Below are 144,179 nucleotides of genomic sequence, written 5' to 3' on the forward strand. Positions count from 1 at the left end.
TGTTTCTTTTCTTTTAAAGATTTGTCTGATCCCAATCTTTTTCTGGCACAACCTAAGTGAAATGTGAGTGTTGTTTGGTTTGTTTCTTATACATTACTCATGGCTGGCTTAATAGCTGGGGGAGAATTATGAGGATAGTTAATAGCCTGGCTCCGTGGAAATTTCTGCTGGCAAAAGTAAAGAAGAAACACAGGGCTGGGAACTTATTCAGTGATTTCAAGTAAGTCAAATAACTGTGGGAATATGTAAGGAAATATTTAATGTCTGGTTTCCGTCAGGTTTATGGCTGATACAGGGAAAACAGGGGGTTGTTTCCTTTTGTCTGCCCCTCATTGGGGTGTGCTGCTAATACATGTACCTGATTTAATGACTGGCTACTGATGAAAGGGTTTTCTGCTCTTCCTCTTATTTACAGCAGTGCATTCCTGCTCCTTGCCTTGTCAGCAGAGATACACATCAGGCCACACTAAAGAGATCTCAATTGGTAGAAAACTGACTCTACAAAGGGAGGCATGTTCTTTTCTGCCTAAGTTGGCTCAGGTTTTGGTTAAATTAGCTGAAGAAGTGACAGGTAGTGCCTGAAGATGGTAAGGGAAAGGAAAGGGAAAAAGATTTGTTATTTTCATCAGCAGCTGCCTGTTGATAGATAGGTTTATCTCTGTAATAAAGCTGAAGGGCAAAACACTAAGGTGCATGGATAAATGCTCCTTTCTGCTTATTGTCCCTGCCCTTGTATGGTAGAACTACTTGGGGACAAGCTGTAAAGTAATCAGGATTAAAGTAGGAGAGATTATTTGTAATCTGAATCAGGTTTCCCGATCCAGTGAGCTGTGCCCCCGTGGTGACACCGTGCTGACAGACCAAAGAGGTTGTGCAGATTCCATCTGTGGCCAGTGCTGGCCTCTTTCTGTCGAAGTTCTTTGTGAGATGTGCTGGCTTAGGAGCTTCTAGGAAATGGAAAGGTAGCCTCAGGATAAGTCCTCAGAGCAGGGTGAGGACTGCATCCTTGTGTCAACTGCATCCCTTCATCCTCAGATAGCATGAAGAGAATTTGCCTTGGTGTTTGTCAGGTTCAATTGTGTACAGGGACATTTGGATCTGTAATGACAAAGAACCTTTATAATATTAGTCTTTTATTCTGTTTCATCTTTACCAAGATACTGCAAACAGCAAAAGCATTGGACTTGCAGCCCTAAAACAAGCTTGGCCTATAGCTGTAAGATGTTGTTAATAATCACAAAGACCTAACAGTTTTGGATTAAACAGTAGCCAGACTGTGAATCCTGCTGTTGTTAGTGGTTTAGAGGTTTCACCCAAGGATTATTTGTTTGTTCTTTTGTTTTTAAATAAGATGCTGAAAATTTTTAGATTTAACTGTATTTATTTGCTCATGGACACATTGTTTTGTATATAATCTTCATGATTCTTTAATTGTCTGAAATCTGTTCTTTATACACATGAGCAAGTTGATAATTTATGAGTTTCACAGTATTTTTTTACTGTGCAAATGTGAAGTGATTGCATCGTGTCACGCATCGGTAATATGCCAAATGGTTTGGGTTAGTAAGGGAGAAGATATGAAATACACATATCACTAAAACAATACATGGATTTTCTTAGTCTTGGATTCTTAAACATGCTTAGCAATGTACATGGCTTCTCTTTCTCTGCTTTTGAAGCAAAGGAAATACTTTAACTTCATTTGCTTTAATCTGAACTGACTGGCAGAACCTTGTTTATATTAATTTCCTGGTGATAACTGGTACAACAGAAGTTCTGGGGTGTTTTTTGATAACTCTGTTATTGTGGGTGCATGGAGAAGAGAGGAAGAATTTCTTGGGAATAATTCTCTGTGGAGGGATTGCTGGTAGGATAAAGGCTAGTTCAGTAGAATAGAAATGGATGAACAGGGCTTACAGGCCACTTACCTGAGTGAGTCAACGCTGTGCATGAGTTCATACTGTTAACAGTTTAATTCTGGGTAGTCCTGTGTCTGAGATAAGAACCTGTAAGTGGGAAAATAACTCTAGATTTTCAGTTGGGAAGCAGCAGCTTCTGGTACTTTATCATGCTTTTGTTTTCTGCCAGGTTTTGTCCTTTTTTGCCTTTATGAGGAAAAGGAATAAGAATCACTAGCAGAGGAATTCCACATGGCACAAAGAGAAAAGGAAGCCATCATATTTCATATAGAAAATCCTATTAAAGTCACAACAAAAGGAACATTCATATAGTCCATGTTTAGCCAATAGTAAGATGGGTAGAAAGGATCTGCCATTGGTATTTTATCACAAAATAATCACAAATTATGTCTGATTTTAAAAATTGGAGGTGCTCTACCAATATGCTGCAGCTGTATGCAGTTTTCTGAGAGAATTCTTCAGCCTCAGACTGCTCCTGACCATCCTTCTTTTTGCTCAGAGCAGGATCTACATCAACACACTTGCTTTTGTGGAAGCAAGAGATTTCTCTTGACTACCCTCTTTCTATGTCTTTCTGTTTCTATCTAGGGCTTTATAAGATTTTCAGCTAACAAATGTTTTATATTATGCAAACAACCATCTGTGGCCTTTGGTGGGAAATCAGACCTACAATTTAATGTTTTGTCTGCAGTGGATCTGATATGCAATAATGATCCTGATGAGGCTGGGCCATACAGCTCTGTTCATATGTGGAAATAAGCTGTGTATCCCACTGCAGGAATAGCTGGGCACTGTTGGTATAAGGCATTCACCTGAAAGTCAGCAGACCCAGATTCCAAATGACTGAAAATTTATGTGATTCTTTGATAGACCGCATGATGTATTAATCTCTTTTGTTTTTACCCTTCATCTGTCTTGTTTATTTAGATGATAAAACTATTCTCTGTTGTCTGGACAGCAGCATGTATGGACACAACCTTGATGTCAGCCTGTAAGCACTGCTGTAGCATAAATAGCCAATCCACAGGGAGAAATAATGGTAATAAGATGGAAGAAGAGGAAGCATCCTTACAAAGAATACATACAGTAAAAAGAAAGCCAGTATTATCTACTTATTTTTTTATGAAACCAAGGTTTCTGTTTGATAGCTTAATTACTTTCTTGTAAATATCTGGAATTCTAAAGGATATCCTCATTTATGCCCAAGGGTTCATGTTAAGAAAATGATAAAGCTGTTTTTTTCATAAAGTTCTATCAGTCGGTTCTGTAAGTAAAATGTGTTGCTTTTGCTGCAATGATACAATTCTATCTCCTTTTTTTTTTTTTTTTAGGAAATGAGTTCTTAGCCACATGGTGATAATAGTGATACACAATGCCTGATCAGGACAAAAAGCTGAAGACCACAGAAAAAGCAGCAGACAAAAAACCTCATGGGATCTCTGTGAGGTATAGTATCTGACATCTTACTTTGAACTTCAGCAGGACCCAAGTGGAATTTGCATTAGCTGCCAAAGCAGAATGCTTAATTTGAAATGCAGTATAAACATGACAACTGTTACTCTGGTCACAAAGTTTATTTACACATTTGTTGATTTAAGGCATTCTGGAGAAGCTCTAAATTCTTCTATATGCAAAATGGGGCCACTAGGCAACACCAGAAAACTTTCTTTTCTGTCAGTAGCATTGCTGCTCATTAACTTTCTTTATGCTTACAGAAGTACTTTTATGTGACTATTAACACATGTATTTATGCTATTATATTTCTAGGGATTATTCTGATCTTAAAAGACTTCAGTCTCTCTTAAATGTGCAGTTAAAGAACCAACAGGTATTTTCTAATAACTATTATTAAATGCTGTAGAATTGTATAATTAAAAGTAATGATTTGTGGCAGATCCAGAAGATACTATTATTATGTTCTATTGTGATTAAACATCTTGACAAAATCCTATGCAGTGGATGTCTTTTTTTTTTCTCAAAGTTGTTGCTTCTCTGTGAGACAAATCGCATTTAAAAAGTATGAAAGAAAGAAACTGACCTGCAGCCCATCCTACTTTGCTATAATTTTTATTTTAACAGAAAAAAATGCTTATTTTGAATCTTGAGCAGGTTTTATCCAGCTGTTGTTACATATAATCAAGTAGCCTAACAGATTAGTTTTCTTCCATGCCCTTCCACAACGTCATGAGAAGGTAGGCTGAGATGTGTTAGTTACAACGTGATGAAGAGTGGTAAAGAATGTTAAATAAGATCAACATTTTAACAATAAACAGTTTGCCTTTGGAGAAAAACACTCCAGCTAAAAACCTTTGGCATAAATATCAATGCATGAAACTTAAACTTATAAGACACATTAAAGTCTCCTTCACCTCAACTCACGTAGTGAATCTTGTATGTGCCATTTGAAGGGGAGAAAACCAGTGCATGATGATGGGTGAGAGTCTTTGGTATACCAGAACATTTTCTCCTTTTCTAATCTGTAAAAGGTATGACAAGATGACTTAGGAGTTCAGCCCTGTGAGACAGGAGCTATGCACTCCCTTCTTGGATAGAGGCATGGAATTGCTTCTTAGCAGAAAGCTGAAATGCTTGAGTTCTACAGCCTAAAAAGAATATGAAGGCTGTGCAATTGTAGAAGTAGGACAGGTAAGGAACGCAGATAGTGAGTGTGTGATGCAGATTCTATTGAGCTTTACTATTATAAATTTTAAAAGACACTTGTTCACATGTTATATATCTTCATGTTCTTGTTTTCTAGCCTTGCTCATCAGTTTTCTACCACAAGAATTTTATTTTGTGGGGGGTGGTGGGTTGTGTTTTATAATGTCAAGTAATAGTCCAAAGTTCAAGTCAGAACTTGAGAAAAGGTACTTTTGCTTGACAACATTTTCATAAAACTTAAAAAGCAATGTTTGCCTCATGAGCAGTATCCCTTTCCTCCTTAGCTTCCAGCTATACATTTTGAAAATGGTCGAACCAGTGTGACAAGAGCTCGGCAAAATGTTCAAATCAGTGAACAAAAACCCCATGGTCAATGGCAAGAATCAACAGAAGCTGTTGAGCTTGAAAACTTTAGGTAAAAAAAGCAAAAAGCTAATATGATGGCACTTGTATTTCTGAACATCTTCATGTGTCTAAAGCTTGTTGCAATGTTGAAGGCCTTTATATTTAGATATGTTACTTCTACTTTCATGTTAACCCACTATCTGAAATATGGATTGCATATTTTTAGCTTTCTAAAGCTAACTGTGGATGTTCCTGCCTTTGTCAGCTTCGGACACATGCTCCTGCTAGGCAGAGTGTACTGTTGAGAGCTAATACAGTAGATTTTTAAAAAGTAATATTTCCCTTATTTGGAAAGCTTGTATTATGCCATTATAATAGTCCCAAATTATGCATGAGATAGAATATTCTTCCATACTGTTAATGTTTTGAAATCTGAGATGGTTTATGTCTTAGGAACTTCTGATATAAAATTCCTAACATTGCTAATGTCAAGTTTTGGCAATCTACAATCATCTTGTGGCAAGATAATCAGCAATTCAGCATTTTTTCCTCTTTAAATCCTCATTAGTGTGACCTACAAGAATGAGAGGAATTTTAGCAAACATCCCTGCCATAAGCTGTTTCAAGAGATCTTTACATCTTTGGTTAAGAACCGACTTACCTGCAGGTCAGTATATTGAAAACATTGTTATACAAGGAGAGTCACTCTTGCCGAGACGCATAGATAATGTTCCATATTGTTTCAACAATGTACGTGGCATATATGTTTCAGCACTAGACCTCTGTATAGAAACTACCAGCTTCACATTTCTGCATAATCTCAATTTTAAACAGTCACTTTTGTATTGGCTTAGAAGACCAAATGCTCGGTCTTTGGAAGAAGGGAAGAAGGAAGGAAGGACCGCCTATCTGGTGAAACTTGAATGACTGAAATTCTAACAGCTGTTCTGTTTCCTTGATAATTTGTCCATATTTGATATCTGTAGTCTATGGCTTGCTTTTCTAATTTAATTTTTATTTTACTGATTTTATTTGTATTTTAGGGACTCCTGTCTTTATATACAAAGGTCAGTGGCTCTCAAAATTCAGAGAAGTTTATGCTACTGTTAATTTTTGTGTTTGTGTGTATAACAGGATTAGAAAGGGAAAACCCTTTATTAGCTACTCTCATTTGGACAAGAAAAAAGTGAAGACCTTGAAAAAAATAGTAGGGACAGAAAAAGGTATTTTCGGGGAAAAAAACCCAACAAACAATAAACCCAGAATTTCTTTTCCTGTACACCAGTATGTTATATTTTTCCTTTTAAGCCCAAGCACATGTAAAAACAATCCCAAGTGGTACAGAAGCTTAAAGAAGCAATCCTGGAGCATTTAAAGGTATTAAAGTGTAACTGCCAGAATTTACAGAACCACCTAAAAAAAAATCACATAGTTTGCTTAGACCTTTTTTCAGAACTAACTAGGGAACTACGGATCTCATCTTTGATTATCTAAATAGCAGTGAGTTTAAGTGACTTGTGAATCTGGTACCTCTTTTTTGCGACTGGGCTTTATCATCTCAATACCCACTAATGGGATGTCTGTGGCTCAGCTTAATTTGCAAAAACGCTAAGAATTCACATTGTGTCCTCTCAAGTTCTACTTATACGTTGTGGCATACCTAGATCACATTTTGGTTTTTATTTTCTTTGGCACTTGCTGTTGATGATGATGATACAGCAAAACCAGCCTCTTGTATTACAAATCAAAGCACTTGGGTAATATCAGTGAAAAAAATACACATTAGTAGGCATGTAAAACTCATAAGGTAAGTGCAGTTATTAAGCTGATTTAGTTGCCCTTTGTAAATACTTTATTGTGATTATGTCCTTTCTTTGGAGATACTGCCATTGCATTGTGTCAGAGCCTTTGAAATTGTCACCTTGATTTGCATGACATACTTCTGCTGGCATAACTGATGTTGGTTGGGGTGCAAGAAAATCACACCCACTTACTGGCATTGCTGTGTCAGCAGAAGTCCTGATTGGAGGTAAGAAAGCTGTGATCAGCTTAGCTTTAGTAGTTTGGATAAAGAATATAACTAAGTAGGAAGAAAAAAATCCTGCTGGCATATGCTTTACATACACTGGTAATGTGTACTGTAAATGTAACTGTAGCACAAGAGACTCACAAATATCTATGCTCAGAGTGTTACTGTCTGTGCTTGGAAATGTGACAGATGCATTGCTCTGTTAAAGAAACTAACTTCTGTCAAGAGCCAAAGCTTTTTGAAAGAACTAATTTGTAGAACCACTGTGGTAATGATCTTCAGGCCACTTTAAAATCTGACCTACAAATTTTCCATACAGGTTGCAGTTTTCTTTCTGTGAAAGTTTTGCATCATTCTGAAGTGGCCAAGTAAGGAACCATACAAAAATGAAAAAAAAGATAGTATTATTTTGGGCAGCATATTGGCATAGAAGGGCTGATATTTTGTTAGCATGTATTTGTAAAATGTTTATTTTTATCAAAATATTTTTAGCTATTGGCATTGTTCCCAATTGCAAGTGATAAAAATGGAAGACAACTGCCACATCCCATAGACTTCTTCCAATCCTTGGAAGCTTGCCCAAATACTACAGATTCTGTTCTCTTAGTTAAAACAACAACAGAAATAACACCGCCGAGATTTCCAATTTTATGTTTATTTTAAATAGGAAGATGGGGCTATACACCTTTAAGAGACGATGGAAATAGTGATTCCGTTACTGGTATTTTATGCAGGTTTAGTGCCCCTGGATGCTTTGTGCAAATCTGAGTTGCGTTTTCTGCCAAAGCTTGTGCTGAGGAATTGTATGGAGAAATATAAAGGAAGAAGTTTTATTTGGAAGCATAATACCATATCAAGGGCATTTGAACTAAATGAATTATTCCAAGGACTAATATTATTAGTTTTTAATTGCCCAGGATAGATTGCAATAATCAAACCAAATATTTCAAAACTAGCTATTTTTATTTCTGTAGCACCCATATTTTTATGTACGTGTATTTTGTGCACTGAAGTTTGATATGTGGTTTCTTGGTGATTTTGCCTTTTTGGGCTTTGGTCCAAACACTCAAAGTAGGTTTATGTCAAAGCTTGATCAGTTTGTGCATGTACTTTCCAGGATCAGGTCAGTGACAATAAATAATGGCCAGGCAATGGTCATATAATGAAATAAGTTTATTTAATACTGTTACTGTGTTTGAATAGAAGTGGTATTAAAAGTTCTATAGTATAGTATGTTGTACTATACTATAGTACAACTGTTGTAAGTCACTTATCTTCTAATCAATTCCTGAAATCAAAGTGTTTTTTTGACATGTTTTAACACTTAAAATGAATTTGGTTTGCGTGTGGAATATTTCTTTTACAGGGAATGGGTTAATCAAGCTTCGTCCATCCATTTTCTTAGAGTATTAATCTGTCTGAGATTATTAATAAGGGATCCATGCTACCAGGTCAGTATACGAAAATATTGTTTCTTGCTTGGATAAAAGAATTCACATAAGCATCATGCTTGTGATTTGTGTTGTTGCATGTGTATAAAAATGTATGTTCTTATACGCATGTACCTATATTTCCATATGTGAGGATATGATTTGCAAACAGATTACTAGAGTGAATTTGCACTGTTACTGAATAATTTGCTCAAGTTCTTATATTCCTTGTGTAGGGTCTGTTGTTGCTAACCTTAACAAAGAACTTGTAAATCTCTATAACAGATGGCTTGGTCATTGCTTTGAGCCTTAAACCCTGTGCTTGACTTTAAAATGTAGATATGTAAAATTCCCATAATCTAGTAAGTTAAGAAAACTAAAAGCTGCCTATTCCTTCTAGCTGCCCAATGACCTTAACTAAAACCAAATAGTTTTAAATTTTATTCTGGCTATTATAGCTACTATTCATAGGACTAAGCCTCAGTACATCTGTTAAGATATTTGTGGTTTGTTTTTTTTTTTTCCATGTGTTCCAAAGCTTATACTGCTTTTCCAGCTTTAAAACCTTTAAAACTTGTGTTTTTATTTATCTACTTTAAAATATTCTGAACTCTGAAGGTGCTACATATCTCCAGAACTCATTGACTTCAACCAGTGGAATTAAGGTTTCTCAACATTCACAACAAACAGAGTGTTTATGTTCTAGTGTTCTCTCATTCTAGTGTTTTCTTTATTTTTGCCTTTTTGATTTTTGAAAATGTTTTATTCTTTTTTATTAGGAAATGCTCCACAGCTTGGGTGCTATTGAAAATCTAGCTCAGGTAGAGTTCCTCATAGTACTTTTGTCCAATATGTTGCATGTCAGATCATTACACTGTACTTACAGTCTTGGTTTATAGAAAGAAGTGAGTCCATTCCTCTGCACATAATCAGTTGATGTGGGTTTTTTTTTTTCACTAGTGTACAAAGAAACTGTCCTTATAATATAGCAGTATTAACCCAGGTCTTTTAGTTAGGAGACTTAAATCCCTCCTGAAGTGGGAGGAGAATTAGAAATATCAGCACAAATGTTTCAATCAGGAGAAAAGAAGGATGAGTAAAGTTACCTTGAACTGTAGCAAATGACTTTTCAAAAGTAAAGGTGTAGTGATATAATGTTGAGACAGGTTTAAGTTTGGAGACTACAGCAGTTTTGCATTACAAATCATGATTTTTACTTCTCTGTGTTAATATTGCTTTATTTCTTGGTTTCTAATACTTATCAGTGCCAAGTTAGCAGTGAGATATGATATATCATGAATATCTTTGAAGTTCTTTGGAGTTTTCTTTCTAGAAAAAAAAATATTTGTTATAATCTTTATGACAAAGCTGTCATTCTAGAATGTAGTCATTCATTAATATTTATGAAGCCACCTGTATTTCAGAGAACCCATAGTGCATTTTCATCCCTTTGGTCAGATAGTCACCTGTTTGAAACATCCTTAAAGTTGCAGGAGTTAAAGGTTACTAATTTGTAAGGGATATGGTTCCCACAGGAGCTGCTTGGCATTTCCAATGTTACATGTCATTAATGGTTAGCCACACTTTTTGAGGAGCTTGCAGACTGCAAAATGCAACGGCCTGCTGAGACATGGGCAACACCTGCAAGTGTTATCCCCAGCAGCAGGAACCCAAATTGTGTTAATTTATAATCATTTTTACTGTGCATGTGTTGCTGGCATAGAGAATTTAAAAAGTCATGAGGTGCAATTTTTATGATTTCTGAACTTCTAGGGAACTTAATGTAGTCTATGCAGCATTAAAACTGTTTTTTTTTGTTTTTTTTTTTAACTTTTTGGGCAGTTTCAGATAAAAAAAAGCTGTTCTCATTTTAAAGTGTTTTGGGATGTTTTAGTAGAAAATGCTAGTTATTACTACCAATATTACTTTGCATACTAGTATCCAGCTTCTGAGTTTTCTTTCTAAATTATGTGCTGCTGATGTAGCTCTTGCCTCCCTGTACCATTTACTTGAAGCTGTGGTAGTTTCCCCAGTGTTCTGGAAATTTCAGAATGCCACCATATGTAAGACCAATATATAAGTGATGCTGAGAATTACATAATGATTTTGTGCACTAACAAACATTGTGTGCTTGTGGTAATTCTCATTTCCTGGAAAATATGTTTGACCAGGAAGTTCTTAGGGTTATTAAAAAAGATTGACCACTATTTCCCACCAGTTAGCTATGTTCGAAGTAGCTGTTAGCTGTTCCAAACAGTGCCCAACAGTAGATGCTAAGGGAAAAGTTTGAGAGCAGAAACATGAAGTGAATAATTTGCCAACAAACTCTTACCAACCTCTACCAGCTTGCAAAGAAGGGAATTTGGCCCCAGAAGTAGGGTTATTGTATTCGATAGTCTTCAGTAGATCTCCCTCTTGTGGAGTTTTACACTTGCTATTTGAATTCTCATACTTCCATGATCTCTACCGTTCCCTGACAAGTTTTACAGCAAAAGTATGCGGGTATTTCAGGTTTACCTTTCTTTCTGTGAAACTGATGCACCACCTACAGGCTATTTCCGTGGATTACACTCCAGGTTTATGAATTCTTAAAACTTTTGTTTTTTCCACCCTACTTGTAGTATATGGAAACAGTAGCAAATGGCTATCTTGATTACGGAGAAGAGCAGCATAATGTAGACAAGTTGGTCAACATGACATGTAAGTGTTAAATTATAAGGACACTTAAAACTTTTTGTGTGAGGCTTAAAAGGTTTAGAATACTTTGATGGTCTCTATGTAGGATATTATTAGATTTACCGTAGACATCATCAAACAAGTGAAAACTGAAATTGCTGTGGAAAAGCACATCTTATTTTTGTACATAAGTAATATTTCTTCAAGAAATTACTGCCTTTTTATGCACTGAAATAACAGAGTAAAATGAGCTGGTCATGGTTCAAAGAACTTACCCAGTGTTTTACTTTATTATCTGATGAGTAAACCGAAAAATATTAAGTGGTAAAACTTCAATTGATATGACTTCCTTTGTTCCATAGACATTTTCCAAAAGCTTGCTGCTGTTAACAGTCAAAGAGAATGGGTTATAGCAAGCAGAGCACATAAAGTAAGTGTTTTATAAAATTCTAATTATAACAAATTAACTGCATAACTGAATGACTAATGCTTTTCAGACTTGATCTAGGTGACAGTAAATTTCTTGCCTTGTCAAGCTTGTAAAGTAAGATTATCTCAGTTCTGTGTTTTACAGAAATATGACTAGTAATCATTTCTTGTATGTAAGCTAATTGCCCTGATGCGTGGTTATTGGTTGTTTGAGATAAATACTAATGTTTGGCCTAAACTCCTTCATATAAAAATTAGTACTTGTATTTACACTGTCCTGAGCTACATGTTACTATGATACAAATAGTTTTATATATATTAAAAATATAAATAAATTTTTATTTTTATTTTTACATAGATTTTTGCTATGGTTTTTCAATTATGAAGTGTTCTTTGGCCAAATAGGATAGTGACAACCTAGACATCCCTACACATTACTGTCAGTCTAAGGATCTACACTTAACCATTGCTGATTTATGGCCAAACTAAGAAACAACAGTGATGAAGATCAGCTAACTAGTGCTTTGTGATTCCATTATTCTGCAGTAAAACATTGGCAATTGTGATCAGATAGTATCATAGACCATACTTTTAGAGAATCTAAACAAATATGAAGTTTGATATAAACCATTGACAGAATATAATGCAGAACCTTAAATTACATACAATATTGTTTACATATAAGCTAAAAATTAACTTTTTGCTTCAGGAGGCCTTAATTTAGAGTTCCTTAGTGTTTTACACAGGAAGAAATTTTTACAATGGTATATTAAGCTGGAAGGATGCTTTAGCAGTCAAGAGATACTAATTGCATTTGAGAAGGAACTTCTTTGCTTGTCCTAAGACTGAGTGTATTCCAAGAGTTTAAATGTATATTAAAGTATACTTTATATGTTCCTAAGACATTTAGTATATTGTGCAACAATTTGGTATCTTAATTTGACTTTTCAATAAATAATTATATGTGTGCTTGAGTTGTAAAAACAAAGAATGTAATTTATATTTATTTATCTTTTTCGTGTTTCATATTCCAGACCTTGGTAAATTTGTTATCTGCCAGAGACAGCAATGTACTTTTAGGTGCTCTCCTTGCTCTGACTAGTCTAGCAGAAAGGTAGGTTCAACTTAATGTGCTGTAGTTCACAATAACCATTTTGATGTTATCTCTTGAGCAATGGTAAAACTGCTGTTTCTGAGGAAGACTTCTTTTTTTTCCTTCCAAAATGTGGACTTGTTCTGTGGAGATCTATGACAAGTGCTTAATTTTGTACTAATGTAATAGAAACTAAAGAGAAGTCCTTGCAGCAAATTTCTTGCTCTTGTGGAGGACTTTAAAAGGCTGGAGTCATAGAACCTCTGTTTTCAATCCGTCTGCAGGATTCTGGAATTCTTACTGACTTCCTGTATATAAAAATCTTTTATGCTGACGTTAATACAACAGTGCCTCAGAATAACCAGCAAGAATATTGTTCAGTATAGTAAATAATGAATGCATACACTCAAATCTGTGTATATGTATCCTCTCTTCACTAATGGTTGTTTTTACATAAAGAGTAGGATTTTTTTTTCCTGGTGTGGAGGGGAAAAAAGTAAAAGGAAAATACAACATCCTTAACATTTTTATAGAAAAAAAGTTACTGCTTCTGCATTATTGTGCTGCTGACTTCCAGATTTCTACAACAATTTTATCTTTTAAATGAAAAATTATAAGGAAAATTACAGAATTGAAAAGCATACATACAGTCCCTTGAGATCAGTAGGAATTTATTTATGAGATTTCACTGGATTTTCTCATTTCCTAAATTTCTTTCATTCTACTAGAGTCCATTTCTCCTTTTTTAATATGAGTTTAATTTAAATTATGTTATATATTAATTTTTAACATTCATTTAACTTTATTCACAGAATTAAATGTGGTATATTTGAACTGTGCAGGAAAGTGTTTGTAGTATATTATGCATATTTATGAAAATTTGGTTGATTTTAAAAAATTCTAGTAAGAAACAAATGAAATGAACATTTGTGTCTTTGGTTTTATGCATTCACACTTACTTTTTGTATTGGGAAAATTGGGGATTGTTGCATTGTCACTCTTGACACAGCATATGTTTATGCCTTTAAATATTTGTGTGCACAATATGATATTATTACTTAAGATTTGAGAAAAAAATAAGTAATAGAATGTATAAGGAAGGATGCTAAAAAGGAATGTGTTTTTTTATAAATACAATTTCATTTCATATAAATGCCAGGAATAATCAATTTGTAGTCCAGAATGTAGGGAGAAGATAAGTGAGCTCAGCATTGTTGAGAACTTGCTGGTGATATTGCGTGAATACGATTTGCTTTCTAAAAGGTGAGACTTCACTTGTAGATTGTTTTAAATTTATTTTGACTTTTTCGTTTAGAAACATGGTTATTTAGAAGAATTATTTAATGTGCCACTTTAATATACTCAAGGTAAAGTTCTGATGTGTGTATTTTGAATCAGATACTGATACAGCAAACTCTTTTCTAGTAGTTTTGTTACAAGCTGTGTCCCCTCTCTTCACTGATGGCCTACAGTGCAGTGCAAATTATTTGTGGTGTTACCATAAAGTTACCTTTTTGCTCCTGGCAGATCTGAGTGATTAGGTGGAAATCACATGGAATTCTGACAGCTCCTGGGATGCCCAATATAAACTAGTAAAAAAATAGCAAGGCAAATAGCTGTTGCAGTTTATGGCAGAGGCTGAGTCAGACCCCACATCCCTTTAGTCAGAAAATCATCAAAGTTCCTTCAGTTCTTTAGCTAAGACTGCAAGCTGAGCATAGTGCATCTGCATTTCAGTAAGAAACCAAAAGACCCTCAAATTTGATAGTACATCACTTACTTATCACATTTAAAACTGTTTTTTAGATTTCATACTTAATTATTTCACACATGTAAATTATTTTACATATGACTAATAAAGGAATTGAACATAGTGAAAGATTTTATTTAGTTTCTGAGTTTGAAATTCTTTAGATTATATGTGAAATAAAAGTTTGTTACAAAATTGGAATTTGAATGTAGACAGTAAATGGAGGAAGTTCAGTGCTACTTAAGAATAATTTTTAAATTAATATGTGAATCTGAATTGTTACATTTCACCAAACACACATGCAGCTTTATTTGCTTCAACTGGAAATGGAAATCTCTAACCCTATTTCTATGCAAAGTTCACCTTAATTGGGGTGAAGTTAATGAAAATCTTGTATAAACTTTTGAAATGATATATCCAATCCCCTTTCTAAACCAAGTATTCAAAACATACTAGAGAAGAATCACAATTATTTGTGGAATTATTCTAGTTCCATAGATAGACTTTACAAGTCAATGCCATCAGTGCTCCCGGTAGCATTAATGCCATTAAGAAGGTGGTACCTCAGATGACTGCAGTCCACCTGGCTACCTCCCATCCTGGCTGTGTATGCTTGGCTGCCTATGCTGATAGCCAAACTCAGTGTAAATATAATTTTACACCTTCTGAAAGTTGATCATTTTTTTACAGTGTTTTTACAGTTTACAGTGACTTGAAGCAGTTTTCCTTAACTCCTTTGCTTTTTATTATTATTATTATGGGAGGTCTCTGTTCTTTCTTAAACATTTGCTGTGGGTTTTTCCCCCTTTGCTAACTGACAATATGAAGTAATGATGGAGTTATTGTTAAAAGTGCTTGATGATTTTTTTTTTAGGCTCACAGCAGAGTTGTTACGTCTCCTCTGTGCAGAGTCACAGGTCAAAGACCAAATAAGAATGTATGAAGGAGTTCCAGTCTTGCTCAGTTTACTCCATTCTGATCATATCAAACTTCTGTGGAGTATAGTTTGGATTCTGGTACAGGTTTGTGAGGATCCTGAGACTAGTGTGGAAATCCAGATTTGGGGTGGAATCAAACAGCTCCTTCATATTTTACAGGGGTAGGTTTTCAGTCCTCAGCATTGTGGCAATTAAATGAGACTGTTTCATATTTTAAGATATATTTGACCAAGTGCTGTTTTATCACGTAGCATCTTTGTGTTGTTCAATGTCTGCAGAAATTATGTGGCCATTTAGAATGTAATGAATAATTAGTGTTTTTTTTCAGCTATGCATATTTCATTGTTATCTAAAATGGTTTTAATATTTTCACTGTATAATGTAAACAATGAATAATGATAAATGCCATTACTGCCTAATAAGATTTCCTGTTAATCAGACACCTATTTCATGAGCTAGAGTAGTGAATATAATTGATGAATGTGGTAAAGAAATTTTGTGTTTAAAGGCTTGTTTGTTTTTTCAAAGTGTATTAGCTATTTTAGTGGAAAACCCCTAAATCTTTAGAACTTCAGAAATAGTTAACAAAGATATGCTAAACCTTCTTTTTGCACTGCAATTTGTTTTGATTTTTTTCTTTCAGGGACAGAAATCTTATTTCTGATCACTCTTCAGTTGGAAGTCTATCCAGTGCGAATGCAGCAGGGAGAATCCAATATTTTCATCTGTCAAATGATGTGAGTCCTGATGAGATGCAGGAAAACATTTTCTCCCTTCAAGCAGGTAGGTTTATGTAGCCTAATCCTCTTTCATGTGTGTACTTACACTTGCACAAAGGGATTATAAATATTTTAAATTTGAAATTGTAAAATTTGATACCTGCTTTAGGGAGCAGGAGCACCAAGTCAGCTGGGTTTATTTCCAAATGTGCAATGCCAGAACATGTTTTCAAAAAGCACACTTTTTTAGAAAGAAGTAAAGGATAAAGTACTAAGTACATACAGATTTCTGTCACCCGTAAAAATATCTCAAACATATATATGTACACATATATTTTCCATTTTGTAGCCTGAGATGATTTTTATTTCATCGTATTTTTGCCTCTATTTTAATTTACTATGTGTCATGGTTCAAAACCAGCCGGTAACTTGGCATCATGAAGCTGCTCACTCACTCCCTCCTTCAACCTGCTTAGGTAGGATAAAGAGAATCAAAAGAATGTAAAACCCAGCCTGACCTGAGTAGTGATCTGCCCTTCTGGGTGACTCCCCCCAGTTTATATACTGGACACGACGTGCTGTGGTATGGAATACCCCTTTGGCTAGTTTGGGTTGGCTGTCCTGTCTCTGCTTCCTCCTGGCTTGTTGTGCCCTCCTCACTGGCAGAGCATGAGAGACTGAAAAGTCCTTGGTTGGGGTAAGTGCTACTGAGCAACAACTGAAACATCCGTGTGTTGAGGATGGAGGGAGTGAATGTGCAGCTGGATGGGTGTCTGGCCCTTAGCTAATGTTAACCTACCACACTATCTGAATGTCTGTTTGAATCTGGCCCTAAATGTTACATCTGAATTTTTATTCTAGCCTGTTGTGCAGCAATTACTGAACTGGTGCTCAATGAGACTAACTCTTACCAGGTTGTACAGGTAAGAAGACTTTATTCAGTTAAGTAAAGCTTTATAGCTTATAATTTGACTTAATTGTTTTAATTTGTCACCATAATTTAATTAACAAAATGCATTTGAAAGGTATTGGAAAATGAGTTTCTGTAACTTTAGTATCTCTGTTTCTTTATACATTTGCACATAGAGACACAGGCAGAAGATACCAACATATGTATCTAGCTGTCTGGAAGAATAAACAGCCTTAGTCAGGCAAGGTTAATTTTGGCATCTCTTGCCATGCTCTTGCCATATTCAAAATAGAATAGTAAATAAGAGTAATAATGGAATTAACTGAGAAATAAATATTCTGAATTTCATGAAGTTTATTAAAACAAAGTCTGTGGAGCTTATATTGGTACGTTGTTGTTTCACAATTTGTCTTTTCCTCAGAGTATTTATTTCTGGCATAACTTCTGCACTCTATCCCCAGGGCTGTGTTTCTAAACCTCATTTAAAATGCAATATTTAAATCAGTTGGAACCTATGGTTCTGCAAACTGTTCTGAAAATCCTTTGTGTGTATTCCAGACATAGTCAAAGATACAAATATACAGTTAATACCAGCTGATAGCTGTAGCCAGCTCTCATACTTTAAATGTTAAGTTGGTGATCAAAGCCTTCAAGTTAGCTTATAATCCAGTTAGAGGTATTCGTACGGGAACTGAGAGAACAAAAAGCCTTATATATGACCAGGAAAGAAGTTCATATGTATGAAAACTGTTGGTTCAGAGGAAAGGAATGAAAGTAAGTCTGGGGAAAAAAAAGGAAGTATTTTCTGTATATCTGTATATATTTTCTGTATATCTTTAACAATTGCCAATAACCATACTCATTTAGACTTATTTAAACTGGGTAAGTTTTGAAAACAATATAACTCCTGGAGGACTTGGGAAGTAAAAGGCTGGTTTTAATGCAGTTTTTCTACATTGCTGTAGCAGTGCATGACAATGGTGGTGTCAGTAAATGTCTTACAAAATGATGTGAGAATGTGCAGGCTGGAAAAATGTGTTCCAAGCTCAACTTCACCCACTTAGCCTGTTAAAAGACAATGATCTCCCCATTTGTCAAAACACCAGCCAGTGTGCTCATTCCATGTCAGGGCATAGCTTCAAGCATGTTCATTTCAACTGGAGCTCCACCCTACAGCAGTCTCTTTAATCTTAATCCTACTTCTTTCTCTGTGATAATTAAACTTTGAGAGTTGCATGATGAGTGAGATGAAAAACAGGTTAAAAACAGACAGATGAAGAATATTTGCACCTCTTTCAGTTATGTGCTGAAAAAGTCAACCAATATGATCTCTAAAGGTTTATCTCACACAGTGGCAAAGTTAGCTTCTGCTGTGTCTGCCCTCTACCTGTTCATCCTGTGTTCTTTTTTCAACTTACAACTTCAGTAGTAGTCTGCAGCAATTCTGGTATCAGGGCAGAATGTGTTTATGTTTCAATGTCTCTATGGCACAGCCTGAAACCTTAGCTTAACTGTATCTTCATGGGTTGTTTAAGAAAGCATGTCAGGAACTGCAGCAGGGCCTCTGCAGAGCTGGCACATTGTGCTGGTTCCCTTGAACTCTGCTAGAGAGGAGAGTAGTCTTCAACAGGGAGCTTGTCAAGCAACTGGGAGCAATACCATAAATCTACCACTGCCCATCTGTCAAGCCAACACAGTGGATATATTAAAGGGGAAGACACATGGTTACATGAAAATGGAAGCTGAAATACAGTGTGGTTTTCACAAAATCCTAACGAAGGATCAATTCTGGTGTTTCTCCAGTTTCTATTTATTGAGACTGCATTTTTGGTCCCTGGCAATTCAAAATATCCACATGGTGATGGCAGATCTATTGCTGCAATTCCTTCACCTCTAGAGACACAAGTATTTCTTCATGATCTGTTTGCAGTCTGTCTTTCCAGTATCAGTTTGAATGTAATGATGACTTAATTCTTACATATGTTTAAATCCTTTGAGCTTATAATTTAGGTGTGCTATAGGCTGTTGAGAACTTGTCAATTGATATTAGCTTCTGATTTATCTGAAGTAGTACTGTTTTTTATTTGTGTGCTGTGTATACATATTGACCTTTTTCTGTTTACAGGCAAATGGAATATATACAATAGCAAAGCTGATTTTACCAAAGAAAGAAAGAAATGCCGAAAACGCTTATTTATTACAGGTAGCTCCCTGTATCCAATTATAATTTCATATTGAAAGCCCCAAATAGTCCCTGAGATTTTTTTTTATTATTCTAAATTTATTTTAAAACACAGTAAAAAAATAAAAATAAAATCTTACTTAAAGGGTGGGAAAAATCCCAACAAAACAAAACCTGGAATAACAAATGGCCAAGGTTAAATAGTGACTCAGTTTCTGGTGCTGTGTTCTGATCTACTTTGTTTCTGTCACTTCATATAGTGTAAAGGATAATAAGTATTTTTCTTGTGATAACCTTCCCACCACTTTTTCAGGCTGTCCAGCGTCAGAATTTCTTTTTAGTGTCTTGGTCTTCATTGAAAATCACTGTAGATTTGACAATATACTAATATCTGTTTCTTTCTGAAGAATCTTGCTGTTGCTGTTAAATAAAATACACAAAACCATCACATGAAGTACAGCAAATTTAAATGTAGGATAAATACAGAGCTAATAAGTATGAGAATGGTTTTTGGATTTGTATGTCAATACCTTCATAAATATACTGGTTTGTGTTAACTTAGGCTAAAAGTTATCAGTGGTAATTAATTATCTGATAGCCCTTTTCCACTGCCTGTGAAATTAATGTTGGTGTCTCTAAGCTATAGGAAAGTAGTGGTCTAGGGTTCAAGGATGAGCATAACTGCTGCTGCTCCAGTTGCCCTTCTCTGGGCAAGTGTGAGGTCCTCAGCATAGGTGAATGTAGTCAGGTTCCTGTTTCTCACCTGCTCTTTGTTCAGGAGTAGCCCTACACTAATAGGGCTAAATAGCTACTCACCTATTTTATCAGGTAGACATACCTGGATTGCAAGGAAAGGCATTTCCACAAACAGAGAAATAACTAATTGTAGTGACATCTTTCTCTTTCCAGTTCTAGATTAGGGTTGGAGTGCAGATTCAGTGCAGCAAGTACCTTCCTTCTACAGTGAGGTTTGATAGTGCTTTTCAGTTAAATCACCTTAAGGATGAGATGAATAAAAATCTCCTTAGATGCTAAGTGAAACTAACATGGAATCTAATAAACTGGAGCATACGTTCATTACAATTGCCTCATACAACTGTAAGGAGCTCAATTGTGCCCACCGTGGTTTAGTTCCAACAGGATGTGTTGGAATTAAATCACAAAAGATAATAAGCAACTGTAGTTGTGTTAAACGTTAAGCTGTGTGAATTAATAGTGGACTCAATGATAACATGAAAACAAAATCTGTTTCAGACAAACAATAAGAAATGTGTTTTTTCACAAAAGCTTGTTCAGATTCTCACCCTGTTATTGTATCGCCTTAATCATTGTTACTGCTGTGCGGTACAGAGGCAGCTATTGGAATACTTTTTTTGAATTTCATAGGTATTTTTCTTAGAATTCTTGCAGTGCTGGTATGGTTTCTTTACTGCTCCATTGTTTGTGTTTTCAATTATTAAATTTTCAGCTTCTTTCTGCCATAATTCCTTAGTGATCTTACTTCACTACTTTAAGGGTAACTGTGATATCAGTCATTTATTCTACATATATACCATATATGAAGATCAGTATGCCTTAACTGAAGCAAATAAACAAATGTTAATTGTAAATCTAGTACACACACAATACTAGAATGTTAACACCATATACAGAGTGTTAATTATAAATCACAGAGGACTAGTGTGAGAAAGATGACTTAATCACTGTTTAAAATATCAATTTCATTATGAATTTATTATCATTTCTCTTCACTGATGGGCTTTCTACACTAAGATCTATGTGTAGTATCTAAAATGAAGGACTTTCAGGGTAGCAACTATGGCCCAGATAGTCTGGTTTATTTTATACAGCTAAGTTTTGTCTGTGATGCTCAGTGGAATGTTAGACATCATGACATCCCAGTCTTCTCTTGTGATGGGGAGTATAGTTTGGATTAAAAAGAAACATTGCCTGTGAAAGAGACAGCTTTGTAGCAGCATTAACATGCATTCCTTTTCTGCAAAATTTTAGGTATCCTGCTTCCTTCATCAGTAGCATTTGGCCTTTATTTCCTTCATCTAATGCATTTTCTATATATTGAAAGATTTTTTTTTTAACATGGGGATTAATTCTGCAGTTAGCACTGAGACACAATTACCATTGCCCAAATAGGTGCTATCACACTGGACTGTAGCAGTGTTTTAGTCACTGATGTAATAAAACAATTCTGGATTATACTAAAGGCGTTTACCATTTGCGTTGTTTCAGGTATCAATACCTTATTTCACTTTGGCTTACTTTATACCATCATCATTGTTTGGTCAGCCATACACGTGACATACTATTGACTCTTGGTGAATGGGGTTAAAGATGAGTTGCATAAAAGCATACTTACTTTACAAATAAAAAGAGATGATTAAGTTCCTCAGCATGTTCTATAGCTTTAGCCACCCACTTTTTTTCTCCCGTCCTCCCCCCTTTTTTTTACTGCTAAATGTCTCTGCCTACTTTTAAATTACAGGAAAAACTTAATACATTTTTACTCTCTTCATTATCAGGTTAGTATCGTAATCTGTCTAGTCATTTAAGTACGAAGTTTACCACCATGTGAAGTCAAGGGGAATCCTTGACGTTTACCAGTGGTTTTTCCAATTATGTATATATTTCTCATTAATTGAAGTATTTTCCTGTTCTAGTGTTATGCTTTCAGAGCCCTGAGATTTCTCTTCAGTATGGAAAGAAATCGACATATCTTTAAAAGGTATGTTAACAAAGCGTTTTGTGAAGCTCCTTTTAAGATGCTCAGAAGTTATCAATCCAACCAGAAAGACAAATTTTTTAGATGTTGTTTATCTTCAACAAGAAGAAATAGTAGAAATAGGGCAAATTCTGTCCTCCCCAGAGTTTCAATTCACCATTCCTGCATTGTATCAATGAGAGCTACAAGATATAGATGCTCAGTGAGGGGACTTCTATTGTATGCATGCCCAAGAACCTAGCTCTTTAGGGGTTCCTATGCATTACAAGAAGGAACTCAGCTAAACTGACAGCAAGTATAATATAATATACTAGAAGAAAAAAAAAAAAGGAAAATTACTAGAAACTTGGGAGGTGGATTGACTTTAAAGAGGTTTACATTTGTTTGGACAACTGGCATATAAATACCCAAACAATGGAGGCTGAAGTCTGACTTTTGAAAGTTCCTTTGATTTCTGTGTACATAATCATAGAATCACAAAATGTTTTGGGTTGGAAGGGCACACGTCTTCCACTGGACCTGGTTGCTCTGCATAGGTAAGTATAACCTTCAAACTCTTTTTCCTCAGAATACCATCATTCCTATGTAATGTTACAGGATTAATATCTGAATTGATCATTAAAAATTAAGTGCATTATTTAGTACATTCTAAAGTAAGTTGAAATAATAAACACTGAAAATTCTATGCTATATATTAATAGCCCCTATACAATATTTCTAAAGTAAATTAAAATGTAAACCTTTGTAGACTTTTCCCTACTGACTTGTTTGAAATCTTCATTGATATTGGACATTATGTGCGTGATATCAGTGCTTATGAAGAGTTGGTATCAAAGCTAAATTTATTAAAGGTAAGTAAAAACCTTCGTAGCTGTAAAAAGCTATATTCTTTGAACTTTCTTAGCACAAGAAAGCCATGACATTCTTCTATTTATTTACTTGTAATTTAATTTATAACCAGGAAGATGAATTCAAACAAATTGCTGAAAGTATTGAGAACATGAATCAGAATAAAGCACCTACAAAACATATAGGCAATTATGCAATTTTAGAGCACCTTGGCCGTGGAGCTTTTGGAAGCGTATATAAGGTAAACTTTTGGTATTAATCTACAGGTCTGGGGAAAGGAGTGGGTCTAATTCTTCTTTTAGGCAATACTGTTGTCCTGGTTTCAGCTGGGATAGAGTTAATTTTCTTTCCAGAAACTGCTGCAGTGTTGTGTTTTGGCTTTAGGCTGGAAACAATGCTGGTGACATTGGTGTTTTAGTTGTTGCCACATAGCACTTACCCCAATCGAGGACTTTTCAGTCTCTCATGCTCTGCCAGTGAGGAGGAGCACAAGAAGCCAGGAAGAAGCAGAGACAGGACACCTGACCCAAACTAGCCAAAGGGGTATTCCATACCACAGCACGTCATGCCAGTATGTAAACTGGGGAGAGTTACCTGAAAGAAACTTTTCAGGTCAGGGTATCAGTCAGCAGGTGGTGAGCAATTGTTTTGTGCATCATTGCTGTTTAATTCTTTTTTCTTCTCCTTCCCCATCTTAGTTTTATGTTCTCTCTCCTTATTATTTCCCTTATCATTATTATTGGCAATAATATTATGTTCTAGCTTAGTTAATGGACTGTTCTTATCTCAACCTGTGGGGTTTACACTCTTTCGATTCTCCTCCCCATCCTGGCTGGAGGGGAAAAGTGGGGGGTGAGCAAATGGCTACTTTGTGCTTTGTTGCTGGCTGGGCTTAAGTCATGACATCCATCCTTTGAATTTCAGTAGGGGAATGCAGATGGGAATATGCCTTTTTGGATCTGCTGTTAGTATTTGCTGTAATTTTGTTTGCCCCCTCTTGCATTTGTAAGATGGACCAATGTATCTCTTAGGTTTCTTACTTTCACTTTCTCTTAATTCTTTTCTACAAACAGCATTTCTGTCTATTGCAGAGGCGATCTGTGTAAAATTATAGAAAATCAAGCATGTTTTATCTGAAAGGCAATACTGGCCACAGATAATGTTACTTCAAACCCAAAGTGTACTGCTTACCCATACTGTAGGACTCAGTTCATATAGCTAATCGCATCATGTACAGAAAAAGCTAGGCTTGTAACTTCTGTGAGTCAGGTTTGGACTCCCATAACTGATCTGGTAGCCATAATAATATCCTTTCTACCCCTTCCCTCTATTAACTTTACAAGGGTTATGATTTTTTCACAGGTTAGAAAGCATAATGGACAAAATCTCCTGGCAATGAAAGAAGTCAATTTACACAATCCAGCATTTGGAAAGGACCAAAAAACCAGAGACAGCAGTGTAAAGAACATTGTCTCTGAATTAACCATCATCAAAGAGCAGGTATGTCTCATGAATTCAAGTTTCATGTGTGAGCATTCTCTTGTTAGCATTATTAACTGTGAATTCTTGTATGAAAAGCTACTTGGTGGAAAAGGCCCTGGGGATGTTGTCTGACCATTGGCTGACCCAGGTGGTGCCCAGGCAGCCAAGGCAGCCAACAGCATCCTGGTCTGTGTCAGTAACAGTGTGGCAGCAGGGCCAGGGCAGGGATCATCCCCCTGTACTGGGCACTGGTGAGGCTGCACCTCGAATCCTGTGTTCAGTTCTGGGCCTCTCACTGCAAGAGAGATATTGGGGTGCTGGAGCGGGTCCAGAGAAGGGCAGTGGAACTGGTTAAGGGCCTGGACCACAAATGTGATGGGGAACAGCTGAGGGAACTACATGTTTAATCTGGAGAAAGGAAGGCTCAGGGGAGACCCTTTTGGTGGGTGTTGGTCTCTTCCCCCAGGTAAGAAGTGACAGGACAAGAGGTAACAGCCTCAAGTTGCACCAGGAAGGGCTCAGGTTGGATATTAGGAAATATTTCTTCACCAAAAGGGTTGTCAAGCACTTGAACAGGCTGCTCAAGAAAGTTGAGTCACATCCCTAGAGGTACTTAAAAGACCTGTAGATGTGGTGCTCAGGGACATGTTTTAGTGGGACTTGGCAGTACTAGGTTAATGGTTGGACTTGATGATCTTAAAAGGTCCTTTCCAACCTAGCTGATTCTATAATTCTATATTGCAGTGCTTCCAGCTGCTGTTACTATTTTTGTCTGACCACTACAATATTGTTCCCTTTTACCTGAATGCTGTCAATTTGAAAACCTTCTTACTGTAACATAAGCAGCAGAGCAGATGTCTGTTAGTAAAGATTCTTACTTCCTGTGTTGGTGGTATTTGAACTTTTCAGGGATTCTTTAAATTAAGATCGTGATAGAAAACTGACGAGTCTTTGTTCCATTTAATGAATTCCGGGGATTAAAATACAAGGAGAAGATGGTATTTTTTGTAATTGAAAATAAAACCCCAGGGTGACCATTAGTGTTCTTAGGCCAAGAAAATCAATAATTTGATGCAGGTGTAATTGCAAACTCAAACTTCATTTACTCTTTCAATTATTAAAGGAAGAGTGGATAGGAATCATGCTGTATTTTCCTCCTGGTTCTTGTAATGTGCAACACTTCTCTGTTTGGGATAATAATGAAGGTCTACTGCACTCAAGTTCGTAAAAAAGTTTCTGGAATCCTTCATTCCAGTATGCAGCTTACCATTATGAATACTGTGCCATCAGTTTAACTATTCTAAACATCTACATTTCTTTCCTCATTGTAGCTTTATCATCCAAATGTTGTACGATACTATAGAACCTTCTTGGAAAGTAAGTATGAATGCAGAGAATTACCACAGTATACATAATGAAGAAATAGAAATATAAAATGAAAGCACAACTTGAAAGGAATGCGTCAAATTTCAGCAATAAATAAGACTTTCTTCAAGAGCTGCTACAGTTCAGACAGGCTTATATTCCTTTAAAACTGAAAAAGTTATGAGAGATTACATTTGTTTATCAGTAAAACTAGATGCAGTATAAACACGGAGAAAGCATCATTCTCATTTGATAAAGATCCAAAATTTACAACTGGAATGCTATGTAGGGAGAAAAGCTATAGTAACTAGTTGAATGACATAGATTGCTCAGCCATATTGTTTAAATTTTCTTTTGTATAAAGAGTTAGCTACATACACATGCCCACTGAGTGATTTCCATGGAGTGAATTCCTTATAGTTGCTGTGATATAAACTGAGGACAAAAAAAGAATAACAAGGAATAGAACTGTGATTAAATGTATTTGCACAAGTGCTTTTTTAAAAGTAAAAGCAGCTTTTAAAATATATTTAAACCTCAAATATTCTCTTGTCAAATGCTTTCTCTATAAATGTAGTCTATTAATTTATTTTCTTTTATGTAGATGACAGGTTGTACATAGTCATGGAGCTCATAGAGGGAGTGCCATTGGGAGAGCATTTTCACTCTTTGAGAGAAAAGCAACAACACTTTACAGAAGAAAGAATATGGCATATATTTATCCAAGTAAGGGCTTCCATTCTTTTTGTTATCAGGACTTTCTTGCATGAAATTAGTAGCACCATTTATATTTGTTAGGCTAATAACTGACAAAATAATGTTTATTATATCAGGCACTAATATCAGATTTTAATTTAATTTAATGTACCTTTAATCAGGTTGTAGATAAGAATATTAATGAGGCCCTTTCTGTTTGTTTTTAAGCTTTGTCTAGCTCTTCGTTATTTGCATAAAGAGAAAAGGATTGTTCATCGAGATCTCACTCCAAACAATGTCATGCTGGGGGATGAAGACAAAGTTACAATTAGTAAGTAGAACTATTTACTTAAAGAGAATTTCCGTGATGTATGTGACTAGAATTTCTTTACTGAAACTCTCAGAGGTTTTTAGATTTCTAGGCATTGGTCACCACACTTGGAAGCCAGTAAATTATTGCATTGGCTGTGGCAGTTAAACCTCAGGTGTAAAGGGTGGGACCAGTTCTGCACAAGCTGCGCCTCACCTAAGAACTCCCCTGCGCAGGCTGGAAGGGCTTGGCTCTCACCTGTCGGTATGGACAGGCCAGGGTCGAATCGGTAGGGGACAAGGTGCATGGGAAGCTGCAGATCCAGCCTTGCATGCGGGGGGACCAGTGCATGGGCAGCTTGAGGTTACTCAGGAGAGGACAGTCCTGGTTGGACACTCCCTGACTGCCTAAGCACGCTTTTGCAAACAGATTTGCACATCCCACTCACCCTTGGTCATTGTGCTTGTAGTAAGTGTGGTTAAAGCCCTTCCCAAAATCTTTGCTCTCGAAGCCAAGCCATCAATACTGTTGTATAATTGCTAATGAAAGTTTTGTGATCATTGTCACTAGGTGTCATCAGCCACAACTGTATTTATTACAGACATGTGTGTCAAATATGACAGATATGATTTAGCCCTAAAAAATATAGACTATAGTTATGCTTCAAGACCTGTTTTTATTTAAATCAGCAAGAATATTGAGATAATCAGCTTCAACAAGTGCTAGTGAACATACTAAAATATAACCGTCTGTTCTATTCTAGTTTGTACCACAAAATTGTTTAATATCCATCAGTTGTTCCCAGTGATCAGCTGCAATGAGGTGCTATTTGTCTGATTTTGTGATAGTGAATATTCTTGATGTATGCTTCTAGAATCTCCACAGTGTGGAGGAAGGACCCTAGGCAGGTCTCAGGATAGGCTTTGAAAGCAGTATATGTGTGAACAGTGCAAAATATGACAAAGTTTTACTCTTTGAGTGAACCAATGCAACCTGGTACACACAGCAAGCCCTACAGGCAATTCAGATACTGTAGTTTTTGAAGTTCTTGAAGCACTACTGCATGCTTTCTTACTGCTCATGACACAGAACTAAACAAACAATTTGAATACTGCTGAATTGTTGTGAGAAGTCTTTATGTAGAAATCAATCTCTATCTTTAAAAATAACACGGAAGTATAGTCATACACACCCAACCAAAAAGCCATTTGGCTAAAATAGACATATATATTTAGCAACTGTTGTCTTATTTTATTTATAGCTGACGATACATAATACAAATTCGTTTGTTATTAAATCGTATGTGCTAAAAAATTCTGATTCTTACTAATGACACAGTTTTGAAAGAAGGTCATTTAATGCAGCACTTGTGCCTGAGTAATATTCAGGATATTATTTAAAGGAAAATATCATATTTTGTATGTATATCGTTTTTTGTATTTTGTATCAACAAACTGCCACTGAGGGGCACTCTTGTCCTGATTTAACACCTTAGCATTGTCTGTCCTGGTCTGTGGGTAAAGACCTGTAAATATACTTTCAAAGGTAAGCTCAAAATAGCCAATGAAAAGCACTTATATTTCTGTCAAAGATTTACAGAATTTGAGGAAAGTGGAAGAACTGAGGCTTATTTTGACAATTTTGACAGTGATAGATTTAAAACTATTGCAATATTTAAACAAACAGTTTAATTTAGTACTTTATTTAGTACCAGCATACATTGAATTTTCAGTGGCAGCTTAAGACCTTTTATCTATTACTTCCGAATTTTATAGAACTCTGTTGCTTTACAACTTTAATGAAATTAAGAATAGTTTACTTTCTTTCCAATGATAGTAAATATGTACTGTATTGGTGTATGCTGTGGTATTATGCCTAACTCATATATGATACATTCTAGAATATTTGCAATCTTGATAATTATATTCCACAGTATTTGAGAATTTCAGATGGTTCTAGATGAAAGTCAATATAAAATTGCAGATAAAGGTGTAAGCATATGCTCAAATATTGAGAAATCTGAAGTCTGCCTCTGCAGTGGGTTTAGCCTGTCAGCTTTTACAAAAGGAGAAGGTGCGCTCTAAAATATACTCAGAACTGTAGGTCTGTGTTTTCAAGCTACACAGTCATTCTAAAGAGAGACTAACTTCAGTTTTCTGGTCTTTCAATTTCAGTGCTGTCCAAAACTTATCTTGATCTAATTAGAGTAATAGGACTACCTATGAAATAGTGTTGTACGGCTGTGTAATTAAAATATGGTCTCTGATGGTCCAAATTATTTTGCTTTGTAACAGAAGCTTGTATATCTTATAATACTTCTTTTTCCTTTCATCAAGCAGTGCTTCTGGAAATGGTAACTCTTGTTAATCTTTTGCTATGAAAATCTGCAGGCTGAACAATATAACAAAGGCAGCTTATTGCTTTGTAACAAACATTCTTCAAATGTTTTATTTAGAGAGGTGCCTTAGTTTTAGACTCTCATTGTAGATTTTGATTGAAAAAGTAAAGTGAACAGTAGACTGGAGCAAAGTGCTTCTATAGGTTAAGACTTTCATTCCGTTCTGTGTATGGCTTTGCAGCAGCTCCAAAAATGAACTGCTGTAAGAAATTTCTGGGACTCACAGGTAGACATTTCTCACTGTGTATGTAAGAACTGGGCCACTTACCTTCCAAATTCCATGAAGATTTCATACAGTTTCGGAGTTTATATTCGTTGAAAAGGAAAGGAGCGCACAGTGTAGGAGGTATTCCCACCTTGCTGTCAGCACAGAAAAAAATAAACCTCCTGAAGGATTATGCTTGTTTGTTCTGAATTCACGGAGAGATGTTCTACACATGGCTTTTGTAGAACAACTCCAGAACTTGGTAGGCAGGGATCTATGGTGAAAGGCAGCTGAAAACTAGAATTCATACAAGCAAAAAACCCTTCAACGGTCCTGGCACAATGTAAGATTAAGCTATGAGGGGCCTTTTCTAGTGGTGGTCTCTGATATCTTTATAGGTTTGACTGAAGAAAGACTATATGAGGTAATAGTGGGAAGAATTTTTGTATCTGTATAGTCACACTGTTATTTGCCTTTTCTTATGTATTGTGTGTGATCAGACACTATCCTTATCCAGGTTTTTGATTATGATTTTGTTTTTAAACATCGGCAAGACACAACTGAAAGTTCTAAGCCCAGTAGGTACTTTGTTCTACTGTGAAGATTGTATAACTTCCTTTGCATTTCCCATGACATCTTTTAAACATGCCAATTACATCTGAATTATCCCAGTCTTTTTCAGGCTCTTTTAAGCCATGTGTTGTTGCAAATGGAAGCAGACATTTACAATCTGATCCTAGCCAGACCAGTGGTGATACAAGAGCTCTTTCTAGCTGCAGTGAACTTTAAGCATGCTGTTGTTATATATTCTCTGGAACCCTACTCATCTGTTCTGTTTCATCTCTGACATAAATTTGATAGGAAGGGGCCATAACAACCATCTCTTATGTTGGTACAGCATTTAATTGTAATTGGTTGAGCTACAAAAGCTGTGAAAATATAAATATTAAATCACCTAACCTGCAATTTTGTAAAACTTGTCATTCTAAATTGGTAGAAATGTGTTACAAAACTGTACCTCTCTGTTCAGGCTGAATGTCTGATTTATCATTTCTGACACACACACACACAAAATAGTATTTTAGGCATAGCCTGAAGGAAAGTTGTTTTGTTTAAGGTTTCAGAGATTCATTGAATCCATACTATCTGTGGCTGTCAGTTTAATCTGACCAGCCTTTTCATAGTAGACATTAAGAAGTTACAGTTTTCTGAACTGGAAATGCACATGTACCTTCATCACAGCCATATTTTACTGCAGCTGAATTTTGTTTCTTGTACAGCATATTTCTGTCTAGAGCTCCATAACTGCATATTTTTGTTGGACAGAAGAGTGTAGATAACCACTTTTACTCAGTGTCATCTAGCTGCAGCAAAGTTTAGATTTTTAGGGCCATGTGGAATCACTCTGACACCTTTCAGCTCTGATATTAAGGAGAATTGTGAAGGGTTCCATAATCTCTTTTGGATGGCTTGCTCTGTTTAATATTTATAATTGTAATGATACAACAGTAGCAAAGAGGATATGTATGGAATTGAAACACAGGTTTGTGTAGAAGTGGAATAATAGTTCTGAGAAAACTCAGCTTTGATATTTTTCTAATCATAGCCAGCAGGCATGAAGTGTCAGAATGGTGAAGTGAATGAGACTTGGAAAGTTCAAATAGTTCCTGAGTGCTTGAAGAAAGCTACCTGTTAACTTTCTAATTAAGAATACTTGTTTGCTGGGTGCATTTTTAAAATGACCTATTGGCTCTTGATTCTGTGCCATGCTCAAAGAAGCAGTGGCCATGAGGTAAAGTTTAACTAGTGTCTATTGTGTGTTAGTCACTAATTTTCTGAGTCACTTGGATCAGTGTTATTTTTTTTATAGATTATATGGCTCATCTAACTGTTCTCCATGATGAGAATTGCTATCCTTTATACTAAGATTCAAGGAAATGCTTGTAGTACTTAATTTTCAAAGCTTCCATAATAGGCTCAGTGGAATTTTCCACTTGTTTATTCACACTGTAAATCAAACGTTCTGAACTCTGTTGGTGGATTAAAAGCACAATTGCATCTCTACAAATCTCAGTTCTAGATGTGGATCTAGTGCAGAAGTTGCTAGTTCCTAGTGCAGAAGTTACAAGCTTCACAATACTGACAGATAGTTGACTGAGTTTACAAAGCACTGATATTAGCACACAGAAAGGAGAATGGTAGAATAGCTAGGTGGTGCATTTGTGAATGATAAGAAATTAATTCTGTTGCCATTCTATTAATGGAAAAGAATAGGACACAAGTGCCAGATGAGCTGGTTTCCAAAGGCAGTGCAAGGGAGGGCTAGGACTTATCTTTTTTATGGCAGATGTTTACTAGCACATCTCTCTCATAGAATCTTGCGCATTCATTAAAATGGGTTTATAATTTCCTCTTTGAACTGATTCAGCATGTATTTCTGCATCCTGATGTTAGCAGCAGCTAGATGGCTCTCCCTTCTGTTTTGTGTTATCTCTTTGCTTTTGCTCTTACCAGCCTTTCTTTTGGTTCATCTCATTTACTGGTTTACAAAGCTTTTACTGGCCTTCTGAGTACGATTCTCCAAGGGCTTTTCCATTTTTTCTCTGGCCACCTTACTTCTACTGATATTTATTATGATTTGTCAGCGTTGATATAGTTCCTTCAAGCGAGTACTCACAACAGTTCTGTTATTTGGTAGATTGCTTTTTTTCTGTGAGAATGGCAGCAGGAAAATATTTAGAAACTGTAAGTTTTGTATTTCATTCTGAAATTAGTGAAATTCCTGTCCAGATGCATCTGTATTCACACAGATAGTTTCTGAAGAAGGGCCTTTTCCTGTACTTAAGAGTTATGCCTTAATGCAAGAGGTACAACTGGATGAATTAACCATAGTAAACTGAGATAGTTCAGGAAGAATATTTTCTTTAACAAGTAGGATTTTGAATTTCAGAAGTGACCAATCAGGTTATAATGTAAGAATCACTAGACAGCTCTAAGGTTTATGTAGGTCTCTCTCTGTGCTAAAAGCTGACACTTGGGTAAAGTTCACAAAAAGCTGAGTAAGTATGGAGTTTTCTTTCTCTCACAGTTTAATTCCAGCTTCTAAAAGACATAGTGATATGTTGTGAAGCTATTTCAGGAAATTGCCTAATATGAGTTGTCACAATGGGTCCTCCATTCATCAAGCTGAAAACAGTGAATACCAGTGAACTGAAACAGTGAATACCAGTTAATAGGGGTCATCTTTATATTTGGTTATATTTTCATTTAATAATATGGAATGCAGGTCTCTTGCAGTTCTTAGAAATTATTTCTTTTATTTGTTACCTATTGTAGCCATTTCTGGCATCAAATACCAAATAAAGAATCCTGGAGTATTAAAAGTTTTAGACCAATTTGTAGGATGCAGAGAGATGCCTAAATAAATTAAAAAAAGAAATTTCACTAGTAAGATATAGTTCCTTTTCATTCAATTCTGTATTATGGGCTTGAAAAGGCTAAGGAAAAATCATTTATGTTTATAGAATCATAGAATGTTAATGGTTGGAAAGGACCTTAAGATCATCTAGTTCCAACCCTCCTGCAATAGGCAGGGACACCTCCTGCTAGACCATATTGCTCAAGGTCCTGTCCAATCTGACCTTGAACAAAAGCCTTCTTACCAAAGAAAAGTCTCTCAGAGGTATAATTTGTCTAAACTTGCATACCTTGTCATTATGGTACAAGCTCTGATTTACAAATGTGCAGGGATTAAAAATTATGCTGTGAACACAACTGGCCCAACAGCATGTAGAAGGGATTTTAACTGAGAACAAAACCAAAACAAGACATTGGGATCAGTAGCTTGATGTAAAGCTGATTGTCCCACGCTTCACATTCGCTAGCTCTGGCAGTGTCAGTTGTATTTAGAAGCTTCTTGCTGGTGTCAAGATGGCTTAGCAGAACTTGGAAAAAAAGTTATTGCCTGTGAAATGTTTTTTTCCCCTCCATTTCCAAGAATCTGAGGCTAAAAGACAGAAAATATATTTAGCCACTTTGGCTGATCTTGCCCTTGCTTTCTTATTTTCCAGATAATCATTAGTGTTATATTAAAATAGACTACTTCCAGAACCAAGATGTCCAGCTTTCCTCTTTCATTTCCTAAATCTTTCAAGTACCAGGAACTTAATTTATTGATTGATGTAATGTCTTAATACCCTTTCTTCATAGGCTGTGAAGGATTACAATAAGGGGAATGTAGAATGATTCACCCTTATTAACTCAAGGAAGTATCAACATTGTAAAAACCTCTGGTCCTTTTGGGCTCAATATTCCCTGGAGTGAAATGTCTTAACGCAAGGACAACAGGGAGGCTTCTCAGTAATCCTGTTAATCTAGCATTCTTTCTACTTACATTTTCTGCAGAGCTAGAAATAACATTTTCTGCTAGTTCTACACTGCAGAGCTAGTTCTTTGAACATTTTGTTAAAAAAATATGACCTGCGGCCTGGGTACCTACATTTGGCTTTCTTATCAAAGTCCCTTTCTGAATAAGAGATCTTCTCCTCTTCAGGCCTTGGGGTTCACACTGAGCGAGAGCCAACAGAAACTATTTTTTCTTACCTATGTTACCTCTGATCTGCAGCTTTTTTTTGATGAGTAGAAACATTTTGAACTAAAATGTCTGTGAACTTTCTCACTGCAAGAACAGTTGGAATGAGGATGGGCTGTGGCCTCTGCCCAAGTAGAACAGGACCCTTAAAATATTTTAAACAATATTATTTAGCACACAAATCTTCCTACTTCAGAAGTAGTATTACAATGCAAGATTTATTAACAGACTTTAACAAGCACAATGATTTCCTCTTGCTCTTTGTGCTTGGATTTAATAAAGTGCAATGTATCTTAGCTGCATTGTTGTGTTTAGGCAGCAGTAGAATACTGAACTGAAAAAAAAATGAACTGTTTGCATGGAATTTGGATTAAAAATATAATCTCTAAAGATTGTGTGTGGCAGTTTTGTAAAAGACTACCTGCTAATTACACAAAAGGTGCTTGTGTTAACATAACTACATGAATTTCTAAATCTACACCTTTTGTCACAAGGTAAGGCTACGATTCACCATTATTTCTTGCCAGAAGCAATTTTTGAGCATGAACTGTTCAGGTATTAGACCTTCGCTATACTCCTTTGAAAGTCTGTCCTTCCTAGCTATTGTAATTTGAAAGAAAGCAAAAAAATTACTAACTTCATTGCATAATTTTTTCCATTAACTTGGTCTTTAGATCACTGCTTATCAGATACTTAGAATTGTCATGTTGTTTATTGGAATATATCAATGGAAACCTAAAACTGGTCATGTAGTTTCAATTACAATTGATCAGAAGTATGCTTATAATATCTTTAAAGCTTGTAGGCCTGATTCAAACAGAAGTTGTTGATTAATATGTAGATAGGAAGATGGTATGGTGCAGTGCTGCAAACTGTAAAAGATAAAAAACCCCCAAACCTCCGTTCCACCCTCTCCCAACTTTTCAGGTGTTGTGGATGAGCACCAATTGTGAGGTGCAGAGAGGGTGGTTATTGACAACTGAATCTTTTTTATTTATTGTAGCTGACTTTGGTCTTGCAAAGCAAAAGCAAGAAAATGGCAAACTTGCATCCGTAGTGGGAACCATTCTCTACTCATGGTAAGTACACCTGCATACAACATCCAGTCCAGTGACATCCATCTTAATGGTTACTTTTTTTGAGCAGGCAGACAAGTTTCAGTTGAGTAAGGAGCAAGGTGCAAGGTGCACAGCTACTATGCAGTAGCTGGTTGACCAACTATTTTTCTGTTGCCTATGATGGTTACTGTGGGTTAACTTGGTGCAAAAATGATGTAACTGGTTGTGTAGTAACTTAATCTATCTTTACACTTAAAGAAATGTGTTTTCAAGTTCTAAAAAGATATATGTAAACAATAGAAATTAATTTTAAAGGCTTTTAATGTAATTGTGGCTTCAATGTTCAGATACATTTTATGTGTAGACAGTTTACTTTCTGAACTATTTGTTAATGGATTTGTTTTGTATCAGTAGGAATTTGGTTTTAGTAATTGAATTGAAAAAATATTTTCTGCAGTTTGAAATTTTCAGTGGTGGAAAAGCACGACACACATTGTTTGCAATTTAAGCTTAGCAGATACATAAGTGACTGCTCTAAACCTTTGCCTTAGATAATACATTATTCAGTCTGCTGAATGAGATGCATTTTCCTTTAGCATCCCATCTGCAAGCAAGCCAAAGTGAGGAACCATGTTGTGTTAAATTGCTGCACCAATATAGCTACCTAAGTGCCTAGATTGCTACTGCCTTGTGTTTTTTCTCAAGAGCATGGAATAGAAAGCATTTCCTATCCAAAGGTTCCCCTCAATATTGTAAACAGTTTACATAATTAAGAGTATTATATGCATGTCAGATTCTCTCAGAAGTAATTGTGGTCAAGTCAGAGTATGGATTTTTGTTTGCATGATGGATAAATAACAAACATGCCTCTTAATTGAGGTTATGGTATTGTGAACAAAAGGGAGCAAATGTAATCTGAGTAAAAATCCAAATTGGAGCAAGCACAAGCTCAGTATTCAACTAATAGAAGTTGATGTGTTCTGGGCCTGCCATTTGAGCTGAAAGTTTCTGTTAATTGAAATGCTAACATCAGAAATCAATTAAGGAGTTGCTAATCTGGATCTCTCCATTTGCAAAATTATTGGTTAAACTTTGCCAACCTTAACTACTGCTTTATTAAGGAAATATGTTTGCAATATGTTCAGCTGAAGCTTTGCAGATCCAAATATTCCTTGTTCCTGCATGGGTTTGCTCCAGATTCTTTTAATGCCTTTTTACGTGCACCTGCTGTTCCCTCTCTTCAGGGTCACTCTGTTGCTTCTAGTCAGTGTTGAGCTTGTTTGAGTTTTAAAGTTGGTTTCCTTCTTTTAGTGACTTTCTGGTTCTCTTGTTCCCACTATAAGTTGCCAGTTCTAGCTCCTGTAAATAAAGTGAAATTTATTTGGCATAGGGAATAGAAAAAGAAAACAACAATGAATGACACATAAACAAACCAAGAGTGTTGCATAGCATGGAGTCTATAATATTGTTTCCCATTTTCATCAGAATTTTTAATTTACAAAATACATGCTAATAAGCAGAAAAACCTGTTAGAATGTTATATCCTAAGTAAAAACTGGAAGTGCTTTCATTCTAAATTTCTTGTAAGACCATTGTACTGGCTGAGGCACTGACAGTATATTTCTCAGAAGTTTACAGGCATTTTTGATGTCAGTCTTCTTGAACCCTCTTTTCTGCTGTGGTGACCACATGTGATGGCCACATACCTTCAAGATTGCTTGGCCTGTGTGGCTGTAATAAGTAGTTAAAAGTTCCAGCCTACTGGGGGGAGCTACTGGTGGCTTCTCTGAATTAAGAGGGAGAATCAAGAACTCAGGTATTAGCAGCTGAATGCAATTCATGTTGCCAGTTTTGAGATTGCTACTTGTGATTTCCTAGTGACAGAATGATAATGTCTGACAATCCCTAGAAATCATGAAATCCTAAAATAGCTTCAAGAGTGAGTCCTTGTAATGTGTATTACACCTTGAAGACTAATTCTTATGCTGCTTCTTAGTGAGAAAAAGTTGCTTGGGAGGCTGCAGTCAAAATACTCCTGACGCATAGCACAGTGATATGTTTGAAGCATATCATAGTGCATATCAGCAGATTGCACTGCTGATCACTGTGATATCAGCAGAGTGATAGTTTGGGTGGTTAAGTGTAGTAAAAGTTTGCTGTAGCTGATTATGTGCTATGGTTTTCAGCTCTTCTAAAATAATTGATTTGTTTTGTTTAGTCCCAATTGGGCAGAGAAGCTGTTGACAGGAAGTTATTGTGCTCCTTTGAACAACAGTTATGGGCTAACGGTCTGCAAATTAGATTAGTCTTTAGAAGTGTCAATTTCCAAACCTGCCACTGATGTCTTTGGGTCTTCTCACATTTTATAGGAAATTTTTATTAGATAGTAATGTTCTATAGATTGAAATACTCTTTTAATTATTATTTTCTTGGTTTTATCTTTGTTCATACCACATTTATTATCATTTATACCCTGTCTTTGTGTATTGAAGTTCATATCAGACGTAAAGACTTGATGCTTCCTTTTCTACTTCTTTGTCCAATTATTTGGATGTAAGCAGGAGGAGAAAATACCACTTGCATGTTTTAGTCTCTCAGTAAGTGGCCTTTTGGGACACTACTTGTCAGTGCTGTTCCACAAGCAAAATCATGGAAGCAGTGATCCTTGCCTGTCTGCAGTCAGAAAAGAGAACAAGAGTACTTTACTGATGTTTTTGTCTTTAAAATGTATGCTTGAGTAATATCTAAAATGACAGGCTAAACCATTAAAGTTTCCAGAGTCATAATAATTTAAGAATTTTAAAAAGTCTTTGCAAGCTGCTGAATGCACTGGACGCCATCCTTCAGGGTACTTAGCTAGTACTGTGTGTGACAGTGGGCTTTTTGATATGGAAACCTGCTCACAGACTGAGGTGAACTGATTGAGAATTTTAACACAAGTCATGAAGCATATAGACAAGTCAGCGGCTATAGACTTGATCAGTGTTTGTACTGATTGATTTAAGTGACTGGATGATGTAAGTGGATGTGAAGGGCTATAAAATAATCAAAATATTGGTAATGCATGTCTACCAAGAACAGCAATATTAATTCCTGCGTTTAAAAAAAAAGGGAAGAGAAAGAGCTGTGTCATTTTAGAGTGGCAGAAATAGCTTTCTTGTGAATAGACAGGTCAGTAGTTCTGGGTAGTTTGAGAAGGAACCCACCCTTCCTGGAGCAGACAATATAGTCTATATATATCACTGTATGTACAAAACATGTTTGTATTTGGAGTTGATTGAATAAATTTGTTAATGCAATTTTTTTTAAAACTGTGTCACCATAGAATACTATCAGACACTTTTTTGTGTTCAGAGAGGGGCTTATATAAGTATGCTTTGTAATTGTGATGGTTTTTAATTCTACTTCATACTCTATTTTATCCTAATATCATACTAATTAAATTCTTTTCAATCGGTTATGTTGTTGAATTAAAAAAAAAGCAATGTGTATGTTTAGAATGTATTAAAAGGATGCATTTACTCTTAATACATTAAAAATTGAAGAAAAGACTGCTTTAGGGAATTAGTAATGAATTCTGAAGTCTTTTTCTAGCTAATAAGTCACCAGAAACAATCTGCTCCAAGTCAGTGGTGACAGTCTTTATTATCCTGCTGTCTCAAAGGCCTTCCCAGAAGAAACACTGCAAATTGTACATGGTTATAGAGAATTATGTTTCCTTTCACATATATCTGCCATTTATTTGCTTCACAAAGGGATTATAACTTATGAAGGGGACATTCTGTCTACAGACCAAGAGATTGTTCAGCCTGGAGAAGAGAGACTCTGGGGAGACCTTACTGAAGCCTTTCAGTTCTTAAAAGGGGCTTATAAGTAAGTCAGGGAGAGATTTTTTTTATCAGGGCCTGTTGTGATAGGATGAGGGATGATGGTTTTAATATAAAAGAGGGCAGATTCAGGCTAGATGTAAGGAGAACATTCTTTACAATGAGGGTGGTAAAATACTAGAATGGGTTGCCCAGAGAGGTGGTAGACGTACCATCCCTGGAGACATTCAAGGCCAGGCTGGATGTAGTTCTGGGGAACCTGATTTAGTAGATCTAATTGAAGATGTCCCCCACCTCTTTGTGGGTGAGGGGGTGGACAAGATGACCTTTAAGGTCCCTTCCAGCTCAAACTATTCTATAATTCTATGACATAAAAGTTAGCCGAGTAATGGTTACAATAACTGCCTCAGGTATCATTAAGAAGTAGGTGGGAATGTTCCACATTAGTGAACTAACTTGATCTTTCTGAAAAACAGTTGTTCTAAAATGTCAGAAAACTGATACATGGAAGAAATTTGTATAACATTTGTCTTTTTGTGCTGAAGTTGAGGTGTTTTTCCTTCATGGTGTTTTGAGGAAATTCTCATTATAGTGGAAAATGTAGGGACTTCTATCAATGCTATTGAAACTTTTTTTTTTTACACAGATAAATACAGATCTCTTCTTGTTTTGTTTCTGTTTCACATAATTTCCAGTTTTACTCCCACATATAATACTATACAATAATGGACGTGGCATTAAGTAAATGTTTTTTTCACAGTTTTTGCACAGAACAATTATTTTTGTTGTTACAATAACTTAATGATAGAATAAGAGAAAGCACATGCCACTGTAACTCAATCAGTTCTTGGACTATATGGAGACATTATTAAAGTAAGCACCAGAGCAATAGGTGGCCATGTTTTATTGGAGAAACATTAATACTGATTTTTTAAGGGTCTACATTCTTCTTTTTACCTTTTCCTATTTTGTGAATCTACTTCAAGGAATGGCAGGCCAGTTATGGCTCAAGAATTACTGGAAGCAGCATGAGGTGTGCTAGACATCTAACTGAAATAACAGCCATGTCAAGAACTGCCTAACAAGTAGGAGGTCAAACGTTCATAATATTCTTCTAGAATAACTAAAATCAAGAAACTAATTAGAATAAAATATAGGATAGACATCTGGCTAAGAAATGCTATTAAGGGGCATTGATGTCTTCTAAATGAACAAGAAGTTCATGTCTGAGTCATCTGCAAGCAGAGTAGTCTGTAATCTTTTCTTCAATTTCCTCTCTTACCATAAGCAACCATATTTCCTGCTTGAGATGCATTTCCAGCCTTATCAGGGTCTTATTTAAAATAAACATGGAAGTGTCTGTTACAAATGAAAGAGGGGAGAGGTGAAAATAAATAATTTGCTGATACTTGACTAGCTTTTGTGGGTTTAATAATTTGGTGTTAAACTGTCTTTAATTATGTTGCTCACATTGGCAACTCACATTTTCCACACCTAGAGTCCTCCAACTTCTTTGTTATGGCTGGTTATTGCTTACAGGATTCTCATAAAGAAGTTGAATTTAAATGCCCCATGATTTCAGACAAATGTATGTATCTGCTTTTGCTACCTATTCTGCTGAAGAAAGCTCTTTTTCTGAGCTACTGCTCAATGTCTGGGCTCTCCATAGTTTCAGCTGAGCAAACAAGGGTCAATGATTTTATGACAAGAGGTAGTACGGTATTATACTGGAATGCATCAGTGAATTAGCTGGATGATATCCACTGCAGATGAGTATGTCTATTTTTACAAAAATAAAGATGCCCTAAACTGGGAGATGCAGGACTGTGTTGCCAATGTAGTTTGTTGGTAGGTTTAGTTGATTGCTACATACAAATCAACACGTACAGTATTATCTTTCTACTTCCTGTCTCAAGGGGAGTTAATAAAAGCCTTAGTTTGTTCCTGAAAGGAATTCTAGAAGGAGTTTAGAGAAGAATACTGTGGAATGAAATGCTTTTCTCGTCACAGGATCATGTGATAATTCAGTTTAGGTCACTTGCCCTATTTTGCTTTTGGCCTGTTTCTCAGTGGAGCCTATTACTGTGGCTAGGGAGTGAGCTGAATAGAATGAGGTGATATTTCAAACCTCTTCCTTCCTTCTCTTTAGTCTGCTCAGTTTCTCATCTAGTTTTACTTTTTCAGCTGATGCTTGTGAGCCATCAAGCAATCAATTAATTGCTTAATATTAAAATATATAGCAAGTTGTGCCTAGATTATTGTTATGACCCTGTGTGCATATTTCATCTACTGACTTTCATGAAGGATTTTGCAGGCTTTATTTAGATTTGGGAATTTAGAATTCTATGTAAAAGATGAGAATGAAATCACCATCTCATTCAGGTAAAATTTTCAGCTGCCTGCTTTTTTTTTCTTCTTTACATTTAATCCATACTGAATGTGATTGCTAGACAGAAAAGTAGTTAATTATCTTGTATGTTAGGTTCCAGCAAATCCACATGCTTAAAAAGTAATCTTATTCGTACCTTACTGTGAGAAACAAATCACTGTCAGAAACAAGTCTCTGTGTGGCTGATATTCATCTTGCTTATATGTAGACATACAAAAGCTAGGAATCTAGTTCAAGTTAAGCAGCAACATGATGGCTGAAAAGAAGGAAAAAAATAGGCAGTTCAGTGATGAATTTCATCTTCTTAAACAGCTATTTTAGAATGAGATAAATCAACAGCTTGATGTACCTGTCTCTCTTCATTTGCTACAGGGGGATCTAGAATGCTAGCTTAGCATAAATCTGACTTATAGGAGTTTGAAGTTGGGTGACATTAACACCTTATATGAAATCAGTTATTAACGATTTAGTTTTATTTTAGAGTTGTAGAATGGGATTTGTTACCACTTGCAGTTATCTTTCTGCAGATAGATACTCATTTTTCTATAAAGGCACTGAACAATGTCCATTTTGAAAGGCATATAGCTCAGTAAGCAAAATCCTTTACCATATTTAAAGTGTTCAGATTTTTTTATTCCATAGGTAAAAAGGGAAACCTTTTTATTTTCTTGAGTTGTTTGTACAGCTACAGACTTAGGTATCTTCTAGGAAATTGCAGTTATAATTCACTGGAAATTATCCCTCGTTTGAAGGAATCAATTCTTAGAAGCATCCGTCAGATGTATAAGTAGCTTTTTGAGTATTAGTGTTTCAGTTTTTGTGTATATGGATAGCATTTTGCCACAGCTTACAGATGGAATTTATCTACAGTGTTTCTGTTGAAAGTCACAACCTGACAATCTGCTAGATATTTTCTTGTGAATAAGAACATCAGATGTGTAGACCATGTAACGCTTCCTTTTAATCATATAAATCAAAAATCACATTGAAGGGAAGTTTCATTTTTGAAGTTTCAGAATCTGGTCTATACTTCCTCTGGTTGTTTTACACTTCATTCCAGGATGTGCTTACAGGATTAATATGTGTAAATTAGAACTTTAATGTTTTCTTCTGTTAAAACTTCCCAGAAGCTCTTTATGTAATACTGGAACACTAAAGTGCATATTTATGATACTTTGGTTTGTCCTTATCACTTACTCAGAGATGTGTATGATAATCTTGAAAATTCAGAAGCATAAAAAAGTTGAAACACTATGCACATTTTGAGCTTAATTAGATAATTATATTTTCATTGCAGTGTGAAAGGTGGCACTTCATGACATTCTTCAGTAATAATAAGACAACTGAAGGAAGAAGCAGCTTGCTATAAATGTCACCTTTGTTAATAGAGCCAAGTCTTTTAACATTGTCCTTGGAACAAGTTTTTTAAAAATTGAAGGCCTACAAACATGTAGTAGTTATACACATTGACTCCCAGCAAGTTTTTTTCCAGATCAACAGATACAGTGTGTAGACAATAAGGCAAAATTCAAACTGAATTGTATATTTATGAGACATTTCCCAATGTGCATATGCACTGTATCCTTGATGAGAGGAAAACACATTACAAATAGAAGCTTAACTTTAAAGTTCATAGAAACCCTTCAGCTGGGAGTAAGTGCACGTAAAACCCCATGAAACTCCAGCAATTGTGGTTTGCCTGTAAAGAATACTTCAATATTGATAACCTTGGCCCTTGAATTATGTTGAGAGTTCTCCAGTTTTTGTTGCCAATGTAAGTCAAGAATACTGTACGCTGTAAGTGCTCCTGAATTGCTGTAATTCTGGAGTGATGTATTCACAGAATATCCTACTGGCTGCAGAGTTCTAGAGACCTAAAATGTGTGAATGGTACTGTGTAAATATTCATACACACATACATAAAAATAGATACACACAGACATGCACACACACATATATGTACGAACCAGTGAGAATGTTCATACTTGTTGAGAAATTAATTCAGTTTAAATAGCATAAAATAGTTATTTTAAAGCTTTTTTTTTTAGTTTAATTTTTCTACATCGTCAAATTAAGCATAGATTGATTTATCCAACTAGTAACACTGTTTCTGGCATAACTATATTTGAACGTATTGTCACATTGATGTCTTCTACGCTTTCAAGTACATACAGTCCTCTATGTTATGAGAACTTTTGGCAGCTTTTTCATTTTACCTGCTGCCAGTGACAGTTAAGTAGAAGACTTTGAAATTGCCCAGCAGTGTCCCAGAAAGTATGCAACTGCCATAGTTATGCAGAGGTGCCTTTTTTGCTACTGCTGAGATTCAGAAATAACTTATTTTCACTAGTGCTGAAGGTTCACATGTGTAAGAGCTGTGGAAATATAAAGCTGTCACAAAAAAAAACCCAGAAATAAACCAACAGCTCCTTCAACAACCAATGGATGAAGAAAAAAACAACCAACCAAAAAAAACCAAACCAGCCCCAAACCAAATGAAGTATTATCAAATAAATACATGAATCTTTTCTAACTGCCACAGAAAAAGCAGACAGTTCAAAGATGGGAGAACACATAATAGTTGAGTGTACCTTACTGGTTGTCATCTTCTGAATATGAACACAGAATTCCTCACAGTAAAGTTCTCCTGCTCTTTTCAGCAGTTTTTAATGTAGTTTTTATGCTTAGAAAAAAGAACCAAGAAGGTGTATGCTGAAACTTTATTTTCTCAGTGCAGCTTGATTTTGAAAAATGTGACTAAGTTTTTCTCACTTAGAAAAGGTAAAGGAAAAGGTTTCTTGAGCATTATGAACTAAGAGTAAAGCTGAATGTTGTGTTTCATTGGTTTTTAAATTTATAAAGCTGTCCTCTTGCCAGTTGTACTTAGTATCAGCCTCCCAGATTTTTGCCAGTACCAGTTGTTTTCAGGGCTGTGATAGAAACCTTGTCAATGAAATTTTTCAAGGAAAAAAAAATCCCAAAAGTGAAAAAAGTCTCCCAAAAGAGCCAAATCACCCCTGGGCCAACAGAAGCATTTTCATAAGCATACAACGATGAACTAGATTAGAGATGTGACCGGGCTGAAAACTAATTTAGGTTGTTTCTCAGATACATCAGGTCTTTGATCAGACTCATAATGTGGCTGTAGAGGTACTGGAGCTGGCACAGCAGAGCAGACAGTAATGAATGACTGAGAGAAACAGGACCAAAACAACAACTTGACTTAAAATAGTTTTCAAATATACAGCCTAAACACCTTGCCACATGTGAGCCACTTTTTGGCCTTCACAGTTTTGTGTGCGTACTGAGTCCTGGGGAAAAAAAGTAGGTATGAGTGACTCTGCTCTTAGGGATTAAGAAAATTATTTTGTGCTCTGAACATGCTTATGCTTTGGATATTTAATGATTTAGTGATGAAGATTTTTGCTTGTTTTTATTTAACAGAACAATAGGAGTAAAAAACCAATAGCATAAACATTTAAAAAAATGTCATTTGCTTTGTATTAGTATGTGACATAGGTGAATTATAAATGAATTACTGTCAGTTTTTCATGTGTTCATGAAGAGATGTGTTCTGGAACTCTTTTGTTACACTGCTAAAGGCCACAAGTTAGTTTTCAAAGTTAATACACAACACACCTCTAATCAATAATGTGTAATGTTAGCACACATAAAAGCTTAAAGCTTTGTAAATTGAAATACACATTAGTTGTTGAATGTTAACTGGATGTCCGTATCTTTATTTTCAGAACTCCAGAATGTGGAGTGTGACATATTTGCTTCTACTTTAGGCAGAGAGACATTGAATATGTGCTGAAAGAAAGCAATAAGTCAGGGAGTTCTCTAAACTGTTGATCCACAGCAGTGTAGCTGAGAGCTACAATGGTTTATTACTGGGATATTGTTTTTACACATTTCTAAGTGCTCATTAATATTTCAGATTGAGATAGACTACACAGCTTTACTACTATTTGCATTGAAAAGTGGCCTTCCACATCAAGCCAGGCTTGTTCTTTTAATAAAGATTTTAATAAAAACATAAGGAAAGTATTATAATACAGTGTGCTGTATCCTACAGTTATTAATAGCCTGTCACTGACCTCAGCTTGGTTTCACCTCTCTATAGACTGAACTATATGAACATAGAGGAACTTCCTGGGCAAAGACAGACAATGCTTGGACTAGAAAATGAAAATATTGAGATTTCACTGATGAGAAAGCAATTATACACATGAAAGGTACCTCTTCTAGCTGTCTTCACCCATTTTAAAATTACATTCCCATCCGCTGGCAAGAGGATTTATTGCACCAAAAGATTGTAAACTGAATGTAGTAAATGTCTTCTCTACCCTCATATATTTGAAAAAAAAAATGGGAAATGATTAATTTTACTCTGTCAGCAGAGGTTTAGGATGCCTGAAAGGTGTTTTCTGTAAAAAGGAAATCACATGTACACGATTTATATATATATATACATATAAAATATTTCACAAAAATATTTAGCATAGTTTGTAACAAGAAAAATTTATGCAACATAGAAGACAATGTAATAATTTATTATAGAATTAGTTGGCAATACATTTCAAAATAGAAAACCATGAAGGCAAAATTTTTAACTAGTGATTGAAAAATCATGCTCTAGATTCATCATTCAAAGGACAGACAAAATATCCCCAAAGGCTTGTGCTGAATTCTTCTTGTAGGTGAGAAATGCAAATAATTTCAGCAATTTTCACAGAAGCTCTTTATTCAAACTGTCAGTTTTGTGCCTCCTGTTTCTTCTTCCATTGCTTGTAGTAGTAATTACGAAGCTAAAATATTGAATGTGTATCTGTAGCTTACAGCAAACTCTCCAGAAGAGAAGAATTGTGACAAGCAGCAACTGTTTCTGTTTTTCACTCTTTTTACTCCTTTGGAATGATGCTAATGGTGAGCATCTTCTTCTATTTTATCCCCCTTTCCCCCTCTGTTATTTGTTCCTCTTCTTTCTGTGATTCAGAGAACTGACTATGGAGTAGATCTGTGTATTATCTTATTGGTATCCAAGCACTCACAAATTAACCTGCAAAATGAAATTGGGCCACCTGGTTCACAGAAATGTAGATATGGTGCCCAAATGCAAGCATACCCTTGATGTTTTTTATTCTTTGAACTGAAATGGGTGGTCTTGGCACTTTTCTGAGAAAATTGACATTCATCGATACAGGAGAGATTCTAACTTGACGTAAGGCAGGGTTTTTTTCACCATTATAACAGTCAAATTTAGAACAGGGTGCCCAGAGAGGTTGTGTAGATTTTATCTGTGAAGGTTTTCAAGACACTACTGTATAAATTCCTAGTTATCCTGGCCCAGAGAATGGCAGTCTCACTTTCATAGTGAATGGGGCAGTTACAGGTACAAACATTATGTAAATCTCTTCCTTGACATTGCTTTGATGAGTTCTGCCAGCAACTAGAAAGGTTATTAGAAGCAAGTATTATTTGATAGATATCTTAACAAAGATAAAGAAGAGTTGGATGGTAGACAAATCTGAAGAGCTGCAGAGACTCTTATAGTATTTGGGACCAAAAAAAAAAGCCAACCCAAAACCAACCAAACAAAAGGTTTATTGGCATTTTGCAAACTTGTCTACCATCTCTCCTACTGTCTTGTCTCCAACAGTGGCAAGGAAGGAAGAATGCAATAAACATATTTGATACTTTGCTAGCCTCTATTTTCAGCTTGGGTTGCTCCCTGATCTACACATGGTTTCTAGGCACCAACTGCAGGAATCTCCATCAAACTTGAAATAACTAATTGGACGAATGATAAAGACTAAAAGCAGTAACTCTCATTATTGAAATCTTCTGTAGTGGTTTATGCTGCTCATTTATTCACTCTTTCATTATAGCCATTGCCTCTTCTGGGAATTAGTCTTGAAGAAAAAATCATAATTAATCCACAACAGTCTAGTTGAAATCATGTCTTATTTGGAAATACTCCTCATCACTGAAGGTATGAGGAGAAGCTGGTACACTGATATATACTAGCTTGTCCTTTCACCCCTCAGAAGCATTTGGTTTAACAGTGAATACTCTACCAAGACAACTCTGAATGGTTTCTTGAAGTTCTGTGCAGCCTGGGAAATCTTCACTGATTTCATTCCATGTAAAGTCAGCCAGATAGTACTGACACTTTTTTAGAAGCTTTGAAGCTCTAGGAAATTGGTTCTTAAACCATGACAGATTCAAGAGAAATATATTTTGGCCAATGAGAATATGAGCCAGCAGTGTGCACTCACAGCCCAGAAAGCCAACCGTATCCTGGGCTGCACCAAAAGGAGCGTGACCAGCAGGTCAAAGGAGGTGACCCTGCCCCTCTACTCTGCTCTCGTGAGACCTCACTTGGAGTATTGTGTGCAGTTCTGGTGTCCTCAACATAAAAAGGACATGGAACTGTTAGAACAAGTCCAGAGGAGGCCACGAGGATGATCAGGGAACTGGAGCACCTCCCATATGAAGACAGGCTGAGAAAGTTGGGGCTGTTCAGCCTGGAGAAGAGAAGGCTGCGTGGAGACCTCATAGCAGCCTTCCAGTATCTGAAGGGGGCCTACAGGGATGCTGGGGAGGGACTATTCATTAGGGATTGTAGTGGTAGGACAAGGGGTAACGGGTTCAAGCTTAAACGGGGGAAGTTTAGATTGGATATAACGGCAAAGTTCTTCACTGTAAGGGTGGTGAGGCACTGGAATGGGTTGCCCAAGGAAGTTGTGAATGCTCCATCCCTGGCAGTGTTCAAGGACAGGTTGGACAGAGCCTTAGGTGACATGGTTTAGTGTGAGGTGTCCCTGCCCATGGCAGGGGGATTGGAACTAGATGATCTTAAGGTCCTTTCCAACCCTAACTATTTTGTGATTCCATGATTCTGTATGAGAGAAATATAGTCTTGCTTTTGCTATGGATATGTTTTTAGCAAGGGACTCTCCTACGGTTAACATAATGCTGCTGAAGTAAGCTTTTTCTACTTGAATATCTAATTTGGAAATGAGCAGTGATTTGTAAACAGAGAAAAACTGTAGTGATTATCTTGAATATATTAGCTGCAAGAATTAAGTGACTAATTACATAAGTATCTGTTTCCTCTTTTAATATTCAAGACTGTGAATATAATAGAGTATGTATCTCTAGAGTATGTACTGCAGCTTCATGGCAGTAAGATCAGCCCCTGGAACAATGGAAATGAAATTCTTTATCAGCTCTGAGTGTTTCTTCCTTTATGTATCTTATTTTGACACAAGGCATTTTATGACGTGGACATCTGTTTGTTAAAAATTTAATTAGTTTAATTAGTGTCACTGTCTTATTTCAAACAATCGAGATCTTTTCACCTAAGAATTAAAGGAAGAATCCTGCCTTTACAAGTAAACCAAAAAAATGTCATACCAATGCTAACCCTTGAATTAATTTTCAATTAATTGTGGCTGAAACCAATTTTGTAGGATTTTTATGGAATAAAATTCAGAGTCTGGTTCTACTCATTCTTTCTGGTCTTGACCAGACAGTGACAGTTTATACACAGTTGTCAACTGAATTAGGTAAACCGTATGTACTCCCACCACCCTCCTGTTTGTGGGTGGCAGTGAATAGGAACAGAACTAGGTACTTTCTCTACTTGGCATTCCTCAACAGTGTGGAGCCAAAAGATGCAGCTCAACTGCAGAACTGTTTTACTAGTCAACAAGAACTGTACGCATCCCACACTTCTATCTAGCATATGGTGAGGCAAGCCTGTAGAACATGGTGAGGGATTTCACTACATCTCTTGAAAGTAAATAAATAATATTTGAAAATTCTATTTAATTCTATTTAAATTCTATTTATTAATTCTATTTTAAAAAATCTAACGTACGGAATTAATTATCCATGAAAGCATATCTCTATAAAACTTTCATGGTCACCTTAGACAAATATTAATTCACTAATTTAAAGTACTTTTTAAACATGAGACTGTATTCATTTAAGGTATGGGTCATCCTAATGCTCTAAATGTCAGAGACTTCTGACTAAACACAAGATCAAATAGTGCTCTACTGCAAGTCCTTTTGATTTTTTTAAAGGATTAGATAGGCATTTAGAACAAGAAGTCTTCCAGCATGAATAAGCAGACCAAATGACTTAATTAACTTGCAGCAATTATGCTTTTGTGTGAAACCATACTAAAACTACAACCCTGTCAGCGCTTTGTACTGAGTCACAACTGAAATTACTGCTACCTTCCATTTATTTTAAATGGATCTTTGCAATGGATTTTTTTTATCATCATTCAGCTGGCTGTTGAATGTCTCTGTGGCATCCTCACAGGGAATGCATTACAGTAGTTTTAAGAGGATGCAATGATATAATCAGTAAAAGTTGTTTACTCACATTATTAACAAAATGACATTGATTAACATTCTATATTTATAGGAATCTTATTCAAATTTTTCTATATTTTTCTCTATAAATATAGGAATATTTATATATAGGAATCTATTCAAACCTGAATTGCATGAGGATCTAATCCATTTTATTGGACTACATCATTGTAAGCAAGTTCTGAATGCTGCAGTTTGATTCCATTAAGGCATTAGAACATGAAATGAATGGAAAGGACAAGTAAACAAAATATAAACCACTAGTATTTGTGGGAACAACTGTGGTAGAAGTGGAAAAGCTATTAATGATACTTCTACTTAAAGAATTTGGTAAAGTAAAAAATACATCCTCTTGAATGTAATTGTGTTTGCTCTGAAAATATGTTGTAGTGACCAACTAAATATGGGGTAGGGTGGTTTTGGTTCTTTGCTTTTAACTAAGCCTACTTCTAAGTGAATCAATTAAACACTTGTGTGCTGCACTGCTTTTGACTTAGCCCTGAAGTTGTAAAGAGTGAGCTGTATGGAGAGAAGGCTGATGTCTGGGCTGCAGGATGCATCCTTTATCAGATGGCAACTCTGAACCCCCCATTTTACAGCACCAATATGCTCTCCTTGGCAACTAAGGTATTCAGATTTGGCAGATCATCCTACAGTTATTTTTGCATGTGTTCACTAGATCCATGAGAATTTATGTTTGAAGTTATATATGCATAAACTGCTCTCTGGTCTGATGGGTGAATGAGCACAGGCATTTATTATTGTATGAATTCCTATTTTGCAATTCTAATTGCACAAATTGCTTGGAAATATTAATGCATTATTACCTCTCAGGCTATCATACTTTTATCATTGTATTTGGTGATAGGAGCTTTAGATATGTAAAATTTATCGATGTGCTATAATATTGGATTCTCTATGGCATTGTGCATTACGTCTTAGGATGTGATTATAAATAAAATTAGTGTTTGTTTTAATGTTTCCCTTATTCGCATGTTGTAGCCCTTTATTCTACAGTTATTATGTATGTTAATGTGGATACCTGATTAGAAGTCACATTCTGCATTAGAAGATGTGTTCTAAGGCATTTTGCAAGTTAGAGCTGATGATGTAATGCCCATCAGGTTGTTTCAAGGAACAATACTTATGGGATCTTCAAATAAACAGTGGAATATTTTTCTTCAACTAACTGTAGATTATTTATCTTGCAGATAGTAGGAGCTGTGTATGAACCTGTACCAGAAGGACTGTACTCAGAAAAAGTGTCATTTATCATAAAGAGGTAATTACTCATCTAGTTTTAATTTGACATCCTGCTGAAAAGGTGTTTTGTTCTGTATGTTTCCACTGGTAGTGTCAGTTTTTTGACTTCAGCAACTGCCTGTGTTTGTCTCTGAATATTAAATATATTCTGATTTAAAAGAAAAATTGAAGTACTTGTTTACCCTGCTAATGCAATATATGATACAGTTGCATACATGCAGCTGGAAAACTCATGCAAGTGTAGTCACTATATTGATCCAGCCAGCAAAGGTTTTATGCGTGGCACTGAAGTTTCGTGATACCAGTGCTGTAGTTAATTCCCTACACATAAATCTCTGAAAACCACAGTATTTTGAGTAATTTTCAAGTGCACTTTACAGTCAAGGTAGTAATCCTGCGTCCAACAACAGCCCGTTGCAATAAATTATTTATAGATCATTGTATGATCACAACCATAGTTTTGTGTGTTTATTTGACTGGTGGAAATACATTTCCCAGTACTTTCGAATCTTATTAGCAGGATAGCAGAGATAAGAAAGCAGAAGATAATGCAGTAATGGAGGAAAAGATGAGCTTGTATTTATTCCACTCATCACATGTTTCTCTTAGCTATGATTACATCTTCCTGATGATAATGTAATGTGTAAGCCAAAGTATAGTGAATTGATGCACTTCTGAAATTTAGCTCCCTTGATTTTTCCATTTTAGAAAAACTCCACTTAACACAAAAATGCTTTTTCTTTCTCACTCTGATATTGACTTCCATCTCTAAAAAGCACGTTACTGTACAAGACTGTAAAGTTTTTGTACTGTGTTTTATTGTACAAAATGCTTCTATTATTTAGAGACCTTGAGGATGAAGGTCAACAATAGAGAGGATAGGTGCTAACATTTATGTTTAAGAGGTCCTGTAATGAATTTTAATGTTCTAAATACTTACAGATACTTGTAGTTAGAATTTATCAGGCTAGTCAGGTAGGACTGCTATTTGGGAAATCCATCCTGACTCTTCTGAGTTGCCTTCTTGTTCTTTGTGTGCTTGGAAATAACTTCCATGGGAATTTGCTCTATTATTTCCCAGGGACTGAGGTGAAGCTGTCTGGCTAGGATATGCCTGGATAATCCTTCTTGCTCTTCTTGGATGTGCATGTGATATTAAACTTTTTCCAGTCTACAGGAACCTTCCTCTGATCTTTTCAGACATGATAGATAGTGGCATTGACCAGTTGCATCAGCACCTTTGTGTTCATCTCATGTGATCCCATGGGCTTCTGTGTGTTCAATTGGCTTAAATGCTTTCTCACTATATTTTCCATTGCATAGTAATGCTTTGTGCTCATGGACTGCATGATTAGGTAGGCTCAGAGATCTGGGAACACTTAAGGTGAAAGTTTCCTAATGAAAATGGAAGCAAAAAAGGGATGAGTGTCCCAGTCTTTTCCATGTCCTTTTTCACTAGCTTGCATAGTCAGTCCCCATTTTTGTTAGCCTTTATTTTCTTGTCAGTGTAATTACAGAAGGCTTTTCTTCTGCCTTCCACATTCATTGCTAGTTTCAGCTGCAGCTGAGCTTTGGCTTTCTTAACTCCACCTCTCAGGTAATATCTACATATTCTTCCTGTGTAGATCGTCTCTGTTTCCTACACACAGGATTGGGCTGCTGTGGTGCTTTGAGGTATCCTGTAAGATTAGCTCTCCCAAGCTTTCCCTTTGCTTTCCAAAGCATTCTTAAGTGACATTCTACAATGAAGATCCATGAACAGGCTGAATTCTGCTCTCCTGAAGTCCTGCATCAGAGCCATACAATCAGTTTTTTCTCACTTCTCCCAGGATTTTGAACTCCAATTCAAACCAGTTTGAAAGCTGCTGTAGCTGAGGCTGTTCTGCCTGGTTCTTCCTTGTTTGTGAGCAACAAGTCTGGCAGAGTGCCTCTGCTAGCTAGCTTCTGAATCTGCTGCACCAAGAAATTGTCATTGACACATTCCGGAAGTGTTAAGTGTCTGTGTGAAGTTTTCTCTGCCTGCCCAGCAAAGGATTCATTGACTTAATCTTATTTGGATGATCCTACATCATCCAAACAATCTACACAATGTCACAACATTGTTTCTCTGGTCCTCTTGTCCTTACCCAGAAGATCTTGACTCCAAGCAGCCAGTCTCTGGACTGCAAATTGCATCCACCCTGATTTGACCCTTTGCCACTGCCTGGAAGAATCAAGAAGAACCCCAGCTCAGTCCTTCTGCCCTTCATTCTTGACCACAGCACTCTGTAGTAATGAATTCTTCTGTAAATCTTCCTGACAGCACACTCATCTCCTTCACAGCGGCTTTGTCCAGTGGTACAGAGCACAGTTCCCACAGGGGAGGCCTCTTCCCCTCAGCCTGGGAAGAGGCAACACCCACATCCTAGTGTGCCTGTGGGTGCACAGCAGCAGCCCCTCAGCAGTTCTGTCTGGGTTGGTGATAAGGGTAATTGTGCCAGCTGATGCCAGATGCTGTACTCTGTGGTGTATCAACACCAAGGCTGTGCAGTGTTGAGCTGTCCCCTGCAGGCTTGAGCAGAGTGCTAGCCTGCATGGTTTGGTAAATACCAATGGAGGAATGCAGTTTTTTAGAAAGAAGTATTTAGCTTTCTTTAAAAAATTTTCTTTCATCCATAGATGCTTGACTCCAGATGCAGAGGCACGTCCAGACATAGTGGAAGTTAGCTCACTGCTGTCTGATGTGATGATGAAATACCTGGATGTTTTATCCACCTCTCACCTGATGTTAGAGAAGAAACTGGATCGGGAGAGGAGACGAACTCAGAGGTACTTCATGGAGGCTAATCGAAATGCAGTAACCTATCAGCATCAGCTTTCCATTTCAGCACAAGTAAGTACACATATTAGGCTTTATTTTTTTCTTATCATTGTTTGCCATATCTGAGAAAATAAGGTACAACAAACCAGAAAATAGATCAAAATTAGAAGACTCATCCTTTTAGAACATTTTTCCATGCAGGCTCTTTGATTTATTTTGACAAGGCATTGATTCATTTTTTGTGGACATGCTTATGAAGCAAAAATAACAGTATCTTGAAAACTGATATAATTCCATGTTGGAAAATGACATTGTTATGGGGGTATTTGCAGTTTTGATAGTATCTCATAACATTTAATTATTACTGAACACTTGTGAATGGATTGTGAATAGGAGAAGATGCACTTGGCAGGGGTGGAACAAATGGATGATTTTCTGTATGATTCACAAACAATGACCCCTAGGAAAATAGATCTTACACAAATAAAATTTTTAATTACAGACTGCTAAACAAAGAACAGTGATGCTGTAAGTTTTTTGCTCAATGCTTTCTTAATGTCTGATACAGTTTTGCAGAGGTACTTAAAATGCTTCCATTTTCTTCAGGCTGTGTTTTAAGCACTCTTCATGAAGGGCATCATTATTTTACATAATGAACTAAAGAATTAAATGGGCAATGTTTTTGAGTAGTAAAATCTCACTGAAAATTATTGTTATGGTAATTGTGAAGCAAATTTGCACAGCTACTGTTGTCTGTTCAGCTATTGTATCTCTCTTGAATTCCTTTCATCAGGGCTCAGAAGCTTGAGCTGAAGGACCTTTGTGTAGCAAAAAGTTTTTCAGTAACACCTGGTTCAAAACTCGTGGATTTGGGTTTTTTTAATGTGTTCTTTATCTTCACCTTTCTGGACAAGAATAAGACTTGGAGAAAATGTTATATTTTTTTTTAGTAGTGGTTTTGACCTTTCAGCTCAAGATCCTTATTTGTATTATGCCATTTTTTCCAATTAAAGCTTTGCCAAAAACTTCCAGGAAAACCTTAACAAGCCACTGTCATTTGAAATGCAAAGAGGTACTGAGATGAAAGAAAAAATCAGAATAGGGTATCAGCAGCAAGACTTATGAGGAGTGGCTGAGGTCACTTGGGTTGTTCAGGTTGGAGAATATGAGACTGAGGTGTGACCTTATCACTGTCTACACCTGCCTATACAGGGGAAGGTGCTGATCTCCTCTCTCCAGTGACTTGCAATAGGACATGAAGGAATGAAATGGAGCTGAATCAGGGAAAATTCAGGTGGGACATTAGGAAAAGTCTCTTCACTGGAACAGGCTCCCCAGGGAAAGTTAGGAAAAGTCTAGTCGCTGGAACAGGCTCCTCAGGGAAATGATTTTGTCACCAAACCTGTCAGAGTTCAAGGAGCATCTGGAGCATGCTCTTAGTCATATGGTTCAGTTTTAGATAGTTCTGCAAGGGGCAAGGAGCAGAGAGTTGGACTTGATGATCCTTATGAGTCCCTTCTATCCTACAATTTATAACTTAAAATAGTATAAGCAATTATTTTCCATGGGTTTTTGAGTTCTTTTACCCTACAAATTTGGAGGATTGTTGTATGACATTATTTTTTCACACCTTGATATAGTCATTCTCTTGATGTGATGAAATTTGAAAAAAACCAAACAACTGTGGATGGAAAGCTGCTTGATTTGGTATTTCAGTGCAGTGATTCTGTCTTTGAGAGAAGAGTGCCCTATCCATGCACTTGTAAGGTATAACAGAACTAATAGTTTTACGTTAGAGGATTAGTGTGGGATTGAGTGTGCTGTCAGCAAGTTTGCAGATGACATGAAGCTGTGTGTTGCAGTTGACACAGCCAAGGGATGGGATTTCATCCAGAGGGACTTAGGCAGGCTTGAGGAGTGAGCCCGTAAGAATCTCATGAGGTTCAACAGTACAGGCTGGGGGATGAAAGGATTGAGAGCAGCTCTGAAGAGAAGGACTTGGGGATACTGGTGGATGGAAGATTGGACATGAGCTGGCAATGTGGGCTTGCAGCCCAGAAAGGCAATTGTACCTGGGGCTGCATCCAGAGAAGCGTGGCCAGCAAGTTAAGGGAAGTGATCCTGCCCCCCTCTACATTGCTGTGGTGAGACTGTGCCTGGAGTCCTCAGTACAGGACCTGTTGGAGAGAGTCCAGAGGAGGACCACAAAAATGATCAGAGGGATGGAACACCTCTCCTATGAGGAAAGGCTGAGAGAGTTGGGGTCATTCAGCCTGGAGAAGACTCTGGGGAGACCTTATTGCAGCCTTTCAGTTCTTGAAAGGGGCCTATAAGAAAGATGAGGAGAGACTTTTTATCAGGGCCTGTTGTGATAGGATGAGGGGTTGTGATTTTAAACTAAAAGAAGGGAGACTTGGGCTGAATGTGAAGAAAAAATTCTTTACAATGAGGGTGGTAAAATACTGGAATATGTACCCAGAGAGGTAGTAGATGCGCCATTCCTTGGAGACATTCAAGGCCAGGCTGGATGTGGTTCTGGGGGCCTAGATGAAGATGTCTAGTTGAAGATGTCCCTGCCTATTGCAGGGGGGATGCACTAGATGACCTTTGAAGGTCCCTTTCAACCCAAACTATTCTAGGATTCTTCTTCTCTTCTGTATAAATACTTGGAAAATACACCCATCTACAAAATGAGAAGGAAATGTATGTGTATTTTGCAGGATAATGGCTAATTTTCTCAAGGAAGGAATACTGCAATTCTAGTTCCACTTCAATGAACCTAATTCTGGATCTGAGAAAGATTCAAAACTCTGTAGAAGCTGAGGGGAGTATAGCTTGGTAATGAGAAGTGGGAAAACTTATCATGTGTCCTTGCTGTAAATAAACCTGAATAAATCAGTCTCAGATCTTTTGAATTTCAGAGGAGTGCTACAGGGCTTAGAAACAGAAGGAGCCTTGTTGTTTCTCTGTTCCTGATATTGTAGGAAAATTTTATGAAGTTGGAGGACTCCTACAAAGAGAGTAATTTTTCCTGAAAAGTTAGACGTTCAAAATAATAAAAATGAAAAAAAGAAACAATAAGAAAGCATTCTGAATAAAAGTACTAGGAAGAATTTCAAGCAGTTGGTCCTGAAATGAAAGCTTTGTGAGGTATGGACAATCTAATTCATCTTAGTCAAGGCTCCAGCTATTCCACAGCCAAGTAATTTGTCATTTTTCCATGGTGTCAGAGAATTCAGTGTTTCAGTCAGATAGTTCAGTATTTTGTTGAAGCCAGCTACCATATACTTTGTTTTCTCTCTACTAAAATGTACTTATGGCCTCCTTTTTCATCCCAGTTGTGTCATATTGTGAATGTTCCTGAAATAAAAAGTGTACTCTCTGTCCTGGTTTATGGACCTATGCAACAAAGATCTTTTGGATCCAGAATTCAATCTGTTTTATAAGTAGTCTAAGGCCAGTATGGAAGCTGTTAAGTAGGCAATTGAAAGGCAGATCAGTAGATAATGCTGGAGAAAGTTAGTTACCTTGGCTGGCAAGTACAGCATAAAAAGTTGAGTTTTTGTGTTGCAGGCCAAATCTGGGTCTCGAAACAGCAGCTGATGTAACTAATAATGAAAGTATCTTTCTGATCTTTTCCTTTAAAGAGATGAGAGGGTAGCCAAATAATTTGTTTGCTCTTTTGCAGTATATAGTTTTGAAACATTTAGATATCATTTTGGCTCTTTGCAAAAAGCTGAAAGTAAGTTGCTTTTATTACTTTGGAAATATATGTTTGATTACAGGCATTGTCCATTATTGTTTCATTTATTGCATATATCCTGAGGTGGTTTTAATTTAGGAATAATGCTTAATAGCTATTCATAAGCCATTATGCTCACTGTTTGACATATAGATAGAATAATTTCTTTCTCATTGCCAGATTTTTTAATGTAAAATATCAGTATACCTAAAACAATATAGTACGATGAATATTGAGATCTGTCTTGTATTTTGAATATGGGAGAGAAAACTGCAAGCTCCATAATTGGAATCTGTCAGCTAAAAATACATAACGAAATAGGAGCCATTTGTACCTCCCTCTACTCTGAGAGTATATTAAAATTAGACAGACATGATAGACTACCTGGCTGATCAGAGAACTTCCCTTTCTCAATTTCTGAAGTTCTAATCTGTGCATATGACACACGTTTCATCACATTCTTTCTCTGTACCAGTTTTTGCAGTAGTGTTCTTTAGAAATCCAAGCTTATTTTAATTTTTATCAATAATGTCACTAGAATACACATTTTTTTAAATGCATACATTCAAATGAAATACAAAATTATGTAGAGTAATGGGAGACTAAGACGCTTAGATAACGGAAAAGTGGGTATAACTTTTGTTTCTGAGTGTAGTGTAATTTATGGAATGGCTCCATATTCAGTGTTTGTCAGGGCTAACAGGGCGTCAGAAGTCACTAACAGTGTTTGGTCTGAGCTTGTCCATTTAGGTCACCATTAGCTGAGTGCTTTGCCCTAATCTTCAGATACACAAGAATGCTTATTAGCAAGATTCTGAATTTTTCTATTTTCACACTTGAACTGGTAAGTCTTCCCCTAACCCAGCATGCAGAAGAGCATGGCATATAGACCTAAGGTGAGTGATCTTCCATCTAGATAGGACTTTGAGCTGCAGGCCAACACTCATCCTCCCAGATCTAGATCTGCAGGCAGCAAGGTATTTTGCTTCTGGTGGACTAGGATGCTACTGCTAGAAGATAGACTCTGATAATTTCTTTCAGGCAGCTTGGTTACAGACTATGCTAACAAACCTGCCTGACTCTTTCTTACAGAAGCAGTTCAACTGTTTATTCGCTGGAAATAATGAAAGAAACAGTATAGCTGTTTTCAGACAGGACTACGTCTGAGGTTTAGCCCAGAGAAAAGGAGGCTCAGGGGAGACCTTACTGGTCTCTTACAACTACCTGAGCTAAACAAGACCAATATCTTTATATCCTGAGACACTTTTACTCAGTCATAAGCAAAGATGAATTCTGGAAAAAATTTTACTTGGTTCATAGTTTGAACATCTTTTCCACAGGGACCTTTTTCTCCTTAGGTTTCCTTTTGAACTGTGTTTTTTAATGCTAGAAGGCAGAGTTTATTTCTACAAAGCTGGCAAAAAAACTTGACACGTGGGAAAACTGAGGCACTAATTATTGCGAAAATGTGAACATAAACTGGATTAACTGATGAAGCCTCCAGGAAAATATTTGTTAAATACTAGGCTCTAGAATCAGGTGTAGGTATGAGCACAGTTCAAATGAATATAGACTCATAGAATCATAGAATAGTTAGAGTTGGAAAGGACCTTAAGATCATCTAGTTCCAATCCCCCTGCCATGGGCAGGGACACCTCACACTAAACCATATCACCCAAGGCTTCATCCAGCCTGGCCTTGAACACTGCCAGGGATGGAGCATTCACAACCTCCCTGGGCAACCCATTCCAGTACCTCACCACCCTAACAGTAAGGAATTTCTTCCTTATATCCAGTCTAAACCTCTGCTGTTTAAGCTTGAACCTGTTACCCCTTGTCCTATCACTACAGTCCCTAATGAATTGTCCCTCCCCAGCATCCCTGTAGGACCCCTTCAGATACTGGAAGGCTGCTATGAGGTCTCAGCCTAATTCATGTTTCTATGTTTGTGATGTTTTGAACATTCCACTGTTTCACAGATTGCTTCGAAACATAAGTAGCTGTCTTTCTGCTTATCTGAAAGATGTCTCTCTGAGATTTTGAGACATATGGAAATGGTTGTTTTGGTGTGTTGGAGAATACTTTCTCCATGCTTTTATCACAAAATTATGGTTTTAAATGCCTATGTAGGTTATGATCCCACTGCAACACTGAGAGGAAGTGGCATTGAACTTCCATCCTAGTCTCCTCCAAACAGGATACTTTTGTTCTTCTAAATCAGTCATGTGTCCTGAGAAACAACAGAATATAATCTCCCTTTTGCAAATTATTAGCTATCATCAAGGTAGGGCAAAATATATCACAGTAAATTTATTTGTTACTCTCAGATAAGTAATGAAATGCTATAGTTCTTTGTGTTCAGATATTATGTAAACGGACCAGATTTTATGTATAGACAGGTTATAGCTTTACAGTTTATATAACTGCTTTAAGACTGTAGGGTACATTGCACTGATCTCTGAACAGCTTCTATAACAGGTCTGATGAATATTTTTATCATGATGTCTACAGAATTTAGTTCACACATTTCAAACTGGCTTCCTTTCTTCATGTGGCAGCTTGCTGCTGACACCAACTGGTAACAGCAATCTTTTTGATCTTTCCCCCTACCTTAGCTTCACCTGATTTACAAGTTGTCAACAATTGATCTTTTCATGCAAGGTTCAGTATTGGCAATGTTGAAAGGGGATTTAAGTTTGAAATGTCCATGCAGTTTGACCCTTCTCTCTCTTTACTTTGTTTTCTTTGATATAGAACAGGTGAATTGGTTCTCTTCACTAATTGTGCATCAACTGTTGAGGTTACAACTAGTGTGCTCACATGCCATGACTAGACTGTTTTCTGTAAGTGAGCTTGAGAGTTACACTTAGTGGTTGCCATGCTGTGCTAGTCTGCAGTCACTGGTATTGTTGCATCTTGAGCATAAGCTTAGTTCAGTACTTAAGTATAAAATGATCCTTTCCCACCTGAATTTAAAGAGAAAAGCTTAACAAGCCACTTTTTACAAGTTAAGTTATAGTTCTGGAAATAGAACAAAAGATGAGCAAGCAATTTAAGCAGACCATTAAGCAGGCAGTGATACAGTCAGTGCTCAGGGGTGCAACCAGGTTTCTGAAGGAGGAAGATTTTCTAATGTGTCCCAATAAAGTCAAAACACTTCATAGAAAAAACTTTGGAAGTACATTGTCTTAGATACAGAAAAAATTGTCTTTGACACACTTGTTAAGGATAGAAGTATTTAGGAATGTATTATTTTCTGAAATTACTTTAGCGTTAAACATACTAATTTTTCTAATCTATTTATGTAATTTAGCTCTTGTTCTCCTTTATTGCATTTTGCTCTGACAAGACTAAAAAGGAATGTGAATTTATTTATGCACAACAGAAATAATATAAGAAGACTTGGAACAATATGTAAAGAGACTATAAAAACAGTCTGCCTTCAAAATACATTCCATTAAAATTGAAGCAATAATAGTGATGAAGAATCTCTATTTTTTCCAGAAAAGCTATAGATATTGACAGCAGCAGAGGCAGAATTTTATACTCAGTAATGAACCCATGCTACAAATAAGATTCAGCATTTAAATATTCCAGACAATTTTTATTCTATGTTTTGATTTTCTTAGCTCTGCTTTGGTAATGCCAGTCCACATTTGGTCAGTTGAGAGTCAATTTGGCATCACATCATATCAAGTCCACTTCATATTTTATTACCATCTTGATATTTGTGCAGGTTTTGCACATTCCAGAACTGGTCTACTGTTTATTATCTAAGCTGGAAGAGAGTAAATCTCCCATTGCTTGTAAGTGGGAACCTACTATCTTTGTCCAGACTTTTTTTTTTTGTGTTGTTCAGTATTTCTTTTTGGTCTGGCATATGTTTCATATTTTTTTCTACTTTCAGTGATTGTTATGAGAAAACCACCATCAAGAACAAATATGCTTTTTATGTAAAGGTTAGAAATAATTGTTTAGATTATGACTTCGAAAGTTTTGCTTTAAATTAAGAATTGGTGCCTGAATCAGCTAACATATAGTCCTGGACTAGCAGCTGAGTGGGAGCAAAGAGTGCATTTATACAAGTGAAACTTTCATTTGCAGGTTTTCTTATAAGTGCTGGATAAGGACAGTACATAACATTATTTCCTTCTTCTTCTGTGTCAGAAAAATTATGAGAAGTTGAGTCTTCATAGCAGCAGCAATGGAGCCGCTCACTGCAGCAAAAGTGAATTTTCAGAAAACACTGATCTACCAGTTGAAAGATGTCAGTCTGCAGATGGAAAAGATGAGGAAAGAACATATGAAGAAATCCTAGTAGAGGATCACAGCACTTCAGAGAACTCAGAGAAAGGTAGTCAATAGCAAAAGGAACATCATGAGTTTTATTATCCTGGTTGGAGCTGGGTTAAAAGATTCTTTGCTTTCATTTTTTATGGATATGGTCACTAAATTAGATGATGAGCTGGACATACAGAACAACTTAAGCAGCTCCTGTTCAAGTCATGAGAAAGAGTCTGCTATTAGTAAGATTCCTTAAGAATGAAGCATTCACTACTTTCTAACAACAAAGTAGTTGTTTATTCCAAAATATAAGGATATTTCGTTATTTAATACAACGTCACTATCTGTTGTCAGTCCTAAGGAAAGATAATAAAAGTAACTATGGTTGCCTCTGTGACAACCATTTTGATTATAATACATTTTGCATCACATGGTCTTTGCATAGCTTATCCCCATATTTTGCAGTAATGGCTGGGAAAACTGGAATATCATTGGGCAACTTGACAAAGAAGGTGATTTTAAATATGAAGCATAAGATAACTAGTGTTGATAAGAAACAGAAGCATATGAAAACTTTTGTCTCTAACAGTAATGCTATGCATATGGATAAATGGATTGTGCTATAAGAGGCTATAAAAAGGAAAATTGAAAGAGGCAAGCTTTAGCTGTCTAAATGAATTGACTGAATGGAATTGAGGGAATGCTTAATGATTAGATTCAAATTAGGAGGGGATTATGTGACAAAACACATTGTTAATTCTGCCTGTAGTTATTTATAATAATTAGATAGGAAAGCACTAGCTGTCTTTGGTGTTATATTAAGTGGAAAGATTTTTGATTTTATTATAAATATATATACATATATATATATAAGAGATCTAAAACATCTGTAATTATCAAATCGTGTGTTTGCTCTGCACTAATGCCTATAGATTTCAGTTAAAGACAGTTATTTTAAGTAAAGGGATTTTTTGATTTTATTATAGACATATAGTTATATCTAAAAAGGAGATCTGAAAAAGATTGATAAAAGAGCTGAGCAAAATTTGAGCTTTCTATTCATCCTATAAAGTGCTGGCAGAAAATCTGTGAGTGGTTTAAACTGTGCTTTTAAAAGGGGAAATGTATTCAGTTGTCTAAAGATTAACAAATGTCATTGTTGCAAGGACTTAGGCTACAAAAAAATTAGAATAACATTATCTGTTTGTAGTCTATTTGGTAACTGAATTTCCTTTACATTTTGGCACAGGTACTGGACAAATATGTCTGGTTTTAATTGAAATGTCTAGCCATTAGAGCAGGGAAAATAAATGATTTGGTAATTTTACCTAAATCCATTTACATGATTTGCCTGCCATGCTAAAGACCAGAGGATCTGTGGCTAACCAGCCCTGAGTTTATTATCAAAGTTTTCTTTAAAAAATAAGTTCCTTTTTTTTGGTACTTGTGCTGAGAGAGTAACAAGAGATAGTTACATGGTACAGGGAAGCCTAGTCTGACTGTGGGAGGGGGCTGCATAGAAGGAACCCCTTGAGGAAAAGCAGCCTGTGGAAGCAGTGTTCTATTTTGGTGTTTATACTGAAGAATAACATATTGTGCATCTCCTAGAAATGTGGTTCTTTGTGGGCTAGTTCAACATTGTACACAGACATTTGAAATCTTTGTGTAGTTTGTAACTTGCCGCACCCAAAGTGTTATCGTTAATGATTTCTTTGTTGTTACTTTTTTTTGTTAAAATTTAGACATTAACAAAACATCAACTTTTTCTAATATTTAAATATTTTTGTACCATGTTTCCATTGATTTAATGAAATGTTTTAATTGGAAAGATCCTGTCCGTTCCTATTAATCCCAGTAACTTTAATCAGCATTTCCATAAGTCATTGTCTATCTTCCTTCCCACATAGAGTTAAATTGTCATATAGATAGTTCAGGAATGCTTTTTCAGAAAAATAATTCTTTAGTTATACATTCTGAGATCACCTGTAGTTTCTACTTAATGTTGAAGTGTTGTAGATCAGCTGTGATTAATGCTGGCAGGTTTTTCTTCTTTTCAGATAAAAAGGAAAGATAGCTTTAAAAAAACATTCAGGATACTTGGGTATTGCTTGGACTATGCTCCATTCATTGCTAAAGAGTGGCTAACTTTGAATTATCAGCCATGGTTTTTTCAAGCATGTCAGCATTACAGGGGTAAATGAGAATAACTTTGATCTAGCTGACTTGGAAAGTGCTACCATGAAAATGTGAGTTTCAATTTTGGGTTTATTGGTCAGGGTCTTGAAAGTGTTTGCCTAATTATGCTGCCACCACATCACTTACAGGGAACATACGATCTGCAAATGTAGAAAAATATCACTCTAATTAAAAGTGGGGTGGTATATTGTAAAAAGGTGCGATACGTTGAGTTCTTCAATGGTGCAGAAGCTGGTATGCGTGTGAGTGACACTGGAAGAGTGGTTAGCATTTTCATATTTCACTAATTGTAATAATATTTTTAGTAATTTTACATACCCTTTTTTTTCAATTTTGTTTTAAGAAAAGGATTATTGTTCTTATTCTAGACAATGTAGTTCTGCAAATCAGCTTCTTTAACAATTCTGAAGATTGCTAAATGTAGAGTATGTAAGTTCTAGGATAGTTGTTCATGGCACTTATTCTGCATGTTTCAGAATCATAGAGGCAGTAGTGAGAGATGCAGGTTTTTTTTTCCCCTGAAGTCCTTATAATTTGAAATGATAAAGATCGATGGAGGATAGAGACATATTGACTCAAAAAGTAATGGGACTGTAACAGTTTATTGGTTGCATTTTTTTTTCCTCATTTCGAAATTTAGAAGGTTCCCAATTTTACTTTAGCTTTATCAAATTTAAGAGATTTCTGTTTGGTTTTGATTCACAACTGTACCTGCATTTCTGCTGGTAAAACCAAATAGGAGGAAAATATGTGGTATTTTTTAATGTGTAACAGTACACTAAAGCCAGTATGTCAGTTGAATGTGAGAGAATTTAAAAGTTTACTCTGTGGCTGGGAATACTTTTTGGAAAATATTTTTGCTTTCCTTGAATCATTTACACTGCACTCAGGACAATGCCTGAAATATATTATAAGACTAATTGTGTGTCAAAAATGCTATTATCCCTAGGGTTTTATATACTTCCGCTCTCACCTTCCTCACAATAAGAAGGTAAGCATACATTTGGACCATTCAGACCTGCTCAGCTACTAGCTTGTCCTGAGGCTAAGAAATCTCAATGCACAGTCCTATAATTGTGCTGTATCTCACTTTTTCTGTTACTTCATAATTTAATACATTTCCAGTATTTGGAGGAATTTCAGAACTTCAGGGGAAATTTAGATTGGATATGAGGAAGAAGTTCTTTACTGCAAGGGTGGTGAGGTACTGGAATGAATTACCCAGGGAAGTTGTGAATGCTCCATCCTTGGCGGTGTTCGAGGCCAGGTTGGATAGAGCCTTGGCTGGCATGGTTTAGTGTGAGGTGTCCCTGCCCATGGCAGGGGGGTTGTAACTAGATGATCTTAAGGTTCTTTCCAACCCTAACTATTCTATGATTCTATCCAACTTTCAACGAGTAAGCAAAGAGATCAAGATTCAGGGCTCCTTTCCTTGCAGAAATTTCTGCAAGGCAGTAGTATTCAGACTTTACCATGTAAGAAAGAGAGCACATGTAAGAGACCTATCAGAAGAATATTCTAGTGATGTGTCTCCAGAAGGGTCTCCTATATCTCTTTAAGCTTTTAGAAAAATGACTTGTTTACATAAGTGCCAGAACTTGAGTTTTGTGTAATCTCAAAGCAGTCAAAAGTATCCAGCTGAACAACTGGGATTTCTGGAATGAGGATACTCTCAATGATTTGGGCTCTGAGTTCAGGTCATCACTTAGCTCCAAATTTAACTATTTTTGACGATAAGAACATTTCCTACATTTGAGGATACATATTTCCTACTATGGTAGGAAATAAATACCCATTCAATAATGTCACTTGCTGACTGAAGCTGGTAATTTAATTCAAAACTTGGATTTAATTGCAGGCAGTTACCTTATATCGCAAGTTCTGTGACCACACAGCCTTTTTTTAATTCAGAAGAGTTGTATTTTTTGACAGGTTTTATGATTTGAAAAGATATTTCTTCTTTATATTAGACATTTAGATAGATTGGAAAGACATAGAATCATAGAATAGTTAGGGTTGGAAAGAACCTTAACATCATCTAGTTCCAACCCTCAACTTAGAGGTGTTAGAGCGAAGTCTTAGAGGTAAAATTGTCTCACATCTGCTATATATATGTCATGGTTTAACTCCAACTGGCAACTAAGTACTGCACAGCCACTTGCTTAGTGCACCTTCTCCCTACCCTGTGGCTTGAGGAGGAGAACCAGAAAAAGGTAAAATTAAGAACAGGTTTAGTTAAGAGCAGTTAAACAACTGAAATTAAATAAAATATAGCTGTAGTAGTAGTAGTAATAATAGTTATGAAAAGGGAAATAACAAAGAGAGAGAGAGAGAGAGAGGAATAAAACTCAAGAAAAAAAACTGATGGCACTATAGTTGCTCATCACCCACTGACTGATACCTCTCCTGACCCAAGCAGTGACTAAATCCTTCTGACCAGATCCACACAGTTTTTATATTAAGCATGATCTTCTATGTTATGGAATATCCCTTTGGGTTGTTTGGGTCAGGTGTCCTGTCTCTGCTTCCTCCTGGCTTCTTGTGCCCCTCCTCACTGGCAGAACATGAGACTGAAAAGTCCTTGATCAGTTTAAGCACTATTTATCGACAACTAAAACATCTGTGTATTATCAACATTATTCCCATAGTAAATCCAAAACACAGCACTGTAATAGCTATTAGGAAGAAAATTAACTCTATCCTGGCTAAGACCAGGGCAAAATGGTTCTTTAGGTTATAAAGGGAAATCTTAGGATATTTGTTGAAAATAATTATTGCATTGAGAAACCTATAATTTGTGCAATGGGCTGTCTGTGAAGAGTTTTGGAGATCTTACAGTGCTTTGTAGGCGTATTTTTCCCAATTTGACTTTGTCTAAGATTGATATTTCTCTTGAGACCTCAGGCTAATGGCACTCACCTTTGAGATATATGCAATAATGAGATCCCCTCTCAGTCTTCTCTTCTCTAGGCTAAATAGACCCAGCTCCCACAATCCTTCCTCATAAGAGAGACACTCCAGACCCCTAATCATCTTTGTATTTTCCTAACTTAAGCATGTGAATCAGAAAATGCTGCATCTCTGCCATGTACACGAATGGTGAAATAGATTCTTTGGTGTGAAATATCTTGTAAACACGCTTATGAGATGGCAGATTAGCAAATCAAATGTGGTGAGTCATCAAACTCATGAAGAAAATTTAGATATGGGCCCTTGACTGACAGAGATACCATTTATTTGAAACAGCCAAAGGTACAGTATTTCAAAACCAAGTTTGTATATGAATACTTGGAAAGGGAAGCTGTTTTTTAAATACTAGCAAACAGCTGTGTTTAGACTTGACTTTCTGGCCAAGTGGTTTCTGTTTCAGATTTTCTCACATATATTCCCATAATATTTTATAGTCTTCTTTATAGCAGAATGTCTGAGGTTGGAACTCAAAATCCTTACCCCAAGCAACGTTATTCAGGTTCAGTGAGAGCTTCTACTTTTGTATTTGCATTATTGTGCATCCTAAGCAGGTAAAATATCTGTTCCTTAAACAGGCACAACCATATTTTTTAAACGTGCAGGCATTACATTAAAATGCATTATTTGTATGGGAAAACTGTTGTAGAATTTTCTAATTTAGTACACAGACCTTCAGTTATCTGAAATATCTTTTGATTTAAACACACACTTATTCTTCATTTAAAATGAGATCCCATTTGTAGGAGAGAGTGTTCTTACATGTCAAAATTATCATCAAAGGAATGGTTTTACAGGAAGGTTTTAAGACAAATGCTTAAGGCAAATAGATGGTTTAAGACAATGCTTTTTGAGGTGAATAAATAGCAAATATCATCAAACATTACCCCTCCTTTTTTACATTTCTTGTCACTATGCAATAAATGACAAAGTTGTTTGGGTTCAGTTTTGTTGCTGATTAGGTATTTGACCACTAACTGGTCAAACACCTCTCTTCAAGGTTTTAAAATCAGCAGGATTATTTAAGAAGTAAGATATTTCATTTCTAGTAGTTTGAGTAGTTAACTAACAGAATGGTGGCAATAAAACTCTGGTACAACAAGGTTTAGACATCCCACCATAGGCCTTCTGTGAAAGTGAGTATATATTCTAGCTTTTTATCCAGACTAGAGGCAATATTGTGGCTGTACAGTGGTAGCAGTATCTGTAGTAATTTAATGAAAATCCAGATACATCTTCCATGGATATCTAGCCAGAGTGTGTTGTTGGTTTCTGTGAAATTCTGAAAGTATTTATTAAAATACTATGTGGAGCTGAGATTTTAGTTATGATGCAAACAAATCTTTGAAACATCAAAGAGCAATTCCACACTCAACTGGGGGCTTGGAATTTGCTTAGCACTGCATTTTAAAAGTAATTCTGACACCATGGCTGGGACTATATTAACACGTACCTATATTTCTTTTAAGGCAGAGATTATATTTATGCATTTATTTCAGGTATAATGAAACGAAGTTTTAGTGCTTTGGAAAGACAACCTCAGATTAGGTAGGTACAATTTATGATTTTAATATAGATTATATGATTTATCATTGTTATGATCAATTCCAGTCAGTCATTTCATGGTGAAACAGTTGTGTGATTGAATTCTTGAAATATTTCCTTATTATCATTACAATTTCATTTTACCTCAGCCTATGACAATCTACCTCAGGACAGTGTTACAGTTACAGAAGCTTTATGTGAGTAATTTAAGGGCTGACATTAAACTGATAGATAGTTTTAAAAGTGAACCTTGCTACATCAGCTTAAACTGATATTAGTTGGTTAGCTCTGTTCTGGGTTTGCATTTTTAAGCAGTTGGGTTTTCTTATAGAAAAAACTATTTGTACATTGGATAGCATAGAGTAATATCTTGTCACTTGGAACTCCTCTAGATCTTCTGTGTAAATGTAAGTAACCATTGCTTGAATTCTGGGGTTCTAATTTCTTTCAAAAAGGAAAGAAACTGAAACAGAATATGGCATGGCCATCCCCATTCTCCTTCTGGAGGCCCTTCTATTTTCTTCTGTTATTCAGAAATGCATCAAAAGCATTCTTGACCAACCATCATTTTTTTCTGATCTCCTTGGCACCACTCTTATTCACAGATGCTGTTCTTTGTTTTTTTTATTTCTGCTTTTCTGAAATGAAAAAAAAAACCAAACCAAAGTCACTCTTTCTTCTTGAACAATATTTTCCTTTTACCTTTAACTTAACTAGGTTAAAGTAGTCATAATAACAGCATTGATTCCTCTCCCCTGTTTTTCCACAAACCCTTGCTAATCCAACTTTCATTTAAAGAATATTACTGTAGTAACTCTCACTAAGCTGCACTAAGCTGTTTAATGACCTCTTCCAAGTTACAGTTCCTTTATTTTCTTGATCTGCTGTTTAGCACTGGTGCTATTTTTATCTTCTTAAAATCATACTTTTCTGACTTTTCTGAGTCTAACCTTTTCCATTTCTCCTTCAGTCTTTTGAAATTATTTTTAAGGACCATTCAGAAGGACACTAGTTTATCTGATTATCTGATTTCCTCTGGATGTTACACATGGGTCTATCACTGATTCTTTTGTCTTTTCTGGTGCATGTTGTCTTTGCATGTCTACATAGTCATCTACCTGCAAAACCATGTTGCAAATAATGAGCTTAGGTGTATACACCAGATATATTTCCTTCTGTCTATACAAAATTTTTGCTCATCTCTGTAAGATCTCTCCATGGCCACATGGCCATGCAGTTGATTACATAACTAAAAGGAATGCCATAATTACCTGTACCTGAATTCTTATTCATTAGCTCAGGTTTTGATCATTCCTGAAAACAACATCCGTCCTCTTGAAGTTCTCACCTTCAGAATAAATCTCACTCTTCTGCCTGGCACATTCAAGATACAACCTTTCCTACAAATATACACTCCTAAAAGTCTTGCTTGGGCTCATAAGGCTATAATGCAAACATCTCTCCTGGTTTTGATACACACATTCTAGTCACTCAAATGTCCATTAAGAACACTGATGCAAGGAACATTTCTGCAGCCTTGCCTTCAGCTCTACTATCTTCTGTGTGTGTGCTTTTACTGGTTGTGCTTTTTCAAATGCCATACTTTACTTTTACCTTCAGAGTTTTTCTTAGCATAGCACCATCCATTTTGTTGCTTATCACTCACTAGCTTTCCAGCTTTAGTCCTGCTGCAGTCAATAATGGTGGTTTCTTGATGCTTCAGGGTTGAAGCAAGCACATTTTATTTTTATTCTATCTCTGCTGCTCACATGAACATCAGCAAAACTATTTCCTTATCTTTCTTCGTAACTATTCCTTGAAACTAGTTTCCCATACTGCCTAAAAATAGATACAAATTCTTGACATGCTGGGGCTGTTGAGGCTGCCATCCATCAGGACACAATACTGGTTCTTTCAGTTCTATCTTTCTATATCCACATCTCAGCTGTTGAAATCTGCAGGCTGGAACAATGTTTGTGTAGAGTATAGAGCAGAAGTTAGTATTAAAACATCTGGACCTATATTTCAAACACTGAGGTATTTATGCCCTGATGATGTAATATTATTTCCCCCACGCACACACGCTATTACTACTGCATGCATTATTGCCCCTTTTTTTATCTACTAGACAATAATTACTTTTTAAAAATCTTTTTTCCAGCCATAAAATAGTTTGACTTAAATGTCCTCAAACATGTACAAATGCAAATTAATTTTATTTTAGTTTTCAGGATTATTGAGTTGTAGATATTAAAATCCTATCTACTGTTTTTGTACTTTGCAGCTAAAAGCTGAGCAGGAAAAGGAATGGGGTCTAATTTTTATTTAGTAGAAGTCATGCTATTTTGGACACATAGAGTAGGCTGGTCTTTATGAGTCTTAAAAATGCACAGTAAAAAACTAATGAATTTGGACAGACTTCCTTTAGAGGAAACATGAGGAGGAGTCAGGGAACACTGGTATTTCCTCTACAGTCATTGATGCCAAACACAACTAAAACTACCTTTTTTAATTATTTTTTAAATTTTTAAAATAATACTAGAGATGAAACTGAAGGTCTGGGATCAAGACGGCGACCAGGTAATTTTTGTGCTTGCAACAAAATCAAACTTTGACTTAAATTAAACCTATCTCTTTCCATATTTTCTTATTCTCCTGTTATCTATAGAGTGTCTCCTCTTTTATTTCTTCAACTATACTGCCTGTTGATCTGCTCTTGAGTGTGCCTTTGCTCACGTGCAGGAATCACACTAAGAAAATAGAGGATTTGTTCATGACTGGGTAGCAGTTCCATGGTCTTCCAGTTGTAGTCTTTGCAATATGAAAAATTATATTTGAAAATGCTGGAAAAGGATATAATTACATTTCATATACAAATATGTTATCTGATATATCCTTAAGGATTTTTTGAAAAGTATGAACTCCAATAATAAATCAGTAAGACCACATTTTCTTGGTCATTATCCTGGCTAAACTTCTGTGGAATGCAATGGGAATTTCTCTTATGAAAGGAATATTTCATAATACAGGGAAATCCCTATATATGCTGTCCACTCTCCACTATTTTCAGTGCTGTTTACTGAAGAGTGCCATTATAGTACTAACACATAGTTTAAATCCACTATCCAGCTTTAAAATATCAGAGCTATAATGATCTGTGACAAACACCTTGGCCTTTGTTAATGTTTTTAGGCCTGTGGGTAATCTGATCAAATCTGGTACCTTATGTCAGTAATAGGTAAAACTGTTAAAAGTTTTGATCAAGTCCTCACCAGCCTATTCACACACACATGCCCTCATTCCCCAAATAATGCTATACTTTTTTATTTAAGAAAATATATAATTATTGAGTGGTCTGGAGTATATGAGCTTTATGGGAACTCCTAAGTTCCTAGCTGAACATTTGGTCAATAGCTGTCTTTGAAGCACATAGACACTACAAGTAGACATTACATCTGGACCTCCCAGACTGGTAAGTCCAATTGTTGCTATCATATTAGAAAAGAGAGAAAGCTTATACAGTGAATAACAGGGAAATCCGTATTATGTTCTTGTTGGTCCTTTTGTTTGCTGATATAATTCTAAACATATTTTTATTCAGAAAAAAAGAAAGAAAAAGGCACTCATTTATTCACATTTGTTTTATAATACAAACTATTGACAGCAAAAGAGAAGTCAAATACCATAGAACAGGGAGCAGTAAAAAAGGTAATATGCCAAGGAAGTAAAGTTTTCATCAATGTCTTAACAAAAACTGAAGGTTCCTAGGTTGTAACAGCAAGACCATAGTATTTATTTTGGGATTAAATATAGCAGTGTTAAAACAGTTGGTGGAGAGGTGAAAATGAGGAAAAGCTAAATCAAAATAGTTCTTCCTGTGGCATATAATATCTTAGATTATTACAGCATGGCTTCCACTGTTGTCATGAGCAGAAAGACCAACGTAAATTCTTCCTTAAGTGGCTCAGATTAAATGCAAGACTTCGTTTCCTCTTACTGATTATTGAGAGGAAACTCAGAAGTAGCAATAATGTCATTATCTTACTGACTCAACCATAAATCTGTGTCTCTGAGATAAAGGATGAGATGTTCTATATCTATTTTCTGTGAGAGTGCAGCTTAGATCTGGTTGGCCCCTAGACACTTCAGTTTGTTACTGTCCCTCTTCCTGTTAAAATAGCCAGCACAGAAATTCAACAGGAAAAAAAATTATAATAGTTCAGTTGTGGGCTAATTAATTTTGGTATTTGGATTTCATCTCTTTCTCTGTAGAATTTTCATTCTTGATACCAGATCAATTTGCAAAGGAAAAAAAAAAAGAAGTTTATGTGTGTGTAAATACATATATAACACTCATAATACCTCAAGGTATTTCTGTATGAGAAAATTTTAGAATACAGATCTAAATTAGCCTCTGAAGTGTAGTTTAGAGGTAACTCTATTTAAGGCAGATACAGGGATGCTGGCTGAAGTTCAATACTTGGACCTAAGTTCTTTGCTTAGCTGCCAGATCTAATACTCAACTTGGAAAAACAATTTTGTTTACTTATGTTCTTTACTGATGCACCAAGTGTTTTATAGTGGCAGTCTGCTGCTAAGCTTTTATTTAATCTCTGACAGTGTGTATGACTTAAATGCACAAGATTAAAAATCATAAATAACGATGGATTTACCACATAAAAATTTAAAAATGTGACTTAGTTTTGGCTCTACACTCTTTCTCAGCAGGCAAAGCATGATCAAGGAACACTATGTAAATAATAATCAAGCTGGTCTGCTTGTTTTAATTGTTATATTTAAAATCTGTATGATATTTTGCAAATCTACACGGTTTGTAAAATATGTAACATTTACTTTTATATCCTAATTCTATTAAATTTCCTAAAGCCTTATCAGCAGTATTTGTCTATTTGTTCTCATGTCTGGAATTAAAATTATTCCATGGAATACAATTTATCTTGTTTTGTTTTCTTTTTTTCGGTTCAGTAAGTTAGTTCATAATGTTCTTTGTTTAACAAAATATAGTCAAACTTCTGGGTATAATATCCACAATATCACAAATCAGTACTGAGTTTATTGTGCTTTGTAAGTTTTAAGCAATGCTCACTCATTCAGGTTGTCAAGTGAATTAGATTTTGCTTTTTATCAAGCTGCCTTTGGCTAGTATTTTTCAAATGTCTCATTGCATATGGCTGGAAAAAACTCACATGGAATTTGATATTATTAGCTTGTATATTAGGGCAGTTCCACTTCAGAAAAAGAAGACAGTCTGTTAATCACAAATCTGCTTGTACTACAAGAAAAAATCTGCCTACAGCAGGAAAGTGTATCTATCTCAAAGTCTGGATGACCAAGACCATATCTGATTTAATGTCAGTTTGTAATAAGTCCCAGACTTACTCAGTTTGGGAAACAAACTTTCACTTTCAGCCTTTTTTTTGTCAATTATTGATCCCAAGAGCCAAATATTTTTACATAGTTGATTGATAGATTATTTAACCTGATTTTTGCACAAAGAAGTAAATGAAAAAGTGAAAATTTTTGTTTCAAATTTATTTTGCTAGAGGAGAAGCATAGCTTCTATTCATGCATAACTTCTCACAGTGCTTTTGTACATGAAAAGCATAAAATACGTACATGGATTTGCTCGGTAGAGGTTAGTCTAGCTTTACAGGAAGTGCAGCTTTACAGGAGCAGGTTTACACCTACTCACTATTTTTAGTTCAGTATTCTTGCTCCTTGCCATGATAATTAGCTCACACTTATCTAAATAAATTATAAACAATTATCTAATAAAAATTACATGAGGAAGGCTAAATGTCTGAAGTACTGCCATATTCTTAATTCTAAAGTACTATTGCTCATTTTAATTCCAATCTGACTCTGTTCTTTACTTCAGAGTTTGTACTACAAAATGTAGTATCATTGCCATTGGGTATAATGGTTGCTTGTTAGCAAAGATCACATTTGAATACCTGGTTAAATAGCAAGCACTAAAATATAAGTCTGTGTGTGCACTGTGAATTTGTGTATAAGTATGTATTATGTGTGTTGTTAGGTAAGAGCTAAAGGAATTATTCAAATACAATGTGATAAAAAAGGCTTTTTGAGTATCTGTTTAAGAAGAAAATATTAGAAGCAACTTCTAGCAAAATTATTTTCTCAAACCATCAATTCTTTTTTAGTGTGGATTTCCGTGATTGTGTTTTAGTCATTAGTCAAGGAATAGTTAATTTTCTGGTCAGTCTAGTGTACAAGTCTACTTAAATTGTTAATGCTTATAGAAATGATATGGAGATATATTCAGAAACACAGTAGGTTTTGATACAACAAATTATTTAATTTCTAAATTTGTTTAGTCTTTTTTTTTTCTTCAGACAGACCACCTTTATATCCCATATAATATGGTGGAGGGGGGAGAGGGGAGTGGGATAACATTTTCATTATGTACAGTGCTTATGTGCATAGCTTATAATTACACGCTTGTGTACATGGGAATTTCTTCTGTGTTTATATTTTCTGGTTTGCACCTCCTTTTGTGGTGTGCTTAACATCCTGCATTTATATGTCAATACCTAACTAGCTTTGCATTTAAAAGTTTTAAAATGCCACTTTTCCTTTATATTTACAGATCAACAGTACTATTTATAGAGCAATTAGTGCTAGGACAAGGGTTAATGGCTTTGTACTGAAAGATGGTAGATTTAGATTAGATTAGATATTAGAAATACTCTTCCCTGTGAGGGTGGTGAGGCCCTGGCACAGGTTGCCCAGAGAAGCTGTGGCTGCCCCATCCCTAGCATTGTTTGAGGCCAGGCTGGGGAACCTTGTTTAGTGGGAGGTGTCCCTGGCCATGGCAGTGTTGGAACTGGATGGCCTTAAAAAACCCTTCCAACCCAAACCATTCCATGATTGTATGATTTTTATGGGATTTACAAGAAAAATGATATGCAGTCTGTAATAGAGGGCAACTGTCTATTCTGTTCCTTCATAGGGAGATGAATTTTTACATTATTATTCTTTGCTTAGCAAAGATATTCTTTTGTTCTAAACATGAGAAATGTCATTAAAAGTTTTATGATGGTGTCATTTTGATCACGGAGTAGTCTGCAACATGGAAACAAATGATTTTCTGGTGTAAAGAAGACCCAGGAGATTCATAGGTTCTTGCATATTTTCTTAAGGTTTTTTTCAATAATACGCTCTTGCTAGATGCTGGAAACAAAAACTAGGTTTGATAAAGCAACACATATCTCTATATAGCAACATGAAATCACATTTTTCTAAATTTTTCTCCAAATAGTCCACATTAGACATTTTCTTGCAATTCTTGGGGTAAAATTAAAATAAATTTCATAATATCAAAATATAGAAAAAATAAATATCATGTGGTTTAGTCTGTGTAAAAAGAAACCCCAGTTAAAATAAGAAAATTCTGTTTATCATATCTTTAATTTTTTTAATAAATGTGTGAAAAATTTTACGATTAGTGAAGTATACTAATACTTCTTTTCTCTTAGAGTAACTTACAAATGAGTCAGGGAAAGGGATTTTCTTTTGAAACACATTATCGATTACACTGTCTAATCTTTCAAGATTTTAGATTATCCTTTTCTTTGTTCCAACACTATTGGAAAAACCAGTCATGCATTAAAACTTACTATTTACATCTACAGGTTTTCAACAGTGTACACTATTAATATATTAAGGCAATTAAATGAGCTGTCCTCCTGCTTTTACTGTTGTCATCTACAGCATCAGCAAGAATTGCTGTATCACAAAGGAAGGTGCGTCAGATCAGTGACCCTGTTCAGCAGATTCTTATTCAGCTGCACAAAATCATCTTCATCACTCAAGTATGCATTACTATTGCTTCTGACATTCTATACTTTTTAGTTATTTGCTGTTGTCAAAATAATGGTACTGCAAAGTGCTGCTAATTTAGTCACTGTTCTGTAAAAACAACAGAACTTGACATTTTTGCAGATGGCAGGATACTTTAAAAATATATCATTTAAATAAAGACTAACCTTGAATATTAGTATGTGGAGGATGGCAATAATTGAGTCATATGAAAATCATTGGCTCACTTCAGAAAAATGGATTGTACAATAAATTATTTTTACAACATTCTGTCATGCCAACAATATGAATATTTTAAGTGACTTAGCACCATATCCTGACATGGAGAATACATAAAACGCTCTTCTCTATAGCAATAATTTCTAAATAGCTTCTAAATCATGTTTTTATTATAAATAAACAGCGGTAATTTCTTGGGATTTCTAGTGCAATAGTTCAAATCCTGAACATATTACTTGCAAAATTTGCTATAGTTAAATAAGCATCTTTTTGTTTTCCAAAATTAAGTGTTTCTACTTGGAAAGTGATGTTTCACACAGGGGAAAAACCCCTCAGGGGTTTTCAAACTGCTGAGCCAAATTTGTTTTTGTTTAGAACAGAATAGCATAAACAGAACTTGGGAGAGTTTTACATGTCTTTTTTTTTAACTGACAAGCTTGTCAAAACAGGTAATATGAGAATAGAGAAAACAATTGCTATTTAAAATAACTGGAAATTATCTCCTTCCCCTGCTAACAGAACTTAGACAATTCTGTCTTTACATGCTGTTAGGGATGTGTTCAAAATACACATTAGTGAACCTATCCTCTCTGTGGAAGAAGGTTTTCTCAAGTGGCCTACTAATTAGTACAAAATATCATAATGTGGATGAGAATAACTGAGAATGAACAGCAACTCAAAGACTCACTCAGAATTGACCACTGAAGCAGTAGTAACAACTTTGATGCTTTTGGTGTCAGATGCAGTTGGTTTTAGAACTGGAAGGCAGAGGAACCAGGATCTATACTGTACTTGTTCACTGTGTACTATGTGCTTCTCTTGTACTTGGTTTATGTGCTAAGCTAGAATATTTTTTAGAATACATAGCTGTTTTCTAAAGCTCTGTTATGTATTTCAGCTGACAGTTCTAAACTGAAGTTTACAAGGGAGAGGTCTTGCCTGTTCTTGCCTAGTTCTTGGCTGACAGCAGCCTTCCCAATTCAGTTTCCATGGGAACAAGAGGCAGAATGATCTCTGGAAAACAATGTAAGAGAAAGCTTTTAAAAAAGCAAAAAAGCATTATATAAATCCTTGGCTTTTAAAAAGTTTATTTATTTCTATTTTAACTAATTTGATATCTGATTTCATTAAAACGAAAGCTGAAGTTGAGCACTAGTGCCTGAGGCAACTCTGAGTTTCTCAAGCAGTGGACTTGTTCTTTACCACTTTTGCTTCAGTATAGCTCAGTTTGCCCATGGTACATCAATTGCACACAGTCCATTGCAGTGGCTTGTAGTCTACAGAGTATCTCACAGGCCTTTTCTAAGGCATCATTTTTGTCACTCATTTATAGGCAAAGGAACATTCAGCATTTGATTTAATACATATGTGTAAGGCCTTATATGTGTGAAAAGAGAGGAGTATATATCTATAACAAAACCTTGTGTGAAACCAGCTATCTGATTACATCTTTTATGCTTAGGATGTAACCTTAATCTCTGATTTGTCAGAGCAAATCAAGACTCCTGTGAGACCAATATAGCTGTTTTAGATTTATAACTGACTAACAGCAGTAATTTGTTCCAGTGGGAAAAAAATCTCTATAATATCTTCTGTGATAGTGCTTGAATGTGAATCCTTAGTGGTCAAACCTTTCCTTAGTAATTGAAAAGCTTCTTGAATTCAGTGGAGTGGCAGTTTGTGAATTTACGTCAATTATGTGGTTATAAAGTGTATACTGAATGGTAGAAAATTCTACAAACACTGTCTGCAGCTATAAGCAACTATACAGAAACAGCATAGGAGAGCCTTCCAAAAGGGTAGTACATGCCATAGAATTTTTATCAGACTGAGTTGATGTCACTGTAGTGACCAGCAGTTGGAGCTTTACATTTACAGTTGGAGCATAAATATGGTTTTAAAAGAGCAAAGGAGAAGATCTCCTTTGAATTCTCTATTGAAGACTCTAAAATACAAAGTATGATTTGTGCTTTTCTTCCGTAAAAATCTGGAAAGATGTGTACTTTTTCAACCAAAAGAAAAACCCCAAAACAACAACCCACAAGAGAAAAAATATATAAAATCCGTTTTGCTTTATAAACAAGTGAAATGTAAATTACCTCCTATGGGAAGCTTCTAGCAAAAGAGACATATTGTGTTAATATGTACATAAGGACCTTAAAAGACCCTTTTGAAGCTGTTCTGCACACGTTGAATGAAGGTCTGAGCTGCTTGAATTTCTATTAATTTCATCTGGAGTCACTCATTATAGTCAACATGAAATCTGATCTAATGTTTCATGACCTTCATCTGCAGGAAAATGTCTCAGATGGTAGCACTTTGCTCAGGGAGACAAATGTAGTATTACCTCTCTTCAACTTATGTTTTTTACTTCCAAGGCTAGAGGGACTGAGTTACATGATATGCCAAACCTAATAGAATGGGCAAACTAAGGAACGCTATTATGATGCACCCCTAAATCAAGTCTTGTACTGTTGTTTATCACCATGCTATTAAATATCAATGTTTCTTTTTGTATCTACTCTTTTCTTCCAGTTCCTGCTTATTATGTCATATTTATGTCAGGTATAACTAAACGGTGAAAACTTCTGTTTCTTTGTTTCATATAGCTTCCTCCAGCTTTGCAATACAACCTGAAAAGAAGAATCATTGAAAGATTCAAGAAGTCCCTCTTCAGTCAGCAGAGCAATCCTGGTAATCTGAAATCAGAAATGAAAAAGGTACACCAACAACCTGTGGTCGACTTTGTCTCTTCCTCTATTTGAATTAAGCTATTGATATTAATGTCAGAACGTGTGAGATTCCATTTTTAAAAGGAAATATTTGGAATATTCCCCATCTATCCTTTATTTGGAAAATATGGGAGCTTTATTAAAAAGTTTCTGCAGATTGGTTTAAAGTTTATGTCTTATCATTAAAACATTTTTTTTGTAAATGGAAAGGACATACTAGCTGCTAATATGCAAACCCAGACTTCATCTCATGGGAGCTTAAAAAGAGAAGAGGAAAGAAAATGGTTTTGTGGCAAAAGCCAAAAGAGATTATGTAAATTCTTCCTAATTTCTTATTAGTTTCTGTTTTGGAATGTATTCCTACTCAAACTAGGAATTTTAAGAAAGCACTGTCCCAGAGTGTCTTGAATATAGCATACCTTGTTCTCTTGTTGCATAGTGTGTCAGCAACAGTTTAGTGTCATCCGTTCAAAAGTAGTGCAGATTTGCAAGAATGGCATGACTGAAGAGACATGCCTGAATGTTTTCCAATGAAATGCTGGATGCTTTCAGCAGAGAAAGATCTAACAAAAATATTAGAATTTCTAAATGTTCCTTCAAAATCTCCCAAGAAGACTGTAGTTAGCAGAAGGTATGAAAATGACATCCTCAGCATCTGTGTCCTGTGAAGCTAAGATACTTCAGTTTTGAATTGATGACAAAACAGTTATTAGATATGTTGCAGTACCTAAAATATGATGTTAAAGATGATTTCTTATCACTCACATAATGCCCCTGTGTAATCTGATTGTCACCCACTTGCACTGAATTGTGGAACTATCACTGTTTGCTACACGATGGACTGACCCCAAATGCTATATCCTTCCTGTCCTTTTGTAATAACTAATCTGAGGTGCTTAAGCTCCATGGAAGGTGGCTATTTAGTGTTTACGTTGGTTTACATTGGTAGTACATTTGAAAGATTGTTAAAGATTTCTCTCTTGGAGCCACAGATTTCATGCCAGTTTGCTGTCCTGTAAATTAAGCTGGGATTTACATTAAACAATTTCTGTATTTCAGCCATAACATTAAATCCGAGGAAATCTTTGTTAATTGTGTATTAAACTGATGTTTTCAGGAAAGGATGTCCCAAAATTTGTTAAGAAATAGACAGTGTTTATTATAAAATTAATGCTTTTTTCAAATGCCCAGAAATGTATTTATATATGCCCTATTTATATATAAATGTTATTAACTGAAAATTGCATTGCCTTCAAAACTATTGAAGTTAAACCTGAAGAAAAGGGAAGAAATAGGCAGTTTGAAAAGTAAATGGTAGTAAACTGAAGGTGTTTGAAATGCTGAATGCAATTCTGGGTATTTTTGCCTTGAAGGAAATAGTTATAGAAACTATTAATAGAAAGAAGCAACAAAAAGTGCAGTTAGAAAGATGGGGAATTGATAAGCATCAGTGAATAAGTGGTATATATTTTACCAAAATCACCGCCATAAATATGTTTGGTAACATTGATGTCATTGGGAGGTAATAGGAAGAATCTAAATAGAGAAAAGAATTAGGTAGAACTATTCTGGGAGGTGTTGTTATGCGGTTGTGTAATTTCTGCAAATAAAATTTTAAAGTGATGGGTTTTTAACTTTGTTGAATTAGAAAATTTAGCTAGAATAACAGACAAAAAGATTCCTCCACTGATTGGTGGTGGGATAAAGGTCTAAGGTCTTCCAACAACAGATACTCTTCTGTTTCTGTAACTGTAAAAGTGTTAACATGTTGCAGGAATGCAAAGCTAGAATTTCTCTCCTGCCCACAAAGATATTTTCATGTCAGAGTTGTTACCAGTGGATATTTTCAAAACTAGATGTTTTTAAGTTTAATGTCAGATTTCTTGTTTACATAATCCAGTAGCTGAACTGACTTTTGGGTTTCAAAAGTGTGGGATCCCTCTAATGGGCATGATACCATGTGAATATGTACTGTGTTCAATTTCACTTGAAGCCCCAGTTCTGAAAAGTGGAGTCATCAGCTGTTTCTCTTGTAAGTTCAATGGAATACACTTGTTTATCTTAATGCAAATACATAGTTTATGACATTTTATTCAGATAAAAAAATTCAGTGCTTTATATTATGTGCAGATTGGCAGCTTTCAACGTTAAGTCAGTGTTTCTGGGGAGAAGGTAGGACATTCATAATTGTGCTCACCACTGTTTCACTAATCAAAAAGTATTGAAATCTCATTTGACTTCTGATTCCACTGGAAAGGGTGAACTGCCTCATAAAAGTCTGAAATTCTTGGCAAACAGGAAGGGTGGAGATTTCAGGTGTTCTTTAATTTTTTTTTGTTATTATTATTTATTTTTTTTTAACCTTTCCCCAGCTGCTACAAGGTTCTCCTGAACTGATTGAGCCTAACTTCTTCACAGCAGATTGGCACATGGTACCTCCCTCTTCAGGTGGAAATGCATTGCTCTCAGATGATAGAAAAGGTAAAGAAAGCATCAAAACCTCTATAGTGGCATATGTATGTCTAATAAAGTGTATGGTATCAAAGCAGAAGGAATTGCTACTGTAAGATCTGTCTTTCTGTCTTTGAAGACAGTAAAGTTAACTGTCCTTCCAGTATCGAAGGTTTTTGGTTGGTTGGTTATCTTGTTGTTTAATTCCTGGTAAGTTATTTAGTTTACAACTGATAGAACATTCTCCCAATATGAAAGAGTATACTTTGGAATTACAAGGACATATCAAAGATGAAATAACACATGATTCATCCATGAATATCAGTAGAAATGTTTCCAAGTGAAAATGTTATGCTTAGAATTCCAGAATACATTCCAAAACAAAGCCTTGCACATGGCTTTTAAACAAACTCTATTTAAAACCTATATTGTCCTCTGTCATGTTTGCAATAAAGCCCTGAAGTCTCGAGGAGAGAAATTATAAATGCTATACCACATCTGTATAATGGAAAGCATGTATATTTATACTTTAGAAAATAAATAGTATCAAATATACTTTGGACTAATGATACTTAGTGTGACAAATCATGAACTCCATCTTGAATCAAACATACCATCACTGGCATCATCCATGATGGGGAATCACAATCCTTAGTTCAGAGGTTTTTATATTTATGTTTAATCATATATTTCTTTGTACAATGGACATAAGGGAAATGTGCAGCCAGTGTTTTGGTATTTGTGCCATTTCCATTCTTATAAACATAGGCAAAGCTATGTTACAATCTACAGACTAGAGAACATAGTAACATTACAAACAGTGGTGCCAGAAAGAGCTGTGAGAAACTTGCATTTTGCTGGTCTTTGTGTTGAAATCAGTGTATCTGTTCCACAGCTTATTACAAAACTCAGAAATAATACTATGTGTCTAGGGTGATATTTGCGTAGGAAATGAGTCCCTAACAATCACTTAAAATACAAGTTTAATTTTATTTCCAGAGACAACAATGCAACGTGTTCAGGTGCACAGTGTCTATAATTTTTGAATCTCTTAACCTGCAAAGAATACTTCACCCTCACAAACTGCTGCTGGTTCTGTGCCCTTTGCATAATAAATTGAAAGTGTAGAAGAATAAGAAACTTGCATTTCTGGGTTCTGCTTCATTAAGTATTTAAAATATTTTCCACCAGTCAGAACTCTTTCATAATATGATACTATTGTGAGCCTCAAATGTTCACATCATGCCATAAGCTGCAGGGGTCATTGTGGTCAGTGGAATAAGCTGATGATGATCAAACATCTCACTTGTCATGATCATTATAGTGGAATTGCTAAGAAACTAATAAAGGATCATAAGCTCCCAATTCACCAGTATAGCATTAATTGTCTTTTATTTTTAGGTATTGGTGTTTCTGATGTAGCAGAAGGGATGACATATGAACAGTTGCAGGTAACCCATAGATACTGCTGTGTGTATTAATTTATTACTTTTAATAAAGACCATTTACTGAAATTAATTTCTTCTATCTTGTAGACTCTAATTGAGGAGGTTCTAGAGGAAAGTGGTTATTACAATTTCTCTAACAGGTGAGTCTGTTCATTACAAATATAATGTTAATTATGATGTGCTAAAACCAAAGGTGTCATCTACCTGTTCGCATGATTGCAATTTCACCTTAAACTTAGTACAATACATGGTTTATTGTAATACATAGGTGTATGGACATATTAGCTAATCTAGGCATGGGGGTTTTGTCACATCTGTTTTCTTCACTCAGATGATAGCAGTACAAGTTTGGCAGCAATTTCCTCACGTTTCCCTTAAACCATCCAGGAGATGGTATATCTTTATTGCAGGAAACCTCTGAGGAATACAAGAAAATATATGTCCACAACAGTAGTTTAGGATTTCTCATTCTTTTTACCTGATAGTATTTATTGTCTCAGATATTCCTTAGAGCAAAAAAGTTCACTACTTCCATTAAGTAAGTCTGTTCCTTGTCTTTGTAGTAATCAATATTTTAAAGTCTATGAGAGTGCAATTAGGTTTTCTAAAACAAATAAACAAACATTCACCACCCTCCAATCCCCCCACTACAGATAAGAATTTATAGTTCCTGGTGCCTTAGTGGCATTTTTTAGTTATTCTCTTTGCAGACTTTTCAGTATGGATTCACTCTAGCTTGATTAGTTTCAAATATTAGCCCGAATATTTTTATTTATTATATATATTTTTATTCCTTCTCACAATTGGAATTCCAGCTTACAAATGTCTTGCTGCCTGCTGTAAGTATTGAAAAATCATGATTAACCACTCTCACAATAAAATAATAATTCACCCTTTAAACCTTTAGGATATACTTGAATTATGTTTACAAATCACTTTCGCAGCTGTGAGGTCTAACAGATTTGTTTGTAAGTGTTTTCAAGGATTTTAAATTTTCATCCTAATCAGAAGCTCCCAAGATTTGGTACTGTAGAAGAAATATCACACTATTTATGAGGAAAAAAAAAGAAGAAAAAGCTCTCACTTTTAACACCAAGATCTAGCAAGTCTTAATTATAAGTGTATAAATGTATTGTTGTCGTATAGGCATTTACCTCACAGACTGGCAAAAAGCATCTTACTGCAATTAACTGTAATGAATCAGGTGTATGCTGAATATGGACTTCAGTATTTTACACAAGCTGCTATAAAAATAAGGTTTTTGTTAATGGAAATCATAGAATCAGAGTATCTCAAGTTGAAGCAACTCAATAAGGACCATCGAGTTTAACTCCCTGCTCCTCGCAGAGGTGCCTTAAACTAAACCATGTGACTAAGACTGTCATCTAGATGCTCCTTGAACTCTGACAAGCTTGGTGGTGTGACTACTTGCCTGCAGAACCTGTTCCAGTGACTGATCACCCTCTCAGGAGGTGGTCTTCAGAACTTTTTCCTACTGTCCAGTCTGAACTTCCCCTAGTTCAGCTTCATTCCATTTCCCCCTGTCCTATTGCTGTTAATGTAGTTGCTGAAATATAAAGAATGCTCAAAGATTGCAGACAAATAGACTAGTACTTTAACTTGTAACATAGGAATGCCACAGAAATGTGTGAAACCAACAGTAGTAAAATAACTAACATTCTGCTTTTCCTGATTTATTCAGGACTACTTATTTTTCTGCTGTGCTGGTATTCCCTGCAGAGTAGCTGTTCTGTAGAGCCTTAAGTTATTTTCCTGCATTTTTTAAAATTTATTTTAGAGGAGACTTAAGAGAATGCTCTTTATAGCTACATGGGATGACAGTATGTTCTTCTGTGATAAGGTGTTCTTCTCTATGCTATGTTTGTCCTGCAGAAGGGAATGGAAGAAAGCAGCAAGCAGCACATTCCCACTCATACATAGAGTGTGGAGAAAGCCAGTGAACAGTTAGCATCCTTCTTCATAATGGTGGATGTGCTACATATTTGATTTTCCCAGGAGCATAGGAACATTGAAATTCACACTGTGTTTCCCAAGTCATGCAACTTCTTCAGCAGCACTGTTATCCACAGTCAGTGCTGATTTGTGCTTTATTCATGAGCTTTGTAGCAAAGTATTCTGGGTTCAGCAGTAGCAGTCATTTTCCTCCTGTGTTCCAGTGCTGTTTTTGACTTTCAGCATGGGAACCACACTAATAGCACTGATGTTTTTAGTTGCTGCTCAGTAATGTTTACCCTGACCAAGGACTTACTGAGTCTCATGCTCTGTCAGGGAGGAGGGGAAGCAGGGGGGAAACAGAGACAGGACACCTGACCCAACCCAGCCAAAGAGGTATTCCATACCATAGCATGTCATGCCCAGTATATAAGCTGCAGGCAGTTACCCAGCAGGTCTAGATCACTGCTCAGGTCGGGCTGGCTATCAGTCAGTGGGTGGTGAGCGGTTGTATTCTCTTCCCTTGTTATTTCCCTTATCATTATTACTATTGGTCCAGTTGCTCAAAATTGCTCCAGGAGTTGATAGTCCTGGTCAGAAACTTCCTGATTGCCTAAGCAACCTTTTTTTCAACCAGATTTGCCTATCCCACATGCCCTTGGTCATCATGACTTTAGTAAGCGTGGGTAAAGCCCTTCCCAAATTTTTGCTTGCCAAGCCATCAATCAATCAATTATTATTGGTGGTAGCAGTAGTGGTTTGTGTTATAACTTAGTTACTGTACTGTTCTATCTCAGCCCATGGGAGTTACATTCTTTTGATTCTGCTCCCATCCCTCCAGGAGCCAGGGGAGGAAGAAGTGGGTGGGGGGAGTGAGTGAGCAGTTGTGTGGTTCTGAGTTACCGGCTAGGCTTAAACCACGACAAAGACAAAACTGATTTTAGAGTGGGTGAAAAGAATGGAGTGAAATCTCCTTATAGGTACAAATCTCCTTAGAAGTTTAAATGTGTGTTGACTATATTTGATTTTTTTTTCTTCTTGCTCAGAATTGTTAATGTGTGCACATAATAGCTGTTGCTGTAGACTTTCACCCACTCTGCTGCATGTATGTCACTACTCTAGCATGTTTTGGCTTTAGCTGGCAGATACAAACATCCATACTGCAACCCAGTTGTTGGTCTGTCACCAGCAACTTGATTTTTCACTATACTTTGAATCCTATTATCTGCCATGATGCATCATATCCGTAGTTCCTCTGTCACTATTACATTGCTTTTATTCTAAACAAGGACCTACTCCCAAATAACTTACTATTTTCCCTTTTCTTCCAGAAAATTGACAGACCATGCTTTGGCCTTGGCTGGCAAAAACTTGTGTATTTCCAGAGGACTTGCCATTTTTGCTATGATATGCTTTGCTTACGGCCATTCAGAGCTTTTAGAACTTAAGTAATTTTACTCCTTTTTTTTTTGTTTTGCTTCTCACTTTCTCCAAATAGCTAAACAGTCCAGTTTTGACAGCTGTCCAGTACTGAATGATTCATTTGGCTGGCAGAAATGCTTCATTAGGTTTTGCCTCAAACTATCCAAACAGCTTAAGCAACTTAGCAGGCAAATCACTCTCAAGCTGCACTGCAAGTCACTTATCAGTGTTCACCATTTTCTGGTTTTATTCCACCAAACAGAATTTGGTTTGCAGCCCTCAGAGCAACATTCAATCATTCATTATTGCCTAAAACTATTTTGAGCCTTGCTCTACTTCCTCTCCTTTGTACACAGTGAAGCATTTCAGAAGCAACTGCAAATTTTCCAGCAGAAACTCTGCATCCTGTAGTTTTCCTGGCATCCCTTTATAAACGTGTTCAGAGAAAAGCATTAGGAAAAAGTACTAGGAGGAGTGAATAGCTGTATGTTGTTTGCTTTAGCAACATATAGGGCAATACACCTATTTTTAAACTTTCTTATTTTAAAAAGCTTTTAGTTTAGGTTGAGATTTTTCAGGTTCAAAGATGGGAAGTTGTAATGATGAGGCATGTGTGAATCTTTCACAGTGGAATCAGAATTATGGTGTTTCTAGCAGGAAACAAGTTGCCTTCCTGTCTGCGCATAATAAGTTTCTAGCTCTTCTAATAGAACTATGAGGAAAAAAAAGCAACCCGAGTCTTCAAAGGCTCAAAAGTCCTGAGAACGCACAAACTTGATTTGCGAAGTTGCAAGCTTTTAAAGGTGTTTCTTTATTTTAGTGCTGCAGTCTTCATAATTTCTTATGAAGTTGACTTAAGAGTATCAGTTCCATATGTTGTAAAGCTACAGGATGAATCTGTTTTGAAGAAAGAATTACATAGCTCCTATGGACGCATGCTGTTGCTAAAAACACTGCTAAATGCAGCATAAGCAGCTAGATAATGTATAGCATAATAATGCAGTCTGCTACCTCTGTGTAGCACACTTCGTAGAGAAAACATTCTGAAAACATTTTTTGTTCATTTTCTATTTTGGGGAATTTGTGTGCATTGTCTTTCCTTCCCATTGCTGTTGCTCTTCCTGTGCAAGGAATATAAGATGGGAAACCAAACCTTAAGTGAGGTGATGACATGAAACTTGTCATAGGATGAATAAAGTGTAGAAAGGGTAAAAAATGATTCAAGCAACTTGTTTGGGTGCCGAAACACAAATTCTTTAGAAACTGAGTCAGCTTCATAAGGAAAATGTCATGCTGCTTTTTTTCTTCCCCATCTTCATTATAATAGTAATTAATACCTCAATTCCAGTCATTTCATGGGCATTAATGACCAGCTGAGGATAATGACCCTCAGCTTTATCTTGAATTATCAACTTGTGCCCATATATCACTAATCTCCTAAAATTATTTAGCAGTCCAATTGTATTACTTATTTACACAGAAATTTGGTAAACATGCATAAAAATACCTCTGTAATGTTTAAAAATTATTCTGTTCACATCCCTTATGCCACTCTCTTTTTTTTTCTCCTTCTGGTTTAATATTACACTGCATGAAAGGCAAGATCCTTGATTTTGAGCCTACTTATAAATAGGACAAGGGATACTGTTTTCAAACGTTCATCAGGGTTTTATATTGATGTAGACATGTAATATCAAAATTGATGCAGAAATCTATTTTTAATAAATTGTATTAAGAGACTTGATCCAAGTAGAAACACAGTTACATCAAAAAACATTAGTTGTAAATAAAAAAATAGCAGTGGTCAGAGACAGGAGTTACGTTCAGCTGAGTGCTGTAGCTCTGTCATGGTTTAAACCCAGTAGGCAGCTCAGCACAACACAGCCACTTGCTCACTCCCCTGCAGTGGGATGGAGGAGAGAATCAGAAGGGTAAAAAGTGACTTGAGATGAAGACAGTTTTATAAGTAAAACAAAAGCTGCACATGCAAGCAGAGCAAAACAAAGAATTCATTTGCTGCTTCCCATCAGCAAGTAAATGCTTAGCTAATTCCAGCAAAGCAGGGCTCCATCACACTTGTTACTTTGGAAGACAAATGCCACCATTCGGAACATCCCCCTTGCCGCCCTTCCTTCTTCCCCCAGCTTTTATTGCTGTCCTACAGTATGGAATATGCCTTTAGTCCGTCAGAGTCAGCTGTCCCCTCTGTGTCCCCGTCCAGCTTCCTGTACACCTCAAGCCTACTCGCTGATAGGCAGTGTGAAATGCAAAAAAGGCTTCGATCATGCTGTATAAATACTGCTAAGCAATAACTCAGGCACTGGTGTGTTGTCAACACTGTTTTCATCACTAATCCAAAACATAGCACTATACAAACTACTATGAATAATTTTAACTATCAGAAATCAAAGAAATGTTGCTTCGACATTAGTTTTGTAGAAAAACAAAATGGTTGCAATGCAAGTAAGAATAGAAGGAAACAGCCTTCATAATCAAATGCATATATTAACATTTTGACACATTTTTGTAACTTTGCTCAGTGAAGTCTTTTCCATTGCTATTGTGGTTTTAGAATTAGAGAAGCAGTCATTCATGTAGGTAGAGCTATTTCATGGAGAGGAAAACTGTCAAGTCTGGCTCTAATGATAGCTCTATGTTTAACCCCTCAAAGAATAGCTTGAGCTATTATTTACAGAAGGACAGTATGGCTCAGGAATGATAGCAATTTCTGAATTTTGACTGTCTGGGGCAGCCCTCATTTGTATTGGGTCTATGGTCAATGGGCTCATCATTTGGAAACAGGAATACATCAATGGAGCATTTTCTATCCACAAATTCTTACCATGTTATCCATGTATTCTTCACCATTAATACACATTTCTAATTGCGTTACATGATTAATGGGTTAACATTTGTATTTAGCATAGTTATAACGATTTTTAGTGTTGTAGAACATACCAAACTAGACAGTAGATGAAAGTACAAAGCCCCAGTGCTCGTGGAATCTTAAGTATTTTTTTTTATTTAGTGATATCTAGGTGATTTAAGACACTCCTGTACTTTTTATTCCATTCTGGCACCACTTCCTGCTAATGTTAATTGGCATTTTCTGTTGTTTTCTTCTTCCAAATAGTTGTCTATGTTGATTCTTACTTCTTATATCTTGCATATAGGAAAGAAGATTGTTTTGGCCAGCAATGTTTTTTAGAGTCACACCAGCATTCTGTTGACTTGTACTTCTCCCCAGGGAGGTAGAAAAGTCTGCCAAAGTACTTTATTTTATTTGAACATCCATGGCTGCAAAAGCCTTCAATCTTGCCACCTGCAGTTCTGATGGCTATCCGCTGAAGATCTGTGTAGCACTGTAAGAATGCTGCCCTATTCCCACAGATCAGCAGTCATTGCATCTTTTGAGTTAGCTATCCTTCCACTAAGAGGCTGTATTGGCCTACCTTTCCCAAGTCTTTTACAGAAAATAGAAAATGGAGAAGCACTGTTAATAGCACAGTGGAGTTCTAGGGAAATAATGACTTAAAACTGGGAAAAATGTATGACTTGGATACTAAGGTATTAGCCGCTGTGCATGTCAAAATCAGATGGCCAGGTGTGAAAAACTTATGGCTAACTGATTTTAAGAAACTTGCAGGAATGTCCTGGTCACTTCAGGGATGGCCAGTAATCTCATGACACAGAAAAAGGATGTGCATTTTCCTGATCTTACAATTCCATGAGAAAACTTTTGCCACTTTGGTTAGTAAGTCAGTCTTTTTTCTTTTTTTCTTAGGCATTTTTTCCTGTGAATCAGAATTATAGGGGCTGTAGCCAAAACTGTTTGTCCCTTTAGCAGTTAGTCAGCATCAAGATGACTAGATTTGGCTAGTTTCAGGCCTGCTAGGTATTAGGACTTAGATATAGAACCTGGCTGTACTTCATGACATTGCCTTGTGCAGAAGAGAGAAGTGATCCAGAGATCCATCTGGTGCAAGTACTGAAATAATCTGTGATAGGACTGTCATTGATGCAGATCCTCTCCCTTCACCCAGCTGAAGATTCTCTTTCGCAAAGAGGTATGTGGAAACGCGCATTTTACCTCTTGTTGGAAAAAAATTAAAATCTGGCCTGAATTTTGGCTTACTGGTAGTTATCAAGTCATTGACACAGTTCAGTGATGAATACAGAAAATTAAGTGGTCTGCTGACAGTGGAAATGCCTGAAGTCCACACTGTAGAAAAAGTGCATACTTATGAAGCTGTCTGTCAGCACTTGGACTGTGAGAATGACTGTTTTCAACAGTAGGCAGATGGCTCCGATCCCTCGCAGAGATCGCATGCCCTGATCTCAGACATTCTTATGTGAGCTTCACATCTTTGAGTAGAAGCATCTGTCGTCACAGACTTGTTTGGCTGATATAAGATGGGTTTCCTCTTGCAGTTCTGATGCAGGTCTTCCTACCAGTTTGAGGTAAAGATTTACTTTGAGACTGACTTCTGTGTGTCTGAGATGTTTGCTTGACAGAGTTCTTGTATAAAACATAGATGAAGTTTGTCAAATAATGCCAAATGAGAAGGCACCTTCCTACTAACAGTGGTTCAGAAAGCTCACTGTAGTCTGGAATCATGCTTGTGCTGTCAGACCAGTATCTTATACAGCTGCTGTAAATTAAACACTTTGAGTTGAGGAGGGATTTTTCTTTATTTTGTTTGAGTCTTCAACAGTTTGGTCCAGCTAAGGCAGTTTAACCGAGAAGAATGTAATAACATTCTATGTCACAGCAAGATGCTGTTAAAAGGAATTTTGGGAACTCTTAGGCTAAGTGAAAGACAATTTGACAGTTTCTGAAGAAATTGAAGACAAGATTGGCCTCAGTGTTCAGAAACTGGGGCCATACAAAGGGTTTCCATGCAGAGAGACATTGACAGGCTGGAGTACTATTTTCTGTACTCTGTTGAATAGCGTGAAGGTCAACAGGCCAAATGTAAGGTCCTGCACCTGCATCAGTGCAGTCTCCCCCTGCAGTCTATATCACATACACGCTGAGGGATAAAGAGATTGAGAGCAGCACTTCCAAAAAAGACTAGGTGATACTGGTGAGTGAAAAATCAGACATGAGCAAGCAATGTAGAGGCCAGCACTTGTAACCTGGGCTGCATCAAAAGAAGTGTGACCAGCAGTTCAAAGAGGGTGATTCCCCCACTCTACTCTGCTCTCATGCGATCTCACCTAGAGTACTGCATCCACATCTGGATTCCCAGAAACTACAAGAAAGACATGAACCAATTAGAATGGGTCCAAAGGAAGGCTGAAGAAAACGATCAGAGGGCTGGATCATGTCTGCTATGAAGAAAGGCTGAGAGAGTTGGACTTGTTCAACCTGGAGAACAGAAGGCTCTAGGAAGATCTTATTGCAGCCTTTTAGTACTTAAAGGGGGCTTATAAGAAAGATGGGAGAGATATTTTTTGCCAGGGTACAGCACAGGTGACAGCACAAGGGGGCAGTGGTTTTAAACTTAAAGTGGTTAGATTTAGATTGGACATAAGGAACAAGTTTTTTACTATGAGAATGGTAAAATACTGGAACAGGTTTTCTTGAGAAGTTGTAGATGCCCTTTCCTGGCAGTGTTCAAGGCCAGATTTGGATGGGGCTTTGAGCAACCTGGTCTAGTGGAAATTGTCCTTGCCTGTGGCAGGGGGATTGGACTAGATGACGATTAAAGGTCCTTTCCAAACTAAACCATTTTATGATTCAATTTTTTGTGCAGGTACAGTGCCCCATTAAGGATTATGTTGTTGACATATATGGGGCTGAATGATGGTTTGCTGTCAGCCTTCAGCCTATTTTGGTTGATTGATTCCACATATGTTGAAGTGTGTATGCAAAACTATAAATATATTTTTTATATTTTCCTTTCCTTGTTACTGGAATACTTTAATATCTGTCAGTACATCAGTAATCAAAATAACATTGTGCTTCCTGAGGGACTATGTGTATAAAGGAATGTTTGAAAGGGCTTTGGATATCTGGCTTACACATATTGTATACATGTAGCCAGGGAAAATTTTGGAAGAGGTGTGACTCTTGGAATGGAGACTGTGGAGTTTTGAGACAAAAAATAAACACCTGTTTTACTTTCTCATAGCACTGATTATGAAAAGAAGTCTTTACATTATATTTTCATAGAATAATCAAAACAATGAAGTACGACTTGATTATCAGAAAATGTTCACAAGCTGACAGAAGCATCTCCATCACTTTCTGTGCTACTTTTCTTGCAGGCTAGAAAGGAATTAGAAAGGGAGAAAGAAATGATGTTAGAAATGGAAGTAGCTCTTCATAGTGCTGATGTCTCTGGATATACATCAGCTACACAAGTTAAAGCTGACCCGCAAATGTTGCATTCAGGCCTCATTGACCAGCTGTGGGAGATCTTTGCTGCTCTAATTCTATTCGTGTGTTATGCAGACTAGTTCATAAATCTTGTGCTAGAGGATCATTAGACAAATTAATTCCCTGTGTGTATTGCAAATGATAGAATTTCACCTGAAGATTTCTGCATCAAACTCTGTTGTAAACCGTGATGTAAAACATTTCTTTTGATAGACTTCTGAGTTTCCTTGGCTTCTACATCACCCTTGTACACCAGCTTTCTGCTGATTGCAGAAAGATTGATTTCATACCTGGTGACTGTAAACAGTGGGGAATTCTTACTTCCAACACATACTAACTGTGTATTTCTTACCATCTCCCCGTCTCCACCCTTCCATCCCTACACCCTCCCCCTTGCAGGTATCTCTACTATTCAAGGGGAACAAAGACCTGTCCCGCAAAAGAAGAAAACTTGTAATTCTGAACAGAAGGTTCAGAACCATTCCTAATGAAATCAACCTGCCTGTACTTCACCTGAGGCTATCTGATTACCAAAGGAACACGTTTGGCTCATTAAATAGCATCCAGATGGAATACCAATGTTGGGCAGCTTCAAGGGACCTTGAGTGATATTTCAGGATGATATTCTTAACTTTTGATCTGTTTACAATATAAGCACTTTACTGGGAACATTGGGAAGGTTTATACTATAGGAGAAAAACTCTGTTCCCAACAGTACATATCTTCTATTTTTGTTAATATTTTAAAAGAATTGTTGCATAGTCATGTTTTCTGGAATGATAGTTGAAAGCCTGCAGCTTTATTTATATCCATGTATGTGTTCTGTGGGAAGAAAAAGAGCTTTGTAATATGGCCAGACAGAAAATATCTTTAGGTTCACTGTACCAGAATTAAATGAAAAAACATCATCACAATTTTAATATTTAGAAGAAATTTCTCTCTTTCTGTTTGGATAGTAACAAATTTTAATGCTAGTGTTCCATGTTAATAGTTATTATTTATATTCAGCATAGCTTCTAAAATTCTTGTTATTTTAAAACCAGCTAGTTTTACTGCTATTCCAAAATGTCTGTATTATATGTCTATCTTTAGGCGTATATTGTGTAGATTGGTGTATATAAAATGTGTCATGTACATTTATATGCATCTATATATACACATTCATTTAGTATTTAACAGACTAAATAAATAAAATACATGCTTTGCTGCTAGTCAAAGCCGTAGTACTTAAAAGCACTTCTGGAATTTCACAGTTTATCAAATGTTGCTAAAGATGTCTCATTGCAGTAGCAGAGAAGCTATTTTTTTGCCTATAATTTAGTAAGGAATACTTATTAAGTACAAAGAATTTACCGTTGATACTTTGGCAGTCATAATTGTTGAAAACAACCAGGGTGCACTTGGTGATATAGCTCTCCTATGTAGAAAATTATTAACATTATGTTCATGCATGATTAATCATAAGTAAGTTGATACAGATGTATGATGTGTGCTCTGACACACCTCTGCAAAGGTCTTTTTTGTTTTGTTTTTCCAGTGGTTTGTTTGTCACTATAAGTAGCTGTAAGTAACTGCATTCATTTCCTAGCAATTCAAGTGTATTATTTCAAGATTTCAGGTGTGACTTCAACATCCTGAATTGTGAAGCAGTGAAAAAGGGCCCAGTGAGTAGTGTAAAAAAATAAAAATAAAAAATATATCCTCTTTTCACATATGTATAATTTAAAAAGTCATCAGATGCTGTCTCTGCTTCTATACAATGGTACAGTAGTGATAGCAAAGGTCTGTTAAGGGTCAAGACATATGATTTCTAAGGTACCACCTGCAGGTAGCTACAGTTTCCACCATGAATCACCATAGATGATGCATTTCCTGCAGTGTTACCACTAAAAATCAATTCCTATACTAGTTCAGAGACATTCGCTTTGTTAGAACGGAGAAAGGGAATGCAGTATGGTTAAATCTGTTGGATTACAAAGTAATTCCATGCTGTATATGGCTGCCAATGGAAATGATTACACTGATATTTTATTCAAAAAGACCTTATTTAAATTAAACCCTGACATGTTTGTTCTACTCACATTGCATATGAATTCTCATAATAATTTTTCATTAAAGTAATGAAAAAACAACCTACATGTAAAGTAAGCTATTTTAATATCTTTTTGCAGAAATATCTTATAATTCTAAATTGTCAGAGTACATTAGATGCCTTAGAGATAATTTGGATCTTATTTCAAGTGTGTTTTGAAGTATCATTCTTTTGTCTGTATCTGTTTAATGTTCATTCATACTTGATAGCATTATTTTGTTGAGAAATAGAGTATAATTAATTATTCCTATTGTGTTTCTCTTGATGCATTTTTAGTGCTGCTAACTTTAAAACAGATTTTGTGCTTGAACAACTGTGAAAAGTGGAATACTAGCTAGTGGAATACTAGGCACAGGAGGGCATACTTTTCGCCAGTAACTACAAGCTGAGGGGTGGGTGGGTGGCATGTACACCACCAAGGCAAATCTAAGCAGAAAATTAGAGATAATTTCTGTTTCTTTCGTGGTGTTCACTAGTATGTTTTTAGTTTTTTTCCTTTCTGTGGCTGCAACTGAACTGACATGTTGACTGTTGTAGGAAAGATATGACGTACTTTCTATATAGGGCAATTAACTGCCTCAGAGAATTCATTATCTAAGTTGTTAAGCAATTTATAACATTAGTATATAGATGTTCTTCACTAAGATCTGCATCCATAGTGTTTTGCATAGTATGAAAAGGAACATGAGCTAGTCCTGTCATGTATAACGTCTGTATGGCTAAATTCTGTATAGACACTATAGAGAAACAATATTTAGGGAAACACAGAAACAAAAAATAAGTTGCCCAATATCATTCAGCAAATCATCAGCAAACTGGAGAATGAGACCTACATCTCCTGAATTCCAGTCCAGTGCATAAATCATATCCTTTCAGGTGTGTATCTTTTTTTCTTGTATGCTTGTACTTTTTAATGTAACCTGTGCAAAAGTCAGAGAAACAGGCATAGCTGTACTTATTATATAGCTAATTAAAAAAGACTGCAAATTGTGGGACTCACAATGTTGAAACACTGTACTGAACTGCTCCTAACTTTTGATTATTTGCAATTTCAAGTACTTTCTCAGAATGCACTGTATGTGTATTCTGTAGCCTGATTTACATATGTTTTGCTCTACCTGAATCATTTCCCAGTCTCCTGTCATATCCCCAAATAATCAAATGTTGACATTGGATCAAATTATTAGTTTTATTCCATAAGGGAATTCCTATTTACAGTCACAGAATAATGTATTTAATGAATATTACTTTTAGTTATTATAGCTATAGTAGTCTTATGGGCTGATTATTGGTATTTCATATCAAGAAATTTGACAATTATTTCATGAACTTATGTAATTACATTAATTAAAGAAGAAAAGCCAACAACATTCCTTGCTAAAAATGAAAAAAGTATCAAGCATTGACTTCCCAAGCTGAATGATATACACAGTTTTAGCATGTATGAATTCTGTCCTGCTTTTAGGGAGAACTGGCAATTCTGATTGCATTTCAGATGCGAAAATAGGAAACCACTTGAGAGTGTTTGGTTTTGACTGTATGAATTCACCATGCATTTGAATTTAAAAACTTCTCAACAGAAAGTTTAATTGTTCAATTTGTCTTGTTAGAGAACAGCAATTTGAAAGAAATGTCCTCTAATTTATTTTGTTTCTTGACGTGCAGGAAGCTGAATCATGTCAAAGCTCTCTGTTCAACTCTGCTCAACAGGAGATGGTGAGAACTGTGATGAGAAAACTAGTGATTTTAAAATATTTGACATTTAAGTCCTCAAATTTCCTACCAAACTAAAAACATCTATTTAGGTTTTCTTTCCATATTTGAACTGGTTGTTCATTGTCATATTTTGACTTAAGTTTATAATTTCCACCAGACAGGACATGTTCCCTGAATTAAGCTGTAAATAGAGTTCTTCCGTTTTGCTTAAAATTTAGACTTACCAGAGCTTCAGTCTTTTATCTGCCTCCCTCTCCATTGGTGCAATGTAAGCAAACATGGATAGCGTTTAGCCATAACAGAGGCAGTTAGCCATTAACAATGGCATCAGTAGTCTGCCACATTCAAAATCTTGTTTACAGACAATATGTGTGTGTGTGTGTATATGTCTAAAATATATATCCATGATTTTTGAAATTAATCTAGTTGGAATCTTAGCAGTCTAATTCAAGAATCATTACTAGTCTAGATCTGTTGCAGAAAAAAAAGGTTCATTTTCTCTTGTATCATTCTTATACATTTGCTGATATACTTTACACCTTTGCCATTACTTCATCAGCCTGCAGCTCCATCCTGGATTTATAATGTATGGTACATTTTACATGTACTGGATACTGCTCCTTTGTTTTCTTAGCTACCTCTAAACTCAGCTTTGTCTGCATTTTGTTATTGACCATGGTTGAGTTGTTTCTAGTCACCAGTGCTAAGTCTGTGTCTCATCTCTATCCTCCTTTACCTGTACTCCTATATACCACATTCTGTGTCTCCACTTCTTAAAGTCTCTCCTATAGGACCAGGCTAGTACCTCTTCATCCTACATTATGTTAGTCATAAGTACTCACACACAGAGTAACTGTTCTTTACTATTTAAATAAAACTATGGCTGTACAAAGATAAACAAAAGCAAAGAAAAGAAGGAAGACCTTGTTACTGAAGTGTAGTCACTATGGTGTGGCTAATGTATGGTCAACAATATTCATTTGAAGAGAGGGTATGTTTTAGAGCTTGCCAAAATGGTCAATTGCAGCTGCTGAGTGTCTGACCACATGGCAGAACAAGTGGTTGGATAGATGAATTTCAGAGCAGCAAACACTGCCACAGCAGGATAAAAAGATGAAAACTGGAGATCCAGCACACAAGACAGAAAATGAGTCTCTTTGCTAAAGGTGTGGTCTGGATGCCAATGCTGCCTGGGCACCTGGTGCACATTAGCAGTGCTGCTGGATGGGAGGAGAGCACTGGGTTTGTGAACTGAGCAGAACATGTTCATAAACTAAGGTGTTCCAGCAGTCTGTAAGTATCTCGGGTCCTTGATAGAGGGCCCCATGAAGAGTAATTTGACAATTATATTGATTGGAAGTACTGAAAAGATCATGTTGACTATGAGGATATAGTATTGGAGAATGGGAGGTCAAATAATTTGGTCTATGAGCCATCTTTTCTACCTAATCCTCAGACAACATAGGGATGGAGTTGTCCTGCAAACTACCTTCCTGAGTTTCTTCCTATGTGTAATATATATACACTCTACAAATGCATACATAAATTAATTGAAACAATTACTTAATGTTTGCTCACTTAGAAGAGTTTTTAAAACTATGTTTTAATTAGCAATATCTGGAATCAAAGATTTACATTTCGTTAGCTTGATCACAATGATTAATTCTTTACCTTTTCTCAGACAGGTTATAATGCAATGGAATTACACAAGATGATAAATGTTGGCAGAACATGTCAGTTTGATATAGTGGGTCTGATGCTCTGGCCTGCAGCCAGTGACTCAGCATATGCCTGAAGGATTTAGTATTTAATATCTGTTGTGATTCATTTGTAGTCCAAATGCAGCTAATGAAAATAAACTGGAGACAGCAGTGTGCCAAGCAGAAGCAGGACTGACCAATTTTTCACCTCTTAGCAGTGTTAGTATGAATGATCCTCTTCTGAAGACTTGTAGGAGACAGCAGCAGCACAGTAAACCCCAGAGACTTTTTTAAAGCTCTACAATGTAATCTGTTAGTTTTAAATTATGTTGTGCTGAATAGATCATATCTGCAATTAGGTTTATATTGCAGAGAGAAAGCAAATAAATGAGGGAGGTGTAGCACTCTGTAACTGCAGACAGCTATTTTTAAAGATGTCTTCAGTGAGTTTAAATTAATGTTGGCCTATTTGTAATCTTCCTTTCTTTGAGACAGACATTTCCCATGCTCCTTTACATATGGGTTGAATACCCTGTCTGAATAAGAGAGCCTGGCAGTTAATTAGAACTTTGCCTTGAGTGATCTGCTCACTCTCTTTCAGAAAGATTAAATGATGATGCAATAATAGTGATTTTTTAAAATTTAAAAATAATTATAGAATGGATGGAAATAGATGTTCCTGATGTGGAGTGATGGACAATAAAAAATGCTGTGTTCAGGTTAATCAACAATGAACTTATTTCTCATAGCCCTGTTCTCAGTAAGAAGTGACTGCTGACACATGCTAGTGGAAATGGGTGAGTACAAACTTTTTTTGCCAATAGGAAACTCACTTACTGTTCAGACTGAACTAGGTGAAACTGAGTCTAATTGACAGAGCAGAACGGTGGGAAACTTATTAAAAGTGCCTGGAAATGCAAAGCACAGCAGTCGTAATAAAGTGTTGTTCTGCTGAAATCACTATACATTGTAGGGCATTTTGAGTATCTGATCAGGCTTACCTCTACAGTTTCATTTGTTGAGATGTGAGACTTCCCATACCCAATAAATCTTCCTGTATGTATTTCCAAGAATGAGAATCCATTAGTCCCTTTCATAAATTTTCTAAACCCTGTAGCTTTTGCTTTGGTACATCTAGCACTGGGATCAAAGAATTTCTACAAGGGAGGAATTCTTTCAGCTTCTTCTTACCATTTTAACATAGGAAAACATGTAATACGGCTGCAATATAGAGTCAGAGCAGTGAGCAAACACCCAGCACACTGAGACTCTGCTGGTGGGTACTCAGGGGAAACGTACTTTGTTGAAACTGTCACCATAAAGGCATTCTGGAAGTTGACTGTGCTCTTTTCCAGGATGCTTAAAAAGTATGTGCAGGTTTCAGTCAGAAGTTTTCTCACAGTTATTAGTAGTGGAAAAAAATAATCTCCATATGAACCTATGATGCAAGGAATAGTAACAAACTAAGGAGAAGGTTAAGAGTTTTCTTCAGACTATGTATTGATTGCCTTAACTTAGTATAGGGAACAGATATGTTCTTGTTCTTGCTACTCCTGTGGTTAAAATATAACCCAGAATAGAATATGTAACTGCAACACATTGTTTAAAATCAGAGAGCCTTTTCCCTCAAGGAGATGAATGTCTGACAAGAACCTGTTTCAACTAGTCTCTAAAAGACTTGAAGTTGCCAGCTGGGGAAACTGCCAAAGGTGAAAAGTGCACAGCGAGGAAGACTTCTTGCTTCACCCAGACGGACCCCGGCCCAAGACCACCAGATGGCAGTGCATAGGTGCAGAGGGGAGGGGAATGGTATTAATGAGTTCTTGGAACTAATTGTAATAATCCCCTCCTATGCGTGTGAAATCTGATGAATATGTAGGTTTGTGGGTAATAAATATCCAGCTTGTTGAGCTCTTGGTGTGCCAATTAGGAGGAGGGATCCCCTTCGCACTCGGCACCGCAATAAACATACCTGCTTCTGTTCCATAAGTCACCTAAGCTATGCCCAACCATTTTGGTATCCAAGCTTCAATTCTAATCTTAAATTGAATCTTAACCTAACCTTTTATCACCTTCTGTTTCAAGTACTTTAGGTGTTCCTGACTTGTTTTTTTTAGCCTATGAAGAGAAGGTAGCATACTTATGTGTAGAGGAGAGAATAATTTCCTCAGGCTATTTTCCAAGATTTGCTTTTTTGTTTTGTGTGTTTCTCTGTAGCTGCACTCTTCTTTTGTGCACCTCGGAAAGATCTAGAGGATGTTCTTAGCTCTTCAACCAAACATACATGGCAACAGCTGTATCTTTTGTTTAATGAAGAGGGGTTACCCATCTTTTTTTGAATGCGTGCTTGTTTCCCCTCTATGGCCTCATTCCTATTTATGAAGACTGAACATTGCGAATGTTCACTGTTTACTGCTTCTGAGGCACAAGCCAAATGTATCTCATTTAAATAAACTTCAGAAAAATGTTGAAAGGCATACAAAAATGTTTAACCATAATCTGTAAAAGGAAACAGTGAATTTTGGACTGAATTTCTGTAGTCATCACTGTAGCACATACTGCTTTACTTCCCTAAAGCAAATGGCATATTTCTTCTTAACTAAAATGTATTAATTGCTTGACAGTAATTATTCTACATGCTTGATTCATTAGTGAGTAAAATAATATTAACACTTAAATATCCTTAATGTTAAGGACTAACATCCTATATCTTTGCATCGTTTGTATGTTTGGAAAAAGCCTTCAGATTTGTTGTTATTTTATGTTCAACAAAGTTTTTGCATTTTTTTTCATTCAATTTTAGGCAGGGTGAAGATTATTGCTATGTGTCAATGGGGTGAAGTAGATGGAGGAAGAGGGAAGAAGACTAGGAATCAGAATAAATGTTTTGGTATTTCATGATTACATTTGGGAGTTCTGTTTAGATGAGACAAGAGAGCTGTATTTTTGTAACATATGGGAGAATTTAATAGTAATTTGCATTCTTATCCATGTAAGCCTCTGAAGTGCTTCAAACACTAATGAACCAAATCTCTTAGAACCCAAACAAGGTAAAGATTAAGATCCTCATCTAACAGATGCAAAAGCTATACAAAGAGACAAAGGTGCTAGCAGTAGCCTAGCTCATTTACCCATGGACAAGACCTCTTGTGGAAGTAAAGCGTATCATGGATGAAAACAGCAAGCTCTTGAGAATTTGGTGTGGACCTATTTCACTCCAAGCTGTAAGATCAAGGTCTCTTGGTTCTTTGGCTTGTACTTCAGCAATTACATCCTCTTCTCTCAAAATGGTGATCTTGCATCTAAGAATATTTATTTGCTTGTTTGAAAAAAGCTTTCCTATGTGTTTCTGAAGAAGAGAAAAAGTCTAGTTTATACGAGCTTGACTCACTTTCCAGTCCTGATACTCACACCACAGTTACTCAGAAAATGAAGTGATATAAAGCAGTGTTTTGCCATCATTCCCAGCTGTAGTTGATGCAGCTGTTTGCATGGGTACCCTAGTACTGCCACTAGCAAACTGAAAATAAGAAGACAAAAACTAGAGTGGTAGAAAGGGGTGTGCAGATGCAGCTTTGAAGAAAAGGAGCTTGGTGTCCTGGTGACAGCAAACTGAACATATGCCAGCAATGTGCCCTTGCCACAAAGAAAGTGAATGGCATTCTGGGTTACATTGTGAGGAGTTTTGACAGATAATCAAAGGAGCTGATCCTTATAGCCTTCTATGAGGAAGTGACTAGGTGGAGGGATGATGGTAGAGCGGTAGATGTGGTTTTCTTGATTTCAGTAAGGCATTTGATGCTGTCTCCCACAGCATTCTCATAGATAAGCTAAGAAAGTGTGGGCTTGATGATCAGGTAGTGAGGTGGATCAAGAACTGGTTGAAAGGAAGAAGGCAGAGAGTTGTGGTCAATGGGGCAGAATCTAGTTGGAGGTCTGTGACTAGTGGAGTCCCTCAGGGGTCGGTGCTGGGACCAGTGCTGTTTAATATTTTCATCAATGACCCGGATGAGGGAACTGAGTGTACCCTCAGCAGATTTGCTGATGACACTAAACTGGGAGGAGTGGCTGACACACCAGAAGGCTGTGTTGCCATTCAGCGAGACCTGGACAGGCTGGAGAGTTGGGCAGGGAGAAACTTGTTGAAATTCAACAAGAGCAAGTGTAGAGTCTTGCATCTGGGGAAGAACAACCCCATGTACCAGTACAGGTTGGGGGTTGACCTGCTGGAAAGGAGTGAAGGGGAAAGGGACCTGAGGGTCCTGGTGGACAGGAGGATGACCATGAGCCAGCAATGTGCCCTTGTGGCCAAGAAGGCCAATGGCATCCTAGGGTGCATTAGAAAGGGCAATGCATTAGTAGGGCAAGAGAGGTTCTCCTTCCCCTCTACTCTGCCTTGGTGAGGCCACATCTGGAATATTGCGTCCAGTTCTGGGCCCCTCAGTTCAAGAAGGACAGGGAATTGCTTGAAAGAGTCCAGGGCAGAGCCACAAAGATGATTAAGGGAGTGGAACACCTCCCTTATGAGGAGAGGCTGAGGGAGCTGGGTCTCTTTAGCTTGGAGAAGAGGAGACTGAGGGGTGACCTCATCAGTGTTTACAAATATGCAAAGGGTGGGTGTCAGGATGATGGAGCTAGGCTTTTTTCAGCGATATCCAGTGACAGGACAAGGGGCAATGGGTGTAAACTGGAGCATAGGAGGTTCCATGTTAACATCAGGAAGAACTTCTTTACTGTGAGAGTGACAGAGCACTGGAACAGGTTGCCCAGGGAGGTTGTGGAGTCTCCTACGTTGGAGATATTCAAGGCCCGCCTGGACAAGTTCCTGTGTGATGTATTCTAGGTTACCCTGCTCTTGCAGGGGGTTTAGACTAGATGATCTTTTGAGGTCCTTTCCAACCCTCGGGATTCTGTGATTCCCCTCTGCTCTGCACTGTTGAGGCCACACCTGAAGTATTGTGTGAAGTTGTGGGCTCCCCAGTAAAAGAGAGACATGGACATACTGGATGAAGTCCAACAAAGGGCCATGAAGATGAAAAAAGGACAGGAGCATCTCTCTGATGATGAAAGGCTGATACAGATGGGACTGTTCAATCTAGAGAAGAGAAAGCTGAGAGGGCGGCCTTATCAATGTTTATAAATACTCAAAGGGAGGGTGCAAAGAAGATGGAACCAGGCTCTTTTCAGTGGTGCCCTGTGGCAGGATAAGAGGTTACCACAAACTGAAATGCAAGATTTTCCCTCTGAACATCAGGAATCACGTTTTTTACTGTGAGGGTGATGGAGAACTGGCACAGGCTGCGCAGGGCAGTTGTGGATTCTCCATCCTTTGAGCTACTCAGAAACAGTCTGGATGTGGTCAGCCAGCTCTAGGTAGCCCTGCTTGAGCAGAGCAGTTGAACAAGACATATTCTAGAGGTCCCATTCAACATAAACCATTTTGTAGTTCTATGAATTTCCTTTATGATCTTATAGCTGCTCTGCAAAACTCAGAAGTTTAGAAGTGGTCTGCAAAACTCAGTTTTTAATAACTGCTGTGGATATCAGCACTTCCATTTATAATCACTAAGTGTTCTGTGTACAATAGTCATGAATGAATATGAGCCTACCCTGCAGACCAATATTTTGACAACTTTTTGATTGTGAAAATGCTAACTGCTCCTCTGTGATAGCCTTCCTAGATGGTACTGATTAAATACGGAATGACTTTCTTAGTTATTCAATACTAGAGGGGAAATGATGCAATGTGCCATTGAAACAAATAGATAACATTTATATGAATCATGAAATGTGCTATCTAAATAGGACTGCCTTGCAGTAGTCATTAAATTTGGCTTTTGTTTTCTTTAGCTTATTATGTCCTAAAAATCTTTCTGCAAAGGCTATTCGTATTGTGAGAAAAAAAATATACCGAAAATAAAATTAAGAATTCTGGCACAATTTAGTCTTTTATTGCTGATAATGTATTCTTACAAAACTGAAAGTAACCCACAGATAAAAGGGCATGGAACTGGTAGCATTTCAGAGGGCTGAGAGAGAAAAGTTGCCCATAACATGCTAAATCAGTGCTTTTCTTCTACTTACCTTTCTTTATTAGATATGGGAAGTATGGCAAAGTAAGATGTATCTCTATATAGGAGTCATTATTTTCAATGTATTAATAATAGCTGTTGTATTTATACTGTATTGCTTTCATGACTGCATTGTTTTTCTTTCTTATTGCTTCTTCTTATTGCTATTTTTCTTATTATTTCTTATTTCTTTCATCCTTAGACTCTCAGAGGTGTTATTAGGGGCATTGGAAACATTCAGCTCTAGTGATCCTGTAGAAATGTGCTCTCTGCAGTGACTGCTGGAATGCTCACAAACTGGAGGCTTCTTGGCTTCCAACTGAGCTGCTTGGGAGATATCACCCATTGGTGCAGAGCATTCCCTGACTCTTTTTCTCGATAATTTGATCAGTTTCCATGTATACTGGGGATCACAAGTTAGAAAATTAATGTCAGGTATTTTTTCATTTTTATTATTCAGTGAAACCATACATTTTACGTGATGCATGAAACAGCCAAGTAAAATCTGATCCCTTTAGTTTCAATCTCTTATCTTGGAAATTCATAGGTCCTGCAGTACACTGCCTTTCACACACACACACACACACACCTTTGCCTCCTCATTTGGCTGTACTTTGTCCACTCAAACTCATTATATCATCATTAATTTCAGATCTGTGTAGTAAAAATCTATAAGTCTTCTTTCTAACTGTTTGGGATATTGTTTATTTGTTCACCTCTTACCCACAGTGTATATGTTGCTGAGTCAAAAATGCGTATTTTGTTCTCTGTTAGATGGAAAGCTGCAGGTGCTTCTAAGTGCCATCAGACACACTAAAAACTGGCTGGCAGTTACACTAAAATGTCAGAGCTTTCATTCAGAGAACTAGGGACATAAGTTTTCTAGCACTCAGTGAGGCATGAAATCTTATTTATGCCTTCTAGAAATGTAAGTTAGGTATACAAATACTAACCCTTTGCTTGTTCTGGATTTTGTTCTAGTTCCTTATACTGACAGCAGTGTCTTTTTAAGTGTTGTTTTTCTACAAATTTATGTTGGCTTTTTAGCCTGTCCTCAGGTGCAAATGTAATAATGTCTTTTAAACACATTTAGAGTTTTGTTTTTCCTTTTTGGCTCTGGACAGTGTCATTTGCTTCCTGACTCTTAGACCTTTTATTTAATATGCATTAGCCTGAAACATTTCGTGAAATGGTTTGAACATGAATTTTAATATATTTCAGAGACTTAATAGGTATTAATAGAGCAATAATACCTACAGTAGCAGGCACAAACTGGATTTGCAGCTTTACAGCTTGTAAATTACAGCCAATGTACTGAGGGCAAACACCATTAAGAGAACATAATTTGAACATTAACGAGATTGTGTTTGCAATCAGGACATCTGCCAAAACCATATCTGAAGATCTTCTAGCACAGTTCTTTTGCAGCATGCATTTATACAATGCCGGATGTCTTCATCTGTTTAATTAAGGATTTTGAAGTACAGCCAGAAGGATAATTACTACAGTAATACCAGATACAAATACAACTTAAACAGAGGTAATGTTTCTAAAATCTGGTCTGCCAGCAGCACTGGATGTAGAACTCTATGTACTTGAGATGTTGGAGGAATTCCTGTCCAATGTGGGCCTCACAGAGGATCAAGAGAGCTGGCAGTTACTTTGCTAATCTGTTTTCAATCTCTACCTGAAACTACATTGACTTGAGTAGAACACCTAGATAAGAAGATTTGAACGTGGTGTTGCTTCAAGAAGAAAGATCTTCCTAGCTGGAGGTTGTGTGTGGCTGAAAATCAGAAGGGAGAATCAGTTGCATTTTATACCTAGGGTTTCTGGTAGTTTGTCTATTTTGAGATTTCCATTACGTGAAGGAATATAAACTTCCCAAGTCTTTCTCCAAGCACTGAATGAAATGTTGTCATCTTCCCAACCCTATAAATGTTCCCAATCACTTAAAAATTCCAAGCACAGGACTTCATTCCATGTTGATAAAGGATTTGAATAATAATTCTGGTAAGAAGGTGTGAAGCTTGAAATGCAAGGTTGTCTGTCTGCATTAAATAGCATGTCTAAAATGTGACAGAGAACGGGCAGATGCAGTGGACATTAAATATTTTGCACAGAAATAATTTTATATACCTTCAGTACTTGGTTTGTCCGATGCAGCTACCAAGAATGCACTGTTTTACATCAGTTCTGATGATAGATTTTGATATATATCAGTGGGGAACAATTTCTTTGAACTCAAGAGAAATTACTTCATGGAAGTTGGACATACCAGATCGTTACCAGATCATGGATGGTAGATGACAGACACTACATACAAAATTTATTCTTGAGACAGTGACTGAGAATAGAAAGTCCAATTAAAACTCTATGGGCTATTCATGTAGCCAGATGATTGGCACAAGCTCAATCGTTGTCTTATGTCTAGCTCTGCAAGTCACAGATGACTTTAGGTTTTGGTTTTCTTGGCATACAGCTAAAATCCTGGAATTTGCTCTCTATTCCCATACTAATCACAGAATCCCAAGGGTTGGAAGGGACCTCGAAAGATCATATAGTCCAACCCCCCTGCAAGAGCAGGGTAACCTAGAGTACATCACACAGGAACTTGTCCAGGTGGGCCTTGAATATCTCCAACGTAGGAGACTCCACAACCCCCCTGGGCAACCTGTTTCAGTGCTCTGTCACTCTCACAGTAAAGAAGTTCTTCCTGATGTTAACCTGGAACCTCCTATGCTCCAATTTACACCCATTGCCCCTTGTCCTGTCACTGGATATCGCTGAAAAAAGCCTAGCTCCATCATCCTGACACCCACCCTTTACATATTTGTAAACACTGATGAGGTCACCCCTCAGTCTCCTCCAAGCTAAAGAGACCCAGCTCCCTCAGCCTCTCCTCATAAGGGAGGTGTTCCACTCCCTTAATCATCTTTGTGGCTCTGCACTGGACTCTTTCAAGCAATTCCCTGTCCTTCTTGAACTGAGGGGCCCAGAACTGGATGCAATATTCCAGATGTGGCCTCACCAAGGCAGAGTAGAGGGGGAGGAGAACCTCTCTTGCCCTACTCACCACACCCTTTCTAATGCACCCTAGGATGCCATTGGCCTTCTTGGCCACAAGGGCACATTGCTGGCTCATGGTCATCCTCCTATCCACCAGGACCCCCAGGTCCCTTTCCTCTTCACTCCTTTCCAGCAGGTCAACCCCCAACCTGTACTGGTACATGGGGTTGTTCTTCCCCAGATGCAAGACTCTACACTTGCCCTTGTTGAATTTCATCAAGTTTCTCCCTGCCCAACTCTCCAGCCTGTCCAGGTCTCACTGAATGGCAACACAGCCTTCTGGTGTGTCAGCCACTCCTCCCAGTTTAGTGTCATCAGCAAACTTGCTGAGGGTACACTCAGTTCCCTCATCCAGGTCATTGACAGCACTGGTCCCAGCACCGACCCCTGAGGGACTCCACTAGTCACAGACCTCCAGCTAGATTCTGCCCCATTGACCACAACTCTCTGCCTTCTTCCTTTCAACCAGTTCTTGACCCACCTCACTACCTGATCGTCAAGCCCACACTTTCTTAGCTTATCTATGAGAATGCTGTGGGAGACAGCATCAAATGCCTTACTGAAATCAAGAAAAACCACATCTACCGCTCTACCATCATCCCTCCACCTAGTCACTTCCCCATAGAAGGCTGTAATGTTGGTCAAACATGACTTCCCCCTCATAAAACCATGTTGGCTGTTCTTAATAACCCCCTCATCCTTGTTATGCCTAGAGATGGTGTCAAGAATAAGTTGTTCCATCACCTTTCCAGGGATGGAGGTAAGGCTGACTGGTCTATAATTACCCGGGTTCTCCTTCGTGCCCTTCTTATAGACTGGTGTGACATTTGCCATCTTCCAATCCTCAGGCACCTCTCCCATTTCCCATGACTTACCAAAGATGATGGAGAGTGGCCTAGCAATGACTTCCACCAGCTCCCTCAGCACCCGTGGGTGCATTCCATCCGGACCCATTGATTTATAGATGTCCAGATTGCATAGCTGATCCCTAACCCAATCCTCATCTACCAAAGCAAACTCCTCCTTTATCCTGACTCCTTTTGGGGCTATAGGAATCTGGGGCCCCCGGGGAGAGTCTGCAGGAGTAAAGACAGAGGCAAAGAAAGCATTCAGCACTTCTGCCTTCTTTATATCCTCTGTCTCCAGGGCACCCACCTTGTCCAACAGTGGGCCTATATTGCCTCCTGTGTTAGTTTTATTTGCTATGTATTTGAAGAAGCCTTTTCTATTGTCCTTAATCCAACTAGCAAGATTAATTTCCAAGGAGGCCTTAGCTGTCCTAATTGCCTCCCTACATCCTCTAACAACTGTCCTATATTCCTCCCAAGTGGCCAGCCCCTCCTTCCATAATCCATAGATTCTCCTTTTCCACTTGAGTTTGCCCAGCAGCTCCTTGTTTAACCACACTGGTCTCCTAGATCCCTTACTTGATTTCCTACTCATGGGGATGCTCTGATCCTGAGCTTGGAAGAAGTGGTCCTTGAATGCTGACCAACTATCTTGAGCCCCTTTACCGCCTAGTACCCTTTCCCATGGGACTTCCCTTAGCAGTTGATTGAACAGGCCAAAGTTGGCCCTTCGGAAATCCAGAACTGTGGCCTTGCTAGGTATTCTGTTCCTCCCACACAGGATCCTAAACTCCACCATCTCATGGTCACTGCAGCCAAGGCTGCCATTGACCATCACCACTTCAATCAGACCCTCCTTCTTGGTGAGTACTAAATCTAGCAGCGCTCCTCTCCTAGTTGGTTTGTCCACCATCTGCATTAAGAAGTGTCATGGTTTGAGCATGTTTTGAGGGTGTTTTTGTTCAAGGTTTTTTCCAGCCAGGTGGAGGAGGGAAGGCCGGGAGGAAGGAGAGACAGGACACCTGACCCAGGCTAGTCAATGAGGTATTCCATACCATAGCACGTGATGCCCAGGATGCATACTGGGAGAGAGAGAGCTGGAGGGGTAGAGCTCTAGAGGAAAATGGAGGAAGGAGCATGCGGTGCTCAGCCGGGCAGGATGGAGTGAGTTATGGGTCGGTGGCTGGTGGGGTGTTGTATTCTTTTCACTTGTTGTTTGCTGTATCATTATTATTTGTAGTAGTAAATGGCAGTAGGGGTTTTGTGTTATGCCTTAGCAATTAAACTGTTCTTATCTCAATCCGTGGGGGCTACATTCTTAGGATTTTCCTTCCTAACTCTCCAGGAGTAGGGGGACTTGGTTTAAACCACGACAAGAAGTTATCATCAATACACTGGAGAAAGCTCCTAGACTGTGAATGATTGGCTGTGTGAGTCTTCCAGCAAATATCAGAGTAGTTAAAATCCCCCATGAGGACTAAGGCATGTAGTCACGAGGCTGCTTTCAGTTGCCTGTAGAAAGCCTCATCAACTCCTTCGTCCTGATCAGGAGGTCTATAATAGACTCCCACAACTGTATCACCCGTACCAGTCTGTCTTTTAATTTGTACCCACAGACATTCCACTTTCTCCTCATCTGCCCCTGGACAGAACTCAATACATTCTAGTCGCTCTCTCACATAAAGAGCAACTCCACCACCTCGCTTTGCTGACCTATCTTTCCTAAAAAGGACATAGCCATCCATGAGCACATTCCAGTCATGTGAGCTGTCCCACCATGTCTCTGTAATTGCCACTAGTTCACAACCTTTAGACCGCACACAGACTTCTAATTCCTCCTGTTTATTCCCCATGCTGCGTTCATTGGTGTACAGGCATTTCAGGGAGCGAGCAGAGCACGCTGATGGCACCCTTGGGAGGCAGGAGGCCTTCTGGTCTTCATTAATAGTAGAACAATGACCCACTAGTTCAGCTACGACCCCCTCACACTTTGAATCTAACCTGAAGCTCTGTGAGTGAGCTCTGCTAACTCTTGTCCTAGTGCCCTTTTTCACCTGCGGGACAGGGTCTAAACAACTATCCTTTCCCTCAAATGAAACAATAGATTGATAGTCCTCCCTAGTCCGCCATCCTTCAAGCCCTAGCATGTTTCTCTTGGGCTTGTCCCTGAAAGGCTCAGGTAAATCCCCTCCCCCCTTCATATCTAGTTTAAAGCCCTGTCAATAAGCCCTGCTAACCCCTGCCCCAAAACCCTTTTCCCCTCTGGGACTGGTGTATCCCACCTGCCACCAGCAAACCAGGTGTCTCGTACAGCAGCCCATGATTGAAAAATCCAAAACCCTGCCTTTGGCACCAGTCACGTAGCCATACATTAATCTGCAGACTCTTCCTATTTATCTCTTCACCCTTGCTTGTAACAGGTATGGAGGCAAACACCACTTGCACTCCAGAACCTTTAACCAGCTGTCCCAGGGCCCTGAAGTCTCTCTTCATTGCCCTTGCCCTCCTTGTAATAATTTCATCACTGCCAACCTGAAAAACCAGCAGCGGATAGTAGTCAGAGGGATGCACCAGATCAGAGAGCTTCTTTTTAACATCTCTAATCTGAGCTCCAGGTAGGCAGCAGACTTCCCTGTGGGATGGATCTGGTTGACAAATGGGCCCTTCTGTTCCTCTCAGAAGGGAGTCACCCACCACAATTACTCTTCTTTTCTTCTTGGTTGGGGAAGCTCTAAGGCATGGGGGTGAGTGACAAGCCCTAGGTGACTCACTAGATAGATTTACCTCTCCATCTCCATTTACCTGGCCCTCTAGTTCCAAGACCTCATACCTGTTATTCAAGGGCAACTGGGAGGGAGGAAGGGATTGCGAGGGTTTTTGCTTACCTCTCCAAGGAGGGACCTCCCTCCATACATCCTTGTCCCTTAAGTTCTCTCCTGTCTGATGGTAGGAGGGAAGGTGATCCATCACTTGTTCAACCACTTCCCTCTGCTCCTGCCTTAGGGGGTGGCTCCACCAATCTATTTCACTTACGCATTCTCTCGCATATGCTTTCCATATTTTTGAATCCTGCCTGTGATAATGTAACACCTTTTCTTCCTTTCTGCAGTAGTTTTTAGGCACCTGCAACTATTGTGTTTTGTTTCTATTGTTCTCTAACAGTATCTGCTGTAGTGAGCTTGTAAATCAGTTTCACCAAACGTGGGCTGGCTGCTCAGATCTCTCACAAAGGCTCCACACCAGAGTGAAAGCCACATGCTCTCTAAGGCTTTCTCACAAACCAGATCTTTGCAGCCTTGAGGACTAAAGAGCTGGTCTCTTTCCAAGTTGTTATATTGATAGACTTCACTATTTCCAAGGAGCTTTACCCTTTTTTGACAACAACACTTTTAAAACCAGTTTTATACATTTACACTAAAGAACCAGCCAGGGCCTCTTGGCCCAAAGCGTGAATGCCTTCACATTTTACTTTATCAACAATATGGGAGCAATTAGATGACCAATTGCCAATTGCGGCACAGTAGTCTTCAAAACTGGTAGAAGAGAACAGAAGAGGAAGTGCCACAGTGTTATTTCAGTGTCAGAGTGTTTTTCTAGATGTTCTGCTATGTTCTACCTTTGGGCTTTGTTTCAGGTTCCCAGTAGTTTCATGCTATTCAACCTATTCATCAAGCCTATTTTTAAAGCTTATATAGAAATCATAGCAACTTATCAGAGTGTGAACCTGTCACTCCAGCTATTCTACAGCTCTGTCTGGTTTACAGAGAAAGGATCATTATGCTGTACACACACCATGGCTGGAGCTGAAATGACAGTGGTGCATAGAAGCTGAATGTTCGATTTAGAAGTGACAAAAGAAGGATTTTCTGTTGTTAAGACAGCATGAAAAAAAAAAAGAATTCCTGTCCTCAAGGGTGGTGGACAAAGAGCATCATATTTGTTTTTACCTACCACAGCAGGAGCTACCCAGGAAAATCAGAAGCCTGAACAGCAGACATGAATGTCTTTTTGTGAGGTCTCTTCTGTCTCCAGTCACAGTGAATCTTCACTCCTGGTCTTCACTTATCACCCACTATTTCTTCCTCATATGCTGGAAGGACCAGTATCTCTTCAGAAAAAAAAATGTGCCTTCCGTCACTTTGAGGCTCTGTAGCCCTTTCAGGTTCTTCTATGTTAATATTTGTATGTGAAGCTAACTCATGTGGTACATTAGGTGACTGTTGATTAAATTAGAGTGATCTGAGGGAAAAAAATAATTAGATGCTAAGGAAACATTTTTAAAGGGAGTGTTTTAAATGGCTCAACATCTTCAAACTACTAATTTGGAGTTTCATTTCTTTCTGTTCCAGGAATGGCAATCTATCATTACTGTCCATAGGCAATTACTAGAATGGACAACCATGTACTTCTGAACTTTGTATACATTGTATAGGGAGCATTACGGAGAGATGGCAAGCTCAGAAGGAAATCCTAACAGAGGAACTGCATGATAATCTTTATCTAAGCACATAGGTCACAAAATGCAGGAGGAGACATTAGTAATATCTGTCTTACATTAAGCAGGCATATGGTCAGGGAATGCAGGAGAACTGTTACTGAAGCACTCATACTGAAAGTGTTGGAGTCCAGTAAAGAGGTGCCTGAAATTAGGAGGATTTTCTGAAAGCAGCGATGGCAAATGGCCATGACTATTATCCAGGTAAGTTTTTGAATTGGTAGCAAAAAAGCAAACTCTTGAAAACCTGGAATAAAATGAAAGAGTTTAATCATAAAGTTCTGAAGGATCTGTTCTTGACCTCAACAGCTGATATCCACCCAAAATTTTAGAAAAGTTATATTCTTGGTTAATGTAAAATGATATAAAATGTTAGCTAGTTCAGATGCTGTCCTAGTTTTGATAATCTTGTTTTTATGTGCAAAGAACAGAGGAAACCTCAAGATGGCTATAACTGATGACAACAGTTTGTTGTTCTTTTCTTTTTTAACTTACTATGTGAACTTTTTTATTCTCACTGCCGTCTACCGGGTTCCATTGCAAGTTTTCATATCTCTCTGTGCAGATCTTCTCTGGATCTTTCTGTTTTTCTTCCTGTTTATTCCCACAGGAAGAATTATGGCATCTTCTTAATAACAGAAGTGTTGGATTGAGAAAGAACTATCTCCCTAACATGCCTCTAGATTGTTTTTCTTTAGTAATTTGATCTCTGAATTGCAGCTTGATTAGAAAATGCTTGTCACTTAAAAAAGCAGAGTAAGAGAAGAAAAGCTTCAGCAGGAGTGGTAAAATAGGAGCATCTGTAGTCTGTTTTCTGTTTCTTAACACATGAAGCCATTTATTAAGCAATTTCATCTGATGTTTAATCAGTGTTTAAGTTATTTTTGGAAATTTGTACTGCTTATTTTGAATAAAGGCTTCTGTGTGGATATAGCTATTTTTGAAGAACACTGCTGGATTACATGTGTAAAACTAACATTAAACAGTTGTTTAAAAAAAAATCCTTGTCTTCTTGCATATCCATATAGAGATTGTCATGTATGAGGTAGAGACCTAAGTATCTGATACGTAATGAAAAACCAAGAGAAAGTTAGTGACCATAATCTTCAACTTCTGAAGTAATCTTTGTCTGTTTCACTCACTATACAGGGTAAATCATGTTTTCAGGGTGGTAATCTGCTGCAATGTCATGATGAGTCAACCACACACACTGTGTTGTACCTAACTGGTGAATTCTCTCTTGTCCTTTGCAGATTATCTCTACACAGTCTGACACATGGTTACTTTTTAGTTTCACAAGCATCATTTCAACACATTTGCCAATAAGTACAGGTCCATGACTTTAGATAATGCTGCCATATTTTAATTACAATGGTTCCAGCAATATATTAGTTGGCATTGCACTTGTTCTGGCACACTCAGAAACTGTTCTGGATTGCTCTCAAACTATAATGATAATTACAGAACCTTATAAACAAGGTTTAAAGTTTCTGTAAGGTAACACAGGATAATGGCTTAGATAAAAAAAAAAAGTGTTGATGCTCTTTTTGTTTTGTAGTAAATTAGTACATAGTTCTCAAGCAGCTCCTGCAGCTACAGGACCTGTTTAGCTGATGAACTATTGGATACAAGTAATCTTTAAATTGATTAGGTCATGGTCCTTTCAGAGAAAAGGAGCTTTAACAAATGACCAGTGCTCTCTGCAATCCAGGAATGTGAATGAAGATCAAAGCTCAGGAAACCAAAGGCATATGAAAAGCAAGATTAAATGCAATGTGCCATGTTAAATGTTTGGGAACTCTTACGCCAAATGATTATTGATGAAATAATAAGATCAGAGCTAGAATTCATCAGCTGAGCAGTTTTGAGTAGTCATGAGAAAATATCTTGCTGTCACAAGGTTGAACTAGAGCTATGGTTAATACAGGGAGTGCTCTACAGGTTTAAACACTGATGAGACAAGAAATTGAACAAAGGTATACTAAAAATGTATGAAACCCTTTGCATTTAGTTGAGAAAACATACTGAAAACTAGCTGAGCAACAAGAACTGGAAAATCATTAGATATTACAGGGAATAGCACAGGCCAGTGAACATGTTGTCAGCACAAGAGCTGGAGATAACTTATAGGTGAGAAATGGAGAAATCAATCAGAAAAAAAGAGAACAATAAGCTAAGGAACAGTAAATGTGAACATAGCAGGAAGTGGCAACATGAAGCATGACACGGGATTGTGATCTGTTGAAGCTGATCATATATAATGATAGAATCATTGAATACATAGGTATGTTCCTTGGCACTACATAATCCACTATTGTTCCTTCCCACAGCCCAAGGAGCCAGAATTTTACAGTTCTCTCCCCTGACCGGAGTTCCTGTTGCCTCCAAGTTTCCCATATTGGCTTGCATGCTTTTAGCCTGTGTCTGTATACTCTTAGCATAATATATATGGGCAGAAAAGCTTGTAATAGTGTGTTTTCCACCTAAGGGTTTCATGTAGCAGGAATATCTTGCTGACTGCCCAACTTGAGATGAGACGTGACAATGGAGATATCATCCTTTGACTTGATTGTATCAGTTGCTCCCATGATAATTCCTTGATTACATTTTTGTTGTCTTCCAGGTCAGTTGCCAATTAGGTGAATGTAGTTTACCAGTAAGATGGAAACATACAGAAAGAGAATAGACAGATCAGAAAATCTTTGGGAAAGCAGTAAAAGGTTGCAACAGCTGAGGTCTGACACCCGAGTCAGCTGACAGTACAGAGAGTCAAGCCAGGCAGACAAGCTCAGGTTCAGGGTGCATCTTAGCACAAATTAATTGATTTTTTTATGGCTGCTTTAGTGAAGCTTCCATTAAAGCCTTGGCAATAGCTCAAAGTAAGTCTGTGTTGAAGAGATTTAACTGCAATTGGAACAAATAATCCTTATGCAACAACTAAGTTATTGCTTCAGCAAGGAATGCATTTTTTTCACTTGTGTGTCCAAGAAACAAGGGAAAAGACACCCAGGAAGAACATTCAGGATGTCAGTGCTGTGTTGCATGTATTGAATTTTACTTGCAGTGCTGCCTTCGAAAGCCCCTTCACAGTAAAAAAACTCATAATCAGTTCAGAATTGCTTCCCTGAAAACACAACCTCTGAACCTGCAGGTTTTGTTTGCCAGGAGCCAGTCAATGCATGCATAGTTGAAATCTCTCTCACACACATGGTTTCTGCTTTTTCCAGTGTGCTTCAGACAAGCATTTTCTTGCATTGTGAGACCTGTGCATTAGAGATAAGCTCAGTCTCACACTCCTGAACAAGCCTGAAAAAGCATTTTTTCCAGCAGGAAAAAAAGGATGATTCCAAGTTGTAATCAAGATTGCATCTCAGTCTGGAAGCTTTACCCTATCTTTATTTTGTTTGCACTGACCCCCACAATAGCCATAAAGGATTGCTTCTTCAGGACAAATAAGGGTCAATGGTTCATTTGCCTGGTGTTTCTTTTAAGAGGCCCTGTCCAAAACAGGCTTTTTCAGTTTTGCTCACAACAAAGCTTCACTTACAGGTGTGGCCTTGTCAACCGCTGTCAGAGCATCACTGCCACTTGTCAATGCTTCTGATGCTTTGTTTCTAGTTATTTGCTGTGAACTGGTTATTGAACTGCTGCTACTGCTGCTGCTGCTGCCAAGAGATCTGTGCTTGTGAAACTGGTGATAGGTGTGTGTCACTTGCGGAGAAACATCAAACCTAGCAGGTCAGGAGTGATCATAGTGCTTAAATGAGCTGTGACAACCATGTAGTTAATGGCTGTGGGCCTGTGCTCGGCTGGCAGGGCCAAGGAGCTCTGAGGTATGCAAGTATTTTTCCACCTACAAAAGCAAACCTGTGAAAGTGCAAAGCAGTCTTCATACTGCCTTGGGACTCAAGACACTTGAGTTTTATTTCTTTCTCTGCTGTTTCAATATTATTATGAACATAAAGCAATATCATTAATGTGGTTTGATTAATGTTTCATGTGTGCATATGGGATCGAGTTGCCAAGACTTCTAAGTAAAATTTTATAACAACTAACTGGTTTTCATTTTAGAAATACAAAGACCTAATACTGAAATTAATCATAGCATACCCTTTCAAATTTGGTAAAACTCAATATTAATTAGATTTCATAAGCAAAAGGATGTGGTGAGGCATTGTTAATTGGATACAGGATCTTTAATCTCGCATCTGAAAGTCAGTGTTGCTTCCAGATTAGTGAGGTGGTTTCTGTGATTTGAATCTGGTAATATCATTGCAGTGTCTCTGGCAAATCTGGAGTGGATACATTTTGCAGTTCACTCCACAAAGTCTCCATGATTCATAATCAGAGTCTGGCATTAAAAGAATCGGGACATGAGGTGAGATGATGCACCCAGCTGTGAAGCAGAGCAACCGGAGTGCCGAATGTCAGAAGCACTTGCAGGGGTCCAGAGGTTAGCTCTTGACTGTACACAGACACCACCTTCAAATTAGCTCAAGAGGGCTGAGAATGCTTGCAGAGGTGTGACATCTTCACTGCTGATTAGAGTTTATCAGAGTCCTGGGGAGATGGGAACTTCTCAGAAATCTGCAGTTCTTCCGTGGGTGAAAGGATGTTCCCTTGGGTATCAGCTTAACAGCTTCTGTAGACATTCATTCAGTCTGAGAAATAACCAGGAACAGGATATACAAAGGTAGCGAAGAAGTGGAAAATGACATTCTTGTCAGAGAATATATTCTTTTTACTATTTTGAATTCTACAGGTATTGTTACTTCAGCTGTCACTGCAGTATCTAAATAACTTCCAGTAATATGTTAATGTGTGTGAACAGTCTCAGTCAGGAGTAGCTTTTTCCTTCTTTCATACTCTTCTCAACATGAAAAATGAGTATATATTTCTAAAAAATAAATGGAAATGCAGTTTGTTTAAAAATGTACCTTTTTTTTGTTTTTCTTTTATGTCATTATATGTACATATATGTATAGGTATCTCCATGTGTTATATATCCCATATATATTCCATGTTAATATGATATATATATATCTTGCCTTTTTGGAGGCAATGATAAAGAGATTTAAGGTAGTGATCAAATGCAATGGAAAATTTAATAGGGACTTTTTAGAAGAGCATGTAGCAACAGGACAAGGGGGAATGTCTGTAGAGAAGGCTTTTGACACTGTCTCCCCTGATATCCTTAAGACAAAATGCTGAAGTATGGGCTAGGTAACTGTACAGTGAGGTGGATTGAAAATTTGCTGAACCAATGGGCATCTGTGGCACAAAGTCCAACTGGAGGCTGGTCACTGGTGGAGTATCCTAGGAGTCAATACTAGGTCCAGTACTGTTTAAAACTTCATTAAGAACCTGAAGGAGGTGACAAATTACAGTCTCAGCAAATTTGCAGAGGATAGACCAGATGCATGTGTTGCTGTTCAGAAGAATTTCAACAGGCTGCAGAAATGGACTGACAGGAAGGCCTCAAGGTTCAACAAAGGAAAAAGCAAAGTCCTGCATCTGCATATGGATAATCCCATGCACCAATTGTATGAAAAGCAACTTTGCAGAAAAGGACTTGGGGCTGCTGGTGAATACCAAGTTGAATATGAGCCAGCAGTGTGCCCTTGTGTCAAAGGAAGCCAACAGTAGCCTGAACTGCATAAGAAGGAGTTTTGCAAGCAGGTGAAGGGAGGTGATTCCTTATACTCAGTACTGGTGAGATACAACTCCAGTGATGGGTCCAGCTGTGGGCTCCCCAGTAAAAGAAAGACATTGACATGCTGAGCCAAGTCTAGAAAAGGGTCATAAATATGATTAAATGGCTGGAGCATCTCTGCTACAAGGAAAAGTTGAGAAAGCTGAGACTGCTCAGACTGAAGAAGAGAAGGCTCAAGGGGATTTCTCTCTATATGCAGGAACACTAGGTCAGAAGGCAGGAGGGAGGAGAGCAGGGGAGTAAGAAAGAGCCTGATTTTCTCAGTGGTGAGAGGAAAAAGACACAAGAGACAATGGGCACAAATGAAAATGTAGGAAATTCCACTTAAACCTAAGGGGAAAAAATATCTTTACAGCTAACTGAAGACTGGAAGAGGTTGCCAAGAGAGGTTATGTAGTCTCCATGCTTGGAGGCAGTCAAAACTCAGCTAGAGAACATCCTGTGCAACCTGTTCTAGTTGACTGTGCTTTGAGCATGGGGTTGACCTAGATAATGTCTGTAGGTGGTCCCTTCCAACCTCAACCATTCTGTGAGCCTGCCAATCAGTATGTGAACTCAGCTATGCCAATTGTCAAAGTAAAGTTTGAAAAACCTATAGAACAGCATCTTGCTATTCAGTGTCAGTGATAGTTTTTTTTGTGAGGTTAACTCATACATTTTTAACCTTTGGAGTTGTCACTAAAAACTAAGTATAGATGTTCTTTCCTGACTAGGCTTGGCAACTTAGAAATGGTTTCTTTTCTTCAAGGATAAATAAAGATGCAAACTTACCAACCAAGACTTCTTAGCTGTGGAAAATGTCTGTACACATGATAACTTTTCAACTGTGAGACCCACTAAATGTCTGAACTAGGATCTGTAGACCCTGATGAATGTATGTAAAGAAAAAAAAGCCCTCATTGTACTCACAGAAGATGTGGCTCTAAATGGGCTATTACACTGTTGGAAATGGATCTTGGTATCAGCTGTTGACAGTTCTCATAAAACCTCTACTCCATGTTCCTGCATTCCTCTGAACTGTATAGAGAATGAAATTGAAACTGCCCCTAGATGGCTGTATCAGTCATACTAAATACATGTCTGACGAGTCTGTATCAGAAAGGGTGTATCAAAAAAGAATTGTAGTCTGGAGGACTTGAAGCAGGCGGAATAGGGACCTTCCTTTCTCTATTTCTTTTCAGCTCCTACATTTCTAGCTGTGAGTCATCATCAAGAACCAAGAAACACAGCACAGTGTTGCTGAACACAGCAACAATTTCCCCCTTCTCTTCCTCCTGTAGCTGAGCAGACACATACATTAGCATCTGTACTCTTCCCACATGTTTCAGCCACTGTTGGACACAAAAGGTAAAACTGTCAATTGAGAGCAACTGTCTGACTGTTGAATAGTTTTCCTACAAAGTGGGACTGAATGGGCTAGGAACTGCTAGCCTGGAAAAGTGGTGATAGAAAGAGGAATATAAAGGGTAATAATTTCTGTGCTGGAGATGGTGAATTGGAAGCAGTTACTTCTGGCTGCTCATAAAAGGAAGCACTGGGGGATATTCACTGAATTCCCTTTTTCCCACTTTCCTTCCTGCCCCAAAAGAAAGAAAAACAAGGCTAGGAATTTATTCTTGTAGTGAATCTGTGGCTGTTACTGCCACAGGAATGTAACAATGAGATTCAAAGCAGGCTCTAAGAGAGCTGAGGCATGGGGCTGGAGGAATAGCTGGCTTTCAGTCTGGATGATCTGGATTATGCCAGTGACAGAGAAAACTCTCCAGCACAGATTTTAGGAAGCACCCCATGGAAAGCTCACCTCTAAGGGTCCAGTCCAGTCTATTGTTTGAGAGAAGAAACTGGACTGCATGGTCCTTTGGCTTACCCTTGTTAAGCTATGCTTGCATTCTTCAGCAGCATAGTGTAGCAGACCACAGAGCCTGCCTTCTTATGAGCTGAATTTCCAAGAAGATAGCTAAATCCCATTCTTAATTATGCATTTTGGCAGTATGAGAACAATTTCCATTGAATCCAACATGGATCAGCACTTGTCCATGAGGGGATATTTTAAAACCTTTTAAGGCTGTAAAATCCGTTGCCAGGACAGAGGAGCTAAAGAAAGAGCCAGCAGTAGGAATAGGTTATGATAGTGGTAATATGTGATGTCTTTCCTTCCTGCTGTCATCCTTTGTGTCCCTGAGTACTGGCATCTCAGGTATTTAGTGTAACTTGCCAAATTCTGATGTGTTACATTATAATTATTGTTAAGAAACTGTGAAGGTGAAGTTTGGAGTCTGCATTATAACAAAAATGATGAGGTATGCCTTTTGTATTTTTGCCAGCAGCATTACTTATCTTGAACAATGTCTCTCGTCTTTCCTTGTGGTCATGATGCCACTGTTTGGTTAGGCATTGAAATCCACTAATTATGGGAAATAATGTGGAAAAGCTCTTAGATATGTGCCAGTCTCCATTTCAATATAAATATTATATGAATGGTCAATATAAACCTAAAACATAGACCCACAATATAAAAATATGAGTGGTCAGAAAGTCAAAATGTGTTTGTTTTGTTGTGGGCTTTTTTCTGCCTCTTTTAGAATCCATTTCATTGTTTTCTGATTAATGTTTCTAAGCTGAGAGCCATGAATAAATCAAGAAGAAAGATCATGACTGGAGGGATGCCAATCTGTTTGATGGTAATTTGTCCAGTAATTTGTCCAAAGGTGTTTATGGATCATGATTAGTATTGGCATTCTTAGTGATCATTTCCACTTAAACAGACAACTTAATGAATTCGCATACAATATTCTGAATCCAAAAAAGTGTTGGATATCTGGTCAGAGTATTCTGTGGATATTCTGAGGCACTGCCTCATGTCAGAGCATGATACAGCCATAATCTAAGACAGTGTGCCAGTTACAAAAGCATGAGCTTGCTCATAGTTATTCTACTTTTTAGGGATCTCAGCTAAACGTTAGGATATAGAGATCAATGGGGTTAAGAGTCTATCTGCTTTGATTCACCAGAGAAATATTTGGCCTCCCTACAGACCTCCACAGGTCTCTTGGTCCTACTCCAACCCTTTAAAACCTTCACTGTTGCTCTAGTTCTTTCTCTCCTAATTCAGTCCTTCACATACAAACTCTAACTTCATTTACATATTCTACCCAATGACCTTTGTGCTCTCTTTTCTAACCCATCACTCCCTATCCAGTTGTCATTAAGTTAAATTTACATACACTCCACCATTCATAGCTCCTTGACTTGCAGCACATGTATTCAGCAGCAGATGAAAGCAGGAAGAAAAATTGCCTGAGCTGCTAGGTTTAATTTCTCAAAGCAGACAGAGGCTGTAGATCAGGAAGAAAGAAGAAGGAGACTTAATAGGAAGATGCACACAAACTTTGTTGTACTGTACAGAATGCTTGATTTGCTGTAAATAAGCAAAGAGAAGGAGGGTTATTGAGTGATCAGAGAGAACAGAAGGCTTGCATTGAAACTGGGAAAGAGCCGCCAGGTTATGGCAGACAAAGGGGAAAAGGAATTTCTGAGTAAGGTGAGTTTTCAAAGATGAGGCAGGCTCAGGTTTATTTCCAAATAACCCAACTTTAGTCTTTGCTATTCTTCATCAAGCTGTTGCAGGTATTTTCCTCATTGAAAATGAAGCAAATTTGTTCTATTCCTTTTGTGTGAAGAGTAGGTAAGTTTTAAAATATTATTTTCCTAAAGTGTGCTATACTTTTTGAGTACTGGTCTGTGATCAGTCCCAGGGACCACTTCCTTTTCTGCTCTCTCTCAGCCAGTGTCTATGCAGAATCTGTGCAGGAGCCCAACACAAGAGGGACGTGGACCTGCTTGATCAAGCCCAGAGGAGGCCATGAAGATCATTTGAGGGCTGGAGCACCTCTGCTATGGAGACAAGGTTAGACAGTTGGGCTTGTTCAGCCTAGAGAAGGTTCTGGGGCGACTTTACAACAGTCTTCCAATACCTAAAGGGAATCCACAAGAAACCTGGAGAGGGACTTTTTACAAGAGCTTGTAGTGACAGGACAAGGGGGAATGGCTTTAAGCTGACAAAGGGGAGATCTAAATTAGACTTCAGGAAAAAATTCTTCCCTGTGAGGGTGGTGAGGCACTGGCACAGGCTGTCCAAAGAAACTGTGGCTGCCCCATGCCTGACAGTGTTCAAGGTCAGGGTAGATGGGGCCTTGAGAAACTTGGTCTGGGGGAAGGTGTCCCTGCCTGTGGCAGGGGGGTTGGAACTGGATGAGCTTTAAGGTCCCTTCCAAAACTAACCTTTTATTATTCTATATAATGCAAAACTCCTGGTTTCTACTCTAACTCTGGATGCCTCTTGCTCCACAGTTACTGCCCTTTGTTATTCCTTTGGAATGGCAGAAACTCAAAGCTTCCCTGACCCAGTTGCCTCTACATTCCAGTTGATGAATAGGTGACGCAAGTTCTTTATAATGGAGAGGTTCTCCCTGACATGGCACAGAATTCACTGGTTAATGCGATGACAACTTGACTGCCACATACATATCTGACATCTGGGCTGCTTAGAGAGTCCTGTTCCCTGACATTCACTTATAGTCCTGTGCTGCTTCCTCTCTTGTGTCCACAAAACTGATTGCATAGTTGGCTGAAAAACAGTTTTAGGCTGGATCTTTTCCCTACCCTTGTTCTCTGTCAAGCCTTGCTGACAGTGGTGTCAGCAGCATAGGGGTGTGACAGGGCAGCCGCAGTGGGGAAGGGCTGATCAGCCAACAGTACTGCTGGAGATATAGGTTGGCCTAGCCCTTAATAAATAGCAATAACAATAGCAATATTAAATTAGTATTAATAGGAATAATAATAGTAATATTAAACAGGAAGAAAAGAGAACATTGTCTGTACACAGGCCACTAGGAGAGATGGAAGGTCTTTGGGCAGAAAGAAAAGTGTTACTGGCAGTTTGAGCTGTGAATGCAGTATATTGATACATTTGGTAAGAAAGAGAATTTGGAAGTGTGGAACAGGGAGGACCCTACACTGTCAATGAATTTTGTAGTTCCTTCAAAACTAGGTATGGGGTTCAGTCAGCCCACATTTACTATTTCCCCTAAGTAGCTGGTTGCTTCAGCACCTGGCCAGAGTAAGCTACATGCATGTGAATGTTTGCAGCAGCTGTATTAATTTCCAAACTGTGGCAAGATTAAATGAGTAAAGATGTGTCACACTGAAATATATGCATAAAGTGACATGACACTGTGGGACAGAGAGGAGCGTTGCTTCTTATTTAGTCAAGAAGTTGCTAACAGCCAGCCAAGTACAGAAATAGTGACTGGTACCTTAAAGTAACATTTCCTTCCCTTCCTTAGTTTTAATCCTTTTCTTGTTATCTGTTGAGTAAGACAGAAATAAATAAATTTTATGGGTATCCATAAGGAGGGTGGAATACTGATGGATATGGAGAATCTCAAAAAGGAGATTGGCTGAAAAAAACCTGTTAAGATAAGCATGCTTTAAGAGGAATATGATTTGAAATGAGTCAGGAGTGCAAATAGTCAGCCTTTCAGATGCGATCTGAATAGGCTTTTCTTTAATTACACCAACTTTGTCTTTTATAAGTATTTGAAACTGAGTTGTTTATTTTGTAGATTGGAAGTAAATAGCTCTCCATGAATTTTGCTTTAACCTGCTTTGACCTGAAGGTAAGGTAATTGATTAACATAAGACATTTCTCACCCATGGTTGCAATGAACCTTACAGACAAAGTTCTGAGATGCCTAAAGAAACACCCAGCTCCCTTACACAGCACTCCAGGGTCAAGTACCTCCTAGCAACTAGGGTAGGTCAGCGCAGGACTGTGTGAGCCTGTTGAAGAGCTGGCACTGGAAACTTCAGAGCTGGGAGAAGTGTCATCAAGGGAGGGTTTATAACTAAGAAGGCTTCCATGTGTGCAGCAAGTTAGCAGAGAGCACATCTGAATCTCTTCTTTGAGAAACATGAAACTGTGTTGTATCAGCACATCACAGGCGCCAATCCCACTGCTCTGGCAGTGGAATGCCAGTACAGAGCAGCGCCAGGAGATTTCTTCTTTCTAGTTAATGTGGGTGAAAGTGGAGGTAATGCTGTACAACAGAGCAGAGCTAGCAGCCGAGATGAGTCAGAGCAGTCAGTTTTAGCCTACGAGGACTGGCAAGAGTGCTTAGTTCTGCCTTCCCTAATGCCTTCCCTTGCTGACTTAATGTTTTCAGCATCTGCTAAAGTATGAAGAGGTTATTTCTCACTCTTGCACACTGGGCCATTTTAAGAGGAAGCTGTTATTGCTGGCACATATTTGCAGTTTGCAGTTTTGCTGTCCCAAATGTCTTGAAGGTAGGAGCAGATGTGTTCATCTCCTGCCAGTAACATCCCCACTGGGCAAGCAAGAAGACAGGTTTTGTTGAGGACACTTGAAGAAGCAAGGAGCATTTCTGAGTGCTAGGAGAGAACTTTGCAAAGTGTTAAACACAGTGTCCCAGGAAGTGGGTTTTGGAGGAGTTGGCAATGTGTGCCGCTGCAGCGGCTGAAAGAGTCCTTGTGTAGCTGAAGTTTCAGAAAGTTGCTTCAGGATTTGAGCTAATAATAGAAAATATTCCCAGATGATAGTCATGGCAGAAACCTTGTTTCCAACTGCCCTGCTGTATCTATAAATTAGGCCATTATCCTGCTATTCACAATTTCCTCCTGCCATTTGTAAGTGGCACAGAACGACAGGGTCTAATGTAATATGATATGGAAAGTTTTGAAGTAGATTTAAATTTAAAATGGAAAATGAAATGATGGCCTCTCTGTAAGAGCTGATGTAATAGAAAAAATTTATTCCTCTTGCCTAATGAATTTACTGGGAAATATATTGCCAGTTATGCTCTGCTCTCTCTGCTAAAAGTCACCAAATAATAGTCATAGTAATTTAAAGAGCTGCCACTGCAGGGCAGATGGGAAGAAAGGAGTGGAAATACAAAGGCACCTGGGAGGCTGGCAGATGCATTAAGAAGTGGAAGTAAAGAGAAAAATGTCTGTTACTGACAAAGATAAATAGACTGAATGCTAGAGAAAACATGTTTCAAATATCATCTTTACATAGGTAACTCACCGGAGGTTCCTGGCAGGTGTTTCATGCCCAAAGTTAGCATTTCATTGACATAGAAAAGACAGAAAGGTATTTGAAACTCTAGTATTCTGTCATCAGGATCCTACACATCAAACCCTTGGAAAAATAAGCTTGGATCTTACTTTGTTTCTTTTCAAAAAGTGTTTCTGAATTATGTGCATGTCTCAGTAAGATGAGATGAACCAGGTTTTTTGTCCCAGAAATAATTCCTGTAGTCCCTGAATGAGCTTTTCCTGGAAAGTAATCTGCATGCTGTCTTGGTAAACAGAATTATCTCCAGTAGCTGGCATTCTGCAACACAGTGAACAGAGTTTATGTGAAGAATATAAATGGGGGGAAAAAGGAGTGCACATTCTGCTCTGCATTGCTCCTCTGTTACGCTACCTCTCCATTAGAACTGTGTCATTAGTCTCACAAGAGTTCTGCTGGTAAAGGACAGGTTTCTGAACCAAGACAATGCATATGTAGTTCTGAACCCATAGTCCATGTTCAGTCTGTATGTGTCAGATTACTGGGCTTTTTAGTATAAACACTAAGTTTGATGGATTAGGTGGGTTTGATTACTCTTGGCCAAGGCATTACGCACAGTATGAAAGTCCATCCATGAAAACCAATCACAAGGACAGAAGTGGATATGGTTGATCTAGTTTTACTTGCTGAGTGGCATTTCCAGGGGAGAAAAAAAGAACATTATGGTTAAAAGATCCCATTATGAAGTTGCTGTAGCTTGAAAATGAAGCAATCCTTAATGTAATAAGTAGCAATGTGGTATTCAGTAAAATAAAGAAGTCTTTCACCTTTAACCTTCAGCTAAATTTAGCATCCTTGGACTACTGTATGAATGTAGCTTTTGTATACAAGCAGCAAAGGACTTTCACTCAACTTTCTGGAAGTTTCAAGGTCCTTATTTCTGTAAAGAAAGCTGTGACCCTTTAATGATTGTGCTACTTCATTCGGAATGGTCTGACCTTTTCCCAAAATTCATGAATGCCCTGTCCCTGGCAGTGTTCAAGGCCAGGTCAGACAAGGCGTTAAACAATCTGGTCTAGTGAAAGGTATCCCTACCCATGGCACAGGGGTTGGAACTAGACAATCTTAAAGTCATTTCCAACCCAAACCATACTGTGATTCTGTGATTCTACTGCATTATATTTTTTTTATATATATTTTTTTATTAAAGCTTATTCATCTCAATCCATTTCATTTGTGGGATCCAAATGTGTTTGACAACTGTCTGCCATTGTAGGAGGTAGGCATTTACCTTAATGGGTTTGGAATTCTTTTGTGTAGTACTTGGTGTGACAGGTACACCCGCCCTGACCAAAGCCCTGACAAGGACCTAACCAAAGACCATGGAAGCTTCTCCTCATACACAAGATCCCAGGAGAGCTTCCCTGTGCACAGCTCTTGTCCCACCACACCACATGACGGTGGTTGGCAGATGCAGGGGCATGAAGCTGGGTCCTCAGCCCATAAGCAGTATGCAACCATGTTGACCACAGCTCAGGTTCTACCAGGGTATGAAAGGAGCCTCTTGGGCAGACATTTGGAGTCAGTCCCCCTTGGAGCAGCATGTCTGCAACCAGGAACTCTCCTCTTAGGTCAGGACATGGCCAAGGGAACTCCTCAAGGCTGAGCCCTCCTGTTTTAGGTGAGTGAGCACATGTTTTGGATCATTGATCGCAAAGTTTCTGAATCAGCAGTGTAGTGATGAATCCCTGTGACATCCCGGATGTGTAGTTAATGTTGGTGGAGCTTTAATTGAGTTTGAACCATAAATTGTTTAGCCTCAATTTAGCAGTTTCGTGACACTTGGGAAATAAAAAGTTTCTATTACTGTGTGCTGACATGCAGAAAAACCAGTTCACTTGCTTTGGTCTTTCAGGAGGTCTCAGGTTAAATAATTCACCTCAAAACCAGCACTCAGATTGGTTTTCAAAGACTCCATGTTCAACCATTTCATGAATTTATTTATTCTTGCTTTATTCATTCCAGCTCTGAGTGGCAGCCTTGTCTGAATGAAAAGCACTAGCATTTGACCAAGGCTGGGTTTTCTGAGTCATTAATAGCTTGGCAGCATTACCAGTGTCACTATTATCTCCCATTTCTGTAAAGAACTTGTTTCCACGGAAAGTGTCTGGCAAAGCAAACACACGAACATATGTGAAAGTGCATGCAAGACCCTAGAAATACCACATTGACCAAGAACAGCATTGTGCAGAAAATCCAGGTCAGGGGTGGGTAACTTAATATAGTTATATCAGTATGTCACAGCACTTGGACTAATAGACTACACCACTGAGGCTAATAGACTACACCACTGAGCAGGTTTCTGTAGAAGTGTAGGAGCAGCACAGCTTTGATCTGCTTCCTTTTCTAATCCTGGAGGTGGATCCCTCAAGGACCTCCAAGCAGCATTTTATTCAGATGGGTGGAACTGCCCCACATCACAACACTGGAGACAGGGTTGCTTCTCCAAAGGTGTGGTCTAAGTGGGAACTTGCAGACATGTATGCCATGGTGTTTCCTGAGTTCATAGCTCCCAGCTGCTTCTGCTTCTAAGGCTTCATGTTAAGAAAGAAAGATATGAGCAGACTGACTTTCAGAAATGCTAACAAATTGTTCCCATTAACTTCAATAGAATTAGTCCTGAAAAAAAGCAGATGTTGACTTGTGCCTTCTAGATGTTTGCAGTCCCTATATGTTCCTTACTGCAGAGACATGCCAAGTTTGATTAATTATGTAGGATGTTACAGACCAGGATGCAGTAGAAGCAAATTGCTAATAACAACCTTGCCTACACTTCATATTGAAACAGTTCCAAGATGTGTCAGGAAGAAAATGTATATAGTAACCGACAGAGAAGAAAACAATGTGAAAATTAAGCAGTCACCATTACAGCTTGCTTCTAAAAAGCAAATGAGATTACTGTGGGATAGCTAATGAGTTGAGACTTATGAGTTTGAGCTAATATCTAACTTGATTGGATTCTTCCAGTGCTCTCTCAGTCTGCAGATGAAAGAAGGGAAATAGCTTACATTTCAGTATGGCAATGCAAACACGTGAGACACTGATGACAGAAGACCCCTCAGTGTGAAAAATGAAGATGGACCCAAATGCATACAACATCTCTTCAGAGTTATCCCGGTAAGGTAGACTTACTGCAAGATTTCCAGATGATTTAAAGTGCCTTAAGTGTCATGTTCTAGTTGTCTGGATCTTGGAGTTTTTCTAGCTGTTTCAACTCAAATTATTTCTGATAATTACTTGGTCAACTGTTGTAGCTAAGGAGACATTAATCCAGAAGTTTCTGGATAGTCTGTTTCTATGAACTGATCTTAGCTCACTGAGAAATACAAGATGTTTTCCTGCTTCTCTCCTGTAGAACTTTCTATCACCTGCCATATTCCTCAGCCACTTCTAGAAACTGCAAAATTAGGAATGACAAAACACGCAAAAATGAATCATAGGTAGAAGTGACAGCTCAGAAATATCAAAATGTGCTGTAGGTGGGACTTGATTTAAAATGGAGCATTTTAAAAGAGCAGGAATTCTTTGGGGAAGGAAAAAAAAGTGATATGCAGTAAGTGAAAATCTAAAGGCTCTGAAAATCCTAGTGAGAAAAGAAATTGCAAAAAATCAACACAGCCAAGTGAATACAGCAGAGACCTGTGTAACTAAGCTGCCAGATGTGTTAGAATTTGTTTATCCAATTTGCTTCTGAGCATTGGCTTCTGTTTAAATTGGACCTGTCCAGGTGTCTGTTTATTTCTACCTCTTTAAATTTAGGATCAATTGCTTTGATTCACACTTGCCTCCACTTTACAGGTTTAGGTGAATTTGATGACTTAGCATTTATGAGGAAAGACAGAATGATGTTTCATTTGTCTTGTTGCAACAGCTAAAGGTATTTTAGCTGCTTTAAATATAATTTTACAGGGTTAACTTCTCATTCCTAATAACAAAAATGTTTTATTCTTTTTCTTAACCATTCCTGCAATTAAAGTGATGTTTGTGGGCCAAAGCAATCTGATATACTGTGAAAATTGAGTTTACTATGACTATTGAATCTGCTACAGTATCAAGGCCTTTCTGAATGTCTAACTGCCTTTCTAAAAGTAAACATGGAATTACAGGAACTACTTATGTATGTCCACAGTGCAGCTGGCATTCAAAGTATCCTTCCAGGGCATGCAGTACAACAATTCCATTTATTTCTCTATAGGACACACTTTCAGACCTTAATTTGCCAAAATGACAAGTTTTAATTCTTTCCTATAATAAAGCAAGGCTTCGTTTGTATCTTACAGGTGTTTAGACTTTAGTCTTTTGCATAGATCTAGACCAAAACCAGCCTTTTTTTGTTTGCTTCATAAAAGAAGTGCTTCATAAGAGAGACAGTTCCTGCCCCAAAGAGTCTGTGATCTGCATGCAGGCCCAGGGATTGATGAAGGATGCTGCTAACAGATAAGGAGGATGCACAACATAATGGCGAGATGGCTGTGGGTTCTGGCATACATAGTAGCCTTGAACATCTACATCTCTGGGGTGAAACTACAATAGAAAAAACCCAGAACTCCTTGGAAATAAAGATGCTTCTGCACACACAAACTCTTTCATGATACTGTGACAATGGTAAGCTATGCCTCCTATCTTTAATTATGTTATGCCAGACAGTGCATCCAATTTAAGATCTCTGGGACTTAAACAAAGTTCTGCTTGTCACGCTGGTACCATCCAGCCAAAGTATTGTGGAAAAGCGGAGAAGGAGGTTTTTAAGTCTGGAGAAATTGATAGAAATCTTTATCTAGATTTCAGAGAAGGAGCTTTATCTCTGTGGCATAACTCTTGACCTCACAGTTTAATGCTCTCCTGTGCTGGGCTAGGCACACAGACTCTCTAAAAGTAAATTACTCAGCACCAGCACAAGAAACGGACACTTTGCCTGTGCTTTCTATGGAAAGCCCATGCCTCACACAGTGACACCCATAGGGCTCAGGCAGGATGAGATCCCTTCAAGGGATTAAACACTGTCTCAACAATGCTTCCTCTCCATTTTACACAAAAACTGTTGATGGGGTGGCAGGCTGCTAAAGTTGTCTTAAATTTCAGCCATTCCTTTATAAGTGGCAAACAGGATAGGATTAGACTGAAACTCTGTCCCAGTTTTCTCAGTTGTAGAGATGAGGATCATCTATCTATGCATTCCCTTTGTGTGAGTGCCACCACAAGCAACTGCTCAGAAACCTTGGAAGCACTAAATCTGCATGTGACAAGACCATATGAAAGAAATGAAAAAAGAACTAAACACAGATAATGAAAAATACAGAGACTATCAATAATATATGATGAAGAAGCTAAATGACCACCTGGAAGCTATTCATGGCCATAGTCTCCAGTTTGTCTGTGTTCAGGGATATGAAGCCTACAGCACTCATACTTCTCTTTGTCAGTCATCACAGATAGGATTGAGAGAGGGTCACTGAGTGGATTCTCCTGCAACTTCTGTGGGGCTGATACCTGCTGATGCCCTTGCGCACCAAGCTGTGCTGACAAGGCTTTACCACCTCCTTCCTCTTGGCAATGTCAGCTTTTGCAGATCTGGGGGAAAGAAACTCTCTCTAGGGTCTGCATACTGTCTGTGTAGTTCTCTCTTTAAATGCTGCACACACCCCAGGAACAGTCAGTCTTGGAGAGATTTCAAATTTAAATACAACTGCAAGCAAAACCCAGAAGGCAAATAAGAGCTACCATGTTATCTTTTTTCCTTCCCTTTGTCCTGCTTTCCTCTGTCATTATTCATAAGACTATCTAATGCAAAACTTGAGAGAAAACACATCATATGCCCGTTTGTCCTGAGATAAGCTTCATTATGTTTTAACTGTGTAATTCCCCTTTGGTCACTTCGCTTTCTCTTGCGATGGCATTTGTGAATCAGCAAGTTCAAGCAAGGATATGGTGATGAGGATACCACAGGCTTTGTGTGTAGAAGGTTATAAAGAGATTAGCATTAGTGACTGGCTGTATAATGCACACACAGGTGCATACATGTAAGTATGGGTATTCCTCTAAAGCAAATCCTTGAGATCTGTCCTCCCACTCTAAAATATTGTAACTCACATTTTCTGCAAACTCTGTGAAGAGAAAGGTGTTAGCATTAATTCTGTTTGAATGTCAGAGCTTTTTCTCATGGGAAACATCCCTCTCCTTCCAATTTTCCTGCAGTATTTCACTGTCTGAAGCTAGGTAGGGATTTTCATGCTAAGATGTGACAAGATCAGGTCTGTTGTGGTTGCATGCTGATGACTGGCATTTCCCCCTCTCCCCTAAGGCGGGCTTGTGCGTGACTTCTTTAGAAACTCTTACTGAGTGAATGAAGGGAAAGCAGAGCCCATGCTGTCTCACCTCAGCACAGCCTGAGCATAGGTCAACAAATGGGATTGTAACAGAAGGAGGTAACTATCTCTGGGCAGATTTCCAGTTCTGTTCTAGTATTTAGAGGGTGGCTACAAAGAAGATGGAGACTCCTCTTTTACAAGGAATCACATGGAAAAGCCATGGTGTAATGGGCACAAGTTACTCATGGAGAGACCCCAACTGGACACTAGAGGAAAACTTTTCACAGTGAAAATAATCTCCTCAGGGAAGTAGTAGAATTCTCAACATTGGACACTCAAAATTTGGTTAGACAGGGCGCTGGGTCATCTAGTCATGGGTTCCCCAGAAAGGCCAGACCAGATGATCCTTTAGGTCCCTTCCAACCTGGTATTCTATGATTCAGATTTTAAAGCCTATCTGTTCAATGGGTTATTTGACTGAACTTTCTGGCTGTCCTTTCAATCACACTGGCTGTCGTTTTGTCTGTGTTTTCACTAAGAAGAACATTGTGAAAGATTATCTAAGATACTCAGCCCTTCTTCCTTTCCAGAAACTGGTGCAGCGTATATCCTTCCTGGCAGTGCTGCCTTCCACAGGTAGCACAAATCTATCTCTTTCAGAGCTTTATCAAAACATGCCAGCTGTGTTGCTGTAGCATTATTTTTTGCAGGCAATGCCTCAAGTATCCACATCTCCAAAAGCAGGGACATAGAAGAAACACTTACGTGGGTGGGTAACCAGCGCTGACTTTCTCAGTCTTGCCTCTCTTTACTAAAACGGTCTCTGAAGTTATTTATTTCCAAAAAGAACATGGTTGTAATTAAGAAAGAAGAATGAGGCATTAATCAAAACCCATCTATTTGCTCTAACAGCTCAGATGCACCTGGGGCAGAGATTGTCATATATGGTCATAGAATCATAGAATCATAGAATAGTTAGGGTTGGAAAGGACCTTAAGATCTTCTAGTTCCAACCCTCCTGCCATGGACAGGGACACCCCACACTAAACCATATCACCCAAGGCTTCATCCAGCCTGGCCTTGAACACTGCCAGGGATGGAGCATTCACAACCGCCCTGAGCAACCCATTTCAGTACCTCACCACCCTCACAGTAAAGAATTTCCTCCTTATATCAAATCTAAACTTCCCCTGCTTAAGTTTCAACCCATTACCCCTTGTCCTGTCACTACAGTCCCTAATGAATAGTCCCTCCCCAGCATCCCTGTAGGCCCCCTTCAGATACTGGAAGGCTGCTATGAGGTCTCCACGCAGCCTTCTCTTCTCCAGGCTGAACAGCCCCAACTTTCTCAGCCTGTCTTCATATGGGAGGTGCTCCAGTCCCCTGATCATTCTCATGGCCCTCCTCTGGGCTTGTTCTAACAGTTCCATGTCCTTTTTATGTTGAAGACACCAGAACTGCACACAATACTCCAAGTGAGGTCTCACGAGAGCAGAGTAGAGAGGCAGGATCACCTCCTTTGACCTGCTGGTCACGCTCCTTTTGATGCAGCCCAGGATACGGTTGGCTTTCTGGGCTGCAAGCACACACTGCAGCCGGCTCATGTTCATTTTCTCATCAACCAACACCCCCAAGTCCTTCTCCGCAGGGCTGCACTGAATTTCCTTTTTGCCCTACCTGTAGCTGTGCCTGGGATTGCTCCAACCCAGGTGTAGGACCTTGCACTTGTCATGGTTAAACTTCATGAGGTTGGCATCAGCCCACCTCACAAGCGTGTCAAGGTCCCTCTGGATGGTATTTCTTCCCTTCAGCGTTTCAACCGAACCACACAGCTTGGTGTCGTCAGCAAACTTGCTGAGGGTGCACTCAATCCCACTGTCCATGTCACAAACAAAGATGTTGAACAAGACCGATCCCTGAGGGACACCACTCATTGCTGGTCTCCAGCCAGACACTGAGCCTTTGACCACAACTCTTTGTGTGCGGCCATCCAGCCATTTCTTTATCCACCGAGTGGTCCACCTATCAAATTTATGTCTCTCCAATTTAGAGACAAGGATGTCATGTGGGACAGTGTCAAACGCTTTGCACAAGTTCAGGTAGATGACATCAGCTGCTCCACCCCTATCCATTATTTCCGGTTGTCTTTATCATTAAAAAATTAGTATTGTTCTTTCACAGATGGCTTAGGCCCAAGCAGAATCTGGATGCCTCAGCTGTCCCTTACATCCTCAATTATATTCAGTGCTAAAGAGGAAAGGTATTTAGGGTGACTCTGCAAACTAGCAGTGCTGGGCACTTTTTTGCCCTTTTGCTGGACCTGTTAATTTAAAATAGAAACACCAGTGACTGCTGTAGTGAAATAACTGTTGTATAAAGGATATTAGTCACTGAAGTTCAGAGGTTAATAGGAAGCACCACATCAGATTCACTTACGATTCAAAGACATAATGTACTTCATGAAGTTGCTGTTAAGGTGCTTTCTTCTTTTTCTTGAGTGTCCCAGATTCACAGGGCACATCCAAGAACATCTGTCTACATAAAGCTGCTTCAAAGCATGGTTATGGTATGAAATGACAATTGTAACTCTAGACAGTTGTATGTCCTGATGTATATTTGAAGCAGTAGATCAACCAGGCCTTTTCAGGCACATAAGTGAATGCAATTCTGTTGACTTCAGGGTTTTATAATGTCACATGGTTTCAGCAGCAACCTATGCTGTATCTCACATTCTGTTTAGGTCTCATCACAGATTAGCACCAGCTGAGGACTTAGAAAAGCAAACATTAAAGGCAAACAGCAGTAGTGATACAGAAGCCTCTCAAAATGAGGTAAGGATAGACTCAAAGATCAGTGAGAAGTATTGTTTCCTTGGGCATTTTATGCCCTTGTGCCTCTAACCTCACCTTCAAAAGCTACAGCCAACTCTCAAATCATAATGAAATATTTCTGTGTATAGGGGTACCTCTGGTAGACATCAAGGCAGTATAATCTTGCAGATAGACAGTATTTACAGCACAGAAGTAAATTTGCCAGAGGTTGTTAACAGAGAGCTCTTTCAGTGCAAATGAAGACAAAGAAAACACGAATGACTGGAAAATGACTGGAGATAGTAGGTAAAAATACTCCAGTTTTATGTTAGGTGAGCTGAAATTAGTAATTCAGGAGTTGTTTCATGGATAAGACTGCTATTATAAAGTTGGCAATTTCTATGGGAAGGGCAGGTAGAAAACTGAAATAGGAAATTTTAATACACGACTGCACACTTATCAGAAACCTAGGAAATGCATTTTCCAGGAATCCCAGTCCCATCGCCACTGAATTTGCCATAACATTATTAAAACATTTCCCTAAGAAAAACATTCCAGATCTCTGTAGGAGAAAACAGTCAAAGTTTAATAGCTGAGAGATATGTGCTCAGAAGCCCCAGCACACCACTGCTGATATGGCATAGACACTAAAATTCCTTCAGCAAAATTTGACTTCTCATTCAAGTCATGGAAGTCCTGTAGGTTTAATCAGATTCATTTTCTCTGACCTGCCATCCTAATGCACATACACCCCACACACACCCTATTGCCCTTGAATTACTCTTAAAAAATAAAGATCTTCCTTATTCTGAATTTCTTACAGGAAGACTGTAAACTCTTTGAAGAAATGAGACATCATATTTAAACGAGGAGTTTACCTGAGACCCCGATTTTATTTCAGACTAAATGCTTAGAAGTAGTTTTCTCTCTCTTAGAGACTGGCTTCAACACAGACATTGTTTCTGGCCTGTGTTAATTTGATGAGAGCCATATCTCCAACCCAGGCTAATGGCAGCTCAGGTGGCCTCAGTGATTTCTGGGAGATATCTTCTTAATAGCATCTGACAGAGTGTTATTGAACATGAGTAAGAGCATTGGAATCTGGATCTGTATCAAGGTGAGAATTTTGATTCAAAGACCTTGCAGAAAGGATTAGGCTTCTCAGAGTCCTTTTCTGTGTCATCACTGATAAAGGCACTATGTAAAGGAAAGTAAGCCTAGGACAGAGAAGGTCATTTGTTATCATTAGTTGTCAGGGGTGGCTGTGGTGTAAACGTTGGCTGCAATGTTTGGGGGACAAAGTGCCATGAGGTCAGGACTACCAGCCACCCAGTTACTTCCACTAGCATATGGTGTCTGGCTAAGAGAAGTTAGTGGGCATAGCAGTAACTACATGCTGTGATGCTGGGGCCCAAGGGCATAATCTTTCCCTGTTACAACCTAACTGCAGCCCCAGATAGCTCACAGCTAAAAGCAGGATGTGCAGCAACAGAGTTGCCTGGAATGTCAGGGTGTCATATGTGGCTCTTCACAAAAGCAAATGCAAATGCTTTTCTTAAACTAGAAGTACTTGGAAACCAACATTTTTTTTTAAGACTGAGATACCTTGTCTCAATTTAGGCTGAGTGCATAGAATCAGAGACAATGCATTTGGCCCATGCAGGGTGTTAAATTTGTGTACTGGCACCGATTTGATTCTGTGTCTTTGGTTCTGTGTTTGGTTCAGGTGCTTCCATAGCTCCTTTTGCCTCTGACCCAGGGGGAGCAGAAGATGCTGCACAGTGGGGGCACTGAGGAGCAGTGAGGGTTGCCTGTACTTCCCTGGCCTCCACATGCCACCTGATTTGTCCCTGGGTCACCAGAGCCAATCTTCATGAATTCCAGGCCTCACAAAGAATTTTACTCCTCTTTGCTTTCTAGTAAATGAGAACACTTGGATCAGTTCATACTGTTCCTTCAAGTTTCTTTATTTCACTGTCTCTATGGAGACAATGTGTAGTGTCTCCACAAGTGTCTATAGACATTTTCCTGTCAGCTTTCAGCTCTGTGCTGCTTCTAGCTTTGTAAGTTGCATAGACAGAATGTACTAAAAGCATCAGAACAAATCCCTAGAATGTACATGCAGACATTCCCTAGGCATTTGCATGAGACTAATTCTATAATTTATCAAGCTGAGCCCTGTGAGAGCATCTTCTCTCTCCAACCAAGAGAAAAGTAGTGTGAGCTAATACTTTTTTACTCAAGAGAGAAGAGTGGCTACTGGTGCACGACTTGCCTAAGCAAGTTTTTAGCATCAAGATAAAATGTAACAATTAAGGTAAGGCTTAATAACAGGTGTTTTTATTCCTTAATAGCACATTACACTGAATTGATCTCATAATGGTCTGTGAGTTCAATCAACCTGTAGCTGGTTTAACATCTTAGTTAGAGCTGCTTAACAGTGGGCTGAGCTCTGGACTGTACTGAAGTGTGTTTGCACTGTGGCAACTCCATATAATTTAAGATAAAAATCTGTTTGGGATGTAGCATTATCTTAGGAAAAAACTCCTCTCCTGGTGTAAATATTTAATAGTGGAAGGAGTGGTGAAAAATAGCAGGAAATTACAGGAAGATTTGTGCTAAACTTAAAGGCTCAGAGGCAGAGAGAGATTTTAGAGAACTGGGGAAATCACAGTGAGAAATGGCAGTAAGTTTGTCTAAGGCTCAGACCCATCTATCTCCCTGCTTTCAGCCACCTGAGGGGTGCACAGTCTCAAATGCTCCAGCACCCTCGTCCATGGGCAAAATGTGTCTTCAACTCCCATCTCAAGACAGAATGAACTATTGGAGGTGTTTATGTAGCAGGTGGAATATGGAGGAAGGCTAGGCCACTAGTTTGGGTGACTAAAGTTAGCAGAAATTAACTCCAGATCTACTCTAGTCTTGAGCAAGGCTTTTAGGGTTCAGTTTTCAAAGAAGCAGCCCTGCAATTCCATATGTGGCAGTACATGTGTGACATGCCACTGGCTTGAAGGTACATTTTTGCTCTTGCATTTAATGCAAGTACTCAGTTATCCTCTGTGAAGGTTTTGCAAAGCTCTGTTGTTCACTTTATTTTTCCCTGATTCCAGGTTTGTTGTCCTGGGATGGCTGGGGGAGGGGGGGGTCAAAAGTCAGCAATTGTGCATGCAAACACCTGAATTCTACTCAGTGAACTGCATGCCTTTGTGACTGAAAACTGTCTCTTTTGCTTTAATTTCAGAGTCCCACTTTTCTTCATTATATAAAACATACCTGAGTTGTAGGTGTGTTGCAAGAAAACAGCTTGGATAATTCTATCAAATCTTTTTTTTTCTTAAGTGTCTCTGTTGTATTTCAACACTGTCCATTTAATGCAGTTTTAGTATTGGTCATGTTTTGGATTATTATCAAGTGCACTTCTGACTCTAAAGGATTGCAGTGTTTCAGCCCAGAGCCCACTTTTTACTACAGAACATTGATCTGAATTTCTAAAGTGATGCAGGTGGAAAATGGTTCTGAAAGGAAGGGCTCTTTAGTAACTGAAAAGGTTCACTCAGCAGATCAGAGATTAGTTCTAACTATTCAAGCTAGAGAGAATGTATGCCTACAATCACATACGATTTCATAGCTAATATTACACATACTGTTGTGTAAAAATTCCTATTTGTCTTTGGATTTGCTCATCTCTTTTACTGAGTCATTCCATAAAGGCATCCAGTTGTTTGTTGATTTTAGCAAAAGAAGCTTGCAGTTCTGGTTGAAAAACAGAGAGTAACTTTGAGGTTTCAGTGTTGCAGTCTATTAGATTTCCTGATGTTTGCCCTCATCATCTTTGTCATGAAAAGCAGAGTTTAAGAGTACATGCATTAATTTCTCATATACATGCTGTGGTTTAAATGTGGCTATATTACAAAATCAGTTAGGCAGTTTGTTAAGAATGTATTTTCTTCCTGTATTTTACAGTTTTATCTCTACTATCATTCTCTATATCACAACACAAGTCTTTCTCAATGGTGTTAACATTTGGTGATTTCTTCCAAGCTTAGAGCTTGAGGCATATAAGGGAGTAGCAATTAGCAAGCACACAGGCAGTCTTCTCTAAGGATGCTCTTTGGCCATGAGACCTACCAGGGAAGTGTTCCATAGTTTCTGCTTACTTCCCATGCCCAGAAGGCCAGTGGGAGCCTATGGGGGGTTTCTCGTTGCCTTGGCCATTGCCCTGGCAGTATGTGGGACAATGTTAATGAGGAGATGGTGGCTACCTTATTCCCCTTCTCACATCACTTCTCCTCATGAGATCAAGTCTGAAAATCAGTATTTGGTTGTGTCCTTTGCGTATATAAAGTGGTCCACAAAAATGGACTAAAGAGCTCAGACTAGCCTACAGGAAATATAAAGCAGAGAAACATAAGCTTCTCTGTGATAATGAAGAAAATTAAAATGGTTTTCTGGAAGTAATGCTCTTTCTATGTTATAAATAAAATAATTTGGTTTTCCTCACTTGCTGCCTTCCATTATAAAATTATGAACTATAAATAGACTTTTGTGGCTCTCTACACATCAGGTACTTTGATCTAAGGATTAGTGATGAATGTTTTTTACTGTGACAGATAGAAACAGCTAGATGTCTGCTAATGCACTTCCAGATATTCCCAAAGAGTGGCTGTGGAGACACTCTCCAGATTTGCTCTCAGAAGTAATTTACCTGATAGTAAAGGAAAACTAAATTAGACTGATATAAATATACTGTCACTGTGTCTATATTCCAAATCACCTACTGGACAGCTATTTCAATTTTGTTGTGGGCTAGGTAATGAAGGATTGACTTCTAACATTCATTATAACATGGCATTATAGCTATGACTGAGAAAATACTCTCATGCTAAAACCTTCTATTCAGCGGCATAAAACTTTCTGGCAAAATTACCCTTTGGGCTGAAATTACTTATGCTTATTCTTCTCCCAGAAGTAATTTGGTTTTTCAAAAGCATTACAATGCTCTTTGGTGTAATGAGAAGAAATACATTAATAAAAGAACAGAACATGAAAAGAAATTACTTTGTTACAAAATGTGATTCTTTGTTAAGAAATGGCTAAGAGTTGCAACTTCAGACTCGCTGGGTTTCATACCAGAAAAGCATAGGTGGTTGCTCTGTGTTTGGAAGCTTTGTTGGTTAGAAATACTAATGCAATCCTGCCAATTCCATTTGCCTTTTCAAGGCAACTGTCAGTCGTTTTGCAAAAATGTGTTCAGGGTATCTGTGAGTGTGTGTGCTTGTGCAGGCAATTGGGTATTTCATGTTCACAGAGGACTGTATGGCTAACAGCATTTTGTATATGTAAGTATATGTCTATTGTCATGTAAATGCACACATAGCACACACTATTTGTGACTTTTTGGAATTCCATTTGAAAAATTGGCCCATGGTATTTATTCTTTTGCTTCTTTCCCTTTTCCTTCCAATGGGTTATAATGAAAAGGAAGCTAAATTCAGCATTGGGCAGCAACAACTGAAAGCTGATTGTGATATGAATTGTCATGCCTGTGCAAATCTTAGAAAAAGAAAGCAACATGCAAAATGAGTTTTCAAGTACACAATTAAAGATGTAAGTAAACCAGTGAAACTGGGTAGGCAAATCATTTATAAAAATGAAGATTTTTTCTATTATTATTTTCACATTACAGTGGTACTGAAAGAACATTCAAATGTAACATATGAGGAGAAGTAGCTTCAGTAGCTTCAGTTCAGCTATTCATGCCTCTTGATGGATGCATGAATAAAGTCTTTGGTTGTTCTATCTCTTGATTTTACAAAGTCACAGATGTCACTGTAGGAGTTGTGCCAGGAACAACAGTAGTGTCAGTGAAATGTTTCCTAATGACACAATAAGAAGCTACTAATCCAGTAGGGTGAACAGGTGAGAGAAGAGTAAGTGGGAAGTCATTGGATTGCCTTTCTTGGCTGACTGAAACATTGAATTTTGAATCCTATAGTATGTCTCTTGTTTGCAAGGAGAGACTTGGAGAATTTTTCAGAATCAAATCTAGCAGTAAATCCTGCCAGGCTTTCGAGTCTGTGCATGTCCCTCCATTCTACTGCAACTGGCAATAGACCCAGAAACCTGATATTCTGCTCTGGTAATGTTATACCAAATCTCAATTTTCAAATAATCTCCCCTCTATTCAATGCCCACAAGGAAGTTTGTTCTACAGGCTGGATCACATATAGAATAAAGGGAAACTGTGTCACCTGCAACTCTCTTATGCTAAACTTAGGAACCATAAGGCAAACTGGTCTCCATATTTTTGGTTCATAACTTTCAAACCTAGTGTAATATTTGGGAGTTTTAGAGTGACTTATCAGAGCTCTCTTTGGCTATATACATGAAAAGGGGGAAGGTCAATTGTGGTTCCCCAGAATTTCCCTTCAGTTCAAGGCTGACATGTTTTCAACTATGACGGTGATAGTCTGTGATCAGAAGGAATTTTTCTGGGAATCCTACTGCAGACTAGATAGATTAGTAAGCCAATAGAAACTGGGAAAATTGATTTTAAAGAAGTCCCTATGATTTTATGGAGGAAGAGAAATTAAATGATGCATCACAACTAACCAGTCCTCACTAGTGAGAGCTGTCACCCAAAGGACAGGTAATAAAGCTATAGGAAAGAAAAATTAATGTAGCTAGAAGAGAGAGAAGGGAGTCAGAATTAGCAGTAGGATGTAAGACACACACTGCAAAACCCACCTAAGATGCAGCAAAACCTAAAGAAAGGAATCTGTGAATTTCCTTTTAGCCAACCTCCCACAATGGAGACCAAGGCTCACACCTAATCTTCTTGGCCTTCATTTCAATATGTATCAGATATTTCGGCAGGGCCTACACCTCAACTTAACAGAGCCCTGAAAGGCACAATGGCAAATAAGGAGGTCATCATATGAATATATTAAAGCATTTCATTGTATCACTGATCCTTTCACTGATCCTTATTGCTCTAGGAGAGTTGGATTTATATCTCCTGAATACTTTGAGGTTTATCATTTTACAATGGAACTGCCAGAGCCCAACTTCAGCACCCAATGCCTAGGATTATAAGACTGGTTTTCCTCTAAAGGCTGATCCTTTCAGCCTGTGTCCCAGTATTTGGAGAACATAGCTGTAAAGCATAAAGACTTGATTAATCTCAAATCTAGGCAGTGTCCAGTTGCCTGAAATAACCCCTGGTATCTCAGAAAAGAGAATAGAAACATTAGGGTGGGGGATAAAAATCTCTTATATCTCTTTTATGATGGAAATTCTTCAGGAAAATAAACTTTTTTCATTTTAATGACCAATGTTTGAAAGGTAGAGAAGTCTACAAAAAAAGTATGCTTTCTCTTCCTCCATCCTCTGCTCCCAGTGCAAGGCATGTCCTATACTGCTGGTTATCAGCAGTATAGACAGCTTAAAAATGCAGTGAAATTTATCAAAACCTGCAAAATCCACTTTTAAAGCTATCACTCTGGCCAGAGTTTGCATTTTTGTGGCTTGCTTTAATAAGAGCTTTCCTCAGCAATGGGTGATCTTAAAGGAGACCTAGAAAAATTTATATTCCATATTGCCACTTACTATGTTCTGAGCTCCTTATGAAAGCGATGTCTCACTCCTTCACTGTTGCTTCAACAGTGTAAAACCTACTGTCAGCCTTTTCTAGCTCTGAAATACCAAAGCTCACTGAAATTAATGTTTTTCACTGAACCCTGAAACATTAACTAGATAACCTCTTTCAGCCAATGCACCAGGGAAGGAGCAGCTGGGCTAGCAAATTAGCTGTGACAGACTCTGCAAGAATACATTTAGCCTATCTTCTCCCCACATGCCCAGATTTGCACATTTCTCTGTGTTATGAGATGAAGTAAAACACCCTTAAATTCCCATTGCAAAATGCTCTTGCTGGTGCCTAAAGTACTTAGATGACTTTCTGACATGCATTTATTTGCTCCAATGTTTTCCATACTTAATTTCTATTCTCAGAAATAACACATTAACATTCTCTTTGCTGCAAATGCCCCTAATGCCTTCAGCATCCTCTCAAATGGTCTTTGAACTCAGAGGGTCATAAAATAAGCACACCAACAAGGTGGGTCTGGGTGATTTTTCTTTTCAGGCCTGAACTCTACTTTCTGGCACTTGGAGAGCTGGAACAAGGTTTGTATTAATAAGAGTAGAAAAGAGTGCTGCTCACCATTTGGAGTCTGCTAAAAAGAATGAAATGGTTCAGCCAACTCTGGGAATACTTGTCTGGTTCAGGAACAAGGAGGACTGGGCTGTGCAATGCGCAATGATATGAGGGTCACCTGCTGCCAGATTTGCTAGAGAGACTTGGAGCAACAAAGAGGTCACCTCAGGCAGGAGGGTTTTTATTTTGTTCAGACTTCTGTGTTTGAAATTTACAGATTTTGCATTGGAACATTTATCCAGCTGATGCAGGACACAGTGTCCTATAAAAATTGTACTTATGGGCATATGCACTTGTTTGTCTCTCCCCACAGTGATTTTTGAACCAGGTATGTGATATCACCCACATATCTGAGAGAGACAAGTGTTTGGAACACAGTAAGGGAGGAAGACCAAGAGCCTTGTGGCAAATACCCTGATGGTGGGCGCAGTGGGAACCCCACAGAGGAAAGCCTCCTGCCCTTACACGGTCCCAGCTCCAGACAGAATTTCAGCCAAAGGTTGTACTGTTCTCTAAAGCAGTATCAGTGACATCAGCCTGCAGAAACTTCAATACTAGAGTTCAGAAAACTACATATTTTCTACAGATACTCAAGCCCAAAATAATGCAAGGGAAGTAAAGGTTTTTCTCTTCTTTTTTCCCCTTTGCAGTATCACCTACAGCAAGGAACATCCTGCCTGTCCTGTCATGGGGATGGGAAAGAGGTTGTGTATGCTAAAGGCTCCCAAGACCATCATGATGACCAGCAGCATATTTACCCTCTGCTGCTCTGATTCTGGTATGAGAAGTGTGTTGTAGGTGTAGCCCTCCCCAAGGGCACAACCTCACTGTGTGCACTTACTGTAGACATCCAGCTTTGTGTGGGAATGGTGGCCATAAGTAGTTTGTCAGCAAATCAATCCAGCACCAGTAAGCAAGAAACTCAAGACTGCAAGAGGTTCCTTTTTTTCTCATTTTTCTCCCAGGTGAAATTCTGCTTAACACAGTCCAGGCTACAGCAAAGGCAGTGTTCTGCAATGTACAATAGGTTATTTTTGCCTTGCAGTGCACTCCAGACATAGCAACAGTATTTGAAGACAAAGGCCATGAAGCAGTAAAATATGCCAGATTTGAGTATTTGACCAAGATGCTAATAAAGCTGGCAGTGATGATAGTAACACATGCCAGTGAGCTCACATAGCAAATTCATGTAGATGACCTTTTTCATATTGAAATTATCTCTTTTTCTTTTAATAAAGAAAAGGGGGTGAAGGTTTTGGCCTTTTAAAACCACTAACATTGGATTTATCAGCATGCCGCTCATATTTTTGTGTGGGAAGGACTGCCATCACTACC

General features: G+C 37.7%; 2 protein-coding genes across 2 annotated transcripts; both read left to right on the forward strand.

Moving 5' to 3' along the window:
* The first annotated feature begins 3,291 nt into the window (after positions 1 to 3,291).
* On the forward strand, positions 3,292 to 36,056 carry LOC101872144 (serine/threonine-protein kinase Nek10). The gene is made up of 23 exons (XM_013129970.2): positions 3,292 to 3,365; positions 3,687 to 3,747; positions 4,865 to 4,995; positions 5,494 to 5,592; positions 8,321 to 8,405; positions 9,164 to 9,205; positions 11,006 to 11,084; positions 11,423 to 11,490; positions 12,524 to 12,603; positions 13,759 to 13,845; positions 15,207 to 15,431; positions 15,914 to 16,053; positions 16,851 to 16,912; positions 19,025 to 19,102; positions 21,757 to 21,821; positions 22,567 to 22,669; positions 22,780 to 22,908; positions 24,030 to 24,167; positions 25,481 to 25,526; positions 26,119 to 26,240; positions 26,439 to 26,541; positions 34,718 to 34,793; positions 36,017 to 36,056. Exons 1-23 carry the CDS (start codon positions 3,292 to 3,294, stop codon positions 36,054 to 36,056), a joined length of 2,133 nt encoding a protein of 710 aa, XP_012985424.2.
* Positions 36,057 to 49,784: 13,728 nt separating this feature from the next.
* Positions 49,785 to 93,557, forward strand: LOC106023548 (serine/threonine-protein kinase Nek10-like). Its single transcript, XM_031052471.2, is given in 15 exon segments — positions 49,785 to 49,789; positions 49,879 to 50,008; positions 50,593 to 50,663; positions 53,303 to 53,516; positions 61,354 to 61,540; positions 61,602 to 61,712; positions 68,133 to 68,181; positions 70,721 to 70,758; positions 70,872 to 70,981; positions 75,888 to 76,034; positions 78,870 to 78,980; positions 81,365 to 81,473; positions 82,845 to 82,894; positions 82,979 to 83,031; positions 93,051 to 93,557. Coding segments are annotated over 15 exon segments (1,443 nt in total). The 3' UTR covers positions 93,109 to 93,557.
* Positions 93,558 to 144,179: the final 50,622 nt, after the last annotated feature.

Source organism: Melopsittacus undulatus, chromosome 1, assembly GCF_012275295.1.
Source record: "Melopsittacus undulatus isolate bMelUnd1 chromosome 1, bMelUnd1.mat.Z, whole genome shotgun sequence".
NCBI classification, from domain to species: domain Eukaryota; kingdom Metazoa; phylum Chordata; class Aves; order Psittaciformes; family Psittaculidae; genus Melopsittacus; species Melopsittacus undulatus.

Bases quoted from the DNA above. Each gene is read 5' to 3' on its own strand.
- LOC101872144 (XM_013129970.2), top strand. From the start codon at position 3,292: ATGCCTGATCAGGACAAAAAGCTGAAGACCACAGAAAAAGCAGCAGAC. The intron at 4,996-5,493 runs GTAAAAAAAGCA...AATCCTCATTAG, and splicing joins GTTGAGCTTGAAAACTTTAG to TGTGACCTACAAGAATGAGA. The intron at 24,168-25,480 runs GTATGTCTCATG...TCCTCATTGTAG, and splicing joins TAACCATCATCAAAGAGCAG to CTTTATCATCCAAATGTTGT.